This window comes from Hypanus sabinus, chromosome 25 (genome assembly GCF_030144855.1).
Source record: "Hypanus sabinus isolate sHypSab1 chromosome 25, sHypSab1.hap1, whole genome shotgun sequence".
NCBI classification, from domain to species: domain Eukaryota; kingdom Metazoa; phylum Chordata; class Chondrichthyes; order Myliobatiformes; family Dasyatidae; genus Hypanus; species Hypanus sabinus.
In genome coordinates, this window is record NC_082730.1 from 34,275,749 (window position 1) to 34,395,954 (window position 120,206).

Consider the following 120,206-nt stretch of genomic DNA (forward strand, 5'->3'; position numbering starts at 1 on the left):
GATTCTGATTCTGATTACGGTTATTAACTCTTCCTCCCCCCAGTCTTAAATATGCACCGCATTTAAGATGAGAAGTGAGTGATCTTCTGGAAACATAAAAGATTCAGATGGAAGTTAGCAGGATGAATGTTGAGAGGAATTTTCCTAGTGGGGTTGTCTAGATTTGGGAGACATTGTTTCAGAATAAGGAGTCATCCATTTTAGACAGAGGAGAGGAGAAATAGCTTTTCTCGGAGGTTTGTGACTGTTTTTCTTTATGTCAGAGAATTGAACAGAAGAGTGATGAATATAGGTGGATACTGACTGAAGTTGAATTTAAAGAACTCAAGCGGTGTGGAAACAGAGGAGGTAGTGGTGTTGAGCCCCAGACTGAACGACGGACTCACACACAAGCCATTAGGGTTTTTCAGTGGTGGTTCCTTTCATCTTCAATGAAAGGAAAAATATGTCTGTGTGGTATGAAAAAGCAAACCAGTACAAATGCTCCCATTACATCATCAGCGCAAATGCTCCCAATCTTGTCATTGCGTTAGCTGTCTCTCCAAATGCACGTAAATGCTGTCAGAGCTCTGAAATTGAGTGACCCTGTGGTGAAAATGACTTGATAAATATACCATTTTAACCACACTGCCTTTGCAACTAACCTACTGCTAAAACGTACACAAAAGGACCATGTCATAATTACAGAATTATAAGGGGTATAGATAGCCTAAATGCAAGCTGGCTTTTTCCACTGAGGTCGGGTCAGACTAGAAAAAAAGGTCATGGGTTAAGGGTGAAATGTGAAATGTTTAAGGGAAACATAAGAGGGTACTTCTTCAGTGAGAGAGTTTTGAGAGTGTGGGATGAACTGTCGACAGAAGCAGTGGGTGCTGGTTCAATTTCAACACTTAAAAGAAATTTGGTTAGGTACATGGATGGGAAAGAGATGGAGGGCTATGGTCTGAGTGCAATGGGACTAGGCAGAATAATAATAATAATGACTAGACACAGACAATATGAGCTGAAGGTCCGGTTTCTGTACTGTGATGCTCTGTGACTCAATGACACTACATCAGAAAATGCAAATTGGAGAATCTGAAGGAAATCAATTCATTGAAAGAATTTAAGGAGATTGATCATGTGTAGAGTCAAAATGTCCACTTGCAGAGCAATACACACCAGAGGAATTCAGCAGGTCAGGCAGCATCTACGGACTGGAATAAAGAGTTGACGTTTTGGGCCAGGACTCTTCATCATCGACTCTTTATTCTTCTCCATGGATGCTGCCTGACCTGCTGAGCTTCTCCAGCATTTTGTGTGTGTTAATCTGGATTTCCAGCAGCTGCAGAATCTCTTGTGCTTATGTACAACCGAACAAAGGTTAATCAAATTTATCAAGTGTAATTTAATTTCCCCATCCCCAAATTAGGCTGGATAATAAATGGAGTCTTGAGTTATTGTTATGGAAGGAAGTTTACCTCCATTCCCGGTGGCTCTGGCACCAACTTTCTCCTCTTTCCACATCCTACTGGGTGGAACAGTGGTCCAGCCAAAGCACTGTCACCTCATAATTCCAGTGAATCAGATTCAGTCTTGACCTCCAATGTCACCTTTACAGAGCTCTTCCCACAATAACAGGAGCTCCCCCCACCCTCCCCACCTTCTTTAGTTTTCTCCCACGTCTCAAAGAACGTGAGGGATGGTACGTTGGTTAGCGGCTGCAAATTGCCCCGCTGCCCAGGTAAGATTAGAATGGCTTTATTTGTGCTGTCCTGGCTGGTGACTGGAAGAATTTACAGGGGGAGGCAACGGCAATATGGGATTGCCGCAGGATCCTTGTAAATTGTCGCATGATGCTCAGCACGGACCCAGTGAGCCAAAAGGCCTGTTTCCAAGCTGTGTGACTGCATCCGCAAGCTTCTGAGACTAGCTTCCCTTAGTAACAGATCTAACCAGCTATCGTCCCCCAAACCATCACACTTGTATTGCGACATAGCTGGAAAATGAAAATGACTGGTGCTTCAGAACAAAGAACGCATAAGGTGCAGATCCGACTAAGCCTTTCTTGGGTGTTCAAATGTTTTCATAAATTTCTCTAAAACTTCCCTAAACAGCTTGCTTCTGAAATTCCTGCTACATCAGTTTTAGATCGGTCAAAACCTATTATAATGCACACATGATCTCTAACTTAAAGAGGGAGTTTTGAGCCTATTTACATCCACTTGCCTCAATAATTTGTATTTTTAAAATCGCTGGCCATTTATAAAATGTTTAGAACTTCAAAAAAATTGGTGTACATTAGCTAACAGCTTGACTTAAAGCATGATTACTAAATATGCGTTTAGAATATTCTGTTTTCAGTTGAAGCTGGTTTATTATTCCCTTTGATGTGTCGCTGCTTTGAATAGATGATTGTACTGGGTACAATGTGTATGGTTCACAATGTTTCCGGCTGGGTAGGAAACCAATTAAGACACAAAATGTAGCCAAATGTCTTAATCAGCTTGAGGTCCCTATCTCCATATTAAAAACCATACTGGAAGGTTTTACATATAATTGGACATATAAATATTTTTCACAATGAAATCATTTGCACCCTCTACAAAGATAGATTAAATAATGTGACAAAATTATCAGGGTATTCTGGAGTTTTTTTAGCTTTACTTATAGCAGAACCTCATTTGATTGCTGGCTGTTGCAACAGTCACTTGCGGCAGAGCAGATGAAGAGCTGTGGTGCTTAGCTGCTTCAGCTAATGGAATGCAAGTATTTAATGTGCTCAGAACTCCCCTGGCCCATGGCATCATTTGAAACTATAAAATACAGTGACATTACATTTTAATAAAGGTGCAGTATAGGATGTCTGAATGTCAGCTGGAATGGTCAGTGCCTGTTGACACTTCCATTATGTCTGAATCAAATACACGCCACATTTTGTGAACCTTTTATGCAGAAATATTATGCAAAGGAGCAGAAATTTTTGCAGCTTACAATGCTGATCCAATGTTCAGTATAGTACACCCAACCCTACCTCACAACACACAGAGGGAAAACTTTCAATAATCTTGCTAGATGCTATTCTTTTGTATTGTACAAACTTTAAATGGAATAAAATTCTCCCTAGGGGACCTTGGTGCTGCTTGAAGGATCTCATTCAATCAGTAAGCCGTGTCGTTATGGAGCAGAAGATTTTTCATAGTGTAGAGGGACATCTTCCCTGGCACTGTTTCATGCAAGGATACATTTCCAACAAGTTGTTGAATGCTAATGAAGTGATTCAATGTTGTTGACCTTGGGGTTGTTGTTCTTCAATAGTAAGCATACACAACTTTGCATGCACAGCAACGCACACTGGAGATCCCTCCCCCCTCTTCTGAGACACAGTACATTCCAGAGACAGATGTCCTTAGTGGCAAACCAGTTGGGATGCAGTGTATGAGCAGCTGTGCATTACAATGTCTTGACTCCGTAATGTGACTGCCTTGCTCCTCTCCATTAAACTCACATAAGTCGATGACAATCTTCAACTTATTTCATAAGTGTCAAGGTAAGTGCTGCCAAGCATACCAAAGTCTTTCCACAGTAAGTTTTTGCTTGCTTGTAAAGAAAGTGCTTTGAAGTCAGAAAGAATAAACAACTGAACCCATAATGACGTGAGCATGATAGAATAGAATGGACTCTTTTATAAACATTGTACCTATCTTTTCAAAAAATAACAGAATAGTTCACATTTTGGCGGGATGTTTTACCAACAACAGATTTTTCAATGTTTCTTAAAATAAAAGTGGTATTTAGTTATTGACTAGTTATTCAAAGTTTTGTGCAAATACCCTTTTGTACAATCCCCTTTTGTCTTTTTAACTTATGGGTGATGTGCTGGCTGAAATTTGGCTTGGCAGACCTCCAGTACAACTGGAAGAAATGTCAATAAACCTGACCTTAGAAAATCCCTTGAAGACATGTCAGTTTGTGTATGATATCACAATGTGGGTGCAATGCACACGGAGGAGTGAAGTAAAGAAGGTCATTTTTTTCTCCCTTAGCTCCAGTGAAATACTTTGTTCATGCAGTATAATTATTTTCCACTGCTATGTTTGTGTCAAAACAGCCTGGTCATTGAATCTGCAGCTTGTTCCTCTGCTCAAGATCTTGACTACACCATTGTTTCTTTAACATTATTAGTTTCTTTACTCATTTTCCTTATCATGTTTCCTTATTGCTAATCAACAGGTTCTAATTTTGCATTTTTATTTTTTGGATGCACTTATCCTTCCTGAATTTCTTCCAATTTTCTAATCTCTTCCACCCCCTTCTGTAACCTTTGACTTCCAGCAGCAATTACTTCAAGCATTTTCCATCCATAAGTCATTCACATTCGCTTTGTAAGTTGAATGACATTAGCACAATTTTCCGACAGATCCTAACTTAACAAGAACATTCAAGTTGTGTGCAATCGAAGTTACTGGATGTCAAAGTATGTGAACAGGAGAACACTGAACTGATGCTTTTCCCAGCAACTCACAAATTCTGGTTTATATTATGGCCTGCTTAGCTGAACCAGTACTCTAACAAACAATGGTTCATTTCCAGCAGGACGTTGCTCTTTGCAGCCCTATATGTGACTTTCAGAGTGTTTTTTTAAAATAACCTAGTTTTGTCCCTCATTCCCTTTTAGATGTGAGAGAGTCTGCAAAGGCTTGTGAGGATGGAACCAGGAATGGATGGCTTGCATTATAAGGAAAAGTTGGATAGCTACCTGTAGGATAGGCTGGGGCATTTTCCCCTGGAGGCTGAAGGGTGACATTATTGAGGTTTATAAAACCATGAACAGCAATTCTTTCTTTTGTTCTGCAGGCGTGTTATTATTTCTGTTTTCTGCTTTGAGATTCCCATCTTCCTCTCAATTTATTCTTCTCTCCTCTTCAAACACCCATGCATTTTCTGTGTATTTTGTGTTCTCCCAAAGTAAGGGCATCAAACATTTAGAAATCCAGAGACTGACAGATATAGTACTATGTCCTGTTTTCTCGTCTAGTTTACCAGAGGTTTTGTTAATTTGCAGAACTTATCCTACTTAATTATCTTTAAAACTAATTCAATTGGAATGAGGAAGACACTTGTCAATACTTTCTTACGTGGAGTCGATATTTAAGGGGTGAGCTACCAGTCCAGTTTAACTCATAGGAAGAAACAAAATCTCTATCCCTTTCTCATTATCTATCTGTCCCAAAGGAGGTACAAATAGAATTTTTGCCTCACATGTATGATCCTTCAAGAAAATAAAACACAGATGCAAGCTTTAATAATCTGCAGGTTTTTATTTATAGTGGGTGAGCATGATATCATCATCCTATCAGCATGATAAGCTATCGCACGGGTCAGCAATTTTTTTCAGACGTGTTGCCTCTTCAGAAGTTTTTCTTCGTTTATGATAGCCCACGTTAAGTGAACACAAATATTATTTCAGACTACTTGTATTGCATAGGAATTTGAACAAGAAATTAACTTTTATTGGTTATAATGCGCTTAATTGCATAAAGGTGCTTATATTTTGCAGCAGTTCAGCTAAGATAAAAATGTTTTGCTGATGATTTTCATTTACACTCAGTGTCTGAGGCTTCTCACTTAAGTGTTCAACAATAATCAGCCAGCAATAATGGATTCCAGTTGGGCAAATACTATTCTTCCATTACTACAATGCCCTGGCGAAACCTTTTGCCATGCTTGTTATTGACAGCACCAAGACTTGCAGGGAAGAAATCTAAATGGGAATACAGAAAATTAATCTTTAATGGCATGTTTTACTTCATGGCTTTCTATGCTTGAGGCATGTTGTCAACTGGCTATACATAACTTGGTGCTCTGTAGGTGCCAAGAAAATTTTCAACAACATCCTTGAATGCCTTGTATGTGATTTTCTCCAGTTGCTCTAGGAGTTCTTTAAATTGCCTGTCATTGATGACCTGTTTGACCTGTAGACCAACAAAAATGCTTTCTTTAATCTTGCCATCGGTTATGCTGTCTTGGATTATGAATTGAAATAACAAATATAGGTGATTTTTTTAAAAAATGGTGCGTGATAGGGAAATTTCATGGTGATTTTCATGATCCGCAGCCCAAACTCCATAAGAAACACCCAAAAGTATTCAGAAAGCAAAAACTTTGTCGTCCAGAGTTATTGCGTTGTGTTGGCCTCCATTGGGCAGAGTTGACCATGGACATTGCGTCTTAGCTGTCTAGGAATGCAAGCCTGACCTGTACGATATGGAGAGCAAACGCTCCATCTTCACGCATCTGATGAACCCAAAGGAACAGCAGAGACCAATACAGTTTGGTGCCAGTAGCATCGCAGGAATTACCAGTCAGCATTGAACTCAATGTAGGACTGCCTTAGAGACATCAACTCCAGAATTTTCCTGCTGAATTTACTCCCGAAGCGATCCCCATGAGTGGGTATAGCCGCAAGGTAGCAGAGGTTTGAAATCAGCATTTTCCTTCTCCTAGATGAGCTGCCAAATGGCTGACGAGCCCTATCTGCTCGAAGCAACTAGTTTTAAGGTGCCAGTAAACTGCCTTTGCCCCTTCTCCTGTCAGAGGAAACAGTTCCGCTGGACTTAGTAGCTAATCTACACGTGAAGGCCAGGAGCTGGACTTGGCTGTAAGAGGCTATTTGTGGTGCACACCATTGGGAGCATTTAATAGGTCATGGGAGCTTGTCCCCATTGCCATCCCTGGCTACAACAATCTTAAGGAACCATAGTTATTAATACATGTTCAAAAATGTATATATTATTTCAGGCCTGCACAAGCAGGCAGCACCCATCTCCACCAAGCTTACAGGACCCTCTTGCCACTTGTTTTCAACTCATCACCTGCAGCCTATTTAAACCTGGCTTTCATCCTTTTTCACTCATCCTGTCAGAAAATGTAGAGGAGGCAATTTAGTGGTAAGTGATAAACTGCAAAACAACGAGCCATGAAGAGCCACAAAACACGAGAGAACAGTTACTTAACATGACAAGGTAACTAGTTAACTGAAGGCAAGGAGCAATTGGTTGAGGCTGGCTGGTTCAATGAGTGAACAAGGACTATGCTAAGAGCTGGGTTTAAATAGGCTGCAGGTTATGAATTAGAAGTGAGTTCCAGGTGACACCTGTTTGCTGGATGGAGACTGGGAGGTGCCTGTCTGTGCAGGCATGGCATGCTATTAATTAATATTTAAAGCAGGTGAGAAATTAAAACAGTAATATTTCTTTCATGCACACAAACATATACATAAACACACACATGTACACACACATACACAGAAACATGTACACACAGAGAAATAACTCATAACTGGGGTTTCAGAAATTCTTGATGTAATAAAGCTTACCTTTCATAATACATTCATTTTCAACTATATCAAGTCCTCACCAGATTACCTATCTTACATAATTCAAGGAAGCTGTTCCAATCAGAGCTAAAAAAAATTCTAAAATTTTACCTGATAGAAATGAGTTTGAATTTAAACTTCAGCAAATTAAAGATTTTTTAGAACTGGTCTCATTCTGAGCATAATGTGCCTGATGGCCCCTAAGGCAAAGTCACTTGGCTAATTGTTACATTCCCAATGTACAATATGGTCTGGAATGTACTTTGTAGGATGTGGAAGTTACTAGATTAATTCTGATTGTTTCTTTTCTTTAAATCAGAATAGCGTTACTTGGTCAGGAATTTGAAAGGATTGATGCCCATGTGTCTACTATGTCTGCCTTTCTAAGTGATGAAACAGATTTGGAGACTATACTGAAAAGGTTCAGCAGAAATGGTGCAGAAGATCATGTTGCCCCCATTGTCTCTGGTCTGGCGCACTGCTGGTGGATAGGCTGGATATTAAATCCAATGGAAACATTCCAAATGTTTCTTGATGTTGGTGAGCTTTTTTGAGCAGTTTTGCAGCTGCTACCCTCCAAGCAGGGTGACAGGGTGGAGATACATCTTTACCAAAGGAGGTCTAAGGCACTCCTTGCCACTGCCAGCCTGCAGGTCACCCTTGGACAAGGTGTAGCACCTGCTTAGCCCCAAATCGGGGTCACTTGAAGTCATGGGAGCAGGTGCTGGTTGGTCGTATGAGCAGCTGATGCATATCAGAAGTCCAGGCTATGTGACTGCTGACGCCAGGCAGAAAATCTTTGAAGAGTATTGATAATGGCTGGGGCTACATATCTTGTAAAGACATTGACCAGAAGAATGCAATGACAAATCACTCCTGTAGAAAAATTTTCAAAAACAATCATGATCATGGAAAGACAATGATAATTAATGTCATACGACACAGCACATAACAAACAAGCTATCTAACCAAATGCAGGGGATTTTGCCATATTCCTGAATTGTGTTATTGATGGTGATAAGAAGAGAGAAATTAGGACCTAAGCCACTTATCACTAATTATTAAGCCTCAAACATTCTCAATAGCAATGTGGCTACTTGGCCACTATCTTCTTATTGAATGTTGACAATGATTGTGAAAAACTTGGTGACAGTTAGGAAAATGAATGTGACGGAAAGACTTTGTTTTTGTTGGAGATGACATGACCATTATTCCTCATTAATCTGCCTAACCTAGGATTCTGGCCAGACCTTGCTTTGTGTTCGGATGGACTGCTTCATTATATAAGGGATTATTTATGAAGCTGCTTACCTGAAAGCAACAGTGACCAGGGGAAGGGTAGGCCATTGCTTTAACAGCTGAATATAGCTGGAGCCAGAAACATATGATGTACTGGGGCTGAGCAGACTGGCATCCAACAGCTGTAATCATTTGTGCTAATTTAACTCTAACCACCAGGGAATTTACCATGTGATTTTTATTGATTTCTATTTTAACAGCTCTCCTTCATGTCACACTACTTCTTTCGACAATTTAGTTTAGATCCAAGACTAAAGTTAAGATTTAGAGCTAAGTGAGCATACACCAAAATAAGCAACATTAATAATTCCTGTAGTCAATCATTGTGGTTTATGCTGACTCTTTTATCAAGCTTTAAATCTGTTTTATACCTCAACTACATAGCATTCATGATCACAATCACTGCACTATTGCTCCCATTACTATTACCCCACGAGCCCACTATTACAAAGGCAATGGTCCAGCATTAACGGGGGTAAATGGGAGTGCCGTAGTATAGGTAGATGGGACCAGTGAAGCAGAGTCATGAACTGTAAGATCAGAAAGACTTTGACTTTCTAGAGTTATCACTATTGGTTAAGAATGCAACAAATGAACTATGAGCAATGCCTATCTCATGATCTGCTTAAATATTTCATTGCTGTTTGTATGATGTTGCTATGCCCAAATTGACTGCAATATTTGCCTACACTACAACAATGGTACCACTTGGGGAAGTGATTCATTAACTAAAGCATTTTGGGATGTGCTGATGTTGTAAAAGGCATTACTTATGTACAAACGATTGCAAAATTAAACAATTGAATATTGATACGAATTTTCAGATTTCTTCCATTGTTACCGACTTGCATGCCATTAGTCTGACCCTAGTTATGTGAAAGTAGAAAAATGTATAATGTTTAACGTGGAATTGAGAAGTTTGTTGAAATACGTACAACGTTTGGTGATGTAAATGTTTCCTCAACAATAAAGTTAAGTTTAGTAAACTTAAAGTTAAGTTTGTAAACTTAAAGTTAAGTTTGTAAACTTGCAGTGTGGTGACCATGCCTTATCAGAGAAAGGCAGGTATGAACAAATTTTGAAGGCTTCTCTGCATTATGATAATTGTCCAAAATGGACAATCATTAACAAAATTAACAAAAACTCTCACCTTCCAATTGCTGCAGGATAGTGTTGACCTGAGAATTGACCTGTGATAGCATTGACATTCCTCGTCTCTGAGAGGTGTGGTTTTATTTTGAGTAAGTACTCACTGAGCAGATCGTTATTGATTTGTTACAAACTCGTGGGTGGCTATTTATTTTAGATTCCTTGAACAATAAATCAAAAGATTATCTCTTAAAACGCATAGAATTCTATGTGCATTTTCTTAAGGGTACGATCGTGAATTCTCTTTTGCAATTTTGGCAGTAAAAGAATAAAGATGATCACTTTACCTATTTCCCTTTTATAAGTAGCATTGATTATGTACGAGTCACCAAGGTGAAATTGTATGTGTCTTTGGGTTGTTGCAGACAAGCTTAACATGTTTCTCTGTGTTTCAACGACTGAACAAAGGGGTCTTGTGTCTATAGCCCACAGAAATACAGATTATGTTGGTTATCTTGAGTCATTTATTGTCCATTTGACCTTCAGAGAAGATAAATGTGAATTTGGAACAAAGTTTCTCTTGTGATTTGCTGTAGTATCAGAACTCCCAGTTCAGCTGTTAACAGGAGACACATGGAACATAACTTGCTTAATAATGATAACATGAAACATTTTTGAGTCAGTTCAAGTGGTGATTTCTTTAATCAAATGAGCAAGTTGCTTAATTATTTGTGACAATCTAATGGGTAGTTATGTACTTTAGCCTGGTGACTAACAAATTAGAAAGCTATGCCTCAAAACTTATGGAGTACTTGGCATTTTAATGTGAGCCATGTCACAATTATACTGTTTCGATTTGTATTTTGATAAATAAATCACTTATTTCATAATTCTGAGTCAGTAAATAAAGATAAATCGCTTCAAATTGTTATTACTAATGCAAATTAGCAGCTTGCAGTTAGTTAAAATATAGAACATGAGAGCATAGTACAGGCCTTTCAGCCCATAGTTTTATGCTGCCCTTTTAACCTACTGTAAGATCAATCATCTAACTCTTTCTTCCCACATAGTCCTCCATTTTTACATCATTCATGTGCCTATCAAAGAGTCTCCTAAGTGTCCTTAATGTATCTGCCTCTACTACTATCTCTAGCAGTGAAGAATTTGATTTAGATAGCCTATAGATTGAAAGAGTGAATGTTGAGCGTGCCAGTATCCCATGTGTTCTTGGACCAAGTGGCTTCAACCAGCTAAACTCCAGCCAAACCTTCAGCTGTTGTGAAGTTATTGTAAACTGGAAGGATGAACGGCACCTAATAAGATTGTATGCACTGATAACATCATTTATCCCATTCCAAGGACATCAGTGCAGGAGCTCCTCCAGGTAGTATCTCGGACCAACCATCTTCAGCAGTGTCATCAATGGCTTTCATTTTGTTGGAAGATCAGAAATGGGGATAGTCCCTGTTGACAGAAGAATGCCCAGTTTCATGCCATAGATCATGGCATTGGACCATAAGACATGGGAGCAGAATTAGACCATTCGGCCCATTGAATCTGCTTTGTTATTACCACTCAACCTCGTTCTCCTGCTTTTTCTCCATAACCTTTCATGCCCTGATTAGCCAAGAACCTGTCAGCCGCTGCCTCACATACACCCACTGATCTGCCCTCCACAGCAGCCTGTGGCAATGAACTTCAGATTCACAACCCTTTGGCTAAAGAAATTCCTCCTCGTCTGTTTTAGCTGGATGTCCTTCTATTCTGAGGGTGTGCACTGTCGTCCTAGACCCCCCCCCCACATGATAGGAAATATCTTCTCCAAATCCACTCTATCTCAGCCTTTCAACATTCGATAGGTTTCAATGACATCTTCCCTCATGCTTCTAAATCCAGTGAATACAGGCCCAGAGCCATCAGATGCTCCTCATATGATAAGCCTTTCATTCCCAGAATCAGTTTTCGTGAACCTCCTTTGAACCCTCTCCAATGTCATCTTAGATAAGGGGCCCAAAACTGCTTACAATACACCAAGTGAGGCCTCACCAGTACCTTTCAAAGCCTCAGCATTACATTCTCGTTGTTATATTCTAGTCCTCTCAAAGTAAATGCTAACATTGCATTCGCCTTCCTCACCACTGACTCAACCTGCAAGTTAAAATTTAGGGAATCCTGCATGAGGACTCCCAAGTCCCTTTGCAATTCCATTTAGAAAATAGTCTTTGCTTTTATTCCTTCTACCAAAGAGCATGACCATACACTTCCTGACGCTGTATTCCAACTGCCAACTTCTCACCCGTTCCTCTAAGTCCTTCTGCAAACTCCTTGCTTCATCAACACTACATGCTCCACCACCAATCTTTGGATCATCCGCAAACTTGGCCACAAAACCATCAATTCCATACATACAACATAAAAAGAATATGTCCCAACGCAGACACTAGTGGAACACCGCTAGTCACTGGCAGTCAATCAGAAAAGGCTTTCTTTATTTCCGCTCTTTGCCTCCTGCCAATCAGCCAAAGCTCTAACCACACTGGTATCTTTCCTGTAATGCCATAGGCTTTTATCTTGTGCGGCATCTTGTCAAGGGCCACTGAAAATGCAAGTACAAAACATCCAGCGATTCTCTTTGTCTATCCTGCTTATGGTTTCCTCAATTAATTCCAACAGATTTGTCAGGCAAGATTTTCTGTTAAAGAAACTATGCTGACTTTGGTCTATTTTATTACGTCTGTCCAAGTACCCTGAAACCTCATCCTTTGCAATTGACTCCAACATCTTTAGGGCAGGCTAAATGGCCTATAATTTCCTTTCTTCTGCTTCCTTTTCTTCTTAAAGAATGCAGTGATACTTGCAATTTTCCAGTACCCTGGAACCATGCCAGAAAATATTGATTCTTGAAAGATCATAACTAATGCTTCCAAAATCTCTTCAGCTACCTCTTTCACAACCCTGGGGTGTATACCATTTAGTCCAGGTGACTTGTCTATCTTCAGACGTTTTAACATCCCTAGCACATACTCCCTATTAGTAGCAACTGCACTCACTTCTGCCTCCTGACACTCTGGAACATCCAGCATATACTAGCGTCTTCCACAGTGAAGACTGATGCAAAATATTTATTCAGTTCATCCACCATTTCCTTGTACTCCATTACTATCACTCCAGTGTAATTTTTTAGCAGTCTGATATCTACTCTTGCCTCTCTTTTATTTTTTACGTATCTGAAAAAACTGTTGGTATCCACTTTGGCTAGCTTACCTTCATATTTAATCTTCCCTCCCTATGGCTTTTTTACATGTCTTCTGCTGTTTTTTATATCTTGCCAATCCTCCAACTTCCCACTGTTTTTTGCTCTATTATAAGTCCTCTCTTTTGCTTTTATGTTGGCTTTGACTTTTCATGTCAGCCCTGTTGTGTCATCCTGCCTTTAGAATACTACTACTTCTTTGAGATGCACCTTTCAAAATGCTCCCAGAAACTCCAGCCATTGCTGCTCCACTGTCATCCCTGCTTGCGTCCCCTTCCAATTAACTTTGGCCAGATCCTGTCACATGCCCCTGTAATTCCCTTTACTCCACTGTAATACTGATACATTTGACTTTGGCTTCTCCCTGTTAAATTTCAGGGTGAATTCTATCACATATGATCACTGCCTCCTAAGAATTCCTTTACCTTAAGCTCCCTAATTAAATCTGGCTCATTACACATCAATCATTCCAGAATAGCTGATCCCCTGGTGGGCTCAACTACAAGTTGCTCTCAAAAAGCATTTGCATTCTACAAATTCTCTCTTGGGATCCAAAATCAGCACCAACCTGATCTTCCCAATCTACCTGCATATTGAAATACCCCATGACTATCGAAACATTGCCCTTTTGACAAGCATTTTCTATTTCCCATTGTAATTTGTAGCTGATGTCCTGCATACTGTTTGGAGGCCTGTACATAACTCCCTTCAGGGTCCTTTTAGCCTTGCAATTCCTGAACTCTAACCACAACAATTTTGCATCTTCTGGTTCTATGTCACCTCTTTCTATCAACTTGATCTGTTTTTTTAAACAACAGAGCGACACCATTCAACTCTGCCTACCTGCCTGCCAATTGAGATGTTAAACACCCAATTATAATTTTCTTTCAGTTTCAACTCAATGATTTGGAAACCTAAACAATATTCAAACATTCATACAAGTAGCATGGAGCCACTAAGACAAAAAGTGCCATTGTTGTAACCTCACCATCAGCATCCTGGAAGGAAATTGGGAGGGGCTATAGGGGCAAATGCATGGGTTAGGGTCTTCCTTAGCTGCCCCCTCCCCCCTAATGGCCAAACACAGTGGTCATGATCTTCACCACACACTCTCAGAGGAATACAGGAAATTTATCTCCATTTTACGTTTGCTTTGCTGTGACATGCCAGCTGTGTTGCTCACAAGTCGATCTCCAGTGAAGACTGGTCTCAAGCAAGGCTGCTTTGTCATCCAGAATCAGAGTCAGAATCAGGTTTATTGTCACTGACATCCTGTCAGTTGTGAAATGTGGTGGTTTGCGGCAGCAGTAAGATGCAGGCATAACAATTGCTCCAGGTTGCAAACATAAATAAATAAACATTGCAAAAGAAGAGTAATGAAGTTATGTTCATGAGCTCATGGCCCATTCAGAAGTGGAAATAACCATTCCTGAACTGTCCAATTTGCTGTACCTCCTCCTTCACGGCAGTAATTGAGAAAAGATACTTACAGTATATCAATCATTCTCACTACTGTTCTACACCTCGTCACCAATAAACTTCCCACTGAATGTGGCAGGACTGCACAACTTTAATCTGATCTGTTGGTGCTGGGATTTTTCAGCCCTGCTTATTGCATGCTATTTTTTTGTTGTTTAGCACTCAAATTGTTGTATACTGCAGCTTCACTGGATTGGCCGCTCAAGTCTAGGCACTTAAGTACAGTGCCTGCCATGCCCTTCGTTACTCTTCATTAAACCAGGTCTGATCTACTGTTGTGATTGTATGGAACCTTGCTTGATTACATGATTTCCTTAATAAACCATTTAGGATATCCCAAAATACTTCAGAGCTAAAAGTATTTTCAGAAGCAAGTTTTCATATCACAGCATGCCCTAAGTAACCCCAGACAATCTGCTTAATAATGTTGACAGACAGATATAAATTTCCCAGGACAATGATGATAAGACCCCATCTTCTTTGAAGTAATATATGACATGGATGTTTTGCATCCACCTGAGCAAAGAGTTTATCATCTCAAAAAAAGACATTTTGACCATGACATACAGGAAAACTAGCTGGGAGTTTTGTTCTCAAGTTCGCCAAGCTTCAAGCTCACAGACAAGAAGGCAACTGATCTGGAATGTCTGTCAGGATCCTTTGTGTTACTTCTTGCAAATACAGAGATAGATATATAAATAAATCACATTTTCTCTCGTACAAGAATGTTTCAAAATCATATAACGGTCATTTTATAAATAATGCACAGTTGATACCTTAAATTTATGAGGAGAGTGACAGGATAAATGACAGAAGCATAACTTTCCAATTAAGAGGTTAGAGCTAACATTTACCATTCTAGAATAAGAAAGGAATTGCTAAAGATTTTGAATGAGATATAGCTAATTTTAGCACTGTCAAACGTAAATGGGAGTTAAATCTACTCAATGTACTTAAAGGTCAAAGTCTTTAAAAGGAAGCTTAGCAGCTGAGTACTCAATATTTGGGCCCTTTCAGTTTGAAATGTATTTTAATAATTTAGATTCAAATGTCTTCTTTGGCAGTCGTTCTTCAACTCCAGTTCTGTGGGTCATGAGATGGTGCTGAGGCCAACGTGGGACTTGCAGACAGAGGGATAGGAAAGTGCTTGACAAGGCAGGTTGGTGGATTATTTAAGATCTGGTGTGTTCCCACTGCCTCTGACCCTGGTCTTCCGTGTGCTCCTATACGTGGTCTTGCGGCTTTCACTGTTCTCCTGAATATGCCTCCATTTTGAGCGGTGATGGGTCAGAGATTCCCTTGAGTCAGTCTGAGTGCCATGGTGTACCTATTATGGCCAACTGGGCGTAATTGTGGCTTCAAAGTCAGCATTGGAGAAGAGATTGACATTCATTAACCTACTCTGAGTGCACTGGATGAATTTGCAGAGACACGATTTGCGGTATTAACATGAATACCATCTGCTCCCCCAGGTCTTGTTTCTCCTTTGGCCAATGGCTTCTTATCATTTGTATTGAGTCATGATAATGAAAGCAATCAACGACTGAAGAAGTGCATGCGATTTACTATGAGGAAGATAACTTTAAAGTACAGAATAGAGAACCTGATCAGTTAATTTAGAAGTGATCATTGAAGTTTAATCCAGAGCAGTAAGAAGCAATATATGAGAGAAGATGCAACAGATAATGAAATATATAATAATAAACAGAAGTATATTGAGTGTGTGGGAGAACAAAGAGACCTTGGCGTGCATGTCTATATATTGTTATAGGTTGCAAGGAAGGGAAATAAGGTGGTTAAAAAGGCATATGCAATTCTTGACTTTCTTTACCAAGACTCACTATATAAGAGTAGGGAGCTTATGCCAGAACTGAATGCAGGCCATCCCTCAGTAATGAACAGGTTCAATTTTTACAGTACAATCGGCCCTTCTTATCCGCGGATTCCATATGCGCAGATTCAACCAACCGCGGATCGGGAAAACCCAGGAGCTCTCTCTCCAGCGGTTGTTGCTTGAGCATGTACAGACTATTTTTTGTAAAATTCCCTAAACAATACAGTATAACAACTATTTACATAACATTTACATTGTATTAGGTATTATAAGTAATCTAGAAATGACTTAAAAGTACAGGCAGTCCCCGGGTTATGAACAAGTTCCATTCCTGAGTCCGTCTTTAAGTCAGATTTGAAGTCGGAACGGGTACATCCGGTATTATTTAGCGTCAGTTAGTCAAATGTTTTTCTTAGTATATAGTACATATTTTACCTTTCTATGCATATAAAATACTTAAACATACGTATTTCAATCATTTAACCACTGCGTTGCTTAGTAATAATTGTAGCTTTTATCGGGGCAGGGCCTTTCACATTCTCCATTAAAATTGTTCCGATTGTAGCCTAACACTTTTCCAATGACCAATGGCATTTCACCTCTTTCCGATCGCTTTATTACTTCCACCTTATTTTCAATCGTGATTATTTTTGTGGTCAGAAACACTGTGGATTCAGAGCAGCGCCACCAGGTCCTAATGTCCACTGCACAGAGATATGTTAAATAAAGTCCGGGATTCCGCTGGGTCCTAAAGACCACCACACTGATACATGTTAAATAAGGGACTTGACTATCCGCGAATTTTGGTATCCGTGGGGGTCCCAGAACCAATCCCCTGCGGATAAGGAGGGCCAACTGTAATTGATTTTGTCCATAAATCAGAATATACACAAAAATCACTCGATATGGTAGCCATACTTCTGAATTTATTAATTTTATCAGAGCATGTTTGTATTTGAGGATGCCTATAAGCCAGGCATTCATAACCTAGGGACGGCCTGTGAGATCAGTTTATGAGCAGTTGTGGTTCAAAGATCAAAGTTAAAATTAACGATATTATCAATGTACATATATGTCACCATATACAACCCTGAGATTCATTTTCTTGCAGGCATACTCAGTAAATCCAAGAACCATAATAGAAATAATGAAAGACCATACCCACCAGGACGGACAAGTGATCAATGATTTGGTCAATGACAGCAAACTTAAATATGGTTGTAGACAATGGGAGACAATATTATTCCCATGTTAGACAATGGGAGTAATCAAACTGGAGAGAATTCAGAGGAGATTTTTGAGGATGTTGCCAGGATGAGAACATTCCAAAGAAAAGCTGTGTTATTTTCCTCTGAGCAGAGGAGTCTGTGGGGCAATTTAGCGAAGGAATATAACATTTTGAAGATTCAATCTACTTCCCAAAACATATGGGTCAAAAGATAGGGGTCATAATTTAAGCTAGTTAGCAGAAGGAAAATAAGGGCGAAGAAGAAAAAATTACAGATTGAAAGGGAGTTGGAGACATAAACCTTCATTCTAGTTAACTGCTTGGACATGTACTTGAAGAGTTAGGAACTGAGAGCTACAGTCACAGAGCTGAGACGTGGAGCTGAACTTGGAAGCTTCAATTTGAACAGCACAGCCATGGATCATAAACTTGCCATGACTCTGCAAAGGGAAGTTGCTTTACTTCATTGGTTATGAAGTTTTGAAGTTGTCTGAAGCTAGTGGCCTAAGGGTGGCAATGAATAAATATATTCAGGACAGATATTGATGGAGCACTAGATAATGAGGGCCAGCAGAAAACAATGGACTTGTGCCTGAAAGCCAGCCATGATCTTATTGAATGGTGGAATGCTACAGAGGGGCTGAATGGCTTACACCTGTATCTTTCAAGTTCAAGTTCGAGTTTATTGTCACCTGATTGTACATATGCAACCAAATGAAATAACTTTCTTCCAGCCCACCGTGCACTCACAATGCATTTATCATACACAGCACAAAAAACAAAATATCACCACAAATAAGATAATAAAGCATAGTACAAAATATATGTGAAGTACACAGCACAGATGCACAGAAAACAGTACAGCCAACAGTGAACAGCTTGCTGCCCTAGTGATGAGACCTCAGTGGTGGCAGGATATCCGTTAGTCTCGCGTAAGTTAGTCTTCTCTTCCATAAGTTACAAGTATTATTTAATATTTAACTATCCTGACACTAAGTATCATTTGCTGTCTCAATAGCGTCACGGTATTGCTCATGGGCCTTCAGTGATTCATGGACTGGGTCCTTCTCTCAGTGTCTTTTTTTCCGTCAGCTGTCTGGCTTTAGGTGTGGCAACATACTGTTAATTTTGAGACTGGCTACCACCTGGGTAAAAACACACCTGAAGCTTAAAAAAAACCTCAGTAAATATACTGTGTACCAATTGTAGAATGCAGTAGGGAAACATTAAGAAAGATCTAACTTGAGTCTCCTGGTTTGCCAGCTGCAGTCATATAACAAACTTGCGCAAGTTTGTGTGGGAGAGACTTAGTGCTTGGAATGTATGACATACCACATGGTGCTGAACCTATTGGTTAGATTTCTTTCCACCTTATAGGTACATTTGTGAAATGCAAACTGATAACATAATAAAGAGCCTGGTGGAGCTGTGCTGTTCGACAAAAGGGTAGAGTCAGTGGAAAAGGGATGGAAGGAGGTCCTTCAATATTTCTGGCTGATTCCACCATTGGTGTTTGCTTAATCCCGCAGTTTTGGTTGGATGATTTAGTGCTGATAAGGTTTTGTATTTTGCTCCTCCCTCACACTCAAGTTGAAACAGGTTAGTATATTCAGGAGTGTACATACTGGAGACCGTGAATTAGAACAACTCAACTGTCTATTTGCCAAGGATTACTGTGGAGCTGCTCTAAAAATAGTTTATATTTCTCCTGCCTGAATACTTCATTTGAAGCTTTTTTAACTTGAGGACACAATTGAATAAACAGGTAAGGATATTTATTCTTCACATTTCTATGCACTTTGGTTTCTGGAGAATGTTTGATTTCACAGATCGGGCACACCTTCAGGGAGTAGTTGTATTATGTCTCTGCCAGTTCACTCCAGTACTTCAAAGTGAAGCTGATAAAATAACATTAGGTATTTTAATGGACAAACAGTTTAGAAGATCAATAGCTTGTGGCAGTTCTAGTCTTTAATTTCCATGTTAAAACAACAGCAAAATGTTTCTGAATTTATAATAAATCTGATTTGTAGCAATGATGCTTGCACTGACAAGATTTAAAAGTAAGTGTGGGGATCTTGTGTTAATTGGGGAAAATCTTAATGGTTTGCTTTTGTGCTTTGAAAATGGGACAAACTGAAGTAGAGTCATTGTTTAAGGAGTGATACTCAATGCCAGGACAACGACTGGATTTAAGAATGGCCTGCTTTCAGTATTTTTGAGCTAATCGGTTGAATTTCAATTGAGCAGTTTCCCTGCATGGGAATTTGACAATCATGCCATTGGATTTGCGCTGGAGATGTTCATGTTTTAAACAGAAGCACACTTGATTCATAAAATCCTGGTACTAATTAACCTGACTGCATTTACTGTAAGTATCCTTAATCACAAAAAGTATCGACCCTCCTGGCTGCGTTACTCAATGGCTTTCACGGTCCACAAACTATAAATTGCCACAAGCCATCATCCTCAGAGAAAAGCCAAAGAACATAATTTTTTAATTTAATTAATACCTGACTTATTAGACCATAAGGCATAGGAGCAGAATTAGACCATTTGGCCCATCAAATCTGCTCTACCATTCCATCATGGCTGATTTATTGTCCCTCTGAACACCATTTTCTTACCTCTCCCTGGAACCTTTGACACTCTTATTAATCAAGAAACTATCAACTGCAATTTAAAGATACCCAGTGACTTGACCTCCACAACAGTCTGTGTCAGTGAATTCCACAAATTCACCACCCTCTGGAGCAATTTCTCCTCAGCTCTGTTCTGAGGGAATGTCTTTTTATTCTGAGTGATGCCACCTGGTCCTAGACTCCCCAGCTACAGGGAACACATCTTCTCCACATCCACTCTATCTAGGTCTTTAAATATTCAGTAGGTTTCAATGAAACCAACCCCTCCTCATTCTTCTAAACTCCACTGAGTACAGGCCCAGAATTATCAGACGCTCTTCATATGTAAACCCTTTCATTCTCGTGAACCTCCTCTGGACCTTCTCCAATGCCAGCATGTCTTTTCTTAGATTCGGCGCCCAAAACTACTCAGAATACTCCAAGTGTGATCTGACCATCTCAATGAACTAGAGATTGTAATAAATTTTTAAGAAGAAATTATGTTACTTTTTTCTCCAGTTGTCTTTCGATACAGAAACAGCACAGCATAGCACAGGACTGCAACTTGAAATATCAAATGGAAATATTTGGGTTCTTCATTATTTCTGCCGATATTTTGTGCCTCTTATAGTGGCAAAAATTACACAATTCTAATAACGAGTCCTGATGAAGGGTCTTGGCCTAAAACGTTGACTGTTCATTCCATCCATAAATGCTGCCTGACCTGCTGAACTCCTCCAGCACTTTGTGTGTATTGCTCTAGATTTCCAGCATCTGCAGTACCTCTTGTGTCTAATAATGTGTTTTAATGGACTGATTCTAAAAAAAAACTGGACTAAATTACTCAATCAAGCCAAGTATCTGTGTGATATTTCCTATTGAATTATGTCCTGTCACTGACTAAACAATGATTCAAAGTGATTGAGTAAATACTGTTAGAATTGTACTTAGGAACACTGGAATGTTCATGGGGTAATCACAGATGAATAGTTTAAGCTGCTACCACTGAAATGTTTGAAAGGTAATGTTCTATCATTGTATTCTGTTGTTTTTTAAAAAGTGAGGGTAGAACAGTTTAGCAGCTGTGAAGTGCCAGACAGGACTGGTGAGGTTTGGGTTGGTGTCTCACACTTTCAGCGATAATGAATGTTGCTAAATCTGTTGATTAGTATTTTTTGCAAAGACCATAAACAAACTAAACACACGCCACCTAGCAAACATTTGCACTTTTTATGGCTAACTATTGATAAATTCTTACCATGAAAGTATGTGTGTTGGCTATGTGTCTGCCACCTAATGTTTACTGTTTCCCACAAGTTCAGATAGGCAGTTTCTCGTATGGGCTCAGTCTGCAAAAGGAGCAGACTTCTCTGTGAGCTTTTGTCTTGCTGAGAGCAAAGTGCTCCTGCAGCAAGGCAGTGTCACCACAACCCGTTTACTTCCTGTCACCAAGACTCTCGCCGTGACCAACCCTTTCGCTGTTTCTAAGGCAGCACATAAAAGGTGATAACTCACCAGGAATAACATTTGTGTCAGCCATATGTCAGAAGCCTCATTAAAATTTATAAGTGTTTAAACTTCAACATGGGTGTGTGCTTTCCTTTGGCGGGCAATGGTGTGCTTAGTGTGGGCTGTGCAGGGAGATTAAGTGAAGTGGGAGGATAGTTAGCAGTGAAATCACAAATTAGCTCCCTATATGCTTAAGGTGGTTTTGTAATTTTGTGAGCCCTGCGGTGATAAGTGAGTTCTGATGTGACATCTGAGGAACATTGATCTTTGTGGATTGGTATCTTCTCCTACTGGAGAGGGAGGGGCCGGGTAGGGGAGGAGGCGACTCAATTATTGTAGTATTATACCACTCCAGAGGGCCACAGGAGTGGTAGCAGTACTACCTATGCATTGGAATGCAGTAGAACAGAAAGGAAAGCATTGACTATGACCGTAAAGTGTGAAAAGGCATTGAATGGTTTATTCTTGTAAATAGTATTTTATTATGAAAATGTTTATTTTGTCAAAAATCAATTATAAAGTTTAAATGTGATAAGTTCACAAAAACCTGCATTTATCTGCTAATCTAATTTTAATAAAATGACTCAAAATGTTGTGACAGAGTTAAAGAAAATGATATGAAGATACTGTACTGTGCAAAAGTCTCAGGTGCCCTAGCTATATATGTGTCTAAGACTTTTGCACAGTACTATATTACCTATAATTGTCAACGTGAAGCGGACAGCGAGATTGTAAATCTGGCTGGAGCAAAAGATGTTGGGAGTGGTGAGGGTGGAGGGCAGAGGGAAGGGTGTGGGACAGGTTGCAGAGGCAGAGGGGTGACATGGGTGCAGACACATCCACCCCTGAGACACCAGGCAAGGTTATTTGATTCCAAACATTGGGTTTATGAATTATCACAGGATGTCTCTCTGGTGATTCCCACTTCGTCTCCTCTCCTTCCCCTTTTCCCAACCATGATTCACCTCTCCTGGCCCCCTTCCACATTGTGAAATTTTTGTTGTGGACCCCCTTCAGTCCGCAATAAAGACCCATATCAGAATCAGCTTAATCATCACTCACATATGTCATAGGATTTCTTTTTTTGTGGCAGCAGCACAGTGCAATACGTAAAATCACTACAGTACTGTGCAAAATTCTTAGGCACCTTAGTTATATATACAGTTTTTATAAAAAGTATTCACCCACCCCCATGGAAGTTTACACGTTTTATTATTTTACAGCATTGAACCACAATGGATTTAGTTTGGCTTTTTTGGCACTGATCAACAGAGAAAGACTCTTTTGTGTCAAAGTGAAAGAGATCTCTGCAAAGTGTTCTAAATTAATTACAAATATAAGACAATAATTGATTGCACAAATATTTAGTAGATGTACTTCTGGCTAGAGTTTGCCAGAAAGCATGTGGGAGACTACGTGGATAGATCTCTATCAGTTTTGCACATCTGGGCACTGCAATTTTTCCCCACTCTTCTTTACAAAACTGCTTAAATTCTGTCAGATTACATGGGGATTATGAGCAAACAGCTTGTTTCAAGTCTAGATACAAATTTTCAATTGGATTGAGGTCTGGATTCTGACTTGGCCATTCCAGGAGATTAACCTTGTTTTTAAACCATTTCAGTGTAGCTTTGGCTTTATGCTTGGGGTCATTGTCTTGCTGGAAAATACATCTTCTTCCAAGTCACAGTTGTCTTACAGACTGCATCAGGTTTTTTTCCAGGATTTCTTTGTATTTTGCTGCACTTATTTTACCCTACATCTTCACAAGCCTTCCAGGATCTGCTGCAGTGAAGCATCCCCACAGCATAATGCAGCCACCACCGTGCTTCATGGTAGGGATGGTGTGTTTTTGATTATGTACAGTGTTGTTCGGCTTACACCAAACAGTGTTTAGTCTGATGGCCAAAAAACCCAGTTTTGGTTTCATCAGACCATAGAAATCTTGTTCAGCTGACCTCCGATTCTCCCATATGCCTTCTGGTAAACTCTAGCTGAGATTATATGTGAGTTTATTTTAACAGTGGCTCTCTCTTTGCCACTCTCCCATAAAGCTGTGACTGGTGAAGCACCCGGGCAACAGTTGTTGTATGCACAGTCTCTCCCATCTCAGCCACTGAAGCTTGTAACTCCTCCAGAGCTGTCACAGGTCTCTTGGTGGCCTCCCTCACTAGTCCCCTTCTTGTACAGTCACTCAGTTTTTGAGGATGGCCTGCTCTAGGCAGAGTTACAGTTGAGCCATATTCTTTTCATTTCTTGATGATTGACTTAACTATACTCCAAGGGATATTCAGTGACTTGGAAGTGTTCTTGTATCCATCTTCAGACTTGTGCTATTCAATAACCTTTTTGTGGAATTGCTTGGAGTGTTCTTTTGTCTTCATGGTGTAGTTTTTGCCAGAATACTGACTCACCAGCCATTGAACTTTCCAGATACAGGTATACATTTACTACAGTCAATTAAAATACCTTGACTGCACACAGGTGATCTCCATTTAATTAATTATGTGACTTCTAAAACCAATTGACTGCACCAGTGATGATTTGGTGCGTCATATTAAAGGGGGTGATAGTTAAGTGTTTTACTTTGTGTTTTATATTTGCAATTAATTTAGCTCACTTTGTAGAGATCTGTTTTCACTTTGACACAAAAGAGTCTTTTTCCGCTGATCAGTGTCAAAAAAGCCAAATTAAATCTGCCGTGATTCAATGTTGTAAAACAATAAAACATGAGATCATAAGACCATAAGACATAGGAGCAGAATTGGGTCATTCAGCCCATCAAGCCTACTCCGGGATAAGCCATGTTGGAATGGCAGAGCGGACTTGATGGGGTCAATAGCTTAATTCTGCTCCTATGTCTTATGGTCTTATGAAAACTTCCCGGGGTGGTGGGAAGGGTGAATACTCTTTATTGGCACTCTATGTCTCTACTTTTCAGCAGTATTGTAGATCACTGCAATCTGGGCCTAAAATGGAGGAATGACCTATCAGAGGAAAGTCACAGGAGTCAAGGCTCTGTGATTCAGAAGGGAAATGGGGAGAACAGGCAAGCTGTGGTGATAGGGGATTTATTAGTTAAGGAAACAGAGAGTAGATTCTGTGGATGAGAATAAGACTCCAAGATAGTGTGTTGTCTCCTGGGTGCCAGGGTCTGTGATATCTTGTATCAGTTCCTTAGCATTCTTAAGTGGCAGAGTGAGTAGCCAGAGGTCATGGTCCATGCAGGTACCATAGGAAGGAAGAGGGATGAGGTCCTGCAAAATGAGCTCAGGGAGTTAGATGCTACGTTAAAAGACAAGACCCGCAGGGTTGTGATATCAGAATTGCTACCCATGCCATGTACTAGTGAGGCCAGACATGGGAAGATCACACAGTTTAAGAAGTAGCTAAGGAGTTGGTGTAGGAGAGAGGGCATCATTTTAGGATCATTGAGTTCTCTTCCAGGGAAGGTGGGACCTGTACAGAAGAGATGTTTTGAAGGTGTCTAATACCCTCATGGGAAGGTTTGCTAGTGCTGCATGAGGGTGGGGCTTTAAACTAGAGTTGCGGAGAGATGGGAACCAGAGCGCCAGAACAGATAGTGGAATGGTTGTGGGGACAGATATTAAGACCTCAGACAAAGTCAGGAATCAAGAGGTTGAGCATGGTGGGAGTAACGTTCTGAGTTGCTTATTTCAATGCAAGAAGTATTGTAGGAAACACAGATGAACTCAGGGCATGGATCAACACAGAGAATTCTGATATGTGGTCATTAGTCAGGCTTGGTTGCAGAAGGGACAGGACTAGCAGCTCAATACTCCGTGATTCTGCCGTTTTAGACTTGATAGAGTGGGATGGATTACACTCTAGAGTGGGATGGGGGGGGGGTGGGTAGCATTACTAGTCAGGGAAAATGTCATGGCAGTGCTCAGTCAGGACAGACCGGTAAACTTGTCTAGTGAGACATTATGGGTGGAACCGAGGAAAAGAGAGTCATCACCATGTTAATAGGACTACATTTTAGACTACTCAATAGTCCACGGGATTTAGAACAACTTTGTAGAGAGATTGCAGTCTGTTGCAAGAAACATCAGGCTGTGTTGGTGATTTTAACTTTTCACTTATTGAGTGGGACTCCAATACTGTAAAAGGACCAGGTCGGATAGAGCTTGTCAAATGTGTTCAGGAAAGTTTCCTTAATTAGTACATAGAAGTCCCAACAAGAGAGTGTGCAGAATTTGATCTATTAGGGAATGACACAAGGAAGATCTCAGAAGTTTATGTAGCTGAATACATTGAACCTAGTGTTAATAATGCCATTAGTTTCAAGGTAATTATGGAAAAGGATAGGTCTGGTCCTCAGGTTGAGATTCTAAATTGGAGAAAGGCACATTTTGATGGCATCAGAAAGGATTTGGGAAGTGTGGATTGAAATAGGTTGTTTTCTGGCAAAGGTGTACTTGGTAAGTGGGAGGCCTTCAAAAGTGACATTTTGAGAGCACAAGGTTTGTATGTGCCTGTCAGAATAAAAGCCAAGGATAACAGGTTCAAGGAAATTTGGTTTTCAAGAGATATTGAGGCCTTAATTAAGAGGGAAAAAAAGGCATGAGGTTGCTCTGGCACCCAAGGTGAAGGCAAATCTTATGAGGTATGTTAAGAGCAAAAGGATTGCAAACGACAAAATTGGTCCTCTGGAAGATCAGAATGATGAGCCAAAAGAGATGGGGGAAATCTTAAATGGATTTTTTTTTTTTGCATCTGTTTTTACTTGGGATTCAGACAAAGAGTCTCTAGAAGTGAGGCAAAGCAGCAGCAAGGTCATGGACCCTATAGAGATTAAAGAGGAGGAGGTGTTTGCTGTCTTGAGGCAACTTAGGGTGGACAAGTCCCCTTACAAGGCGTCCCCTTGGACCCATGGAAGACAAGTGCAGAAATTGCAGAGGCCTTAGCAGAGAAACTTAAACCATCCTGAGCAACAGATCTGGTACCGGAGAATTAAAGGATAGCTAATGTTGTTCTGTCATTTAAGAAAGTTTCTAAAAATAAACCAGGAAATTGTAGGCCAGTAGGAAATTTATTGGAAGGTATTCCAAGGGACTAGATTTGAGTATTTGGATAGACAAGGACTGATGAGGGATAGTCGGCATATCTTTGTGCATGGTAGGTTATATCTAACCAAACTTATAGAGCTTTTAGAGGAAGTTACCAGGAAAGTGGCTGAAGGCAAGGCAGTGGATGTTGTCTACATGGACTTCAACAAGGCACTTGACAAGGTCCCATGTGGTAGGTTGGTCAAAAAGGTTCAGTCAATTCAGGATGAGGTAATAAATTGGATTAGACTTTGATTTCATGGAAGAAGCCAGACAGTGGAAGTAATTGGTTGCCTCTCTGACTTGAGGCCAGTGATTAGTGGAGCGTAGCAGAGATTGGTGCTGGGTCCATTGTTGTTTATCATCTATATCAATGATCTGGATGATAATGTGGTTAACTGGATCAGCACATTGGGGTTGTAATGGACAGCAAGGAAGACTATCAAAGCTTGAGGGGATCTGAAGCAGTTGGAAAAATGGGCTGAAAAATAGCAGATGGATTTTAAAGCAGACTAGTGTGAGGTGAGGACCAACCAGGATAGGTCTTACACAGTGAGTGTTAGAGCACTGAGGAGTGCAGTAGAACAAAGGGAATAGTTCTGGGCACTATGCCTTTGGAAAGAAGAGTTACACCAAAAAATGATCAACCAGAATAATAGTTCAACAATTAATATACTATAGAGTTATGTTTCTTGTAATTTGGAAAGCTAAGGGTGATTTGGTTTTTGAAGGTATTAAGGAGAACTAAAAATGTTAGACATATTTTAAGAAGGAGTTGGAAATAGTTCTTATGGGTAAAGAGATGAATGAATATGGGGAGAAGGCAGGAACTTCTTGTGCAACTTGGATAAGCAGCTAGAATTGTATTGAAGACCCTGTCATACTACTTTCTACATGACTAAGCTCTATATCGTCCATATTTTCCAGTGAATCCTTATTACCAAAGGGTGTTGAACATCTATACAGGTGATGGTTGACAAGCCAGTATTTCAGCTTTAGCTTCAACACCTGCAGCTTTTTCTTCACTTTTCTTTGCTAAAAATAGGAAATATACTGCTTACTTGATTAGTGACCTGCTCCAAATCATTTGACAATTGCATGCATCAGAATTACAAATTTAAGAAAAATGGTTCATTGCTGCTATGGCAGAAGAATTTACCGTTCAGCTTTCTGAGGTATATGTGGATGTAAACCTGTGGGTGAATCTACTTTCCCAACACTGTCGGAAATCAAGAGTATTAAATTCTTCCATTATGATCCTCATGTTTGTTATAATTAAGAACACCTTCTATAGCTGATATTCAATGGAGAAATAATACCATCCTAAACTAAATCAGAAAACACAGGAAATCCTCATCAGTTTAGCACTACTGTGAATATAAAAATTCTATACATTCAAGTCAATAACCTGCATCAGGTATTACCATTTTGTTTTAATGTACCAAAAAGAAATCATCTACAAATTAAACTATGCAATATTTCTTACATTTCTTACATTTAGGGCAATATTGCCCTAAGCTTTGTAGGATATCATACTCTGGGTGATTGCAGAACCCAAACTACTATCTCAAATGCACATGAACGATCCCATGGCTCTATATTAAAGTAGATCAGGTGTTCAGTGCATTGAATGCCCAGTACTTGTACCTACACAATGTGTTAAAACAGAGCAACTCATTGGGATTACTTGATCTTGCCAAGGTAAATTGGCTGCTGGAGATTTGTAAGACTATGAGGTTCTGAAATCTAATATTTGTATTTTAGAAGCGTTATTTACAGAGAGTAGAGCCCACTGTTCTACTCTCTGTATACTCATTACTGTGTGGCTAGGCATAGCTCAAATACCATCTACAAATTTGCTGACGATACAACGATTGTTGGTAGAATCTCAAATGGTGACGAGAAGGTGTACAGGGGTGAGGTATGCCAACCAGTGGAGTGGTGTCGCAGCAACAACCTGGCACTCAACGTCAGTAAGACACAAGAGCTGATTGTGGACTTCAGGAAAGGTAAGACAAAGGAACCCATACCAATCCTCAAAGAGGGATCAGAAGTGGAGGGAGTGAGCAGCTTCAAGTTCCTGGGTGTCAAGACCTCTGAGGATCTAACCTGTCCCAACATATCGATGTAGTTATAAAGAAGGCAAGACAGTGACTATACTTAGTTAGGACATCTATAGGGAGCGTTGTCTCAGTGATGCACCATCAATAACTCTTGGAGACGGGAGGCGAACGATAGGCTTTTATTAGCAGCAAGAGACCACGATTAGCAGCAAGAGACCACCACACAACATCCTGGAGACTGAGGGAGGAGCAGTGCCTCCAATCGCCTTTATACAGGGGTCTGTGGGAGGAGCCACAGGAGCAGCCAGCAGAGGGGCGTGTCCAGACAGGTATACATAGTTTACCACACTCAGAAAGGCAGCGTCCATTATTAAGGACCTCCAGTACCCAGGGCATGCCCTTTTCTCACTGTTACCATCGGGTAGGAGCCTGAAGGCACACACACACACTCAGCAATTCAGCGTCTTCCCCTCTGCCATCTGATTCCTAAATGGATATTGAAGCTTTGGACATTATCTCACTTTTTTAAATATACAGTATTTCTGTTTTTGCACATTAAAAAAAATCTATTCAATATACATAATCAATTTACTTGTTTGTTTCTCATTATGTTTATTTGATTTATAATTATTATTTTTTATTCTCTGCTAGATTATGTATTGCATTGAACTGCTGCTGCTAAGTTAACAAATTTCATGTCACATGCCGATGGTATATACCTGATTCCGATTCTGATTCTGATTTTTTGACACATGTCATTGTCACAAGCAAACTCATTATTTGAATCTCTTCAATCCATGACTTTATTGTGTGTTTAGTTCACACCAGGCAACTGAGCATTCACCATTATCTTCTCACTCATTATACAATTGCATTGCCCATAGGAAGTCACACAACTCCTATAATTAATCTTTTCATCTTCGTCTGGCTCTTCAAAAGCAAATTTTGCTCCACTTGCAAATTCACTTCAGACAGTTGTGGAAGTTTGGTATGGGCCCCCAAATCCTAAGAACTTCCTAAATGGGCACAATAGAGAGCATGCTGACTGGCTGCATCACTGCCTTGTGTGGGAACTGTAACTCCCATAATCGCTGGACTCTGCAGAGAGTGGCGTGGACAGCCCAGCACATCTGTAGATGTGAACTTCCCATGATTCAGGACATTTACAAGGACAGATGTGTAAAAAAGGGCCCGTAGGATCATTGGGGACCCAAGCCATCCCAACCACAATCTATTCCAGCTGCTACCATCCGTGAAGCGGTATCGCAGCATAGAAATCAGGACCAACAGGCTCTGGGAAGGTTTCTTCCAGTAGGCCAAAAGACTGATGAACTCACGCTGACTTGAGTGTACTCTGTATTGCATTGACTATTCTATTTATTATATATTACTATGATTACACATTGCACATTTAGACGGAGACATAACGTAAAGTACATTACTCCTCATGTATGTGAAGGATGTAAGAAATAAAGTCAATTCGATTCAAATTCTATAAATTAATGCTGACAATGAAACATTCTACTTGGATAAAGCAAAACAAATGTACCTTAAAGTATGACAAAGCTAAATATTTAACATCATGCTGAATTCTTTGTTGCAAAAGCAAAATCGGACGTGTAGATTTACATTTTGGTTACAGCCATATTTTATTAAAAAGATTATTTATCACAGATACTTCAAATGGACACATTTATTCATGGTGGGACAAATCTGCTGACATTATGGTGCTGTTAATTGAATAGATTCAGCTCTTGAATTGGTCACTGCTTCATGTTCATACCCACCATTATATTAAAGTGGTTTATGCAGCATTTTTGGCTTTGATTTATGATGGGCCCAACATGTTTTTATTAGTGCAGGCTCATAAAGAAAGTGTGAAACTAGTGCTAGGATAAAAAACCCAGACCAGATAAGGATAACAGCATTTCTTCCACTATCCATATTAGTGAACCTGTTGGGCATTTACACTTGTTTGGTAGATTGATACTATGCGCTATTAATAGAATTACAATTCTACAGTCCACTTCACTACAGTAGTTAAGTCTTTTGAATTGGTAACTCCACTAGCATGAGACTGGAGTCATAGCATAGTTATCAAAATAATATTGCATGCAAGTGGTTACAAATATAACAATTACAAACATTTAAGAGATGATTGCAGGAATAAGTTGTTAGTGATGAAGTTAAGTATAATTTACTACCAACAACAAGAACTGTACCTACTAATTATCCGGCCATGGTACATTACACTCAGTCTGGGAAGCTTTCTCTCCCTATAATTACTGGTCTACATTCTCCATTCAATGATTACAGATCATTGTTTCTCTTCCCTCCAAAATCTCTCTGTACCTTTCCACACGTATCAGTCTCTTATCTTCAAATCCTTCTTTGCTAGTGCTTTGCCCACACCATCTCTTTTGTTTCTTGCTTGCTGTACTCTGCTATTGGTGCAGTAGAGGCACGTTATTTAAATGCAAAAATCTATTTGGCATAAAGGCATCATGAAAAAAGGAAATTCTGTAGTACATTGAAGTCATTTTTGACCCATCACATGCACTGGCAGCAAGTTTTTTGCTTATAATTAATATACTGAACAATTTCTGAAAATAGCAGATTTCTAGGAATTCAAATGTTTCTCTGCTTTGGCACAAGGCAGCCTGAAGGCAGATGCATAGCTCTGAGAATAAATAGATGTGGTGTAAACAGACAAGAAATGAGGTGCAAATTACATTGTTAGTTAAAGGATGTGAAGATGATAAAAAGTTAATGAAAATATTTTTTTGAATAAATAAAATAAGAATTTTGCTCTGGAATTGGTGAATTAGTATATACGAATGTGAAGCATAAACAATAATTACCTAAGAAGAAATAGGCAAAGCAACTACTTATTATAGAAAGAAAGCATTGCTGCTCAACTTGTTTTCATTTACCAGTTATCAGGCCATATTCCCTTTCTAGTTGCAAGTGTACATTTGGAATCATTACCTCAAAGTTTAAAATTAATTTGCTTATTTTCGCCATCTATATTGAGAATCCCTTGGTTTGGGTGCAAGCGCTGTGGCGCCAGTAAGAGAGAGGTCTCTAATGTTTGTCTGGTTGCTAATTTGTAGGTACAGTATTTGTTACTGAGATCGATAATCAGATCAACATGAGGTGATTTAAATTATTATAAATAAGAAAAAATGTAATTGTACATTATTTTTTGAATGGTTCGATCATTGTGTGTTTCATACCAAAAAAAACTTTGAACGTAAAAACTGTTTTAATTTAGTTTGTATACAATTGACACATAACAAAGTAAATTCTTTCTGGCATTAATTATTGCAGGACCAAAGAAACAATCCATTGGAGATGGAAAGCAAAGATGAAGTCAGTGATTCTGATAGTGGAGTCATTCTTCAGTCAGGTAAATTGCTTTTAATTTATCTGTAATATTATTCGATTTTGATCAGATCAACTCATTTCTTTAGAGTACTTTTGGGTATTTTTATTTTTCCCCATGTAATTTATGGTCTAAGATGTGAACGCAATTTGAAGGAGAGGGATAACACATATCCATTTACTTTATGTGCTGAATGTGCAAATTATACAATACATTGTGAATTCTTGGTTTGACTTAAGTGGGGCTAAATTTGAAGTTTGGACTTCAATGTGTATATATTACTATACCTCAAGTTTGTAACATTGATTATTAGTTGCTTCTTCATAAATTTAATTATAAATTTTGCTCTCAAATAATATTCTTGATAACTCCATTATCCTCTCTTCACATAAGATTATCAAACCAAGTCAATTTTCTCTGGTGTTAATTGGAATTTTGATACAATTTTCATCAATTCTGAAATTGGCACTTAAATAGATATTGTCTATGTAAAACCATTAGTGTTCCTAATGTCACTTATCACATTGAATTTTTAAAAAATAATATTGCACTGTCTCTACCAATATCTATTAGCAGTCATCAAAATAGTCTGAGACTTAGTTGGTGAATTTCAGCTCCTTTTTGTTATAAGTCACTATAGGAAGTCAAACTATTGCTTACTGTGAACGTATGGAAAGGATGTAACAGCTTTACTTTGAGTTTGATTCAGAGCTCAACAACCACATTTTTATTTTTAGATGGTACAATTAGTGCAATGGAAGTTTATTATCAGTAGGAATGGCGGAACACAGATAGGAAATCTTGAGATTTGCCAGGAAGGAAGAATTGTTGTGAAGACCAATTATTACAAGGTTATAGAAAATGCTGGAGTTGCTAATTCTAGATATGATTCAGGTCTATGAATTTTTGGCTATTCATGTATTAAGTTGGTATGTCATAACTAGTCATATCTGTAATGAATACAAATGGTCAGCATTGTATACACAGTGCTAATCATATGAATTCAAGGTTAACGAAGCATTTCAATAGCTGTTATAGGCATCTGTTAGTCTCGTGAGACCATGGATTTCAGGGTGCAGGCCTGGGCAGGGTTGTATGGGAGACCGGCAGTTGCCCCAGCTGCAAGCCTTCCCCTCTCCACACCACCGATGTTGTCCAAGAGAAGGGCACTAGGACCCAAACAGCTTGGCACCGGTGGCGTCGCACAGCAATGTGTTGTTAAGTGTCTTGCTCAAGGAGACAACACGCTGCCTCAGCTGAGGCTCGAACCAGTGACCTTCAGATCACTAGACCGATACCTTATCCACTAAGCCACACACCAACACAACAATAGCTGTTATCAATAGCAAATATGCAATTTCTATTTTACAACATTTACTTTCAGTGCAGTGTGCTGCACATTCCACTTGGCTATGGTTTTGGTTAGGTATTGTGAAACTTATTCCACAAATATTAAAGCAAGGTGGAAACCTGATTTCTGGATTCTATCAGAATCAGAACCGGGTTTATATGATGGGAAATGCTTTGCTTCTTTTATGGTAGGTGTACAGTGCATAAAGTTACAGTAAATTATAAAATAAATACAGAGGTAAATAGAGCAAAATAAAAGTGACAATGTAATGTTCATGGGTTCATGCATCATTCAGATATTTGATGGTGGAGGGGAAGAAGCCGTTTCTGAATCATTGAGTGTGGGTCTTCAGGCTCCTGTACATCCACCCTGATGGAAGCAATGAAACATCCCAAATGGTGAGAGTCCTTAATGACGACTGCCACTTTTCTGAGGCGCCACTTCTTGAAGATGTCCTCAGTGTTGGGGAGGGTCGTGCCCTTGATGGAGTTGGTTGAATCTACAATCCTCAACAGCCTCCATACCAGATTAGTCTGAATGCTCTCCAGGGAACATCTGCAAGGGTCAGGTGACATGTCAAATCTCCTCAATCTCCTAACGAAGTAGAGCCAATGCTGTACCTTCTTCATGAGCTCATCAATGTGTTGGGCCCAGAATAGATCCTCCGAGATGTTTACACCCAGTATCGTCTGATCCCTTGCAAATGAAGTGTAATATTACTGAAAGAAAATTGTTGAGAAGTCAAAGCTAATGCATTAAAATATGACCTCTGGTTCTCCTAGTCAAAATGCTATTCACTCTATACGTTGGAACTGTAAACATTATAGAAAGTTCCTCTTGTGATTGATGTATTTAGTACTGTTAATGCGTCAGCACAGAGGTCTTGTTTTCCTTTGAATAATACCACAATGCTGAACATAGTGGATAAATTAGCACCTACTCAAAAGTTTCATTAAGCAGCTATTCCTTAGCAAGAATGGTTCTTAACAGTTGTTCCAACGCATTGTATCCAATTCAACAGTTATTTTTAAAGCTTTGGTTTGAAGTTTTCAGATTATCTCTATCACAATGAAGGTCCCAGTTTCATCAAAAAAGATTGCAGAATTTCAAACATTCAGATATGAAGAGCCTACTTTATAATTTCAAAGTACTTATCAATGAAGGCATGCAGGAGAGCATATCATTCTAGATTGGAGATGTAAAAAAAAATTAGAATTGTTTCCATGTTTCCATAACTAACAATTTATGGTATCAGTACAGAACATTTTTTTCTGTAAATAGTTGGAGTAGTGAAGTCTAATTTATCTCCAGTAGGGAGAGTAGCAACAATGACTTCTTTGTGCCCACAATGTATCACGTAGTGCAGGGGGTAATTGGATAGGTTAGAGTACACTGGAGCAGAGGCTGCAAACTTTGTGATTATTGTGGATTGAAGATGGAATAACTGCCAAGATTCAGAATTACTCCTCCTGCTCTGCACAAAATGACATTTTGCTTTAGCTAGAAGCTCTACTGTTTTAAAACTATTTTGCTAAGAGTTAAATATTACACTTAGTTGCCACTTTATCAGGTATACCTGTGCACTTGTTGGTTTTCAGCCAATCCTGAGGAAACAATTCAAAGTGTAAAAGCATGCAGACATGGTCAAAAAGTTCACTTATTGCTCAGGCCAAACATCAGAATGGAGAAGAAATATGATATAAGTGTCTGTGGAATGACTGTTGGTGCCAGATGGCATAGTTTGAGTAATGCTAATCTCCTGGGATTTTATCACACAATCATCTCCAGGGTTTATAGAGGATGGTGCGTAAACCAAAAAAAATCCAGTGAGCGGCAGTTCTGTGGGCGAGAATGCTTTCAAATTTGAGAGGAGAACGGCCAGACTTGTTCAAGCTGACAGGAAGGTGACTAACTCAAATAGCCACATGTTGCAACAGTAGTGTGCTGACGAGCTTGGCTGAATGCATCTCATGTCAAACCTTAAAGTGGATTGGCTACAGCAACAGAAGATCACACTGGGTCCACTCCTGTGCCTAATAAAGTAGTCACTGAATGCACTCTCATCAGTTTAACTGTGGCGAGGATTATTCTTTATTTTACATAACTTTGTATTGCATTAATGTTAAGAAGTAGAAATAGATGCTGTGGGGGATGTTTACTGTCCTTTAGAATCAAAGCACAAACCTAAAGAACTCTTATTTGCAACCAATTTATGGTATAACAGATCCTGGTTTAGTAATGGTTGTTTTTTAAAAAAAATAGTATTCTTCATCAGTAAAATGTCAAAAAGATGAAGTTTTAAAAAAAATATAGAAAGGAAAACATGCAGAATGCGTATGTTTGTCACAAATAAGGAATCAAGCAAGCATTGTTGATTGTAGTTCCACATATTTTGCCTAATTGATATGACTTTGGGATTTCCATGCAAAGTTTGAAGTAAAGTTGTGGCTAAAATATTAGCAAACAGTGAAAAAGGCTTCTGTGATTTGAGGAGTTGAGTACAGGATTGAAGACATCCTGCTCCAGTTATGTTGAATCCTGGAGGAAGCAGGATTAATTGGATGGCGGATTGCCATATAAGGAGAGTTTATGCGGACTGGTCCTTAATTGAATTGAATTTAGAAGAGTGAAAGGTGATCTCTTTAAAGCATGCAAGGTCCTTAAGGGATTCAACAGAGGAGATGCTTCCTTTGACTGGGGAGCCAAGGTGTAAGGGTCACCATTTCAAAATGAGAAATCAGTCATTCAAGGCAGAGATGAGAAGAAATTACTTCATGAAGAAGGTAATGACTTGACAATCCAAGACAATCAGTTGCTAAGTATATTCATGACAGACATCACTGGATTTTTAGATTGTAAGGGAATCAAGGTATATGATAAAGGAAAATGCCATAATCATTGAATGAAGGGCCATGCAGGAGGAGTCAAATATTTCTTAAGTTCTTTTGCATTTATGCACACTCCAAGAATGCCATTCAATTGTGTACTCCTCATGCAGATTATACATAATTTGGTATCATTCAAGGTTAACAAATTAGTTAAGGTAAGATGCGGCCATAAGATCTGGAGGTATCAGATCTCTGGCCACAATGTTTCAGCTTTTCCTGATATGGAAATAGACGTTTCATACATGGAATTGGAAAAGATAAAATTTTGAATTATCCAAAAGACATTATGAAAATATATTGTTTTTCTGGGTGGTGGTAATATAGCTACAATGTTCAGATACATAAAATAGTAATCAAAATATCTGTAATTTACCAATTGGACAGAGGTATGTAATGATAGAGTTTGAGGCTCATTACTCTCCATATCCAAGTCCATGTCATTTATATAAAAATGAAGCAATGTTTTGATGTGTGCAGATGATAGAAAACTTATAATTCATTAAATAGGTTCCTGTAGAGGGCTTCAGGATGATGTTTATGAATAGTAAAGCAAGGAAACACCTGGCAGATGGTGCTAGCGATGAAACTCAGTCAAGGAAACAGGGATTTGGACTTGACGAGGACACAGAACTTGTGCTGATTAATGTCATGATACATAGTGTACTACTAAATACATAGATGTGATTTTTGCTTGATCCTATGATTCTGATTTGGATGAAAATGTGGTTGGAGACTACAAATTGATTTTAGGAAAGTGATGTAATAACCATAGTTTCCTCTTCTGGCCCTGTTCTCAAATTATCTCTGCTTGTGGCAGACAGCTGAAAACTTAAAAATTTCCAACCTGATGGCATGAATATCGATTTCCCCTTCTGGTAAACAAATTCCATCACCCTCCTTTCCTCTATTCCCCACTCTGGCCTGTTACCTCTTCTCACCTACCTACCTTCTCCCCACTGGTCCCCTTTCCCCTCCTATCAGATTCCTTTTTCTCCAGGCCTTGACCTTTCCCACCCATCTGGCTTCACCAGTCACCAGTCACCAGCTAGCCTCCTTCTCCTTCCCCCCCCCCATTTTTATTCTGCCATCTTCACCTTACCCACTCAGTCCTTAGGAAAGGTTTTAGCCCAAAACATTTCCATAAATACTGCCTGACCTGCTGAGTTCCTGCAGCATTTTGCGTGTGTTGTTTTAAATTTAAAGTCATGTTACAACTGCACTAAACTAAGCGTTGACCACACCTGAAGTTCTGCATTATGGGCACCACACCTTATTCAACATTCACATTGACTTTAGAAGGAATGTGGTACAGATTGCTATAGTAATGGTTGAAAAGTCATAAGGAGGAATTTCACAAGATTGAGTCGTATCCCCAGTGGAACCGAAAGATTAAAAACTGATTTGGTCAAATTTCTCAAGCTCATAATGGGGTTGATAGAGTAAAACTGTTTTTGCTGGTTAGGGGATCTAGGAGTGTGAAATATGGCTTGTAAAGGAGAGTATGGAGCAAAGCCTGAAACCAGGCTATACCAAAGTTATGCTAGAGAATTGGAATTTCTTCTGAAAGTGACGATTGACCTGGGGTTAATTGTTGCTTTTTAATTTAAAATAATTGACTAATCAAAATCAATGAGCGACTTTAAAAAGGGAAAAGAGTTCAAAAGAGGAAATGAGACATGATTTCATTGTCTGGTGGAGCATACTTGAAGGACTAACACACTCCTTTCTATGTCTGTAATAGACTGAGGTACCCTCCCTTGGCAATTTGCCCAACTGCACCATCTGTTCACTTCACAACAAAACTCACTTGAAAGCAAATGGTGGTGTAGTCACTAGTACAAGGGTCAAACGTTCAGGACTTGGGAACATCAGATTAAACCAAAACATTTTAGCCACGCCCTAAGGAAGTTGACCAAATTCCTGATTCCCCAACACATTTATAAGGGCAAGAAGAGATTACTCTGGAATAATTTTCAGTGACCAGAACTAACTTCATTCTTAATTCTACTTTATTATTTTAATCTCGCAAACGCAAAGGAATACAACACACTTGTGATTGGGGAATCTTTTTGTTGAGCACATCTACTCTATCCACCAAAAGTGGCATTTCCCAGTATCCAACCATTTTAATTCCTTTACCTATTCCATTTCTGACATGTTGTTCCATGGCCTCGATGGGGTGGAGAAGCATATTCATATTCATTCCAGGTAGCCTCCAACATGATGTCATGAACATTGATTTGTCCATCTGGTAATTTTTTTCCCTCCCCCTTCTCGCTTCTTCTGCTCCCCAGTCTGGCCTCTTGCATCTTCTCTTCACCTGCCTATCACCTCCTTCTGGTCCACTCTCCTCTCCTGTCAGATTCCTCCTTCTCCATCCCACCTGGCTTCACCTGTAACTTTCTAGATAGTCCTCCTTCCACTCTCCCCCACCTTTATATTCCGGCAAACTCCCCCTTCCTTTCTAGTCCCGAAGAATGGTCTCGGCCCAAAATGTTGACTCTTTATTCATTTCCGTAGATGCTGCCTGAGCCGCTGAGTTCCTCCAGCATTTTGTGCATGTTGCTCTGGATTTCCAGCATCTGCAGGATCTCTTGTCAATGCGTTGTCCCACATTGTATTCCTGCCCAAACCAGTCCATGCTTTGTAATACTGTACTGTTCAGAACTGACAAAGTGCTCCCATGTGGCTGACAGAGTCAATGCAGAGTGGAACATAGAACAGTCCTGATGCAAAGCCTTATCCCAAAATGTCGGTGATTCTTATGCCTCTACAGACGCTGCCTGGCCCAATGAGTTTCTCATGCAGCTTGCTTCTTGCTCCAGATCCTATGGTTTTCATATCTTGTGTCTCCAATGCAGTGTGGAATCTGGACTTTACACACTCATCTGTTTGACACAAATCAGGATTAAGAAAGGAAACTTTCAGTCTTCCCCTTCCCATTATGGATGACGTGGCTCACTTGATCGGCTCCCCCATTCTCCATCCTGACCCACCACTCATTTCCCGCAAAGTGCAGAATGCCTGCAGCATTTCAACAAGGCATTTTCATTAACAGCTCCCAAGTAATTGACTTCCACCAGAAAGAAAGACAAGGGGTGCAGATCTATGGAAATATAATCAGCTAGAAGATCTGCACCAAGCCCTATGTCTATTCTGATTTAGGTTCTGGCAAACCCCTACAGTGTGCTTGGTTAGGTTGTCCCAGGAGTTAAAGGCAATAAGGATGAAGTACTTGCATTATATTCAGAGTCAGGATGATGTCCTATTTGGAAGTGCTGGTGTTCCCATTCATCTGCTGCCCTTGTACCATGTGCCTTTTATAGAAGGTACATAATGTTCCCACTGTATGCCGATGATGATGTTTAGGATGACGAATTGTCACTGATTCAGCAGGTTGATTTGTCCTGGAGGGTGCCAAGTTTCCTCACAGTTGTTGATTTTGTACTCATTCATGAAAGTAAAGAGTAGATGGTAGAAAAGATTTACAGCATCAGGAGGTGAGTCACCTCCTGCAGGATATTTTGCTTTTGGACAGTTCTTGTAACTCTAGCACTTCAGTGGCTGACCAGGTTGATTTTCTGGTGAATAGGGTTTCCGCACATCATTGCTGGTATGTGACGTGGTGATGGTAATGCTGTTGAGTAACAAAAGTATATGGTTAGACTTTCCTTGCTAAAGAAGGTCAATTCTTGACATTTGCCAAGGGCAATATATTATTTACCAGGTGGGATTGATGAGATTTCCATGCCCGAATGTTGTCTTGCTCTTGTTACATGAGGGCATGGACTGCTTCATTTTAGTGAGGAGTTGAGAATGAAAATTGTGAAATCAGTAGTAAACGTTCCTACATCTTGAAAGCTATAGATGAATTAGATGATAATTAGGTTTTTGACACTACCCAGTGGAATTCCTACAGTGATGCCCCGGATTAGGATGATTGACTTCTGGTAACTCCATTAGTGCATGGGTTTCCTCCAGGTGCTCCAGTTTCCTCCCATAGTCCAAAGACATACAAGTTAATTGGTCATTTTACTTGTCCTAGAGTTAAATAGGTGGGCTGCTAGGCGATGTAGCTTGTTAGTCAGAAGGATCTGTTGTCCGCTGTATCAGTCAATCAATAAGTCAATAAAGGGATTGCTACTGGACTGCTACCTTTGATGACCATTAATTTTATTTTTACTAAGATCTTCAATGCCACTCTCAGTCAAATGTGGCTTAGATGTCAAGGGTTGTCATTCTGTGCTCATAGAGTAATCTGTAGAGCTGATGCCTCGTAGTTCCAATGACCTGGGTTCAATCCTGACCAATGGAGCTAATACCGGGCAGTGTGTATGGTCTCCCTGTAACTGCATGGTATTCACTAGAGTACATACATCCCAAAGATGCATCATCTGGTGGTCTATTTGGCAACAGTAAATTACCCCTTGTGTAGGTGGGTGGTAGAAGAATCAGAATGACATTGATGAGCATGTGAAGGACAGTAGGCTACAGTGAACAAAGGGGGTGAAAGATGGCATTGCTCTGAAAACCAGTATGATCTCAATGGGCTGAATGGCCTCTTTCTATACCTTATGTAAATATCAGAACATAATCTATGGTACTCAGTTTGTTAGCCAATGTTTAGACTAAGAATGGTTCAGAGGTCAATTGGTCCTGATAAAAAAGCAAACTAGACATTGGTGAATAGGTCGTCACTGAGCAGGAGTTGCTTGGTAGCATAATCAATAGCAACTTAACACTTAACAGATGACTGATTAGCCGATTGGAATAAATTTGTCCTCCTCTCCTTTTATATCCTGATGACTGTATCATATCAAAATTAGTTTCAAGCTGCCTTGTTTACTTAATGGAATGATAGTTCATTGTAGAATGTTGAATTAGCATAATTCTCCAATATAGGAACACCAAACATTTAACTTTCTTTCCATCATAAGGTCATGGGTCATAAAGTCATGACTCACTCTTTATCACAATGCTCAATTCCGCTCATATTTCCTCAGCACATGAATCAGTCCATGTCTGCACGTAGTTAGACACAAACAATATTCATTCACAGGTTGACAAATGGTAAGTAATATTCTTGCCACGGAGGTTCTAGACAATGTCTAGTTTTAGGAAGAAAGAGATCATCAATAGCATTATTTTTGTTGAACTTCCACCATCTATACCCTGGGTGTCACCATTTTCCAGACATTAAACTGGACAGGCCAGATAAATACAGAAGCTGCAAGGACAAGTCAGAAATTGGGTATCTTTTGGTGAGTGATTCATCTCTTGACACTGAAAAATCAAGGCATAAGTCAGGAGGGTGACTATATCCAGAACAAAGCAGTCCACTTGATCAGTGCCCCATTACTGACCTTAAGCATTTATCCTCAGTACCACAGGGGCATTGCCACTGGACTGCAGCTGCTCAGATAGGCAAATCTGACTGCCCTCCTCAACCACCAAGAAGGCTAAGGACAGAAGGTAGATGGAACATTAGCAGGTTCTTCTCCAAGCTAAAGAGCATCCTGATTTGGAAATCTATTATTGGCCCTTGATCATTGTTAGATCCATATCTTGAAACTCCTCCACAAGGAGAGCACTGGAGTGTCTTCACCTGATAGACAGCAGAGATAAAAGATCCAAAGATTAAAGATTAGTCTTATCTGTCACAGGTTGATCAAAACATCGGAACATACAGTGAAATGCAACAAATCACATCATCGAGGATTGTGCTAGGCAGCCTGCAGTGCTGCCACCAATACAGCATGCCCTCAAATCACTAACCCTGAACTATACCTCCTTTGAATGTAGGAGGAAACTGGAGAACTGGGGGAAACCCACACTGTCATATGGAGAATGTACAAACTCTTTACAGGCAGCAGCAGAAACCGAACTACTTTCATTGAAAATTTGTGTTGTAAAGCAATGTGGAACAACCTCTACTGTGCCACACAAAAAGCTGGTAGAACACAGCAGGCTAGGCAGCATCTATAGGGAGAAGCGATGTCGACGTTTCGGGCCAAGACCCTTCGTCAGGACTATCCGAAAAGAAAGATAGTAAGATATTTGAAAGTAGAGGGGGGAGGGGGAAATGCAAAATGATAGGAGTAGACCGGAGGGGGTGGGATGAAGCTAAGAGCTGGAAAGGTGATTGGCGAAAGTGATACAGAGCTGGAGAAGGGAAAGGATCATGGGATGGGAGGCCTCAGGAGAAAGAAAGGAGTGGGGTGGGGGGGAAGCACCAAAGGGAGATGGAGAACAGGCAAACAACTAAATATGTCAGGGATGAGGTAAGAAGGGGAAGAGGGGCATTAATGGAAGTTAGAGAAGTCAATATTCATGCCATCAGGTTGGAGGCTACCCAGTCGGTATATAAGGAGTTGTTCCTCCAACCTGAGTTTGGATTCATTTGGACAATAGAGAAGGCTGTGGATAGACATATCAGAATGGGAATGGGATGTGGAATTAAAATGTGTGGCCGCTGGGAGATCCTGCTTTTTCTGGCGGACCGAGCGTAGGTGTTCCACGAAACGGTCTCCCAGTCTGTGTCGGGTCTCACCAATATATAAAAGGCCACACCGGGAGCACCGGACGCAGTATACCACACCAGTCGACTCACAGGTGAAGTGTCGCCTCACCTGGAAGGACTGTCTGGGGCCTCGAATGGTGGTGAGGGAGGAAGTGGAAGGGCAGGTGGAGCACTTGTTCTGTTTACAAGGATAAGTGCCAGGAGAGAGATCGGTGGGAAGGGGTGGGGGGGGGGGGGGGACGAGTGGACAAGGGAGTCACATAGGGAGCGATCCCTGCGAAAAGCAGAAAGAGGGAACAAGTTTAAGTTCCCTGGCCCCCTCCATCTTATTTTCACCATGAACGTCCAGTCCCGATATACCTCCATCCTCCACCGAGATGTTCTCGAAGATCTTCAGTTTTTTTTGGATTCCAGACTTAACCAAATCCCCTCTACCACCACTCTCCTCCATCTAGCGGAATTAGGTCTTACTCTCAATAATTTCTCCTTTGGCTCCTCCCACTTCCTCCAAACCAAGGGTGTAGCCATGGGCACCCGTATGGGTCCCAGTTATGCCTGCCTTTTTGTTGGCTTTGTGGAACAGTCCATGTTCCAAGGCTATACCGGTATCCGTCCCCCTCTTTTCCTTCACTACATCGACGACTGCATTGGCGCTGTCTCCTGCACGCATGCTGAGCTCATTGACTTCATTAACCTTGCCTCCAACTTTCACCCTGCCCTCAAATTTACCTGGTCCATTTCCGACACCTCCCTCCCCTTTCTTGATCTTTCTGTCTCCATCTCTGGAGATGGCCTATCTACTGATATCTACTATAAACCTACAGGCTCTCACTGACCTGGACTATTCCTCTTCCCACCCTGTCTCTTGCAAAAAGGCTATCCCTTTCTCACAATTCCTCCATCTCCACCACATCTGCTCTCAGGATGAGGCTTTTCTTTCCAGGACAAAGGAGATGTCTTCCTTTTTGAAGCAAAGGGGGTTCCCTTCGTCCACCATCAACTCTGCTCTCAAACGCATCTCTCCCATTTCCCACACATCTACCCTCACCCCAACAACCTGCCACCCCTCGGGATAGGGTTCCCCTTGTCCTTACCTACCACCCCACCAGCCTCCAGGTCCAACATATAATTCTCCGTAACTTCCACCACCTCCAATGGGATCCCACTACCAAACACATTTTTCCCTCCCCTCCCACTTTCTGCTTTTTGCAAGGATTGCTCCCTACGTGACTCCCTTGTCCACTCATCCCCCCCATCCCTTCCCATCGATCTCCCTCCTAGCACTTATCCTTGTAAACGGATCAAGTGCTACACCTACCCTTACACTTCCTCCCTCACCACCATTCAGGGCCCCAGACAGTCCTTCCAGGTGAGGCGACACTTCACCTGTGAGTCGACTGGTGTGGTATACTGTGTCCGGTGCTCCCGGTGTGGCCTTTTATATATTGGTGAGACCCAATGCAGACAGGGAGACCATTTCGTGGAACACCTACGCTCGGTCCGCCAGAAAAAGCAGGATCTCCCAGTGGACGCACATTTTAATTCCACATCCCATTCCCATTCTGATATGTCTATCCATGGCCTCCTCTATTGTCAAAATGAATCCAAACTCAGGTTGGAGGAACAACACCTTATATACCAGCTGGGTAGCCTCCAACCTGATGGCATGAACATTGACTTCTCTAACTTCCATTAATGCCCCTTCTCCCCTTCTTACCCCATCCCTGACATATTTAGTTGTTTGCCTGTTCTCCATCTCCCTTTGGTGCTCCCCCCCCCCTTTCTTTCTCCAGAGGCCTCCCGTCCCATGATCCTTTCCCTTCTCCAGCTCTGTATCACTTTCGCCAATCACCTTTCCAGCTCTTAGCTTCATCCCACCCCTCCAGTCTTCTCCTATCATTTCGCATTTCCCCCTCCCCCCACTACTTTCAAATCTCTTACTTTCTTTCCTTTCGGTTAGTCCTGACGAAGGGTCCTGGCCCGAAACATCGACATCGCTTCTCCCTATAGATGCTGCCTGTCCTGCTGTGTTCCACCAGCATTTTGTGTGTGTTGTTGTTTGAATTTCCAGCATCTGCAGATTTCCTCATGTTTGCTCTACTGTACCACCTCTTTAAAAACATTCTTTAAAACATAAATACAAAAATAAAATAGGCAGCATAGAATATTTCTTAAAATCACCTTCTGATAAAAAGCTTTTCTGATTATTCTAGATTTTGTGTTAATAATAATAGTTAAAAAGAAGTATGTGTGACAAAATGCTCAGTACAGGCATTGCTATTGGAGCACAATAATGTCTCTAAATTACAGAACTAATAAATTAGAACACTACTATTAGTGGGAGGGCATGAGCATAAAGTGATGTTTCCTCATAAATTCCACAATTCTATGATGGTAAGGATTAACAGAAGTTAAGCAAGCAAATGGAAGATATCTTCTGTATTTTACATATTGTCATGTTGCAATAGATGTTGCCTTTCTCACCACATCTTGTTGTAAAAAAATGATCTGTTTGAAACAATACTACAAAGAAATAACTTGCAAAGAAAATCTGATTCTCAATATTGTATTAATAACATAATCAGTCACACACGTAAAATTTCAATGATAAAAATCTTCCTTAAATTAACCAATTTGTTAATTCATTTGTCAGTTCTGAAACTTCTAATCACTTCAACTGATTTGCAATATACACATGTTTGAGCACGTCTTAACTTTTACAATCATATGTGATATCAAAGACAGTTCGAGCCATCAGCTGATCAGCTAGCAGAGTCCTATTTATTTCAGTTCTGTGTTGTGACTTGCAGGTGCATCTGCAGAAATATATTATAATTGACACCCACCAGATTTTTGACTGCACAATAATTGCTTTCTCATTGTTAGTCATATTTTGATTGTGAAATTGCAAATAGTTTCTAATGTAACAAAGGCATCTGTTGCAATTGTTAATATAAGAATGCATAAGTTTCTACTGTTTAGCAGAGGTTTTAACCCATTACAGCTTCTTAACTTGGAACAGAATGATTTTTATGGACATTAATTAATTGTGAATTAAGAACTTGAGAAAATATAGGACTTAGGGCATTATCCCTTGGAGCATAATGAGGGGCGATATGATAGAGGTATACAAAAATTGGGTGGCAGGGTGGAGATACATCTCTACCAAAGTAGGTGTGAGGCACTCCTTCCCTTTGCTAGCCTGCAGGTCACCCTTGGACAAGGTGTAGCATCTGCCTAGTCCTCCCTGATCAGGGTAATATGAAGCGGGTGCTGGACGGTTGTATGAGCAGCTGCTGCATGTCACAAGTCCTAGTTATGCAACCACTGATGCCAGATAGACAATCTCTGAAGTGTACTGTTAATGGCTGGCGTCACCTGTCTTGAAAAGACACTGCCCTAAAGGCAATAGCAAACCACTTCTGTAGAAAAATTTGCCAAGAACATTTATGGTCATAGAAAGATCACGTTCGTCTACGTCATACGACACAACACATAACGAACAAGCAATATAAAATTATGAGGGGTGCAGATAGCATAGGTTCCTTAAGGTTGTTATAGCTGGAGGAGGTAGTGGTGATAAGCTCCCCCTACCTATCAAATGCTGCTAATGGTATGCATCTCAAATAGCCTCTGGCAACCAAGTCCAGCTCTTGGCCAACGTATGTGGCTAGCTACTAAGCCCGGTGGAAACATTTCTACTTACAGCAGAAGAGACAAAGGCAGATTACTGGTGCCCTAAAACCAATCACTTTGGGCAGATGGGCCTCCTTAGCTGTGGTTGGCAGCTCATCTAGGAGAAGGAAAATTCTGATCTCAAACCACTGCTGCCTGGCAGGTATACCAATTCATGGGGCAGTCTTCAGGAGTAAACCCCAAGGAAAAATCTGAACCTGAATTTCCTAAGGCAGTCATATGTTGAGTTCAACACTGTCTGGCAACTCCTGTGATGCTGCCGGTGCCAAACTGTATCGGTTGCTGCCGTTCTTTTGGATTCAACAGTTGCAAGAAGAAGGGGGAGCCTGATGCATTGGCAACAGCTTGCTCTGAGTTCAATTTTGACATCATCAGTAAGAGGTCTATAGTACTCCCCGTGGAACACGTGGGTTTTCTTTGGGTCCTCTGGTTTCCTCTCACAGTCCAAAGACGTATTGGTCAATAGGCTAAACGTCGTTGTAACTAGTTCTGTGATTAGACTAGGGTTAAATTAGGGGTTGCTGGGAGGTGTGGCTCAAACGTCTAGAAGGGCCTATTTCGCCTTGTATCTCTGAAATAAAATTAACTAAACATAACATAGGACTGATGAGATTGATCTGCTAGGAGTTACTGAGTGACCTCCTTCTCTACAGAGCAGTAAAGTAAGCTTTCATCACAAATGTGGCTGAGCCAGTTTCCAGCCCTATCCCCATATCCTTGTATTCTTGCTATCTCCAGCAAACTATCATCCCTTGTGAAGAATTAACCTAAAGACTCAGCACCCTGTGAGTGAAGGTAGTTTTCCTTGTCTTGGGTGTACACTGTCTATCTGAAATTGTAATTCCTAGTTCCAGGATCTTCAGCCAGGGAAATCACCTTCCCTGCATTTACCCTGTAGGAAATGTGTAGGCTTGAATAGAATCTTGTCCTTTCTTCTGAACCATAAGGAATCTAGGCCTAGACTACTCAATCCCTCCTCATATGGCAAGACCACTTTACTTGGACCCAGACAAGTGAATCTTCTGTCCCTTTAAGGCATGTTTCCCTCCTTTCTTAAGCCAGGAGACCAAAACTGTGCACAATATTCTTTTTAAAAATTCATTTATGAGATGTGGGTGTTGCCAGCTACGCCAGCATTTATTGCCCATCCCTAGTTGCCCTTGAGAAGGTGGTGATGAGCTGCCTTATTGAACCGTTGGAGTCCCTGAGGAGTAGGCACACCCACAGTGCTATTAGGGAGGGAAATCCATGATTTTGACCCAACGACAATGAAGGAATGGTGATATGTTTCCAAGTCAGGATGGTGAGTGACTTGGAGGCGGATTTCCAAGTGGTGGTGTTCCCAAGTCTCTACTGTGCTGTATCGTTAAGGCTCTGTTCTATCCCCTCCTTCCAGTTTTCAAATCCTCTTGTAATAAAGGCTAAACTATCACTTGCATCCTATTTGCTGGTTGAAATATATTGACTTACACTGATTTGTGTACAAGTACACTATTCCTTTTAAGATCAACATCACCCAATCATAGATACCATGTTTTGTTTTGTTATTCTGTGCCCAGAAGTGGATGATCTCATGATTTTGTAAATTATCTTCCATCTAATGTGCTTTCACCTTTGACTCCCCCTGCTTGTGTCCCCTTGAACCTTCTTTACATCTTCCTCTGTACTCACATTTACTAACACCATCAGGTTCGGAAATACAGCATTTGGACCCTCAGCTAAAACGTTGATCTAGCTAGTGAATAGTTGGACTGAAAACCAAACTTTGTAGTACCCCACTGGTCACAGATAGTCACACTTTGCTTCCAGACCAATAACCGGTTCTCAAAGAACATCTGCAAAATATAGTTTATTGATAATGAACAAGTGGGTATGGCGGACGGTGGTGGGTGAGAGAATTGAGCAGCTCTGATCATGTATTTGGCATGAACTGTGATTCCCTTTGAGGGACCAGTCTCATTCGTATTGAGTTTGGGAGCTCTTGGAGCAATTGGGTGAGAAATCCAACATCGTCATAAGGGTGAACCAGAATAATGACTTCTAAAGGAGCAGCCAGTAGAGATAGAGAGGGGAATAATAAACAGAAATGGATTTACGGCAACCCAAGATGTAACTATAGAACCAAGATATGCATTCATTGTCTACACAAATAACTTTGGATCAACCTTTCATTCCAAACTGCAAAGAGATTTACTGATCAATCACTCCATCCTTTCCCATATTCCATTGGTTACTTAAATTTGCATCAAGGTCTTACATCAGTTGGAATCTGGAGCTTGACGCTAAATCGGGAAGCCAATACAAAAGTTGCAGTGAAGGTCTGTAGCAGCCATACTGGAAGTGAGAACAAAGGCATACTGCTTTCTTTGGTGTAGAGCAACTGGGTTCCATCTTTGCAAACATCACAGAGACTGCCTGCCCTTTACTGTGGCATAACATTCCATATATCACAATTCACAATGTTATTGGCTGAGCCTGTAACGATAACACGCGATAACTGTACACTTAATTTGGCAGGTAACCGTCAGTAGAGATTGCCGAAAATTTCACTACATTCCAGATATAAATTATGTTCTGTAACGTGTCCTTCCATGTTTACATTTGCAAAAATAATTTGTCATAAAGTTCTATCCTAGAGTTATAGAGCCATGCAGTTTTGCAGTCAAAACTCACAGGAACTGACCCAATGGCCCATTGTGTCAATGTACTGGCCATCAAATGTCAGCCTAAATTAACCTCATTTTCCAGCTCTTGCCCAAAGCTTTGAACTTCAGGTGTTGAAGTAAATACTACTTAAATAACATGAGTTTACATGCTTCCATCACTTCTTCCCGAAATACTAGTTTTTGAGTGAATGAAGATCTTCTTTAAATCCTCTTTATATCTTCCACTACTTATCTTAAACCTTTCCATCCTGATACAGACACCTCTACTCAGTCTCTCCTCGTAGATGAAGTATACCATTCCAGACAATATGCTGGTGAATCTCCTCTGAACATACACGTCTTTCCTATAGTATGGTATCTGTAACTGCACAAAAGTGGTTGGTATAATTCTACCATATCCACATGCACTGGCTAAGAAAGGCAAACACCCCTGTACACCTCCCTGAACTGTGTCAGTGTTTAGTGACATGCTCACAAAGATCCTCTATTCTTCAGTACTTCCTTGTATCACCTTCAGTTTATTGTAATCTTATTATTCCTCCCAGAATGCATAACCTTACATTTGTCAGGGTTAAATTACTTCTGTCCTTTCTCTGCCTATCTTATCAGCTGATCAATATAGTTCCATTGTAACAAGGTTTGACAAAAAACAAATGAAGCTTACATAAGGAATCAGCCAATCTTTAACAAGGCAAAGTTAATATTAATTTATAAAATGGAAAAGAAGAGCCAAATTGTTATAGATAATTAACTAACATAAAGGGCAGGTTATTTAATCCTTTCGATCCATGGTCCTTCCTGAACTCTGATTCATAAATCCTTGAATCACTTGATCAGGAGAGGTGAATGAACAAATGAATATTGTGGTGACTGTGAGAGAGAAAGCATAATTTTTCCAATGGCATCATAACCATCCAATGACATGAAGGAGAGCTGTCATTAGGATGTCCAGACATGACAACTTCCAGATTTGTACAGACAGATGGGATGGGCATAAAGACAATGAGTCATTTCAGAATACCTTAACGTCACCGGATACAACTACTACCTCTGTCAGTGATTTTGATGAACATTATTTTAAAGTTACTTATTTGTCATCTTTTTTTTCACTCTTCACCTGGAGGCAGTGCTGAAATATGATTCATTGAACCTTAACAGACTTCCAGAATCTGACTTGCAGTAGCTGTGGCATTAACATTTACACAATGTCTCCAAGAGGAGGTAGAGTTGATCACTTATTTGGAGCAGGGAAATGCTGAAGGAAGGCATATCTAAATATGTTAATCATGTAGGTTCAGAGTGTACTTCTGGAGCTCTGGGAAATGCAGTACGTCAGAATATTTCAAGAGGAAAATTACAAAGTTTAAGTAAGTGATGACTAAAAGGGAAAGAATGGGAGGTGCGGCAGGAACATGCAGTCACTTGTACCAGAGACTGAGTAAAGCATAGAACTGGAACAATCTGGAGAGTCATGGAGCACAAGAGAATTTTGTAATCAATGTCCTCTGTTGACAAACTAGAATGCCATTGAGGATAGATAGGGACAGTAGATGAGCAAAAGTTGGGTCAAGTTAGTTAGATGGAACTTCTGTTGATAAGACCTCATAAAGTAATAAGGGTCAGAAGATTATTCCATTTTTGGAAGCATTCATCTTCATTCAGTGCGTAGTTATTAAATTAATATTAGCTACAGTAAAGCACCTTATCTAACTGCTGGCATCAAGGCAAATTATTTTGTCTGCCATAATTTCCTTCACAAGGTTTCATTAAAGTAGTACGGATGAAAGATATAACCTGAAAGTGAACTCAAAAACTGGCAAACTCAAGAGTGGCGGGATCTCCCTGTGGCCACACACTTCAACTCCACAGACCACTCCCACTCCGACATGTCTGTCCATGGCCTCCTCTACTGTCAAGATGAGGCCACACGCAGGTCGATGGAGCAATACCTTATCTCCCGCCTAGGTAGCCTCCTACCTGCCGGCATGAACATCCAACTCACTGACCTCCGTTGATACCCCTGCCCCCCACCCTTACCCCCATCCCTATCTATTATTTTAATCTGGTTTTCTTTCTCTCTCTTTTTCCCCCTCACTATAATCTCTCCCCCCAGCCCTACCTTTCTTTCTCTTTTATTTCCCATAATTCTCCACCTTCCCCCTAGCCCATTTCCCTCCAGCCTATCACTTCCCAGCTCTCTACTTTATCCCTCCCCCCACTTCTTATCCCCCCTCAACCATCCCATGTTACTTCACTCCTGATGAAGGGTTTCAGCCCGAAACGTTGTCACTACCTCCTCCCGTAGATGTTGTCTGGCCTACTGAGTTCTGCCAGCATTTCGTGTTTTTTTTTATTTCCAGCATCTGCAGATTCACTCATGTTGCCTTTGAGTTATTTGGGAATTCATTTCGAACTTCAAAAAAAGTGCATGCACTTTATTGGAAGTGTAACATCTGGGAAAAAGTATTTTTTCTCTGTATTTCATTTGTGTTATTTGCTGATTTAAAGCATATTCTTCAAGAGTCTCAGAAGTTGCTTTGGGGACTTTAGTTTGTGGATGGCCGTCTAAGGCTACATCCGCACTAGACTGGATAATTTTGAAAATGCCAGTTTCGTGTAAAAACGATAGGCGTCCACACTATGCGTTTTTGAAAATATCTCTATCCACATTGAAATGGAGATTTTGGCGAATCTCCTCCTACTGCACGTGCACAGGACATATCTACCAAAAACAAGCGACTTGTTTGGTGTCGAATCTCGCCATAAAAGCGCGCATTTGTGTAGTTACGGACTAGAAAAACTTAAAACGACACACAGCTGTTGGCTCTCGCGCAGGAGAACTTAAAGTAAAAAACAAAACAAATACTGGAGTGTATGGAGGAAACTGACAGGGAGTTCACGGACAGATTGAACCAGCTGATGACAAACATTGAAAAACTGACTAACTCTGTTGCATTAATAAAGCAGCTTGTTAAATGTATAAAACATGTCTGCATCAGTGTTATCTTGTATTTCCATACAATGTTACATTAGGTTGTTACACATCTATTGTCAGAGAAATACTTGCATAAATAGGTAAACCACCTTCATACAAGCAAGGACAGAAAACAGGGTAAAGTGAGTACAGTATACTTATTTATTCAGTAAGTTATGGGTCAAAGTATTTGGTGAGTACATTTCTAACTCTTCTGGCCTCAGTCTCATTACCATCTGTTCTGAAATTGTTATGTTGCGTTCAAGAAAACAATGAAATGGTGCGCTGCTGTCTGACAGTGTTTTCAGAAGTCTCCGGTTACCCCGTCCATACTGATCTGCCCGAGCAATGTTTTCAAAAATACCCAGTCTGGAAAGTGTTTCTGAAAAGCTCCGGTTTCGGGGGATGAAAACGTTGTTTTAGTGTGGACAGAGTGTTAAAACAAAGAGAAAAAACTTTGGTTACGGATTTATCCGGCATAGTGCGCATGTAGCCTAAATGACATTAAACTCCATTGCTCTTTGTTGTGGAACAATGCCTTAATTTGCTTCACAATGGCAACATCAAATGATGAATTGTCACTGAACATTAGGAAATTGGGAGAAGCTTGACATCCTCTGTGGATTTGTAGAGAAGGCGATCTTAAAGGGGTGTTGAAAAAAGTGGAATAAGGTGAAGTATAAAAGGAGAAGTAGACACTGGAATTGTAGGGAAATGGTGACTTGTTGACAGCACATTATTAGTTGGCGGAAGCAATTGCTCGGCAGGTAGCCCAACATTAAGATTTATAGCCAAATTAAGAAGTCAATGGAATCATTAGCAGTAAAACTCTGACAGTCAGCTCCTTATATATATATACTGAAGGGAAATATAGAGGGAGATGTTGACTATCCATACACTTGATTTAACCATGTTGCAGTGGGGGCTGAGGTGATCAGTACAGAAGGAAGCTAATGAGAAAATTTTGAGTGAGGCTGTGTTAAAGAGGAATCTCACAGAGAGAAGGATTGGGCAGTTCATAAAGAGATAGCAATTAATGGTTCAAATATTCTCTGAAAGTAGTCATGGACTCAATCGAGGAAGGTTAGGCCTTGTATGTTGATGGAGAGATAAAGGCCAAGGGAATTGTGTTGGTTCAGCGTGGATGAAGTGTTGTGGAAGAAACCAGTTGTGGCACATCTGGAGATAAAAGAAGGAGAGAAAACACCAAGAAGAAAAACAAAGGTGTTCTTGAATTGGTAAAATAACTTGGCACATATTGTATTTTCTTCTGTAATGTAATCTTCACTTCACGGTGAAATTTTAGATTTTAATGCATGTGTTTCTTTGCTCATAATGTTGACTTTGTATTCATAGGGTCAGACAGTCCTCAATCAGTGATGAAAGATCGGTGTTGTTCAGTTATGTTACGTAAGCAAATGCTGGAGGAATCACTTGAGGCCTGCTTAAATGAACTGAAGCAACTCTGTTTACGTGAATCTGTGAGTATTATTAAAGGAGTCCCTGTTGGTCTTCATCTCCAGATTTAACAGTGATAACAAATTTTACAGTTATTAATCCATCTTATTATCCATCTCATTAATGAATTACGTTGTGCAATAAATATCATAAATATTATAAAAAGAAGCAGGGGTGCAGTGCTGGCTGGAGCTGAACCGGTTCATCTTTAACAAAAACCCGAACTAAACAAGCTAATTAATCAGGTGCCACCCAGGGTGATTTGAGTACCTCAGAAACTGCTGATCTTTTGGGATATTTACGCACAACAGACTCTGGAGTTCACAAAGAATGGTCCCAAAAACAAAAAAACATCCAGCGAGAGGCTGTTCTGTGAGCGAAAACATCTTGTTAAATCCACTCGCTGGATGTTTTTTTTTGTTTTTGGCACCATTCATCGTAAACTCCAGAGTCTGTTGTGCGTAAAAATGCCAGGAGATCAGCAGTTTCTGAGATACTCAAATCGCCCTGGGCGGCACCTAATTAATTAGCTTGTTTAGTTCAGCTTTTTTCTTAAAGATGTGCTGGGTGAGCTCCCCCGAGAATAAGCAGTACAGCATATTAGCAGAGAAAGCATTAATCTCCGTTGTTATTAGCTAAAGACAAGAATGCATTTTTTGGAGCATTTTTATTGAGGACTTTTTATATTCAATGTTTATTAATGATATTAATATTAGACATTATCAGTTAACTTTATTAATGTATGCTTCATTGTGCTTTGTTGTTAGGAGTTGACAGGATATTTACCAAAAGAGTATCCTTTAGCCGAAGGAGAGAAACCACCCACTGTCCGCCGACGTATTGGTACAGCCTTTCAGCTGGATGAACAGACAATTGCTTGCAAAGGAGAGGTAGATTGCATTCTGCTTTAGATCAGATGCTATTTCTTAACAAACTGCATTGTATTATATGCTGTGCTCTTGTGAAAAACATGCAGGATGGTTCAAGTAAAGAAAATTCTCCTGTACTTTAATACCAGTGCCAATGCTGTTTTGGAAGTACAAATGGTCTGCATAAATTGGCCTAGTTTGTTTGAGCAATGATTTCTATTTCATATCTTTGTTATGGCATAAGGATGCACGATAATTCTAACTAAATGCAATGGTCAAATCCAGGGATTAGTTAATTAGTTTACAAATTTTTGAATTCAAGTGTTTGCTTTAACTTTATTGAAAACTTATCTATGTAATGTGCAAAAGCAAGGAAACCCACAGACTGTTCTTACTAGCTTTTCCTTCTTAACCACTTAAATACATTGCTCTGCAAGGCAGGTTCTGTCAAACAAGAGTCCAAATCTTATTGTCATATTTAGAAGAATAATTCCTGTATTAGCTTAAAAATCAGAGGGAACAGTAGATTGCTTGTTTAAATTTATTGTTTTACTTCAATATTTTTAATTATTAATAAGCATTTTAAGAATTCCTAGTTAACTCTGTTTACAATTTGAAAAACTTTCTAATTATTACCAAGTGTCTCTGAAGATCAGAGACACTTATGAACCACTGAATGACTTCATAACTTTTATAACTGGCAAAGGTGAGGGTGAAGGCTTTGCTGGCTGTTAAAGATCTCTGGGTAGCCTTGAGGCCAGGGACTTCTCAGCGCACAGATGTTGCTACTCAGATCCTGCTGCTGTTTTGGTCCATTGCACATGGACTACATGTGGTGAACTACATATACCTGTCTGGACACGCCCCCCCGCACTGACTGCCCCTGTGGCTCCTCCCACAGACCCCGGTTTGCTTTCTTCCTCCAAGTATTTTTGGAAGCATGCAAGCCAGAGTTCAAAGGCAAGAGCTGCTTCTGAGTCCTGAGGGTCAATGACCAATTTTTCCAGACGTAAAATGCTTTCCATGTTTTAAAACTTCTGGCCAATAAAATTGATGACCATCAATAACTCTGAGACGTGGGTTAAGGTAGGCTTTTATTGGCTGGAAGAAAGCACAAGCAGCAAGTGACCATCATACAACATCCTGGAGACTGAGGAAGGGTCTGTGGCTCCAATCGCCTTTATACCGGGGTCCGTGGGAGGAGCCACAGGAGCAGTCAGCGGGGAGGCGTGTCCAGACAGGTATATGTAGTTCACCACAGCTACACATGTATGAACCACAGATGGTGATTCTGGGCAGACTTCAGGTGGCATTTCAGACAGGGGAACCCGGTAAGTAGATTCTGGCCATTTGTTCTCTGGAAGATATATATAACAAATTCCTATTTGACTTCCACAGTCTTACTGAAGGAACAGAATATGGGTCAACAAAATTGGACCTTGTGACTGATTTATGTAAAGCCAAGATCCCAATTAATTTCATTGTTGTAATGAGAATTTGTACATTTACAATTGAGTTATATCTTCCTTTGGCTCTGTTTATCTCTAAGTTGTTTGCAAAGGAAAACAGTTTTTATCTGTAGGTGCTTTCCTTTATTTAAACTTAAAATTTTTGCAAATGGTTTGACCTCTGGAGGTCAAGGTTATTAGAAAATCAGAACACAGCTTAGGTAGGGAAAGTACCAAACAATCCTTCATGTTTCCATAGTAACAATCCTATGCAAACAATATCACGTCAACTAGGATATACATATTCACAAAATTATTTTTCACTTGGAAGAACCATTTAGGTCCGTGAATAGTGTGAAGAGAGGAGGTAAAGGAGCAGTTTTCTACCTGGATAAAGCATGTGGGTCTTTCATGTGGAAACAGTATTTTGGACTGTAGTTCATTTTAATTCTGTCTATTACTTGCTAGGACTCTGAACTTGACTGTCTGGAGCGAGACTTTGCCTTGCAATTACAGCTTGTGGAGGCAGCCAAGCGCCTTTCCCAAGAAGGAAATTTGAGCAGACACATAAGGAAACAAAGAAAACATGCCTATAAAAAAGAACAAATTAAGCTTAACGCAATCAAAAATGCCATAAATAATCGTAAAGCTATAACTGGTGGAAGAACAGCACAGTTAAGTAATATGGTTGAAGGTAAGTTACAATTTTAACTTGTCTCTAATATAAATATATAATTTGTTACTTGTCACCATAAATATGATGAACAGCGTTCCTTCATTCCAGTAGAACAGCTTTTTCCTCAGGCAATTGTAATACAAACTGGCTTGTGTTAAGAGGCAGGGGATTCCCAAAGCTTCTCTTGGATAAAATTTATGCAAAAAAGCATGATGTCAGCTAGTATTTGTGACTTTATCAAAGAAAAAGTTAATGTTAATACCCATCACATTATCCATGTGATTGTTTGGATTCAAGAGTTAAGATTTGGAATGCATGTGATTTCTTCTGTTGTGAAGCAACGGATTCTCCGAAACACTGATTTTATCTACTGGAAACACGATTTGTTTTCACTTTAGGTCTTTGAACTTTGGAAGGGATTTGGTTCAATAAGCATGGCATCCTTCAGGTACTTCACCCCGCAAAAATCAAACTCAACTGCGACATAACTGCTTTCCAATGGGAGTAATCATACCAGGATCATTAATCTAGCAATTAACTAATTGGTTCTATACTGTATCTGCCAGTTATTACATTTGCTAGTTAGAATATTTTGCTAGCTGCTGGTTAAGAGTTTAGTTTGTAATTGACTTGCAAAGGAAAACATCTGACTAGAGATACAAGGCAAAATCAACAAATCCCATAATCAGAAATAAAACACAATGGAAGCCTTCTGTCATGGTCTGCTATATATAGATTCAGGTGCCAAGGCAGTTTTTGTGTCCAGTATTTTAGTTTGCTAGTTATTAAATAGTTATCACATTATAAACTTTATTCTACGCTTAGCTAAAGTCTTCATTTTTCACATTGTTCAGGATGACTGGTGAATAAATTAAGAGAATTTATTTTTGTTCAGTGCACACATGTAGTCAGCCAAGTCCTGATTACTTAATTTTGAACTCCTATGGGTACTCTTTATTTAGATGTAGGGTCAATTTTGCAGACAGTGGGGATTTAGTAAGGCAATTGACTAACGAAACCACATTGAGGACTTTCTGTTATTCATATAGCTGACAATATTTATAAATATTTGTTTAGTGATGTTTTAAATGACTCATCGTTCTCAAAGTCTGTCCACATATCGTAGTTCTGAGAAGGGCCCAATTAATAACACATCTACACTTATAATGGGAAAAGTTGGGTGCTGATGAATTTCAGGAAATCCATTTCAAGAACATGTGAAGACAGACAGAAGAATTTTTGATGCCCAGAAGTCCAAGTTACTTCTGTGAGCCAAGAAATATTACTGTCTTTCCTGGCTAGTGTTGGGTGTCTGACACCATGCTTGGGGTGTTTTTGTCTTCTTTTGTCCGCTGTGAGTTGACTTTATACATGTTTCTGATGTTAGAGTCATAGGCCACATAGCACCAAAACAGGCCTGTCAGCCCTCAAGTCCTCACTGACCATCTATCTATTCATTTACACTAATCCTGATTTATTTTCAAACCTCTCCCCTCCCCACTTGCCACCCCCTCCTCAGATTCGACCTCTCACCTGCACACTACAGTCAATTTACAGTGGCCAATCAACCTATCAATTATGTTGAAGGAAGCTAGAGCACCCTGATTCCAGGGATGAAGGGGTTAATCTATGAGGAGAGATTGAGTTGCCTGGGACTATACTCTCTGGAATTTAGAAGAATGAGAGGGGAAACATACAAAATTTTGAAAGTGGTAGATAAGATAGACGTAGGAAAGTTGTTTCCATTGGTAGGTGAGACCAGAACTAGGGAAATTGCCTTAAGATTCAGGGGAGAAGATTTAGGACAGAGATGATGAGAAAGTGCTTTTCCCAGAGAGTGGGGAATCTGTGGAATTCTCTACCCAGGGAAGCAGTTGAGGCTTCTTCACTAAGTATATTTAAGATACAGTTACATAGATGTTTACATAGTAGGGGAATTAAGGGTTATGGGGAAAAGGCAGGCAAGATGGAGTTGAGTTTACGGACAGATCAGCCATGATCTTATTAAATGGTGGGGCAGGTTTGATGGGCTGGATGGCCTACTGCTGCTCCTATTTCTTATGTTCTTATGAATCATGGGGAGGGTGTGCCAACTCCACACCTCGAGCAGCACCCGAGGTAGGGATTGAACTAGGACTTCATGAACTGTGAAGCAGCAGCCCTACTAGCTGTGCTTCTGGAGAAGATTCAATGGGCTGAATGCTAATTCTGCTCTTGTGTCTTGTGACTAATGGTCTATAAGCCTGCGTTAGAGCAATTGCTTATGTTGAAGCAATTTTAATGATCCTATCATGATGAACAATTAGCAATCTGAGCTGGTGATCTGTCCTACATAGGTGTGACTTGTTTCTGATCTACAATAGCAAAACAGTACTCATATTATAATGGCTTTGATTTTTTAGGTTCCCCATCTTAGACATCAAAGATACATGACTTGTAGGTTTAACTGCATCACCTTTAAAGGTTGGCATTACATTGTATTATGCTGCAGTGTACTAGGTTCTATGTTCACTTTGGAATATCTGGTCTTTGCAAGGACATCACACATTGAGGTCAAGTTGAAATGTCACTTGCAACCTTTGCACCAGCATTTCCACATCGAGCAAATCTGCAGAAATGATCCCGTTTGGCCCCAGGTACAATGCATTCAGCTGGTATCAGAATCTGCCCCGATTAGCATGTGGCTCACCTCATCCACAGTTCTTGCCCCTTTCATCATGCACCGTTTGCAACAACGATTTTCTGCTCCACAGATTCAAGCTCTTCTCTTTCAACCATTCATGTTGCTGCTCACTATACCTTCCTCTTTTCTGCCTTTTACCTCTGCTTTCACTGCTCATAGTTCCTTCCGTTTGCCACCCGACATTACAAAATTTGTGGAAAATGAAGCATAAACCGAAAATGCTAGAGACACTGAGCAGGGAACATTTTTGAACAGAGACACAGACCATGTTTCAGATCAGGGATCCTTTATCAGAAAGGAAGTAAAATAAGTTAATATTCAGTAACAGAGAAGGTGAGGAGAAATGTGTAGAATACTGAAGACAACTGTCTTCGTTCTTGCTATGTTTGTTCTCAGTACGACAAAGTTGCAAGGGTAAAAATATTAGCATATTTTATTTTTTACTGCAATGACTCCAGCCTGACACAAGCTAGTGCCACCCACTCACCAACATCACTTCCAGTTCCAGGAGAACCACCCCCATTGCACACTGGGAATTGAAGTTTTTTTGTTATGTGCACACATAATAGCACTATTCTACCCATCCCTCCCTCATGTTATCAGGATTTTCCTTTCTCCTGGTTGTGAGAGAAGCATTGAAAGACAACGCAAACTTCTGAGAAGTGGAATAGTTAGAAGAGAACATTGTCTTTTAGTGCTTCTAATGAATCCTTAGGGTCTCATTTATGAGCTTTTTATTCCAATTCTCTCCTTTCTGAAAAATGAAATACAACCTTTTCTTAACATTTCCTTCCTCCCATTTGTTCACTATTGCCAGCTGAGTGCATACTGTGAAGTTTTCTCCTCTCTACTTCTGTTCTTCAAACTGTATATCCAGGAGTTTGGGCAGCTCTGTTTGCCCCACTATGCATGATCTAAACTGAATCACCCAACAGATCATCTCATGGTGCACACCAGTGTTGTTTCCAAATTGGAAGGGTCTGGGTCTAACATTCAGTTTTCAAATTCACCCATGGAGTCCAAATTTCTTACTTTCAGTAACAGCCACCTCCAATATATCTCAGTGTCCTTCTCCCCTTAACTCATAAAGGTACCAGAGAATAACTGGTTAATGTAAACATGAAACAAGCAACATTTCTACTGCTCTTAAGCACAGACAGACAGGTAATGTCCAGTTCAACACTTGCAGAAATTCCTTTGTTAAATGCTACAGTTCCTAATGGTTGCACGTCCAGCAATATATTATGCAAACTAATGATATTACAACAGAAGGTAACACCTGATTTTGAATATTTAGCGGCATTTTAGAATAAGATTCAGCATTGCAATGAAGTGAACCTTTTTAGTAATTCTAGTGCTAACAATAAGTTAAATACAGTGGATTTATCTGAAATACAACTTTTTTACAAATAGAAACTCACATGCCACTGTCATTAACCAAGATGGTTGCTTCAATTCCAAACAACCAATATAATTTCTGAAACAGTATTACTTTGTCCATTGTGCTACTTTGTAGTGTATGCTTTGAAATTCCAAAATTGGCGCTCCATTAGTTATTTTGTTTTTCCTGTCAAAATAATAATCAGATTGTCATCCATACACTGTATGAGACCAAGTGTTGAACGTAGCACCAAATCTCTCGATATACAGTATATCATAATTAGATAGCAGGTACTAAAAGGAAAATCTAACAAGAGCATGAGGAGCTCACTTACGAAGATTCACACACACTCAGAAATCATAGCAGAGAACCTAAGTTATTTCTTTATACTTCATTCATTTTACTGATGGTTGTGACGAATGAAAATTTTTCTGCCCATTCTTCAAGCAACTGGCAGCTGGAAAAACAATATTTCACAAAGTAGCAAAGGAACACACAAATACGTTTTACATGGTATTACAACACTGAAGCTGACCATTCTGGACAACATATTCATGACAGTGTTAATGTTCCATACATAATTATAAACCTTTCTCCCTCATAAGTCTCAGTTTCACATTAAATGCACTTTATCCTTTTAATTACTCTTTGTGGCAATGATTTTTGAATAAGTAGTTCCTTGTAATAATCTTCCATTTATACCCTGCCTCAGTACTAAACTACTCTGCTAGTAGAAATGTCTCTGCATAAAAGCTTATCCCTAATCAGTGGTGCTAAATACATTACATTGTAATGGCATCCCTGCCTCTGGCTTGTGTTCAAAGGAGTGGATTTTGGTAACAAAGTACAACATGCTGACACCTAAATACTGTATATTGTGTTTACACTAATGACAAAAACTGAACTTATAACATTATCACAACATTATCTTGTTATCTCATTTCAATGAGTCTTTTGGTAAAAAGCTTCTTGGTAAAGCAGTCCCCTATTTTGAGATTGTCCACGAAATTTTGAAGTTATGCTGCACCGTCCCAAGTCCAAGTCATTAATGTGAATGATGGATTACTGAACTTAGAGGCTTTAGGAGAAGTTATTGAAGCTAAAATTGTAAGGTCCAAAGCATATTCTGTAATTAAATGTGTATCTTCAATTCATTGGGTGGTGTGAACCAACGTCAAAGACAGAAAATGTTCTGCCCTTTTAAAAATTATAATTCATTATCATGTCACCACTCACACTTGCTTGTTCAATCTTCCCTGACAAGAAATATCATTCAATCCTGACACCCTTCTAATTAAATTTCCTTTCACCTTCTCAACTGTTTCTACATTCATATTATAATGCAATGTTTAAGACTTTCATGTGGTCTTGCCAAAGTTCTATATAAATTAAACATTTTCTGCTGTTTTCAGATGTATCACTACAGAAAAGAATCTCAATGAACCATAGAACCATAGAACATTACAGCACAGAAACGGGCCTTTTGGCACTTCTTGGCTATGCCAAACCATTTTTCTGCCTAGTCCCACTGACCTGCACCTGGACCATATCCCTCAATACACCTCTCATCTATGTACCTGTCCAAGTTTTTCTTAAGTGTTAAAAGTGAGGCCGCATTTACTACTTCACCTGCCAGCTTATTCCACACTCCCACCACTCTCTGTGTGAAAAAGCCCCCTCAATATTCCCTTTAAACTTTTCCCCTTTCGCTCTTAACCCATGTCCTCTGGTTTTTTTCTCCCCCAGCCTCAGTGGAAAAAGCATACTTGCATTCACTCTATCTATATCCATCATAATTTTATATACCTCTATCAAATCTCCCCTCATTCTTCTATGCTCTAGGGAATAACTCCTAGCCTATTCAACCTTTCTCTGTAACTCAGTTTCTCAGGTTCCGGCAACATCCTTGTAAACCTTCTCTGCACTCTTTCAACCTTATTAATATCCCTCCTGTAATTCGGTGACCAAAACTGCACGCAATACTCCAAATCTGGCCTCACCAATGCCTTAGACAACCTAATAATTGTTAATTTTTATTAATGTCATTACTTCTCACACTTTCTGTATACACGTTCAGATCCACTGAGACACTTAATTTTCAATGAATTTATGACCTGCTTATACTTGCAATTGTAATTTTGAACTTCATAGATCTACTCTGAAGTTCATTTCCAGTTATACAACCAACCTGAAGTTGATTATTGATTCTTATATATGTCATGAATCACCTCTTGGTAAATCCTTCCCCTATTTTGAGACTGTCCACAAAATTCTGAAGTTGAGCTTCAATGACCCAACTCCAAATCATTTAGGTGAATGATGGGTAACTGTGAGCTGGTTGACTTGAGGAGAAACTAAGGTTATCCTCGTAACTCTCCAGTGTCATTTGATTAGGATCAACTACAAAGGAAAATCTGTGGAAACATTGAAAAACATTGTGTTTTCGTGGCAGAACCTAATCAAAGTAAACCACTTATGTGATGAATAGCCAGGGAAAAAAAAATCTATGTAATGAATGTAAGCAAGCTAACAATGTTCATGGCTTCTCCATTTGTGACCATAAACACAGCTGCTTGGCCACCAAATTCTTTGTCTCACAACCAGTAGACAAATTAATAGCACAAAGACACTTATTATAATGAATTTAGCACGGCTCCTGCAATTGTTTGAACAGGATGGTGGTAGGGTGTCTATTAGATTCAGTTTATTCCAGTGAATCTAATAAATGACAAGAGGAAAATTATTTAAGAGTGGAGAAGGAATTGCTTTACAAGCTTACAATCAGATTAACTCCATTGTTTGACTAAATTAGAAATTCAAAGATTAAATAGTTTATTCACTTGTGTCGGATTTTCATTTCTCAATGCATGTTTTATTTTTAGAACTGAGTGCATCTGATGACAGCTCTCTGGAAGATGGTAAGTTCCCAACATAAAGGGGCAAAATAGATGTTAACTTGTGGAGTGAAACAGAGGAATGGGAAAGTGAGCAAAATGTAAAGCAAGGTGCTAATTCACCATCACTTGTTGTTTGCCACCATAAGAAGCATTTTTTAAAGTGAGTTTGTGAATGTTTTTCAAGCTGGTAGCTTACAAAGGGTCCAAAAATTCACTCATTCACTCCCCGACTGAAAGCAATTTATTGCAAATTAAACTAAATTAGAATCAGAATCAGGTTTAATAGCATGAACATAGGTTGTTGTTTTGCTACTGCAAGACATAAAATAAAACTGAATTACAAGAAGAAATATGTGAGTACATATATATATATTAAATAAGTAGTGCAATGAGAGCAAAAGTATTGAGGTAGAGTTCATGGGTTGGTTCATTGTCCATTCAGAAATCTGATGACAGAGGGGAAGAAGCTGTTCCTAAAATGTTGAGGGTGTGTCTTCAGTTTTCTGTACTACCTCCATGATGGTAGCATGAGAACAGGGCGTGTCCGTGGTGATGGCGTTAATGACGGATGTTGTTTTTGAGCCATCACCTTTGGAAGATGCAAAGATCCTTAACGCGAAGATCACTTTTTGCCAGTAGCTTTACATGTCCGTCACTTGGTGTTAATCAACCTGCCAGTACATTCTACCATCCTTACCTGGTCCAATCCATGCCTTACTTGACCCATCCTTGAAGTTGTCCTAAATAGTAATTCAACCCAGGAGTAATCAAGGTGGACATTAAATTCAGAACTTGCTGTTAATGTCAACATCTCATGAATCGATAAATACAAATAATTTGACCAGAAGGGAATATTTCTTTGACTATCTGTTTTTTTTTCTCTCCATTGTTTGATTTCTGCAGATGCAAGGCAGCTCCACAGCAGGTGTTCATCTACAGAATTCTTGTCAGCTACTCATGAAATGCAGAGGAGTAACTCACCACTGCTTCTTCTACAGTCCAGCAGACCAACTCCACCCCAGAGTCTGGAAGGACTTGCTCCAGGCTGTTATCAGGGCAGTGACTATGACAGATCACCCATTATGGACAGAGCATGGGCAGAATCTAATCTGGATGAACCATATGAGAAAGTGAAAAGACGTCCCTCCTTAAATTGCAAGTCAAGGTACACAGTAGCTTTTATTTATTTGCCAGTCATCTCAATGTGAGTGCTTTTAAAGCTTTTGGCAGAGTTCCTCAAATTATCAAACACTTTTGGTTTTCTGATTGTGCAAGAGAAACATTGGAACATGAACTGAAAATCCCATATCAAACTGGTTCGCTGGATTGATTCCTGGGTTGAGGGATTGGCTGATAAAAAGATTAAGCAGATTCAGCCTTTTTCACTTTATAGTGCAGATAATGAGATGTTATCTCATTGAAACATTCAAAATGCTTACAGGGCTTGATGGTTAGATGCAGATTAACTGTTACCCCGAGCAGAATTTACAGAACCGGAGATCACCGTCTCCAGAAGAGGTCAGCCTTGCCAAACTGAGATGAGAACAAACTTCTCTGGCCAGGAGATGGCTGTGCACTTTGGAGTCCACTCTCCCGTGGACGTTCAATCAGCGAAAGTATTTGGGAAAGAGATCAACAGATTTTTAGTTAGCATGCAAGTCAAGTGATCTGGGTTCAGAGCAGAAAAATGGTGCTTATGTAAAAGAACATATCCATGTTATATTTGCATTATGAAATGCCAAATCCCTGCTTCTATTTCTTATCAAAGATCTGGAAAATAGCTAAAATCTCCCCCCAAAGTCCACTAGCTTTTTGTTTTGTAATGTTCAATGTATATCTGCAGCTGTCTATCATCTGCAAATTGGAATTTTTAATTTTTTTATGAAATATTTTTCCTTTCAATTGTTTTGGACATTATTAGCACAATATCAAATGAAATAAGTGTTTTATTTACATAAAGAAGTAATATTAATAATCAGATTAGCAACAATAGATGCTTGATGGTCAGCATAGATGTGTAATTCTTTGTAGCATATGACTCTTTGACTCCATGACTTTAAACTAGCAAGTTATGTAACTTTTCCTTAACAGTCGTACCTGAAGTAATCTGAACAGGTATGCCTTTTCCTCTGAGACACTACATCCTTCTCCACTGTCTGTAACCTACCCCAGTGTCATTCAAGGCAGTCTACACATTTTCTCATATCATTGTAGTATGATTTGTTCCCTTTGTCTCTCAGAGTGAAAACTTCAAATGCTCCTTGATGTTGTCTTACTTGCAACAAAAACAACTGAGAGGAGATTGAATACAGATGTGTAAGATTATGGCTTGTTTCGAGAGAGTAAACAGAGAGAAACTTTGTTCCATTGGCAGATTGTTCTAAGCATCGAGGGCACAGATTTAAAATTTTGGATATAGGTACAAGCAAGACGTGAGAGAAAACTTTTGTTACGCAGAGAGCATGTTGATTTGGAGATCACCTGCAAAGGTGATGGAAAGACAATCAATCCAGAGAGAATATATATATCTATATATATATATATATAGCAGGGTAACGTGAAGCATTAGGATAATGGATCTGATGGAATTGCAGTGAGCCGACACAGGTTCATTGGGCTGAAAGGCTTTCTTCTCTTGAAAGTAAAAATGACTTTGAATTGCTTGAATAACATTTAATGCATTGAATGCTTCATCCCTCTCTTTCACACACACACACACTCTCTGTCACACTCTCTCACACATATACACACTACTTTTAGTAACAATATCATTGAATTCCTTACCACTTTCTCTTGTCACATTTTTTTCCATTAAGATCACCCATACCACCCTTTTATTACCTTGTGACACAATTATACTTCTAGATTCTATGTTCTATGCTCTCTAGATCATTGGTTCTCAGCGTTGGCCATATGGTCCCCCGGGGAGCCAAACTGAATTTTGTAGGGGTCACAAGTAAAAAGCAAGGAACTGGGGGCCACTGGATTTTCTGAATGGGCCATAATAAGCTTACTGTTTTAATGAAAATAAGTGAATAAACCGTATGTACGTAATTTAATTGGAACCCTCAGTGAAATGAATGGGAATATATGCGAGATGATGCAAATGTGGCAGTAAAATAGCTGTGCGTGCGGGAGGGGTGGGGCACATCAGTTGTTATCTCTGCTCCTGCTTGACCTCATCGTTCAAATCACCGTTCACACTCTGCAGGAGAGCCCGCCGGCCCCGATCCACATCTGCCCCCAGTACACTGATTATGGAGTAAGCACTTCTGATGACGTATGTTAAGCCATTGTATAATGATCAGGCCAGTGAGAAAATGCTTTCTGCAGCGAGGTACCGAGGATAAAATTATTTTCGAAGAAGTTAAGAGCCATTTCAATATTCTGCTGCAAAGTATACTGGCTTGTGTATCTGGTGGTTCTGCTTCGATGGTAGGAAGATGCAGGGGATTCATTGCTCACTTAACAAATGCTGTGCCTGACGCTTATTTGCATACGCCATCTGCACGATGCAAAAAAAATTGGGAGGACGTTTGCATGCGACCCTTGCTGATGTAATAATGGCTGTCAACTTCATCAAATCATTTGCACTTCAAGATTGTCCTATTCAACAACTTTGTGAGGAAAACGAAGAAGATCTTGAATGGCTGCTAATGCATACAGCGGACCAATGGTTTTTGTTTACAAAACTTTGTTGTACTTTGGGATAGTATTATAGCATTTCTAAGTGATAAGCAGCTTTGAGAACAAATTATGGCTGCTAAGTCAGACATATTTTACCTGTCATATATATTTGATAAACTGATTTATTAAACAAACTGTTCCAAGGAAGAAAACTCCTTGGAAAACTCAAACTTTTCAGCAGCAATATTGGGCGTTACGAGTTTATATGATTTCCTTCTCTGGCCACTTTTAAAATAGAATTGCTAGATGATGTTCCGATTGTATATCTTGATTCATTTGAAACAATATCACACTGATATGGAGTTTTGGTGAGAGTCCTGCTGGAGATACATACTCGAGATTGGGTAGTGGATCCATTTGGGGTGAATGTCAATGCTGTTGACACCACATTGCAAGAATGTCCTATTGAACTGCAGAATGTTATAACCACTTCAAGCAAAATTTCTGGATAACTGTTGATAACTAGTGATATTCAAAATAAGTTTCTGGGAGAAAGCAAAGTCGTTTTTAATTAGATTTGCCTACTCTTACCTAGTTTAATGTGGTTTTAGTCAAGCTCTTCACCTGCTGTCAAACACGTCTTGATGTTGTGAAGAGAGGTGATCTTCAATTATCTTTAACCAAGTCGTAACCAGATACTCAAAAACTTGCTAGTTTGCATCAGTTGCAAGGATCTCATTAAAACTCAAAGTAACAGCCCAAAGTAAGCTTTTTCATTGCTGGTTGGAAGAATAGTATGTATATGATGAATAAACTCTTCTTGGGCTTCCAGCCTGGTACAGGTACTGAATTTAACCGACATTTCAATGGCAAACTCTACCGTCTTCATCAGTAAGGATGACTTGGCATGTCTAGTCTGGTGATGTTTATACCCCTGTCGTTCATCCCTCCTGATTGGTTAGTCCTCATCCAATCAGGTTTCTGCTGTCCCACCTTTTTCACAATCAAGTTCCAGTTCTTACTTAAAGCGAGACTTTCGTCTTTGTTAAAATTCTTTTCCTCTAGTTTTATCTCAATGGCTTCCTTCACCAGGCAGTTCCAAAAGCCAATTGCATGGGACAGTAGTTCTGTGCAGTCAAAGTCAATCCTCTAGCCATTGCGAATTCAATGTTCTACTACTGCCAATTTTTCAGTGTAACACAAATTGATACACCTCCTGTGCTCCCTGGTGCGTGTTTCCACCGTGCATCCCATCTGGCCGATATACGCTGCTCTGTATTAACAGGGAATCTTGTAAACGCCAGCTGATCTGAGTCCCAGGTCATCTTTGGACTGCATAAGCTTTGAACTGAGCTTCCTTACAGGTTTGTGTATGATAATAATCTGGTATTTCTTCAGGATCCTTCCAAAAATCTTGGAAGTATATACAAAACAGGCAATAGCGGCAGGTTGTACTTATTGTAGGATTCCCAGTTTTTCTGACGGCTCCTTTAAGGGCCCAATTGATTTCCTTCACCTTGTAGCCATTCTGTAGGAATGTTGTACATAATCATCTTACTTCTTCATGGCGATTCTCTGAGTCTGAAATAGTTTTCGTACGGTTAGTCAAAGTAGAAAGAACTGCTCAATGTTGGGAGGCATGAAGGTGGTTGCTATTGTTAAGGTATAAGTCCGTGTGAATTGGGTTTCCGATAGACACCTTCTCTGAGGCAACTATCCAGTATCCAGAAAGTCCAGGAGTGGGAGGGAACCTTTCTTCTGCGTCTCCACTCTAAGCTGAATGTTTGGACATATGCTGTTCAGATGGTTGCTGAACCATTGGACTGCCTGGAGTCCATGAGGCTACGGTACAAGGGTGTCATCAACGTAACCGAATAAGCATTTGATGTGGACCAAACATCCAGGAGGGACGGACGATGAGGGTATAAATACCATTGGACTAGACATGCCCAAACATCACCGCTGATGAAGATGGCCGAGTTTGTCATCGATACGTCAGTTACAATCAATACCTGTAGCAGCTAGAACCATGATAACAGTTTATTCATCATCCATGCCAGGAAAGCACTAGATTCTTTATCAGTATGTATATTATAAATAACGTATCCTATTCAGAGCTTTGAAGTAGTTTTATTTTTCATTTTTACACATGTAACATCATATTTAACATATAATAACCTGTTAAAACATAAATATTGACTGTATATTTGAATATTAGTACAGTTAACTAAAAAAAAAATCAGCAATTAACAGAGTCTGTGGAAGGTGGGGGCTCAGAGCTAAATGAAACTCACGAGTTGGCCATGAGCCAAAAACACATGAGAACCACTGGTCTAGATGGTTGGTAAAAACACTTGTTTTTATCTAAAAGCTAATTATCTTAGGCTAGGTCTTATTGTAGATTATTACTAGCTACAGTCTTACTTTGTTCTCATTTCTTTGTTGCAAATAACCCTTCCTTCTCCCCTTATTATTGCCATAAATTCACCAGTCTACACTGCCTGAATTAACTATCTATGAACTAGACTACTAATTTTAGTACTTTTCTTTTATATCTGTAGCTTGATACTTTAGACTTCAGGTTAACATATCACTTTTGAAACTTTCAATTTTGAAATTTTAAACTTTAAATCTATCTAATAACTACCATGACATTAGATAGAGCAAATATTTTCAAAATTTGAAGCTTGACACTTCAAGGTAATAACCTACTGTTCATACTTGTTACTCCTACCCATTGATGTTCACTGATAGTTCAGTTAGACCACACTTTTGAAATCAGAAATAAACACCCAGGTGCTGGAGGAACTGCATCAAATTTGTCTGACTACAGACAAAACCAAAATAGAAGCCAAGGCATATTCTTAGTTTCTGTCTGAACTAACAACGTCTGCTTGTTCTGTAAAAGTGAACCAGTTTTGCATGTTTGACAGCATAACTTGTCATCATATATTCAAGTGGAACCTGTGAGAAGCAAACTTGTGAATTATGAACCAGAAGACTAGGTTGACCTTATTCTGGTTTCTGCCCCCTTCCTTTCCAGTCCTGATGAAGGGTCTCAGCCTGAAACATCAACTCTTTATTTTTCTCCCTAGATACTGCCTGACCTGCTGAGTTTTGTGTGTTTTGCTCTGGATTTTGTGTGTTTTGCTCTGGATTTCCAGCATCTGCAGAATCCTCTGTGTGTATGTTCTATCGCAGTGGAAATCCACTCTATTATCCGTAACAAAACATCATGCCAAAATCTGTATATTACAATTTTGTACAGAGTTGTAGTTTTAAACATAATGTTCAAAAGCAGGAAAAAGAGCATTAAATCCAAGTAAATATTTCATCATTTAGCTCCATTAACCATTTTCTTTTCTTCATTCATATCTCTTTGGTAACTAATTGTTTATCCCTCTAACCTATTAAATCAGACTGACCCAATAACTTCAAAATTCAAAATAAATTTATTATCAAAGTAAACATATATGTCACCATATACTACCCTGAGGTGCATTTTCTTGCAGACAGTGACAGTAAATACAAAGGAATCAATGGAAAACCACACACAACACGGACACACAACCAATATTCAAAAGACAGCAAACTGTGCAAATACAAATAATTTGTAAGAGGGACTATGTTCTCCACATCACTACAGTTGAGAAAAAACTTCAGCCAGAGTTCCTCACTTTTGTTTACCCAAGTTCCCGTGAAACCTATCACTTCACATCAGTCGTTCATTGTCACCTTGGCCAACGAGGACTGGTTCTCTTCTAATGAAATATCTGAATTGGTTACAAGGAACCATCTTTGTAGCTGTATTCAATCAAAACACGAGATTCCCCGATGTTAATTACAAGGACCCAGTCACATGATCTCTCCCCAGCCCCTCATATTTCTAGTTTGGTCTAACTTAAATTAATTAAATGCCATTTTATTCTTTCTGTCGGGCTTATGAAGCTGCCCTAGATTCCTCCGAAATGTGTATATACACATCTGCAGCATTGCTTCAAATTGAAATAACTTGATTGTCTTTTCATTTACCCACTGTTTTAATCTACTTATCTGTTTGAACCTGTCTATAAAAGTCTATGTGGGCGAGTGGGGCAGAAATTTCAATACTTGGCAGAACATGAGAGACTCAAATACATATTGTGGTATTCTAAAACATATTTGCTTAACCCTGTGGTTGATTAGATGCGTCACAGTCCTACTTCATTGTCAAATAACTCAACTTCTAGGTGTAATCGGAACAATCAGAGGAATTTGGATTTTTCATTTTAGAATTTTGATATCCAGGGTACTGGGTGAAATTTTTTACACAGTAGCAGTTTGAAGTATTCACAAATCATGTTTGTTTTCAAAGCAAGAAGAGAGACAATTAAATTTAACACATTAAGGCTTTCACATTATTTCAGTAGAAGTAAGTATTGAAGAAGGTTTGAATGTCTGATGTTTCTGTTGCATAAAGAGAGCTACAAATATAAGAGTCAAACTTCAGATAGAACAATCTGCTCTGCTGTCTAGCTTTACCTTAAAAGATGGACATATTACTAAACTCATGGATAGTTTGACAGGTGTCCTGTTTTACCTCTTATGTCTATTATTTCCATTCACAGAAGAATCACCAATATTTTATGCAGTTCTGTATGTTTCTGATGTCACATATTTTCTTTTTCTTGATAAACCTTTCAGCAGTCCAGTGGTGACCCCATCAGAATCTGGTATGAGTGATATCTCCCCTTTCCAGCATTCTGAAATGAGGAGCAGTCCCTATCAGAATCAAATCTCAGCAAGCGCACCACCAACACCAGAAATGAGGGGACGCATCCCCCATCCAGCAGGCAGGTAGGAAGGAATAAGAGAAATATTAATATTTACATATATTTTATCTGCTAATGGGAATTGGTTCTAATCTGACTAACACTGCATGCAAAGATATTCTCAAACTCTTTAAGAGCTACAGAACCCATCTATAGAATGTATAATATATGATTTATCAATAAAACCCTTCCCGAGAACTAAAATTCTAGAGTGAGAAATGCTTGTGTGTGAAATTTGACTCAGTTCTTAATGCCTACAGATTACTTTCGGCATGCAATATTAACCTAGCCAGTCTCAGACATTGAATTTACACCACAACAAAGGATTAGATACAAAGGCACTTCAAACAAACCATAAAATGGATTGTCATCACCACCCATCAATTAGAGGATTAATTTAAAATATTCATAACATTTCAAAAGAGTACTAATAAAAAGTTCAACATATTGAAACCAAAATGTCCTGAAGCAATCAAACTTAGTCTGACTTAGACTATCCCTTAGTCTGGGAGATAAAAATGTTCAAAACAAACTTGATCAGGAATGTAGAACATTATTTGCAGTTTAGATTCCAGATGGTGTTACATAAATAATTCCATGTTGCTGTCAGTCATTATGACATGCTTTGGAAGATAATCTTTCATTATAAATTTTGCTTTTTAATTTTCTTGTGTTAATCAAATTGAGTGGGACAGAGCAAAGTAGAGACTTACAATTATATTCAAGTCTTCCAAATCAAATATGGTAAACTGGAATGTGATTCTTTTTCAGTATTGGAACACTGACATAATTAAGGCAATTCTTCTCAACCCATAAATGGACTTCTTTATGTTTTCTGATCCATCCACTCTAACACTCCCTCTGATTAGGGTCACTAATTTGAGCAAGTTTTAAAGTTTATAAATTTTTCACACATTAAACCAGTGATGTCTTGGGACACACACATACTTTGTGTGTGTCCCACCCCCCTACAGTGTCTGATCTTACAAAAGACACAAGGTAGATAAAATTGTCTACAAATGGAGCAAAAGGCCTGTCCTTCAAAAACTCCGCAATGACGAAACAATGTAAACAAATGTGGTGGGCGAATGATACAGAGACAGTGACATACACACTTGTGAAGGTGACAGGTAGGATAGGACAGGTCACAGACCTTGGTAGTCGGGTCACAGCACTGATGGTCAGGATGGAGCAACTTGCGAAGCAGGGTTTAGGAGCATAGCGTGATTGGAGGCCAGAATGAGAACAGCACTGAAGGGAGGAAGAGTGGGACTGACAAAAACTCAGAAAAAAGATTACTTCGGGGAATATTCATGCATTGGAATCAATAGCCATGGAATAGGAAAGGCTGAACCCTTGCAACCAATATGGATCTATTTTAGGCCTGCCTCAGCAAACAGGGTATGCCAATTTGGGCCTCAGTATTGCAAATGAATTTTGAGAAAATATTGTCAAAATAATAACCAATGCAGAGGGCACCAGACACATACAGTGACGACAGAAATTTTTGACATCATGTTATGTGCCTGGTACCTTCTGTGTGCATATGGTATGTAATGGGAGTTCAACATCCTGGTCCAAATAAAAGAACATGATACATTTTAAATTCTAGCATTCTAGAAGTGTGATAGATAATGTATAGTGAATAGATAACAGATCTTAAACCAAAGGAGGGACAGGGTATAGATTATTTGAAATGGAAAGGAATTATCTGGATCTCCAACCTGTGTGTACGTTGGATCAGGTATTGCTCTGGTTTCCCATATCTGCACCTAGACTTTCAAATAATAAAGTCATAGAGTCATACAGCTTGGAAACAGGCTATTCAGTCCATCAGATCAATGTTGGCCAATCAACACTCTTCTTTATTAGTCTTATTTCCAGCACTTGCTCCATGATTTTCTATGGCTTGGTGATCCAAATTGTTTTTCAGACACGTTAACGTTGTCAGTGCCTGTGCTCTCACCACACTATGAGTGAAAACAATCCCCTTTGGAATCCTCTGAACCTCTTCCCCCTGACCATAAATCTATGTCCTCTAGAATTACTCATTGCTGATAAGGGGAAAAGATTTTGGCAATCTATCTTATTCATGCTCTTCATTTATCTGTTATTCTCAATACCTCAATTATTTTCTCACTTAAGTTTCTCTGCTCCAAGGAAAACATTACCAATCCATTCTCCCCTCATAACAAAAATACTTTATCTGAGGTAACTGTCCAGTGAATCTCCTTGGCAACCTCTCCAGAGCAGTTACACATTTCCTATTTTATAATGGACAGAACTACACACATTACTTCAGATGAGGTCTGACTGATTTATAATGTTTAAGCATAAGCTCCCTACTCTTTTATTTCATTTCCCTGAATGTTTCCTAAATAACCCAGTAAACTCTGCTAATTCAGCAGAATATCTACATGGTCAGTATCGTGGCTGTATGATCCCTAAATCCCAGTAAGGCTTCTCATAATCTTCAGGCATATAATCATTTGAGATTACTGACCCTTCATCAGTCAGGTATTAAACTTCCTTCAACCTTGCCTTTAGCTGCCTATGATCTGAAATTTTCTCCCTAAATCTTGCTACATCTATCCCCGTTGTTTAAAATGCTCCTTATAATATAACATACTAACCATGCTTATCCTTCTAATATCCCATCATGTGACTGAGCATCTATATTTTTCTATGACAATGCTCCTGTGATCATGTGACGATTACTACATGAATATCCCTGACTGAGTATAATATATTATTTATGATGTCTCTGAAGACCCCTTGCCTCCCTCACTTGGACCAACAGAGCACAACTAATTGTCCTCCAGTGAAAATCCAAGTCTTGTTTAGTTATTTGCATCAAAGTTGAAATCTTTAGCTCACCTGGGAAAACATGCTGTCACTATTTTGGAGGAAAAGTAGGGACCTTAGAATTTCATATCACAGAACCTTTTGTAGCATCTGTGAACTGAAATTCTAAACTTGATTAGCTAGGTCGTTTAAGTACCTCATGGAAACTTAAATCATTTACTGCCAAATCTTGTAAAAATATTTTAAAAGACCAATGAATGATTTGGCATTTTATTAATTTCATTTGAGGATTACTGAGAAATTTTGTGAAATTGCAAATAAGTTTGTTGGGTGAAATATAGTCCGAAAACAAATGCACAAAATCCACTCCACCTCCAATCATTTAAAACTTTTTTTTATGAGTTTCTACAATACAACTACAAAAAAAACCATCAACAAAATGGAGATTTATACAGTGCAAAACAAATGTGTCTAATATATAATTCATAACAATAAGGAAAAAGCACCCAAAATAAAATCATATAAAGTTAGAATCCCCCCCACTCTCCCACTACAAAACTCCAAGCCAACCATTTCAATGTGTAAAGGAAAAATTAATCGGAGCGCTTGACCCCACAGAGCTGTAAATATATATATAAAAAATAAAATTTATAATCTGAAATCACCGTGTGTTCTAATCATGTGAATTATGTCAGCATTACAATGATTATCTACTATCACTTGTAGCCTGAGGCTACAGCAATTAAACCATTTCTACACCAATTTTATTCCTAATTTGTAGATAATATTTTAATATTTTGTATTCATAAATAGCTGATAGCTGAATGGCTGGAGTATTTAACTCAGGCCAATACTGAGTTAATAATTGATTCTGTTTTGCCAAACAGATATATGGATGTGAGCCCTTTTCCAGCAACTCCTGATCAAAGAGGTCGCAGCATGCATCCCCAGAGGAGAACGTCAAATTATACTATTATTGGGCCAGATTATCGTGCTGGCGGGAATAAAGCCAATGGGAGTTTACACATGAGGCCCTATTCTTTGAGCGGATATGCCAGCCCAGAGCCTAATAGCTCTGGAACCTCAACTCCAACCTATATACCATCACACCTTAACTATAATGCTGCAGTACCCAGATATTGGCAAGTGTATAATTTGGTTGAAAACATGGAAACACCTGTCTTACCAGGTAAAGGATTTTACCAGTATAATCCAAGCCAACCTTTCAAACATTATAGAGCAATTGATCACAGAGAGGGAAATGCAATGGGTCATATGTGGGGAAATCACCCAAATCAACAATACAGCAGTGTACAGTACTTCAACCCGCCACTGTACCAAGACTGCCAATACAGCGATGAGAAAAATTCACTGACAGTGCAGCGAATTACTCCATCTCACTGCAGGATCGTACGGACTCCCTCCCTAAAAGAATACCCTAACAGAGGCTTGCTCAGGGATGTTGTATCAGAGGAGTTACAGTCATGGCATGAGAGAGCCAGGCAGAGGAATGGACGGCCTCACTCGCTGGACAGGCAGGGTGCCTTCCGCGGACCGCGTGCTCAGGGCAGAAATCGGGAACAGTACATGCGCTGGCCAGCACTCCCGTTGCAGGTGAGAGTCTGTCTGAATATACTTCCAAAGCACAGAGCAGATCTGGTAAATGAATTAAAGGAAATGGGCAAAGCCCAATACAATATGCAAAATCAATAATGAGTTCACACAGAGTAACATTTTGAGCTTACACAAGGCGTTGACTACATCTGAAAAGGACATAACATTTTGCGGAAACTAACCAAACATTTCAACTTTGAGCAGAACTGGGCAGAGCAGACTGTATAGATGGAACATTCCAACTGCAGAAGCTAGACATCGGAAATAAAAACAAAAAAAATGATGGAAATACTCAGCTGGATATTTGCAGTGAGGGAAGCAATATTTTGGATTGGGGAACATGATCATTTTTGAAACTGAATAGATTTAGAACGCAAAAGGGTATGTTTACGATATGTTGACAAGCAGGTAGACTAGGAAGACAATGATTAGTCAAGCTGACAGAGTTGGTGATGGAAAATATAAACTTGAAATGCAGAAATGAAGTTACCCAAGGGAATTACTGTGGTGCTGGAAATTTGGAAATAGAAACTAAACATATTGGAGATGTTCATTATTTCTCATTTTTGAACTCAGTATTGAAGCTGGAAGACTGTAATATTCTTAATAGGATGCTGAGTTGCTGTTCCATCAGATTCAATTAAACTTTATTTTTATTTATTTATTTGGAGATACAGCACAGAACAGTCCTTCTGGCCTAACGAGCCACACCGCACAGCAACCCACTTATTTACTTACTTCCCATTACACCATTGGCATTAAGGGCAGCAATGAAGGCCCTCTATCTCTGCCGGTGTTCAGGGCTTCCTTCATCATGTCAGTAGTTTCCTCTCGGTTTTCACTACTGTCAGTCACGTAGGTCCCGAATGAAACACCGTTGCACTCAGATGTAGAAGGATTCTTCATTGCTGTTTCCATAACAATTTTGTTTGACCGGTCAGGGTTGTTAGCCCTGAGCTGAACCCCTGAACCTGGGGGGATCAATGGTCCACTCTTTGACCGGCTTCTACCCTTTGACCTGTTTGGCATGGATGACCATACCAAGAGCCAAAGCACAAGGCCCTGACTCCAGCCAATGTAGCTCTCTGGGTCATTGAGGCACACAAGCCCCCAAACCCCATGACAAGTTGTGGTTCTTAAGGAAGAACCCACTTATGTAAGACTAGCCTAATCACAAGGCAATTTACAATGACCAATTATCCTACTAACCGGTGTTTCTTTGGACTGTGGGAGGGGAGGAAACCCATGTGGTCATGGAGAGAATGTACAAGCTCCTTACAGATAGCAACGTAACTGAATTCCAAACTCCAATGCCCCAAGCTGTTAGAGTCACGTTACCATGGTGCCCCTGAACTTCATTCAGGAACTCCCGTTATCCAGTTGGCTAGGACACACAGACAATAAGTATGAGCTGAAGTTCAATAAAAAGTGTTAGTCCTTTTCTTATCATCTAACAGTACAGAATCTGATTATTTTACATGTTATATAACCATATAACAATTACAGCACGGAAACAGGCCATCTCGGCCCTTCTAGTCCGTGCCGAACTGGATTTTCTTTTTAATTTTCTTTTTAATCATGACAAGTTACAGCAAATCACAGATACTATATTATCGGAGAAATTCAGCACAGTTGACAAATACCCTGCCCCCCCCCACCCCTCACCCCATCCCGATCTATAATTTTAATCTGGTTCTCTTTCTCTCTCTTTCCCCCCTCACTATAATCTCCCCCCAGCCCTACCTTTCTTTCTCTTTTATTTCCCATAATTCTCCACCTTCCCCCTAGCCCATTTCCCTTCAGCCTATCACTTCCCAGCTCCCTACTTCATCCCTCCTCCTCACTTCTTATCCCCCCTCGACCATCCCATGTTACTTCACTCCTGATGAAGGGTTTCGGCCCGAAACGTCGTCACTACCTCCTCCCGTAGATGCTGTCTGGCCTACTGAGTTCTGCCAGCATTTTGTGTTTTTATTTTTTTTGACAAATAACTATATTGTTTTATAATTTTGTTCTCTCCTGTTGATAAATATTGTATAGTGGTGCTCCCAATACAGAGCTCCATCTGAAAGAGCCATATCAAAGAGCACAGAACAATGCAATACATGAAACACCTTCAGCCCGTATCATCTGTGCCAACAATCCGACTAATCCTATCTCTGTACAAATAGTGATAGTATCCAAGAACTTCTGACATTAAAGCCAGATTTGTCACGATTGCGAGGAAATGTGGCAATTAGTTAAATGAAGCAAGAGGCTGCACAAAGACATAACAATCAGTCTGCAATAATCAGCTTGGATGAAGTTGAATGAATAGTGGTCAATGGGGCTAGAAGGTGAGAGAAGATAGTGCTAGAAAGAAGGTGCATACTGTCTTTGAATAATGCACTTAATTATCCAGCTTAAAGGGCAGCATCCTCAAAAAGGCAGCTTTCCAGTTAGTTCTCCTCCCGTCTACATGTTCAAATGTTTAAATAAGAGCGAGTGACTCAAGTTTTTTTGTCACATATACTTCAAAGCATACAGTGAAACATATTACTTGTGTTAGTAACCACGATATGTCCTTATGTAGCAACTCAGAGTTTTAATTTTATGTCAATTTTGTCAAATATTGATATCTTCTCAGCAAACTAGTTTTCATAAACCATATTCACAAATTATGCCTGACCGATTGATTATAAGGCGAAAGCATCAGATGAAACTGAAATTGAAGAGTTATTTTGCATTTCCAGTTTCAATGTAAAGACTTTCAGAGAAATATTTAACACATAGACGTTCGATTGGCTTAAAGAATTTTGCATGTTATTACAATCCCAGCTTGAAGCCTGTAATTGAACAATTCCTATTTAATTCCAGTAGAAAATCCACTTTCTGTTCAGGCAAGTTAGTGTTAGATCAGATTATCATCTCTTTGCAGTTCATGTGGGTTTTGTTACATGCTTAGAAATTGCCGTGTTGCTTACCAGCCTAAACAGGTAGAACACGAAGCATGTCAAGACAGATACTCATCCCTATTAAATTAGAAGTCAAACAAATGTGACCGCCACCATTTTCACAATTTTGCTCTGTAGCCATATTACTTCCCATTGTGTTGATTGTCACAAATGTAACCAGATCAAATGGTATGAAGGTCTGAGCCTGCAAGGCATGGCAGGAACTGGAACATCAAATGCATCCGTAGTTGTCAAGAAACTACTGAAACAAACAAGATTCCACAGGAATTATATAAACATTGCCAGGCCAGCTACTAGGGAGTGACCATTAACCTCATTTTTTAGATGAATGGATGGGAAATCAATTATGCATTATTCAACTCTGGAATGTTGACAATTTAGCCTAATGTGTGTGAAGATATGGCTGCAAAGAGGAACCGGGTAGGCAATGACCTCTGTCTGAAAAAGACTCCTGATGCTCGGTGACTGGGTTCACAAGTGTGGTCAGATAAACAAGGTACTGAGAAGTAGGAGTGTGGGAGAGAAATGTGGTGAGGCAGTCAGAACACAATTAATTCACACTTCAGTCACTGACTGAGAAAGAAAACTTCAAAGAAAAATTCAGAGCTAGGTGAACTTGAAACGTTGATTATATGACTAACAATATGCACAGTGCCAACATGCTTAATGAAGGAGTGTAACTTTACTCTTGATAAGGAGATTGTGTGGAGAAAATGTGTTCAATAGAAATATCAGTACCAACCATTTCTAAATTCCACAGGTCACATTACAATTCAAGGGTCACTTGAGTTCATCGTTGCTTTGTGGCCACTGCTTAGACCTGTAACTGATAAGACTGAACACCACCATGGTTTCTAACCTTATTTCATTTGAAAATACTGTTTTTTAAACTTTAAAATCTTTCCACAATCTGCCTTGGTGATCGACTTCAGGTGTGTATTCTTGCAAACACTCACTGTTCCCCAAACTACAAATTCCTCCTCTTTCTTCAAACCACCTGTGATGGTTTTGATTTCAGTACTGTGGCCTTCCTCTTCACGTGCAGCTGGTTTCAAAAGCCTCTCAAAAAATCTCTACTCTTTTGCAGTGCACTCTCTCCTATCCAATTTTTCTACTCATTTTTAACCCCGTCTTAGCTGCTCTGTTTTCAGTCAGTCCTGAATAACTATTTAGTCCCATGCCTGTAAGTAGGAAATAATCAAGTACTTCACATTAGAAAGCCACTCACCTATTTTAATATGATAGAATTTGAAGAGGAAGCTCTCTTTCAAAGTTTCTCAGCTTATTTACTCCCCTGTGTTATGTGTGCCAATGCACTTTTTTGCTAGAAGATCATTAACCAATTGAGAAAAGATCCTCCTATGCAGAATTTGCCTCTAGTATTGAAAATATTATTAAATCTTCTGATATAAACATTGATTACTCAAAAGGTTAATTATTAAAACTTATGGACTTAGATTAGAGAAACTTTGTTTCATTAAGATTGTGCAATAAATAAACTTTGATTTTTTTTGTCAATCCAGCTTATCACTTCAGAACAAAATCTATATCATGACAACATTAATGTACTTGGACTGTTCTTGACCATGGGAAAAGAAATCATTTGCTATGAGATTAAATTGTATGACAAAATTAGTTGAGAAATGCAGTTGAAAGTCATTTTTTAGAGTGAAATACAATAGTGGCTATTTCCAGATCATAAGCATTACTTTGGAAATTTAGCTGGATACTTGCAGGCTGGAATCTTGCATTCATCCTTCCTGAGTTTTGCATCAGGATTCTGTTGGATGAAGTAATTCCCCATGCAGCACTACTTTTGCAGCATTGGAGAAAAACCACCTCATCTTTGGGGATGAGATTCCTAGGGTAACTAGGTCTTTGCAATACTAGACTAGGTCTCCACTTCACTTAACTCTAATTCTTATTACATTGAACCAAGCATCCAACCAACATCTAATGTGGCTCCCAGACCCCCATCCCCACCATTTCCCTCAACTTCTCTAGCTTCCCAAACACCTGAAGTCCCTTCAAATCCCTGACTCTCTGAAGTCCATCTGGAGGTATTCCCCTCCAACCATCAGGCTCCTGAATCTGCATGGAGGACTTCACCCACCTCAATATTTCTACAACCTATGGACTCACTTTTGTGGACTCGACAACTCATGTTCTCATTACTTTTTATTACTTTTTTTTGTAAGTGTGCAGTTTGTGTTCTTATGGACATTGGTTGCTTGAAAGTCTTTATGTGTAGTTTTCCATTGATTATATTGTGCTTCTTTGTATCTACTGTAAATGCCCACAAGAAAATAAACTTCAGGGTAGCATAGGGTGACATATATGTACTTTGAGAATAAATTTGCACTTTGGGTCCTCCTGACCTCCAATGGAGGAAACTGTTAGCTAATCACAATCCTTTGCCTGTTACTGGATCACCATCCCTGAAATTTGAGCACAACTCCAGGTCCGATCTCCCCAGGTTTAGGTTTCCCCAGGAGCACTGTGAAGTCTAGACCCTGAGTATTCTACATGTAGCCCATCCCTATTTAAAACATCAGTCTTAATGACTATCCTCTTCACCTGGTGACAACTGGTCTGGAGCACTATTTTTCAACCATTCTCTGATTACATTTTCCCAAATGAATGTACAGCTGCAAGCACTTCCTCCTCTCACCCCACCGTTTTTAAGTTTCGTAGATTCAGTATGATCATTATTCATTGCTACAATGTTAGACCAGTGCTCTCATTTATGTTGTCCCCAATCTCACTGTTTATTACTTAATTTTATAACTTAGAGATACAGAAACGGGACCCACAATGAACCCACACTGCCCAATTACGTTCATGTGACTAAGGATGGTCTTTGGAATGTGGGTGGAAACCTGAGCACCCAGAGGAAACCCACGCGGCCATGGGAAGAACGTAAAGATTCCTTACAGAGAGCGGCTGGAATCGGACCCTGGTCAGCGATCGCTGGTGCAGTACAGCGACCGCGTTAGCCGCGCTGTGCTACTGTGCTGGCCCAACAGATGTTGGGGCTCAAAGCAGTGCAGGCCGTTGATGCTGTAATTCATTCGGTTCGATCCATTCTCAGCAATAATCAGGCAACACTACTAATGGTTGACCAGCAGGTTTAATTTTTTGACTAGAGCATTAAATTGCTACACCTGCAAATCACCCTAAATCAACTCAAAAAAAGTCCAAACAGAATTCCAACAGTGAAACATCACACTGCACTCCTGCTCTTTAGGGAACTAACCAAGGACAATATCATTTTAAATTCTGTACCGGATAGGTACATGTTTAATGGTAGAACCAGTCACCTAGTTTTACCTTGCTTGCAGTAGATTCTAACATAGCCAATATGCCTTAAAATGGTTCATGCTGGGGCTGTTCATTGAGCTTTGGCGCTGATCAAGACTGAATTGCAGCAGTAGCAGTTTATTATCAGTAAACTGTTGCTACAAATTTTAATCACCTAGTATTTTAATTACCTAATTACCAGTATTCTGAAAATAATAAGGCCTGAAATCTGTCCTTGTCTCAACCACATCCTGTTTTTGTGCCCATGGCAACAGATGAAATCTCTGAGAAGCAGCTTAGGGGAGAAAGACTTGTTTGTGAACCCGATGTTGTTTGGCAGTATCTAGAGGCAGAGAAGAAAGATTAGGAATCACCGCTGACTCAGCACTTAACCAGTGAGATCAGCATTTGAGATCATCAAATTTATCAAGCACATATTCTTAGGCAACATGTAGCAAGAAGGCTTTCTGACAGGAAGCTTCATATACAACAGCACTGAATAAAGATTCATATCCTATAATGGTAGAGGCTAAAAATTAATGAATCAAGGGGTTAGGGACAGGGATGAGGGAGAATTAGAGGTTGGGGGCAGTCAATGAAGAGTCTGGTGCAGGAACTGTAATGTCTGTTGATGCTGTGGCTATGACTCAGTTGTTTATGTAGGTTCATAGGGATGGGTTGGGGAAATGTGCAGGGAGTTAGGGGTCAGGTTAGGAACAGGAATGTTTTGGGGAACTGTGCAGGGAGTTAGGGGTCAGGTTAGGAACAAGGATGGATAGGGGAACTGTGCAGGGAGTTAGGGGTCAGGTTAGGAACAGGGATGGATAGGGGAACTGTGCAGGGAGTTAGGGGGTCAGGTTAGGGACAGGGATGGATAGGGGAACTGTGCAGTGAGTTAGGGGGTCAGGTTAGGAACAGGGATGTGTTGAGGAACTGTGCAGGGAGTTAGGGGTCAGGTTAGGGACAGGGATGGTTTAGGGAACTGTGCAGGGAGTTAGGGGGTCAGATTAGGAACTGGGATGGTTTAGGGAACTGTGCAGGGAGTTAGGGGTCAGGTTAGGAACAGGGATGGTTTAGGGAACTGTGCAGGGAGTTAGGGGTCAGGTTAGGAACAAGGATGGATAGGGGAACTGTGCAGGGAGTTAGGGGTCAGGTTAGGAACAGGGATGGATAGGGGAACTGTGCAGGGAGTTAGGGGGTCAGGTTAGGGACAGGGATGGATAGGGGAACTGTGCAGGGAGTTAGGGGTCAGGTTAGGAACAGGGATGTGTTGGGGAACTGTGCAGGGAGTTAGGGGTCAGATTAGAAACAGGGATGGTTTAGGGGACTGTGCAGGGAGTTAGGGGTCAGATTAGGAACAGGGATGGTTTAGGGGACTGTGCAGGGAGTTAGGGGGTCAGATTAGGAACAGGGATGTGTTGGGGAACTGTGCAGGGAGTTAGGGGTCAGATTAGGAACAGGGATGGTTTAGGGGACTGTGCAGGGAGTTAGGGGGTCAGATTAGGAACAGGGATGTGTTGGGGAACTGTGCAGGGAGTTAGGGGTCAGATTAGGAACAGGGATGGTTTAGGGGACTGTGCAGGGAGTTAGGGGGTCAGATTAGGAACAGGGATGGTTTAGGGAACTGTGCAGGGAGTTAGGGGTCAGATTAGGAACAGGGATGGTTTAGGGAACTGTGCAGGGAGTTAGGGGGTCAGATTAGGAACAGGGATGGTTTAGGGAACTGTGCAGGGAGTTAGGGGGTCAGATTAGGAACAGGGATGGTTTAGGGAACTGTGCAGGGCGTTAGGGGTCAGGTTAGGACCAAGGATGGTTTGGGGAACTGTGCAGGCAGTTGGGTGTTCAAGTTAGGAACAGGGATGAGGGAGAATCAAAAGCATTCAGAGGGCAGGATAAAACACTTTGCTGTCAAAGGTCACAATTGAAGATAGGATCTCAGGTCATGTCAACAGGTGGCGAGGAGACCAATCATTGCAACGTCAGTGAATCCTGAGTCAGATGTCCGTACAAGCAGGAGTCATGCAGGCTGGTGTCCCTCTACACCCCCCCCCCCCACCCAGTTTGGGGAAAACTTAAGTTCAGAAGTAGAAATTAGAGGTGCTTTGCAGTTGAAGATCAACAATCTTGGAGATTAGGTTGGTTAAAGCCTGAAGGTCAATTTGACCTCTGTTATACCACCATGAAGAACACATAATGTGCTGTTCCATGTCCACACCATGGAAATCCGATCACCTGGCTGTACTTCTACTGAATGTTTCAGGATCAGCTTCCTTCCATCTGCTGGCAGATTTCTGAATAGATAATGAATCCATAACATTACCTCACTATTTTTTCTCTCTTCTTGCACTACTTATTTAATTTAAGTTTAAATATATTCTTACTGTATTTAATAGATTTATTAGTATTATGTACTGCAATGTTCCTCTGCCACAAAACACCAAATTCGATGACATATGCCAGTGATATTAAACCTGATTCTGATTGGTCAGTCCTGAGACTGAGGCCTGAAGGTTAAGCCCATGATCAGTGAGGCCTGGTGTCAATACCAGAAGGCAGAGAACATAAGAAATAGGAGCAGGAATAGGCCCGTCGAGCCTGCTCCGCCATTCAATAAGATCATGGCTGATCCGGCCATGGATTCATCTCCACCTACCTCCAATATAATCCTTAATTCCCCTAGTATGCAAAAACCTATCCAATCTTGTCTTAAATGCATTTGCTGAGGTAGCCTTCACTGCTTCATTAAAGTCCAGAGGGCCAGTTGAAGGTCAAAGTCCACAGCTTGGTGAGTCTGGAGGTCGAAAGCCCAAAATGATGAAAGCCCAATATCATCGAGTCCAGAGGTAGAGGCCTGGAGGTTGAGTCTGTGTATTTGGGCCAGAGGCTGGAGTTCGAAGGCCTGATATCTGTGAGTTTGAGAGTCTGGGGCCAAGGACTGGAGGCCCAGAGGTGGCCTGTCCTGGGTTGGCAGCTTGTGTGTGTGAAGGGTTGGGCAGGTGGGGATGGGACTTGATTTGCTATAGCTGTCTTTTTTTGTCCTGCTGTTGTCGTTTCCACTTGTAATGTTCTGCGCTGTGCATTATGTATCATGTTGCTGTTGTGTTGAACACCGCAGACATGCAACTTTTGCTGCCGGAATGTGTAGCCACACTTGCAGACTGTACCCAGAACATCCTCGGGTGTAGTGGTTCTTAACGCAAATGACACATATCACTGTATGTTTAGATGTTCATGTGATAAATGAATCTGAATCCGAAATCAGGAGCTCAAAATATGTCCATCTAAAAATTTCTGAAAAGTTTGGTGGCTGTCTTCAGTATTCCTTGCAGCTTTGAGATTCCAGCCAGGTGGTATAGTGTTTGTAGTGAACTATATATACCTGTCTGGACACACCCCCCCCCGCCCCCCGCTGACTGCTCCTGTGGCTTCTCCCACAGACCCCGGTATAAAGGCGAATGGAGACACAGCCCCGGCCTCAGTCTCCAGGATGTAGTGTGGTGGTCATTTGCTGCTTGTTCTTTCTTCCAGCCAATAAAAGCCTATATCTCGCCTCACGTCTCCGAGGGTTATTGATGGTGCATCAAGTGGTACAGTGCTTAACGCTGCAGGGGATAAGTTTAGTAGCAAATTTACCTAAAGCACACCTTAGGACACTGCACTCGAGGAGAAAATGTCCAAACCCTAGAAAAGCTGTGCATGACGTCTGGATCAAAGTTAGGTGTACGAACCAATAATACAACATGAATTTCAAAGCAATGGACAGAAGAGGTACTGACCTGTGGATAAGGTATTTTATTTAAACATGCAGAATGGTTGTGGCCTTAAATACGATTCTGGAGAGATGGTGGAAGCAAAGTTAATCAGGTCTTTCAAAAGCAACTAGATTGGCCTATGAAGAAATGTCAGTTTGAGAGTATTGTGTGAGAGCTGGGGAATGATTCTGCCAGGACTGATCCACAATGACCCGGTAAAGATTCAGTGGAGCATGCCACAACAATTTAAAGGAATAAGCATCTATCATTTTGTTCCTGGTTTTGCAGAGACCCATGCCACACTGGATCATAGAACGGGCACCTAATCAGTGGTACATGATGGAAGAATCAGAAGTGGCGAGCCAATTTTGAAGCTGGAATTTTGCAGGTTGAAATTCCTGATCATCACAATGAGCCGGATTTTCCGTAATAATCAAGAGAACAATTGTGCTTCTTGGTGAAGAAACTATATGTTGACCACATTCGTCCAAAGTTTGCTTTTTACTTTCACATACTGCTTCAGTGATAAAACTTCCCTTCCTGACTTCTTGGCTAAATGTCAAGATTGCAACTGGGTTTTATTCTAAGTATGAACGTTCACAGCTATTTAAATGGCATAGCTTTCCCTCTGGAATGGTGTTCCTGCTGATCATTTATAGTTGTACTGCATTCCAGTTTGGTGCCAACTTTACCGAAATATTCAACAGATAGAGGCGGCACCTACTGGCCATCAGCACAGATGATGCAATTCTTTCTCTGTGCATGCTAACGCTTCTTAAAATTATTCTTATTTATGGTTTTCTTTATTACCTTATTTACGACTGTTTAAGTTTAATGAGTGACACATTTCTTTCATAAAGTTGCTATTCACTTTATGAAATATATTGAAAGAATAGTGAAATATTCTATAGATAGAAATACAATTATGTTTAACAATAGATAATTGACCAATACAATATTACTGGTAAGTGTGCAATGTCAAGACTGTTATAAATTTATAATTTCACCACAGAAAACAATATCTCATCAAAAGCCTTGCAGGGTTTGCCAAAGACAACTTATTTTTAACTGAGAACCACTGTAGAATTCATAATAGGCATGGATTTACCCCAAGTCCTTTCACTGCTCTCAATTGAACATACTCTTGTTCTGAGTTAAGGGACAGATTTGATTTCCCAGTTTTTTGGGGGGTGCAGCAATGAAGTGAAACATGGAACCTGAAAGTAACCTGAATTTAGTCAGTGCAGCCAAATTTAATCACTGAGGAATATCGAAAGTTTAATGTTTTTGTTAAAGTGACTGTGAATTCTATCATTGTGCATTGAAATCTTACGAAACAACTTCTGCTTCCAGATTAGAATTTAATAAGAATTAACCGTCTTCCAACAAACTAAAGTTCATGTTTTTATTAAATACAGGGAAAATTAGACTCCACAATACAAGAACAGTTAATTATTTGTAACATTAAGAACTAATATAAACCCAAAATATTGAACGAGTCTTTTCAAAATCCCATCCCAATAGAGAAGAAAGATTTTTTTTTGTAATTTATTGTACTGTTGATGGAAAATTTAACTGGTGCATTAGAAATTTCAATTCATATAGAATCCTGAACTAGAAATGAGACTCAACGTGGCTCATTGGGGCCAGATGAAGAAATAGACAACAAACCAAGGAGAAAATGCCAGGAAGTTGTCCATAGTTTCTGTAAAAAACATGGATTTTAAGTGTTCTAAATAAGGGAAAGAGAAAGATTGATGTGGAGGTGAGGGATGAAATTACAAAACATGGTCATCATCATTATGTGCCACATGGTCGACCATGGTCTTGACTATGACTGTTAGCAATTTTTTCCACAACAGTGGTTTACCATTGCCTTCTTCTGGGCAGTGTCTTTACAATATGTGTAAGCCCCAGCCATTATCAATACATTTCAGAGATTGTCTGCCTGGTGTCAGTGGGCGTATAACTTGTGATATGAACCAGCTGCTCATACGACCATCCACCACCTCCTCCCACGGTCTCCTGTAACCCTGGTCGGGGGGCTAAGCAGATGCTACACCTTGCCCACGGGTGACCAGCAGGCTATCGGAGGGAAGAAGTGCCTTACACCTCCTTTGGCAGAGATGTATCTCCACCCCACCATCCAAACAAAATACAGTAACCATGCAATTGAAGACACAACTATCAATATGATTGAAAGGAAGTACAGTAATTGGGAGTGAAAAGGCAAAAAGAAAGTGATTGGAGAGTTGGGTAATCTTATTAGTATAAATGGAATCGGTCACAGAGAAAAGGGAAGGGTAGAGGTATAGAGGAAAGATGAGTCTTTAAAGTTCGGGAGTGGATCAGTTTGGGATATGAATGTAGGGCAGTACAGGCCTGGGGAAAATGCCATTAAGCAAGTCAATGAAATCGGTACTAATGGGCTCAATCTGCTAGTTTAGCAATGTGACCATACCAATAAGATAGTTAAATTATTTTCATCATGGAATGAACAATTTTTTTGCACGGTTTTCTAGAAGTTTTAAAAAATGGTTTTCATGGGTGATTAAAATGCATTAACTTCCATTCATGTTTGATGGTGGGAGTATTCCTTTATCTAATGTTTTCAAAAATTCTCACTCTGCTTGCAACTCGGAGACTGGATTATAGTGTGTCTGCAGAACACTAAGATTGCTGCAAGTGAGGAATGCTGAGGTAATAAACGACAGTTAAATTTGGAAACAACCCTGGTTGGAACACAGGATCAGAGTTTTGTTGAATGTAGAATTCCAGTTGAAAAAGTTTTATTATCCTTTACAGTTTGCACATCTTGCATTTCTCTCCAGAGATGAGGTGCCTTGGCAGAATAAGGCTTCTCAACCGAGAGGGGTTCCTTCAAAATCCTACCAATGTGCCTGTGTTTCTTATGATCTCTGCTGGTCCCACCTCATTTTCAAATGCTATTTACTTTTAGTAAACCCCAGCAATTGTCAGGGGCAAGCTCTCTGCCAATTTTCCCCAGCTTGAGGAGACCCTGGTCTATTGTGAACCCCAACTTGGCCCAAGAAGAACTAAACCTGATGCAGCTTGCTATGTGTTGCATAACATGTAACCTACAGAAAAAAATATTTGATTTCAATGTATAAATGATTGTTTTAATTATCTAGGATGAAATATTTTTTAAAAGAATATATAGTAGAAGCAATATTAAATGCTTCAAATTTATCCAAAAATTAACAATGTCAGTTATGTTTTTTACAAAAAAAATTTTGAAATGTGAAAGTTATTTCATGTAGTTTGGGTCAGCTGGCTGTAATAAACATTTTTCTATTAACATGCAAGTAAAATATATCTATTGATCAAAGCAACAGCCTGGTGAATTATTATAACACCTTGAATCACTTCCACATTAGCACGGACCTTTTAAAGCTGATAGTCATAGAAAGGTACAGCACACAAAAAAAAAACAGGCTCTTTGGCCCAAGTGATCTGAGTCAGCCACAGCATCCTTCCTGTGAGATGCCTCTGGCCACATTTAGCCCATAAACTTCCAAGCCCCTCTTCTCTATATATCTATTGAAATGCTTCTTACATGTTGCACTTGTATCTCCCTTGACCACTTCCTCTGGCAGCTTATTCTAAGTACTCACGACCCTCTGAACAAAGGTTATCTCACATGATCTGAACCATTTCTTAACCCATCTGGCTTTATTCATTTGCTGTTCAGCCTTCTTAAGTTTATGGAATATATACTCTGAGTTCTCCCCTTGTCCCATGACATCGCTGTTGTATACCTTTTATGTAGACACTCCTCTTAGGCTTTGATTTTCAGGTTTTCCAACACAGTTAGATGCACACACAAGCCTGGAGTCTTTTGATTTTGTGTTTTATATTCTTTGTTTTTTGCCCTATTTGTTCCTCATTGCCATTTGTGCAATTTGTTTTTTTTTTGCATGGTTGTAGGGGGAGGGTGGGTTCTCTGAACGGGTTCTAGGGTGTCCTTTGTTTCATGACAGTCTGTTAGAAGGCAAATCTCATGGGTGTATACTGAATACACATTTTGATAATAAATGTACTTCGAATCTTTGAAGCAATTCTTCAAACAAGTATACGTGCCCCACCCTCTGGTGTCCCGAACGGTATCTTGCGACATGATGTGCTAAATGATAACATCAGTCTGGTCTGCAAGTTTCCATGCAATTGTTTACAATGATGTAAATTACCAGCCCACAGCTGCTGGATGATGCAGGCCAATTTAACATATAACATTTGGCTGATGCATGAAAATGTCCCTTTCTTTCTTTATCGATTTTTTTATTGTAAAAAAAGTACATATATATAAACAAGAGGAGAATTATCTCAAACATCTATATCAATAACAATTCATATAAAAGGTAAAATGACTTTATTGTTTTTCTATTACTGTTTCTATTTTTATCTACCGCTTTATTAGTTACCTGAGAGGAAGCCAAACAGAGTTTCATTGTATCTATGTATAATGACAATAAAGATCATTCATTCATTCAGTCATAAAATAAACATTATCAAGATCATACATAGTATTAATGTAATAGTATATAATAAAAATAAGGTAATTGATTCTTCACTTATCATTCTATGAAAAGAAGAAAAAAGATAAAGAAACTTTTATAATTTTTATATACACAAAGAACCTATTAGACAAAACAAAAACAAAAAAAAAGAAAAAGAAAAAAATGAACTGGGCAGCTCATTCTGAGAGTGAAAGCAAGAAAAAAGAGAGACTTTCTGATCAAATCCAGCATTTCGAGAAAGTAACTGGAAGAGCAATAAGTCAGAGCATATGAAAATATTGAATAAAAGGTCGCCAAGTTTCTTCAAATTTAAAGGATGTATCAAATGTCCGACTTCTTATTTTCTCTAAACTTAAACAAGACAAAATGGAAGTAAGCCAATAAAAAACAGTAGGTGGATTAGAGTCCTTCCATTTCAGCAAAATGACTCTCCTAGCCAATAAAGTTGTAAAAGCTATCATCCGTTGAGCAGAAGCAGGAATATATCCTGCTTCTGATGGAGTGATCTCAAAAATTGTTGTAAGTAAATTTGGTTGTAGGTCCAAATTCAAGACTTTTGATAAAGTTTTAAAGATATCTTTCCAAAAATTATCTATCTTGATACAAGACCAAAACATACATGTTAAAGTAGCCACTTCAATATTACATCTGTCACAAATAGGATTAATATTGGAAAAGATACGGGCTAATTTATCCTTTGACATATGCGCCCGATGTTCTACCTTGAACTGTATCAAGGAATGATGGACACAAATAGATGAAGTATTTACCAGATGAAAAATCTTACCCCATTGATTATCTGAAAATGACTCAAAATTTCAATTCCCACGCAGCTTTAATGTTATCGTTAGACAACATTCACAAATTCAATAACCATTTATAAATTATAGCTATCAGTCCTTTTTGAAATGGTTTAACCTGAAGAAGAGTATCTATTATATTGGGTGAATAAGCAAAGGGAAAATTTGGAAGTAAACTACTTAGAAAATTCCTAATTTGTAAATATCTATGAAAGTGTGCATTAGATAAGTCATATTTGTCCACTAACTGAGTGAAAGACATTAAACAATCCCCCATAAGCAAGTCTAAAAAAGTTATTATTCCTTTGGTTTTCCAAATTAAAAAGGTTTGATCAGAAATTGATGGTTTAAAAAATAATTAAGATGAATTTTTAAAGTTCTTATATTGTCAACTCATATTTCCTTATGACATTTGACCCATCAAATTCATTCTGGCTCTGAGAGCAATCCCATCACAATCAATTCCCCTCTATTTTCCTGGAATCCATTCTCCTTCATGTAACGACCTGGGAACGGTTTCACTTCTAATTGAATGGTTTCTCTATAGCGCAGTGTTTAGGTTATGACTAGAGATAACGCTTTGGAATGTGCCCTGGCCAATGAGGGGAGGTGTTTTCCTTTCTTGTGTGCCCGAGAGAAGGTTTTACCGTCTTTTGTTCAGTGAAAGATGGAGAGAGAAGATGCCAGAATGGGGAAGTCATAGACTGAAGGATGGACTGGACTTGAAATGGAGTTGGAAGTCAATGACGCCCGGGGCGAGATCAATGGAGAACAAACAGATGGGACAACCATGAGCTCCAACATTGCGCATTAGACTGTTTCAAGAGAATGGGCTCTTTTTCTTTTTTGCTTCTTTGCTAATCCTATAGTCAAATTAAGAACAATAAAGCTCAGTCATTTAATTGCATATTGTGTACTGTTTGTTATTTCATGGTACTGATTTGTATCTGGGAACACATCCCGCAGCATCGACCCGAACAAGATTTCTTAAGTTTGGCTAGGCTGAGGGCTGTCTGCCCCTAGATCAGGGGTGGGCAAACTTTTTGATTTGTGGGCCACAAAGGGTTCTAAAATTTGACAGGGGGGCCGGACCAGGAGCAGATGGACGGAGTGTTTTGGTAATACACCTCATAAGAGAAAATAAAATATCATGGGATATGTAGAAAACATGTGCTTTAATTTCAATTGAAAATGAACAAATGCATTACAACAAAATATCTGTCTTTGAAGTCCCAAGGTATTTAGCTATTTATTGAAATTTTAAAACACTGAAAATTAAATGAATAAAATACAGCTTTTTTAAATAGTAACAGTTATTATTTTAAGGCACTGAAAGTTCTGTTATCCTTCAAGATATTATCATCATCACTCTCCTCCAGCCTGTCTTTATTTCAAAAACGGTAGGAGATGCAGGTCTACTTGTCCTGCTCCTTCTTATTCAATTGTCCCCTGTGTCAAAACTCAACAACGACCAGCACAAGGACAGAACAGTGACATCGTGCCAGTATGCGGAGCGCGTTATTTGATCTGGAGCACATTTTTTATTTTGAGAACGTACGTGCACCTGCGCACTACTCATGTCCATCACTTAACAGAAATGACATGTAACATGTAAGGCTTATTGAAAAAAATATTTTCAAATGCATTTTTTACATAACACAACAAAAAAACTTACTTTTAATTTCAGTGGGAACAGTGTTGTTGGTCTCCCTTTTTAGCCAGCGCATCAAAGTGTGGATTTAGTTTTGTTGTGGCGATTCTCTGGATGGACCTGAGGTGTTGGTCAGTTAACTTGGATCTGTGGCTGGCTTTGTTGATGTTCATGACGCTGAACACCTGTTCACACAAATAGGTTGAGCCGAACAAAGAGTAAAGCGCAAATGTGGAGTAATACGCTGCACCTCAACAAAGGTCAATGTGTAGCGGTGTGCTACATGCAGTGCTAAAATTACGACACGGAGTCGGTAACTGCAGTCGAAGAAAAAAACTTTATTCGAAATCCCCAGCCTCACTTTTAAGCCTCCCTCAACCTGCCCCCTGTGGCGCAGAGGCTCCAAAGCTCTGTGCTCGCAAATCCCCGCAGGCTATCTCCCTAGCCGGAACGCTGGCTAATTGTGAGCCGGTTCGGATGTGCCAGGAAATGGGTCGCCACAAATGTATATAGAGTGCATCATCTATTGGGAAAATGCCAGAATTGCGGGGAAAAAATGTTAACAAGGTTTCTTAATATAATTTCATCAAGTTCTGCGGGCCGGATTAAAAAGCTTAATGGGCCGCATATGGCCCCCGGGCCGTAGTTTGCACATGCCTGCCCTAGATTAAGCCGCTAGCCGAACCTGCGGGTTACATTCACATTGGCATTAACTACACCATAATACCCCTATTACCATCCTACAACAGAAGGTAAGTTAACCCACCAAACAGCAGGTCTTTGTAGTAAGGCCATAACTGGCAACTTACCTGGACAATAAACTGGATTCACTAAAAATGCTGGGGTTCTGTACAAGAAGGGACCGAGCCGATTGTACCTCCTGAGAGGTCATTGAATGTCTGCAATACCTTGCTGTAGGTGTTCTAGGACTCAGTGGTGGCCAGTATACGCTGTAGTCCGCTGGGGCAGCAGGGTGACAGCAGCTGATGCCAGCAAGATCGATAAGTTTGTCAGGAGGTCTGATTCTGCTCTGGGAGTGGAACTGGATTCCCTGGTGATTGTGTCAGAGAGGAGGATGCTGCAGAAGCTACAGAGCATTATGGACAATCCCTCTCAGCCCTCCATGACACACTGGACAGACAGAGGAGACCCTTTAGTAACAGAATGATTCCACCGAGGTGCTCCACTGAATGCTACAGGACATCCTTTCTCCCCGTGGCTATCAGACTCTACAACCCCTCCTCCTTAAGTACATATGTCTCTGGTTTCATTGCACATCTGTATTTTGCACTATTACTTTTTAATGCACATTTTGTTTTCTTTGAATTCCAATGCTTACATTTTTTTGTATTTTAAAGTACATATTTCTAACTGGGCAACCTTGCAACAATAATTTCCTTTGGAATAAACAAAGTTTAATCTTGATCTTATTCCTAATAAGACATGGGAGAAAAATTAGGCCATTTGGCCCAATACGCCTGCTCCACCATTCCATCATGGCTGATTTATTATCCCTCTCAACCCCATTCTCCTGCCTTCTCCCCATAATCTTTAATGCTCTGACTAATCAAAAACCTATCAACCTCCACTCAAGCCACACTCAATAACTTGATGTTTTAGGAAATTAGGGCACCCAGAGGAAATCCATAAAAACACACAGACTCAAACCCTGAAAGTGTAAGGCAGCAGTATTTCTGATCCTTCTCACCCGGCAGTGTTATTAGCACATCAGAACCTTGAGCTTTGTCTCTATCTAAATGCCCCAACAAGTGACCTCAGGCCCTGACTCCCACCTATCAAAGGCTGAGTGAGGAATGGAAAGGGTTTTGTACTCATTGTCTATGAAAAAGCTAATTCTACAGAGCAGGACTCATGCATCCCTGGACTCTACAAAAACATGTGTTGGCCCAGTGCATATAGCCTACTTGCTTTCTGTGATTATACTGTGTCTTTAAGTATGGGAATGCGATTCTCCCTCTGTCTATTTATGCTCAAATTGTGAACCTCTTGGGCAGGAGAGTCACATTTTCAGCAATACTCATTGTCTCAGAGATTCAGTCCGCACGAACAACATAAAGTCTCAACATACTATAGATTAAGTAACACACACAAAATGCTGGAGGGACTCAGCAGGCCAGGCAGCATCAATGGAAAAGAACACAGTCAGTGTTTAAGTTGAGACCCTTCAGCAGGACTGGAGAAAAGGAAGATGAGGATTCCACTTTTTAAGTCGACTGCTCGTAATTTTTCTCCTGCAGAAAGTCTCAGCTTGAAACATTGACTGTTCTTTTTTCCATGGATGCGGCCTCATCTGCTGAGTCCCTCCAGCTGTTTGTGTGTGTTGCTTGGATTTCCAGCATCTGTAGATTTTCTCTTGTTTGTGTAGATTAAGTATGCTGTTTATGAATAAACCCTTACCTCTTTGGATATGTATATAAATGCTGTGACTTAATACATAAATTCTGACATTAAAACAAGGTGGAAAAATCTCCAGGGAATTGTTGTTTTCTAATGGCTTGTAAGGAATAGCAAAATTAATAACAAATAAGGTGAAGGGATAAATCATGCTTAAGCATTAAATATTGCTCTAATAAACTCAGTAAAATATTCAATATATAAATAAAATCAGTCCAACTTTTTCAACTTTTGGTGTCTGAATATTGGCTATTCCTAAGGATATGAATCCGGTATTTTGGGCACATGCCTGTCAGCTCCCTGGAGAACATACAATTATTTGTAAAACTTCCAAAATATTAACAAGGGCATTTAGCTAAGGATTCTGTGTGGAAAAATCATTTGAAGAACCAGGAGTATCAGGAACATAAGATTCTGCAGATACCAGAAATCCAGAGTGGCACAAAATGCTGGAGGATCTCCGCGTGTGTGGAAATGAATGTGTGGTTGGAACACGCAAGACGTCCTGGATTCGGTTATTTTATTATCGGCGACAACAGTTACTTGGAGGTCCCACTGAAATGGATAACCCTCGGGTTTGTTTTACCAGAAAGGAATTCAGCTGATGGGTCCTAAAGCCTAGGCTGCTTATGTTTGAGCAGACTGAGTTTGCTGGAACGCAAATTTCCTCCAGTGTGGGGTAGTGAAGCTACGCGGAATATTGCAACGTTAAGAAACGGGTGCCCTGGCCTGGGTCGGGTCCTGCAGGAAGCACGGGTAAAGGAATTTAGGTAAGTACGTGGCAAACTGTGAGAACCCTGACTGTGAATGGTAGTGTGAAAGTGCCCTGTCCCGAATCTCTAAAGGACTCCAGTAGTGTCAGAAAGTATTAAGTATATCGTCTGGGTAGAGTGGACCATGAGAGTGTTTGCAGATGGGTTGTTAGAGGAAGGAACATGTGAGAAGACTAGGGTGGTCGGTGAGTTTTCAATGTAAATGTGAAACGGTTGGATAAATCATGTAAAAAAAAAGAGCAGAGAAAGTGAGCAGAAGTTAAAGAGCCTGAGGATGAAGCAGATGCTGTACCCTGCCTTCCCCAAGTATGGTTTCAACATCGCCCATCCAATTGGCGCCTCTCGCGTACTCGGCGAAGGCCGGCGTCAGCCCCGGTTTCCCAATAGCATTGAGAGATGGGAGGCAGAGGAGATGAGCGAGATGTTGATTTAAACTTTAAAAAATGTTTCCCTCACACTGTAGGTTGGTATGGAAACCGCAGCGTCGGACAGAATACGACGATGTTAATGAATGTGCAGAATGCGTGCGTAAACATTTTCAGAAGTATTCCAAATCAACTCTAGGAGCAGGGGCGCCAGTCGTAATAAATGTTATTGTAAATAAGTTGCAACCTAGCTTAAAGGAAAATATGAACTGTTATTTGTGTGAGATGAGAGAGTTAAGTGAAATTGCGAGTGTTTTACAATATTGCCAACAGCAATTACATCAAAGACAATAGACAATAGGTGCAGAAGTAGACCATTCGGCCTCTCGAGTCTGCACCGACATTCTGAGATCATGGCTGATCATTCACTATCAATACCCAGTCCCTGCCTTGTCCCCATATCCCTTGATTCCCCTATCCATCAGATATCTATCTAGCTCCTTCTTGAAAGCAACCAGAGAATTGGCCTCCACCGTCTTCCGAGGCAGTGCATTCCACACCTCCACAACTCTCTGGGAGAAGAAGCTCTTCCTCAACTCTGTTTTAAATAACTGACCTCTTATTCTCAATCCATGCCCCCTGGTACTGGACTCTCCCAACATCTGGAACATATTTCCTGCCTCAATCCTATCAAATCCTTTAATTATCTTAAACGTTTCAATCAGATCCCCTCTCAATCTCCCCAATTCCAGTGTGTACAAGCCCAATCTCTCCAATCTCTCTGCGTAAGACAGCCCTGCCATCCCAGGAATCAACCTAGTGAATCTACGCTGCACTTCCTCAATTGCCAGAATGTCATTCCTTAAACCTGGAGACCAAAACTGTACACAATATTCCAGGTGTGGTCTCACCAGGGCCCTGTACAAATGCAAAAGGACATCCTTGCTCTTGTACTCAATTCCCCTTGTAATAAAGGCCAACATTCCATTTGCCCTCTTCACTGCCTGTTGCACTTGCTCATTCACCTTCATTGACTGATGAAGGATTAAAGTGCATAAACACGAGAAAATCTGTTGATTTTGGAAGTCCGAAGCAACACATACAAAATGCTGGAGGAACTCAGCCAGAAAATAGACTATTTACTCTTTCCCGTGGATGATGCTGCCTGGCTGCCTGAGTTCCTCCAGGTGTGTGTGTGTGTGTGTGTGTGTGTGTGTGTGTGTGTGTGTGTGTGTGTGTGTGTGTGTGTGTGTGTGTGTGTGTGTGTGTGTGTGTGTGTGTGTGTGTGTGTGTGTGTGTGTTGCTTTAGATTAAAGCAATTCAGGGGAATAGGAACAATACTTGTGCGACTTCCTGGCTGCTTCACTGGAGCTTCTCCGCAATATTATACATGGTCTTAAAAGCAGCTGTCCCATACAATTTGAGTGTTATTTTAACTTAGAGCTTTGTGATCAAATTTTGCCTAATCATTACCAGGTTAACTTCTGCTTAAAATTTCACTGCAAATGTTGTTTTTAACATTATCTGCTTTATACAGATATGGCTCATGCGACCCGCTTGCGGATGGTAATTGTTGTTTTGGACTGTGTAGACTTATATTTTAGATAATGCTATTCTAAATGTAGAATGCTATTTATGGTTCTTTGATTCAAATTGAAATGTGTCACAAGAGAAAATCTGCAGATACTCGAAATCCAAAGCAACACAGTGCTGGAGGAACCCAGCAGGCCAGGCAGCAACAACAGAAAACATGACATTGACGTTTGCAACCGAGACCCTTCGTCAGAAATGGAATGGTGGGCAAGGTAGGGGCGACACTTAGGGATGTCTGCCTGGGGTATGTTTTCTGTAAAAGACAGCCTGGCCAAGGGCTCGAAAATGCCTTCAAATTTGATAGAAGTTTTTGGCTCCACTGCCAAATTTCATTTATGCAATTTCTATGCAATTTCATTTAAACAATCCGTTCCTGAACTGTACTTAAGAACATGTGCAATTTTAATTATGCCTGGTTAATTATGCCAATTTTAATTATGATGTGAACCCATATGTCATTTTCCATGGCTTTCCCTCTCAATTTTATACTGGGAGAAAACCCGAGTGGATATGCAGTCTAGGCGCCTCATATAGAAGCTGAGGTGGCACAGGAACCACCCTCCTGTTCTCCTCAAGCTGCTGAACCTTCTTTACCTGCATCCTTGCAGCCAGTGCTGCTGTAAACATATACAATTTATAACATAAATATTGGAAACTATGTGGGTCTTCGGAACTACCTCTTTGGTACTCCAATAAAACACAGTGAATTAACTTAAGTATGTATCTTTTCCTGCTTTTCAATTACTTCCTGCAATTGGTGATATAAACTTTGTAGCTCATGCTCACAGGAAGGATAAAGTAAGCAGAGGGACAAATGAGATGACTCCTTTGCTAAAGCAGCAACTACAGATCTTCATGGCTACGTAGCACTGCATGTAATCAGGCTGCCAATACTTTACAAATTCTATTGATGAGCCAGTACAGTTAAGCTTGCGGCATCAGTGGCTGAAAGGAGTTTATGGACGAAAAGCACATTATGTGCAAAACTATAAAGGACAATGGGTCTAATTGAAAACGAGAGATTCTCAACCATAGCAAGAAAGGCAGCAGCAACTGTATGATTCGCCAGAGACAGTCCAGTTTTTGACATCGCTGGGCCGTCGCCCAGGAAGTTATTGTGCATCTCCAAATGGACTTTATGCAGCGTGATTATGCATTTGTTATTGTGTTTGTTTTCTCCACGGGTAGAAGCTTATTAAACTCTCTAAAATGATACTGTAACTTCTGACTGCCAGAATCCTTTCACAGTTTTGGGATCCCTGAGAAAACCTCAAGAGATAATGGTCCTCACTTTATCGGAAAAGTCATATAAGAGTTGACAAAGGCCTTACAGTATAAGCATCATTTCACCTGCCCTCATCTCCTTCAACTTCCTGAGGCAGCTCAGAGACAGATCGGGGCCCTGAAATGCAGTCTAGTTAAAGTGCATGATGAGACCGCTCTAAGGTGGACAAGGGCACTTCACCCAACCCTCATGACAATGCGGTGCACTCCACAGTGCGTAACAGACCTAGGTCTGTATGAGCCGCTTCTACCTGTTTTGGTTAAGCAGATCGACATCCATATTATGAGTGAAAGCTTATTGCGTTATTGTATATCACTACCACAAGCTCTTAAAAGTTCCCATCAACAGGTACTTGAAGCCCTGAAGATCATCCTGGCCACAAAGTGCCACACCTATCAGGCAGGAGTGTTAGGAAGTGTAGAGGAGCCTTAACCCAAAAACAAGAGCAGCGGAGACTATTTACAATAACTTAAATAGCAGACTGCAAAATAACAAGCCACGAGGAGCCACAAAACAAGAGAGGAGAAAATGAACACAACAGAAAGCAAGGTAATTGAAGGCTAGGAGCAACTGGTTGAGACCAACTATTTGATGAGTGAACAAAGGCTGTGGATGAGAACTGGGATTAAACAGGCTGCAGATAATAAGTTAGTAATGAGGGGCAGGTGTCTCCTATTAGCTGGGTGGAGACTGGGTGGATGTCAGTCTACATGTGCAGGACTGATAACCCCCTCCCCCCCCCCAACACTACATCACACCTATGATGAGCTTGGACAATCAGAGTGAAACTCCTTGATGAGTGATAGATCCAAGTTGTTACTAGACAGCACCCAAGATCCCTCCTCAGAGCTGTACCGTTCCTAGTTGACCAGGGACTGCATACACCATCCATGACAACGTGGTTCCATCAAGCAGCAAACTGGGTACACTGGGGCACTAGGACATATCTCGGGTGGATGGTCCCCGGGCCAAAGCAGTCTGACTGGGTGCTGATAGTGGTTGGCCTGGTGGCTGTAGGTTTGGTTGGCAGCCAGGATGCCCTCCATGCACTCTTCCAAGGATTCCAGCAGTGGTGAACTAGAGCCCTCGCAGATGGGTTCTCCTTCTTTGACTCCTCCGTGGGAAGCAATTGAAGCACATGAAGCACTTCAAAGCCTGACATACCCATGACAGAGGAAGAGTATAGAGTATGACCCAGAGCAGATGCTTCTTCCATGCAGAAGAGTTAGAGATGGCAAAGCATTGGAGAAACTTCTCCATTTGCTGATTGGCTCTTTCTGACTGGCCACTGGTCTGTGGATGATAGCCAGAGGACAAACTCACTGAGTTGTAGAGCAGGGAGCAGAAGGCTCACCAGAAGTGGGAGATGAATTGTGGGTCCAGGTCCTTCACAATGTCCTGAGAGAAGCTGTGGAGGTGAACTACATGTTGGAGAACGAGGTCCACCATCTCTGTGGCTGATAGAGGTTTGAGGAGGGCAATGAAGTGTGTGACCTTGGAGACTAATCCACCATTGTCATGATAACCATGGCCCCATCAGAAGGTGATAAACCCATGATGAAATCCATGTTGATGTGGGACCATGGGCATTGAGCTTCTGATAGTCCTGCAGGAGCCCAGAGGACTGCTGGTTGGAGGTATTAGACTGGGCACATTGAAGGCTGGCGGCATTGAACTTTTGACCATCTATGATCATCGTGGGCCACCAGAACCAGTGTAACAGAAAATCCAGAGTCTTTTGTGTGCCTGGATGGACAGAGAGGGGTGAGGAGTTCATGGCCGCTGACACATACATGCAGCTATGGACAGGGGCTGGGGGGTAACCCAAGATGGGAACAGTGCCGGGAGAGTCGATCAGGAGGAACTGGATGGACTTGCAGTGCTGTCTGATGCTCAGGTGCTTAAAGGAACCCGTGTGTCAGTCTGTGTGTGTGTTCTGACTATCCCAGAACCCAAGGGATGCCCATCACTGGCTGTGATGTAGAAAGCGAGATGTACACACAAGAGTCCGGCCCATAAAATTGTCTGCTGTGCTGGAATCCACTAGAGCCTGATGTACGTATAGAGCCATCAGGGAGTGGAGCAGGTCAGAGAGAGTGAGCTGGCAGGGGAGAACTTACCAGATAGAAGGCCCCTCGCCTAGACCTGGTGGTGCCGTTTCCTGGACACAGTGAGCATTTGACGTATTAGTGATTGGCTGCTCCACAGTAAGTGTAACGTTCTCCTTCGGGTGTAACGAAACGCCGAATTTAACGTCCGGATAAACCACAGTTAATAAGAACCAGATCGCAGTAAGATTAACCATTTACTGTTCACTCTTCACATTAACATATGGTGAAAACTGTTGATAAAACAATACAAGATTGATAACAGTATTTGTTCCTTCCTTAATATCACATTTCAAGTGTAAATACTTGCAAAGGTGACTATAACTACATTACACTAAGGTGCAGTATACAGGGAGAGTTTACCTGCTCCATTGACTACTTTAAATACACTTCCATGCAAACTATCCGCGACTCTTTAACTAACGAAAGCATAAACATTATCTACCGACGTTACCTCTAACAGGATCACTATTAACATCTTAGTTCAATATATCGATTATCTATTAACTTACAGCGTTGCTCTCACTGTGATTTCTCATGCCTGCAAAACTGCTTGTGCTCAGGTGAGCCTCGTGGAAAGCCCCCACCCTCGCGCTAATTTCAAACCGGTGTTTTCCCACAAGACGCGGCGAAACCGGATGTGACGTCATCGCATGCCGATATATTTTACATGCAATGAATACACTTTAAACACTTCTAATTCTAACTAGAAAATACTATTGAATGAATTACTAAGCGAAAATATTATAAACTAAATAACTGTCGTAAAGACAGCACACTCCCCGCTTGACCTTCGTAAGGTCACAATGAGCAGAGTACAAAACTTAGTCTCTTAATCAGTCATTGGGTAGAAGTAGAATAACTTCTGTAACTGGCCTTTGGTAAATTTTCACATCGCCTTGGTCGGTAGTCTTCAATTCGATCTTCCTGACATGTCCATCCCCGATAGGGAATGTAGCAGTGATTCTGGCCGTTGGCCAGCTGTTGCGAGCGACTTGCTTGTCCCTGAGCAGGACTAAGTCTCCAACTTGAAGATTCCTGCGGGGTTCTGTCCACTTTCGTCTCTGTTGCAACGAGGGTAGATATTTCTGTCTCCAGCGGGACCAGAACTGATTTGCCAGAGCCTGGACTTGTCTCCATTGCTTTGTGTACAAATCCTTGTCTGAGAAGTCTCCTGGTGGAGGAGGTGCTCCTGCCTTCTGCGTAAGGAGCGTTGATGGCGAAAGTATAAAGGGGTTTTCTGGGTCAGAAGACACAGGTAGGAATGATTGTGCGTTTATAATGGCTGTGACCTCTGCCATTAGGGTGCACAGTACCTCGTGGGCCAATCGGGTGCGTTGCTGTATCTCAGGTTTCCTTTTCCAGGTTTTCCGTAAGGACGTGAACCGTTTGACTGCCTGCTCTTTGTTATCTGGTGAGCGCTGGCGTGGTTCTCTGATTGGCAATGGGGCAACCCCATTATTTGCTTCATCTCTGAAGACCTTGGTGTCTTTGATTTTTAAAGAAATGGTATCTTGAGCTGATTGTGCAAGTTTGTTGTCATACTTCGTTAGAGCGAAGACTGACTGGCCCAGCGACTCGTCGCTTGCCTCGCGCTTGTTAACGCCTTGTTGTGCTTCCTTGATGCACGGGACACTCGGGCAGGGTTGAAAGATTGAATGGCGGCCACTCTCTAGCACATTGGTCTTGAGTGTGTTAACCATCGGTTTGTGTACGTCACCGAGACACACCTCTCCTATCACCACCCAGCCCAGATCCAGACGTTGCGCGAAGGGGGCGTTGAGTGGTCCATTGATCTGCTGCCTAACCTTGTGTACCTGGATAACATCTCTTCCTAATAGCAGGAGTATTTCCGCTTTCGGATCCAGTTCTGGGATGTGTTTGGCGATGTGGTGGAGATGCGGCTGGTGTAGCACCGCACTTGGTGTCGGGATCCCAGCGCGGTTATTCATGATTTCATTGCACTCTAAGAGCGGAGGGAGACAGATGACGACTTTACCATCCAGGGACTCGATCTGGATGCCTTCTGCCTTCCTTCCTTGGGTTTTCATGTTGCCTGAGCAAGTTTTGAGGTAGTATGGGAACCGCTCACTCTCAATGTTGAACAATTTAAAGAACTCTGGACTGACTAGTGAACGATTGCTCTGATCGTCCAGAATCACATAGGCTTTGATGGCCTTGTCTTTGGCTCCTTTAGGGTACACCTTAGTGAGGCAGATCTTGGAACAAGAACGACTTGACTGAGCTTGACCGTAAACTTCTGTACAGTTCGTGCTGACAGCTATTGACCTAGAGTGAGCCTCTCCCTCCCCGCCGTCCTGTTGTGGGGGTGAAGGAGCGCTCTCGGTTTGTGGTGACAGGTCGGGATGCATGGCCTCGACGTGATCTGGGCTGCCACATTCCGGACACTTCACGGCGATCGTACACTCTCTGGCGAGGTGAGAGGTTGAGGAACAGCATCTAAAACATATTCTTTTCTCCTTGAGAAGAGCCGTCCTCTCTTCAAGGGGTTTTTCCCTAAACATTCTGCATGCTTTCAGGGGGTGAGGTTTGTTATGCAATGGACAATACTTGCCAGGGTCGTTGTTAGTCGTAAGGGCTTCGGTCTTGAGCACTGACACGGGTTTATCAATGTTGAAAACATTCGAAACGGATCTGCCTGGCTTGGTGTAAATCGAACTGCTTCCTGGACCTACAAGGCTAGGGTCGTTTCGCCTCTTCGCCTCCTTGCACACAAACCTAGTGAGGAGCTCAAAGGGAGGAAATCGACCATCGTGGTCTTCCTTGTACTCTGAGGCAACAGTCAGCCACTTGTCCTGCAGCCCAAATGGAAGTTTGTCCACAATTGGTCTAATCCCGGATGGAGTATCTAGGAATACTAGACCAGCTGAATAGCCATCTTCTTTGGCGCCTTGGATCTCCATGAGTAAATCTCCGAATTCTCTTAACTTAAAGTGATCTTTGGCTGACACCTTAGGAAAGTTTCCCAGACGTCGATATAGCGCCGCTTCAATAATGTCGGGGGACCCATATCTCTCCCAAAGTCTCTCCCACGCTTCGCTTAAGGCTAGCTCAGGTTTGTTGATGTACACTGAACGCATGCGTCTCACCTGGTCGCGTGATTCTTTCCCCAGCCATTTCGCCATAAGGTCCAACCTTTGGGTTGCACTGAGCTGGACCCCGTCAATCACGTTGGTGAATGTGGAGAGCCAAGCACGGTAATTTTCGGGTTTATCGTCAAACTGGTACAGTCCCGAAGTGACGAGATCCCGTCGTGCTAAATACTGCAGCGTGGGATCGGCTGCAAGCGGCGTGCGGGCTGGAGAAGTACGTTGGCGCCCATATGACTGAGAACGCACGTTTCTCATGGAATTTGCCATCCTGGATTCAACCTCCGCGTCTCTTCGCATCGAACTTTGTAACTTTGGTGTCAAAGTATATCGGTTGTCAGCTCTTTCATTCTTGACTTCATCGCGGGGCCGCGAGGGTAAATTCTCTTCCTCGTAGCTGGGGAAGTTATCGAATAGGTATGGAGAGGGGAGACAAGCCTGCCTGTCTGCTTGATATTGTACATAGTCGCTCGTGCGTTCCAGTCTGGTCCTTTCCAAAGCAGAACTTGTTTCGGTCAGATCACGCGACCCTTCAGCTTCTTCTATGTACTCTGCTTCCACCCTGGCAGCTTCTCCTTCTCCTTCTAGCTGCAGCACATGCAACTCTGTCGATATTTTTGTCATTTCCAACTGGGTTTCGGCTTCTCTGGCGGCCTCTTCTCTTTGTCTGGCAGCCTCTTCTCTTTCTCTGGCGGCCCTTTCGGCTTCTTTGGTGGCCAGTTTCATTTTCAAAACTGCCTCTTGTTTGGCGTAATGCAGTCGCACCTTGGCGGCTTCTGCCTTGGCTCTTGCCTGTGTGGACTTACTTGATGTCGTTCTACTGCCCTTGTCGCTGGGCGCCATCGACTTGATCCCGGATCGAGCTGACATTGCAGCACTTGGAACACCTGATAACGCCTGGGTGGGCTTACTTGATGTCGGTTTACTGCCCTTGTCGCTGGGCGGCGTCGACTTGATGCTGGATTGAGCTGACATTGCAGCACTTGAAACACCTGATAATGCCGCTTTTTCACTGTAACGTTCTCCTTCGGGTGTAACGAAACGCCGAATTTAACGTCCGGATAAACCACAGTTAATAAGAACCAGATCGCAGTAAGATTAACCATTTACTGTTCACTCTTCACATTAACATATGGTGAAAACTGTTGATAAAACAATACAAGATTGATAACAGTATTTGTTCCTTCCTTAATATCACATTTCAAGTGTAAATACTTGCAAAGGTGACTATAACTACATTACACTAAGGTGCAGTATACAGGGAGAGTTTACCTGCTCCATTGACTACTTTAAATACACTTCCATGCAAACTATCCGCGACTCTTTAACTAACGAAAGCATAAACATTATCTACCGACGTTACCTCTAACAGGATCACTATTAACATCTTAGTTCAATATATCGATTATCTATTAACTTACAGCGTTGCTCTCACTGTGATTTCTCATGCCTGCAAAACTGCTTGTGCTCAGGTGAGCCTCGTGGAAAGCCCCCACCCTCGCGCTAATTTCAAACCGGTGTTTTCCCACAAGACGCGGCGAAACCGGATGTGACGTCATCGCATGCCGATATATTTTACATGCAATGAATACACTTTAAACACTTCTAATTCTAACTAGAAAATACTATTGAATGAATTACTAAGCGAAAATATTATAAACTAAATAACTGTCGTAAAGACAGCACAGTAAGGACGGAAGTTCTTTCTCCACCAACACTCGTGCTCTTGAGGGTGAAAGGAGCTCTCCCTACCAGCATGCGTTCTGGAGGCATTGACGTTGAGGCTCCTGCCATCTGAAATGGTTCTGGGAACAGAACTGGAGTTCGAGCTGATGACCTGGAGGGTCATTCCATGAGAGGCTTTTCAATACGGAGGGCCAGAGTGATGAGGTTTGTGAGGTTGGTGGGTACCTTCCAGGTAGACAGCTTGACTTCCAAGCACTCCAAGAGACCATGATGGTAAATGCCCAGCAGCATTTCCGTATTTCAGCTGCATCCCACCGCGAGGGCCCTGAATTCCAGTGTGTAATCCAACACATAGTGTGAGCCTTGACACAGGTGAAGTATCCGATCGGCTGCCTCCCTTCCACTTCCTGGATGGATGAAAGCTCATCGTATCTCAGCAACAAAGTCCTCATATTTGTTGCAAGTAGTAGTTTCATTGTCCCTTTAGCGGCAGCGCTGGGCAGCTCTCTCCCAGTCAGAAGAGAGATGAGGAAGGCAATCTTGCAATCTTGGCTGTCTGTAGAGCACAAAGATGACGGGAGCTTGAAGATCAAGATGTGCTGCGACACAGGAAGTTGCAGAATTGAGTAGGGGATCCGTAGAAGCACTCAGGCATGGAAATCTGAGGCTCAGAGGGAGGAGGTTGACTGGTATGAGGTTGCTGTTTCAAACCAGGGAGTTGGATGAGAATGGGGAGCAGATGGTCAATTTTTCCTGTTGCTTCTAGATCGTATGCTCATGTTGACGGACGAGTTCCTTTAGGCAAACATTCTCTGCTGGTTCACTCATTCTGTCAGGCAATGTAGAGGAGGTCTGACCCAGAGCAGTGGAGATGATTTAGCGGTGAGCAATAACTTTAATAATAGATTGCAAAATAGCAAGGCACAAAGAGCCACAAAACAAGAGAGAACATATATTAAACAAAGCAGGCAACAAGGTAACTGGCCTATGAGCAACTGGTTGAGACCTGCAGGTTCGATGAGTGAACAAGAACTGCGGATGATAGCTGGGTTTAAATAGGCTGCAGGTGATGAATTAGAAATGAGTGCTGGGTGATTCCGATTAGCTGGGTGGAGATTGGGAGATTAGGTACTGGTGAGAGCCTACCAAGGAGAAACTGTCTGGAACCTTGTTTGGGGAGGTCCATTACTCTAAATGTTGCTGACTGCATACAAAGGTTCAAGGAGAGCGACGTGGATATATGTCTCACACATTAATCCAACTGTGCCACCGGACCAGGGAACAAGCGGCCAGAAGGGTTTTGATGGTAAGGACTGATAGACTGAACTCTGGATCTTTGAGAGGTTGTCTAAGAGAGGTGGTCCCTATGCCATTATTGGCCATGAGTGTTGCACATACGTCCCTGATATCAAACAATGAAACTGTCACAGGGTTACAGACTTTGTGCTATTGCAAATCAGTAAGACTGCTTTGTCTTTTACAGGACGAAAAAGGAGGAAGTGTGGAAGCTGGGGCAAGGCAAGGGTTAACATAATGTCCACGCAAGGATAAAAACATAGAAACATGGAAAATCTACAGCACAATACAGGCCCTTCAGCCCACAAAGTTGTGCTGAACATGTCCCTACCTTAGAAATTACCAGGCTTACATATAGCCCTCTATTTTTCTAAGCTCCATATACCTATCCAAAAGTCTCTTAAAAGACCCTATTGTATCCGCCACCACCACCAATGCCGACAGCCCATTCCATGCACTCATCACTCTCTGAGTAAAAAACTTACCCCTGACATCTCCTCTGTACCTACTCCCCAGCACCTTAAACCCATGTCCTCTTGTGGCAAGCATTTCAGCTCTGGGAAAAAGCCTCTGACTATCCACACGATCAAAGCCTCTCATCATCTTATACACCTCTATCAGGTCACCTCCCATCCTCCTTCGCTACAAGGAGAAAAGGCTGAGTTCACTCAACCTGTTTTCATAAGGCATGCTCCCCAAACCAGGCAACATTTTCAACATAGATTGAAAATAGAGTGCAGAGAGCCCGGGCAAGAAAATCTCTGAAGAGCATAGCTTTCCTTTGCACACTGGTGGTCTGGGGACAAGATAAACAATGCAAAACACACACACCAACTAAGAGACAATTGCTTTACTAACTTCAAAGTATCGTTGGTTGCAATTGTAGTTTCTATCGACTTTTAACTCCTCTATAGTGAATGGTGATCGATCTTGCAAGCAAGGAATTCAAACACACACAATTTACCATATGGTCAATATCTATAAGCCAATTCTGCATAAAAATAGTAGTTTTCTGTCCAGGCTTCAAACGGTGAAGCCATGCAAAAAGATTCCAGGAAGTGAGCCTGTACTCAGAAGGAACTTCGAGACTGGACGTGAGCTGATGTACGACCCCACTTCACCAGTTAAAGCATCCATTAATCGACGAGTAAAAGCATCGAGGAAGATTGAGACAGAGAGGCAAATGTAGAAGCTGAATGAGAGTTCAGCACCAACTGCCTTCCTTTTGATCGCTGCTGGAGAAAGAATCTGTGAGTGGCCTATCACTCTGTTTCTCACTTTGGCAGATGGGTAGACCTCTGCGCTCATATAGTGTCCCTATCTTTTGATGAATGTCGATGTTATCGTAGGGTGTTATTGTGGCTCTCCATGTATGGATTGGACTATTGCAATTATACACTGAGGACTTTTTCAGACTTCTTCAGACTTGTTTTTCTATTCTATGTTTTTTATCACCCGTTCCTTTTCCGTTTTGTTGTGCAAGGGGAGGGTGTTTGGGAACTGATGTTCTGTTAGTTTTTTGTGTGAGGAAGGGGTCGTTATTGGGGGTTGATATTCCTGATATGTTTTGTGCGGGGGGGAAGGGGTTTTGGAGGTTGATGATTGGAACACCATTCTTTTTGTGCCGGGAGGGGGGGCGGTTTTGATGTTCCTCTCTGAAAAACTTTCATGTTCTTGCTTCATTTTATGGCTCTCTGGAAAAGACAAATTTCAGAGTTGAATATGGAGAAATGCTATGATAATAAATGAACCTTTGAAACTTTTTGCTGTCTCCATGAGCAAAAGTAAAATAAAGTGGGGTTAAGTCAGAAGAGTTCAGGTGTTCTGAGTCCGGTTATTTTATTTTGACTTATTTGATTATCAGCAGCATTAAATAGACAGCTAACATTTTGGGCTGAGCCCCTTCATCTGGTTTGGAAAGAAAGGGAGAAGAAGCCAGATTAAGAAGGTGGAGGAGTGGAGAAAGTCCAAGCTAGAAAGTGATAGGTAAAGCTAGGTAGGTGGGAAAGGTAAAGGACTGGAGAAGAAGGAATCTGACAGGACTGGAGTGTGGACCCATGGGAGAAAGGGGAGAAGAAGGGGCACCGGGGATGTGATAGGCAAGGGAGGAGAAGAGAAGAGGTAAGGGGGGACAGAGTGGTTATTAAAGAAAAGGGAAGGGGAAGGGGGAAAATTACTGAAAGTTGGAGAAATGAATGTTCATGCCATCAGGTTGGAGGCTATCCAGTCAGAATATGAAGTACTCCCATGCTCCTCCAACCTGAGAGTGGCCTCATTGAAGCAGTAGAGATGCCATGGACTGATATGTCAAATTGTGATTGGGGATTGGAATTAAAATGGTTAGCCACTGTGAAGGTGCTGGATAAAGTTGTCCCCCGGTCTACCTTGGTCTCATCAATGTGGAGGAGACTGCATCAGGAGCTTTAGAAAGAGTAGATGACCCCAACGGATACACCTTGAATGACTGTTTGGGTTATCCAACTATCTTATCAGTTTTCTCTTAGGTATCCACCCAGAAACCAGTCTCGAACCTATTTTATTCATTGTACCTGACATCCAGAAATGGCTCAGTGAGCTGAATAGAGCAAAGGCAGCTTTCACCATGCATGTCCCAAAACTGTACTAGACAACATTCCAGTGGCAGTACTGGTGGCCTGTGGTCCAAAAACAGCTAAGCCAAAGACAAACTGTTCCAGACGGTTACAGCGTTAGCATCCATCCAAGAATTTGAACATTGCCCAGGTATTTCCTGTTCACTACAATCAGGACAAATCCAGGCTGATTAGTCACTGCTTAATCAGCTTACTCTCAGTCATCAGCAAGGTGATGAAAGCTGTCATCAGCAGGGCTATCAAACAGCATGTATTCGCTGATAACCCACTGACCTTTGCCCAGATGGGTTTTGTCAGAACAAGTCAGCTTTATCCAAACATACAACAGAGGATGGTTCCAGAGATGAGGTGAGAGTGCCCACATTTCACATCAAGGCAGCTTTTTACCAATTCTGGTATCAAGGTGTCCTGCTAAAACTAAAGACACTGGGCACCAGACTGGAGGCATATGGCTTGAGACGTAGGATGACAGCGGTGCATGTTGAACGGCAATAATCTCAGTCTCTAAGTATCACTGCAACAATTCCTCAGAGTGGCATCTTGAATCCAACCAAGTTCAACTTCTTCACCTGTGACTTGCTTTTATCACAGTTTCAGAAAGGGGGATGTTCACTGACAATTGCACATTATTCATTTGAATTCACTACTCCTCAGAAAACGATGCAGTCAATGCATGCATGCAGAATAACCTAGACAACATTCAGGATGGGCTGACAGACAGCAAGGATGATTTACAACATGAAAATGCCAAACAGTGGCCGTTGCCAGCAAGAGGGAATCCAACCGTCGCTTGTCAATATCCAGTTGTATTGTATCCCTCACCTCCCTCACCCACATAATTGACCTGAAACTTAACTGCACCAGCCACATAAACACAAAGGATTCTGGAGATGCTCAAAATCCAGGGGAACACACAAAATGCTGGAGGAACTCAACAGGGCAAGAGAGGAATAAACAGTCGACATTTTGTGCCAAGGTCCTGCATTGGGACCTGATGAAGGGTCTAGGCACGAAACATCGACTGCTTATTCCTCTCCATAGACGCTCCTGATCTGCCGAGATCTGTGTGTTACACCAGCCACATGATACCACAGCTACAAGGGCAGACCAGAGGCTGGTTATCTTGCAGTGAGATACAGCACTTGCCTCCCGTGTCTCTATGGTCATTCCATGTTCTACAAGGCACACATCAAGAATGTAAAGATACATTCAGTGGCTATTTTAATCAGCCCATCATATAGCAGCAACTCAATGCATAAAAGCGTGCAGGCATGGTCAAGATTCAGCTATTGTTCAGACCAAACATCAGAATGAGGAAGGAATGTGATCTAAGTGACTTTGACTGTGGAATGATTGTTGGTGCCAGATGGTTTTGGTATCTCAGAAACTGCTGATCTCCTGGGATTTTCTCACACAACAGTCTTCAGAGTTTACAGAGATTTATGCCAGAAAGAAAAACATTCTGTGAATGGCCGTTCTGCGGTCGAAACCACTTGGTTAATGAGGGAGGTCAGAGGAGAATGGACAGACTGGTTCAAGCTGAGCATAACTCAAATAGCTACAAGTTACGATAGTGGTGTGCACAACACATTGAACACTGAAGTGGATGGTCAACAACAGCAGAAGACCACGAATATACACTCAGTGGTCACTATTAGGTTGAGGAGGTACTAAATAAAGTGGCTGAATGAATGCAGCATCAGTGGCTTGCATTCTGCCCAGTTTGATCGGCAACCTATCAGTCACAGTAAGTATTCATCCCCCCCCCCCCCCGCCAGGACGCAAAGTGGCTATCGTGCGTTATGCACAAAATTTACTGTGAGTTTCTTTTTCATCCTTTCTGTGCAATGATGCTTCAAAGTACCTTCAGAAGTTAAAACCCAATATATTGGAAGACTAAATAGCCAAAAAGGAACAAGACTCATCAGTAAAGGTTCTCTTGCAAATGCAGAATAAATGTTATTATCAAAGTACATATATGTCACCATATACAACCCTGAGAGTCATTTTCTTGTGGGCGCACTCAGCAAATCTATAGAATAGTAACTATAACAGAATCAGTGAAAGATGATCCATCTTGGGCATTCAACCCAAGTACAAAAGAAACAAACTGTACAAATGCAAAAAAAAAAGAAACAATAATATAAATAAATAAACAATAAATATCGAGAACATGAGATGAAGAGTCCTAGGTTGTGGGAACATTTCAGTGATGGGGGAGGGGCCAAGTGAATTTGAGTGAAGTTATCCCCTTTTGCTCGAGAGACTGATGGATGAGGGGCAGTAACTGTTCCTGAACTTGATGGTGCGTGTCCTGAGGCTCTTCAGCCTTATTCCTGACGGAAGCAGTGGAAAGAGAGCACGTCCTGAGTGGTGGGTGTCGTGGTGATCAATGCTGCTTTCCTGCAGCAGCATTTCGTGTAGATGTTCTCAATAGCTGGAAGGGATTCACCGTGACGGACTGGGCCATATTCACCACATTTTGTAGGACTTTCCATTCAAGGACATTGGTGTTTTCATACCAGGCTGTGATGCTGCCAGTCAATATACTTTCCACTACACATCTATAGAAGTTTGTCAGATTTCCACAGTCTCCAAAGGAAGCAGAGGCACTGCCATGCTTTCTTTGTAGTTGCACTTAGGTGCTAGACTCAGGACAAGTCCTATGAAATAATAACATCTAGGAATTTAAAGTTGCTAACCCTCGACATCTCTGATTTGGACTGGCTCATGCTTTCCTTCTCCTTGGTCTTGCTGACATTGAGTGAGAGGTTGTTGTTATGACACCACTCAGCCTGATTTTCAGTCTCCCTCCTATATGCTGGTTCCTCTCTACCTTTGATCTGGCTAACAACAGTGGTCTCATCAGCAAATTTGATTATGATAGATAGATAGATACTTTATTGATCCTGAAGAAAATGACAGGTTCACGGTAGCATTATAAGTGCACAGATATAAATATTAAAACAGAAGTAAAAAGAATAAAAAATAAGTTACCTAAAACAGTCTAACAGGAGGGAGTGATCACCTCCCCAGCTATAGGTTGATTCATTATAGAGCCTAATGGCCGAGGGTAAGAATGACCTCATATAGCACTATTTGGGGCAACACAGTTGTCTTACATTGGAGCGGCACTTAGCTACACACTTATAAGTGTAAAGTGAGTAGAGCAGGGGGCCAAGTACACAGGCATGTGGTGGCCCCGTGCTGATGGACATCGTACAGGAGATGTTATTGCCAATCTGAACTGACTGGGGTCTACAAGTGAGGAAGTCCAGGAACCAATTGCACTAGGATGTATTGCACAATTGCACAAATATCTAAGTAGTAATTAAGCTTTATCACTCTACAAATTTAAAAGTAAAATATCACTGGAACAACTATACATAATAGCAGTTTGCCCTCATATGAAGTGTATTCCATAGAACCATAGAACATTACAGCACAGAAACAGGCCTTTTGGCCCTTCTTGGCTGTGCCAGACCATTTTTTTTGCCTAGTCCCACTGACCTGCACCTGAGCCATATCCCTCCAAACCCCTCTCATCCATATACCTGTCCAAGTTTTTCTTAAATGTCAAAAGTGAGCCCGCATTCACCACTCCATCTGGCAGCTCATTCCACACTCCCACCACTCTCTGCGTGAAGAAGCCCCCCCTAATGTTCCCTTTACACTTTTCCCCCTTCACCCTTAATCCATGACATCTGTTTTTTTTCTCCCCTGGCCTCAGTGGAAAAAGCCTGCTTGCATTCACTCTATCTATACCAATCATAATTTTACACACCTCTATCAAATCAGCCCCAGGTTACAGAGGTGGTATTGAACAGATGTTACGTGAGGCATAATAAAAGCTGTTGTAATTTACTTGTGACTTTGTGAGAAATTATAAGGCCAAGATAGAATACAACAAAACAGGCCAGGATATATAAAAAACTAAAGAGTATGTGGGAACAGAAAAGTCTTGGTGCATAAGTCCAAGGATCCTCAAAGTTATAGCACGTGTAGGTAAGATGGTGATACTTGTTTTCGTTGGCTGGGATGCAGAATATAAGAGCAGGGATGTTGTGGTACAAATTTAGAAGACAGACAACTATATACTGTGGTCACTGCACCATAAGATGGATGTGATTGAACAGAAGAGCAGACTTGCTCAGATGTGGGCTTGGAAGGCGTGTTTCAGTTACGAAGAGAGATTGGATAAGCAGGGACTGTTTTCATTTCAGCAGAGGGACTGACTGATGTATACGGGCATGTATGGACAGAAGAGATAGTAAGAAACTTTATCGATAGGAGATATATAAAGTCAGTGAGCACAAATTTAAGGTCATAGGTGAAAGATGTGAGAAAGAAAATTTTTACCAAGAGAGTAGCTGGATTGTGTTTTAGAGATACAGTGTGGAACGGGCCTTTCCAGCTCACGGAGCTGTACCACCAGTAACCCACCAATTAGGTTAATCACAAGACAATTTACAATGACCGATTATCCTGCTAGTGGTACATCTTTGGACCATGGGAGGAAATCAGAGCACTTGGAGGAAACCCACATGCACATGGGAAGAACGTACAAACTTCCTTACAGAGGGTGCTGGAATTGAACTCTAACACTCCGAGCTGCAATAGTGTCAGCACCGTGGTGCCCTTTGGAGTGCACTGCCTGTGAGGGAGATAAAGGCAGGAAGTCTCACAACACTTAAGTATTTAGTCAAGTACTTGAATCATCAAGAAGATTACAGGGTCAGTGTTGTAAAATGTGATTAGTGTACTGCACACGGGTTGTTAATGCTTGGCATGGACATGGTAGGCCAATCAGCCCTTTTATCTGTACTATACAATTTGCCAGTAGGGTATTTCAACATGTACAAGGTTGAAAGTATGATTGAATAATGCAGTCCCTCCTTCTTTACATCTTTCATTGGTGAGAATATAATTAAACGTTCCTTTGTTTGCCATGTATGGCCAATGACACCATCTAGTGTCAAGTATGAGTAAACCTCCAAAATATTTCCTCCAAAGAATCTACCTCAAAGAATCATTGCATTACAAATTTTGTGCAAAAGGGAAAAATAATAACACCCATTTATTGGGGATGTTAATTTTTTGGCATGACAAGCTCTTAACAGCACAGTGCCAGGCTGGGATGCTTGCTAGATAAATATGTTAAGGTGAAAAGAAAACTGGAGATGCTGGAAATATATAATAAAACAGAAAATTTTGGAAATCCTCAGCAGGTCAGGTCACATCTGTAAGAAGAGAAACAGAGTTAGCACTTCATTTTAGCGACCCTTCATCAGAACTCCGACCAAAGAGGATTAAATTACTTCCCATCCCCATCAGACTGTACTGACCAGCCCAGCAGCCCTAAAATCCAATGACTTGCATTTCTATCCCTGTAATCCCCTCACTGATATTCCAAAAGTCTGAACTGACCACAGACAACACCAGTCTCATCTTCAGTCCATGCTTCAGATACATAAAGCTGTCTGCTCCCCAACCCTACAACAGTCCAATGTCCCCACCACTACCATAGCATAGGCTCAATTGATTTCCTTCAAACACCTGTTTAGTCAAACAGAGTTACTTTTGCAGCCCAAGCACTTCATTAAGGACGTCTGTGGGAATAGTTATTTATGAAAAAATGGAATTCTAATGTCTTAACATGTATCTACGTAACATAATTCGGTGACAAGAGGTGTTGTCAGGATCCCTTTGGAAGTGTGGTAAACCGTGCAGATCATGTCCACAGTATCTCAAGAAGGACAAAGTCCACACTGCTATTCAGGGAGCAGATCTTCATCCAGCAGAGAACCCTAGTCATGAATTCCCACATAGCAGTCGGAAGGAATTACCACAGTCCCCTTTCTTAATGACATGATTACGAGGTACCTGGTGTATCCCCCTCTTCCCCGGTGCAGAGATTGAGGTTGTGAAGTTGTAACTGAAGCACTCACTGCCAGGATTTTGGACTTCATTGGAAAAAAATTTATTTGGGATGTGGCATTTTCAAGTTCTTATTGTTTAGGACAGGATAGGCTGTTGTGGGACGTCAAGGATGTTCACGTCCAGGACTAGAGTGATCGAGGAAGCCTTCGGATTCCAAATAAGCACTATTGTCTGTGAAGCAGAGACTAAGAGCTATAGTTTGTAAAATGGTGACCATGAGACTTCACATATGCATCAGTCAAACGTTAAGACAATGGGGTTGTGTTAATTGACCTGCATCAATCCAGGGTTTGACTGCACCATCGTAAACAAGTTCAAGAAAGCTTGAAATTAGAATCTGAATATTTAGAGGTTTCTCCCACAGTAGATATGCAGTTCAAAGGAAGCGTTGTCAACCCAAAGTATTGAAGTAAGCAATGCCATTGCAATCATTTTGAATCACCTACTGTTACCTTTGATCTTAAGTGTGGTGTACTTTGAGTTTATCGGACTCTACCATGTACCAAGAATGTGTCATGATAAATAGACTTTCATATCCAAGCTCCAGTGTCTCTCTGAAGACTTCAATCACAGTCACAACACCAATTAATATTCTCTCTTCAAAATCCTCCATATTCACTGATGGCATAAATTAACCAATCCTAGTGTTCTCACCCTTACCAAAATCTTCAGTGTTAAAGGCTCAGTTAGTAGGCTAATGTTCACATGCAGGACTCTAGATTCCCCAAATAGACATTCTATTTAAGGAAAGAGATTACGAGGCAGATTGAGGGAATTAAGTTCAACACCCTCGTGGAATCCCTGGACCTTGGCTGCTCAAAGTAGAGAAGGGGCATTCAGGAAGGTAGTGAGAACCTCAGATTTATGCAGCAGTAAATCCCAGCAGATGAAATAGACCACTTCACAAGCTATCTATCCTTCAGGCACCTTCTTCCCCTTCTGTGGAAGAGTCTAAAATTGTGTATTGGCCTCATTAGCTAGCTGGCTAGCATCTAGCTTCTCCTCTCAAAGGTTTCATTCTGGTGCTCACCTCCTTCTAAATTCATTTAAGTTGTCCCGTACAGAAATAAATTAATACACCCAGTCTAGTTAGTTCTATCCCTTTGGAAGCACAGGCCTTTCATCTGGAATAGGTTCCTCTTGTATGAAGGATGATCACAAATCTTCTAAAAGCAGACTCCCTACCAACCATTTCCTATGGTGTGGAAGAGGGCATAACATAAATATTGCCTCTGAGGTTGCTAACCATGAGCCTTTTACTTTCATTGGAGCATATGTTTCTTTTCTATTAACCCCTGGACAACCTAAACTAAGCTGGATAATCCATTATAATAGACCATATCAAGAAATTTGTTTTTATCATTCCTTTATTGTATTTTTTTCACTCTGTGACTTGTAGGGAAGCACATTCAGCTTAAATTACAGAAGATATGAAAGGCTATCAGCTATCTTAGGCTGTCAGGGATTATTGTGAAACTTCAGCTAGTTTAACTGTTTGCTTAGAGCCAGGAAAATTAAGCTTCTTTTCCCCGGCACCACTAAATCTGCACTGTGAGAGAATATAAGGCAGAGTGTAGGGAGTGGAGTGACAAGGAATGTAGCAAGAATGGAAATATGGAAATGTAAGAATGGAGTATAGTTGTAGGAAGGTAAAAAAAGAAATCAGCTAGGACTCAGACTGAAGAAGCTGGAATGAGTAGGCAGATGGTAAAAGGATAGGGAGTGAAGATGCAGAGACTGACTTTGTAAAGTCTATACATACAAACCCCATTTCTAGAAAAGGTGGGATATTTTCCACCATGCAATAAAAACAAAAATCTGTGATATGTTAATTCACATAAGCTTTTATTTAACTGATGAAAGTACAAAGAAAACATTTTCAATAGTTTTACTGACCAACTTAATTGAATTTTGTAAATATACACAAATTTAGAATTTGATGGCCGCAACACACTCAACAAAAGTTGGGACAGAGGCATGTTTACCATTGTGTTACATCACCTTTCCTTTTAATAACACTTTTTAATCGTTTTGGAACTGAGGATACTAATTGTAGTAGATTTGCAATTGGAAATTTTGCCCATTCTTGCTTGATATAAGACTTCAGCTGCTCAACAGTCCATGGTCTCCGTTGTCTGATTCCTCCTCTTCATGATGCACCATACATTTTCAATAGGAGATAGATCTGGACTGGCAGCAGGCCAGTCAAGCACATGCACTCTGTGTCTACAAAGCCACGCTGTTGTAGCCTGTGCAGAATGTGGTCTGGCATTGTCCTGCTGAAATAAGCATGGACTTGCTGGGAAGAGTCGTTGCCTTGATGGCAACATATGTCTCTCTAAGATCCTAATATACGCCTCAGAGTCAATGGTACCTTCACATACATGCAACTCACCCATGCCGTGGGCACTGATGCACCCCCATACCATCACAGATGCTGGCTTTTGCACCTTTCGCTGATAACAATCAGGATGGTCGTTTTCATCTTTGGCACAGAGAACTCGACACCCGTTTTTTTCCAAAAACTAGCTGAAATGTGGACTCATCTGACCACAGCACACGGTTCCACAGTCTTTCGGTCCATCTGAGATGAGCTCGGGCCCAGAGAACTCACAGGCGTTTCTGCATGGCTTCCTCCTTGCGTAATACAGTTTCAAGTTGCATTTCTGGATGCAGCGACGGACTGTGTTAAGTGACAATGGTTTTCCGAAGTACTCCCGAGCCCAGGTGGCTATAATTGCCACAGTAGCATGATGGTTTCTTAGGCAGTGCCGCCTGAGGGCTCGAAGATCACGCACATTCAACAGTGTTTTCCGACCTTGCCCTTTACTCACTGAGATGTCTCTGAATTCTCTGAATCTTTTCACAATATGATGTACCTTAGATGTTGAAAGACCTAAATTCTCTGCAATCTTGCATTGGGAAATGTTCCTTTTGAACTGACTAACAATTCTCTCATGAATTTTGGCACAAAGGGGTGAGCCACGACCCATCCTTGCTTGCAAAGACTGAGCCTTTGATGGACGCTACTTTTATACCCAGTCATGATACCTCACCTGCTACCAATTAGCCTGCTTAACGTGGAGTCTTCCAAACCGGTGTTACTTGAATATTCTGTGCACTTTTCAATCTTATTTTAACTCTGTCCCAACTTTTGTTGAGTGTGTTGCAGCCATCAAATTATAAATTTGTGTATATTTACAAAATACAATTAAGTTGGTCAGTAAAACTATTGAAAATCTTTTCTTTGTACTCTTGTCAGTTAAATAAAAGCTCATGTGAATTAACATATTACAGATTTTTGTTTTTATTGCATTTTGGAAAATATCCTAACTTTTCAGTAAATGGGGTCTGTACTTGTAGATGCATTCGTTTGCCAAATCATCCTATTTTTACCTTCACTGGCACGTGACATAGGCAGCATTCCAGGGATTACTACGCTGGAGGACATGCTTTTCAGCTTTCTTCCTAATTC

General features: G+C 40.7%; 1 protein-coding gene across 5 annotated transcripts; it reads left to right on the forward strand.

The window, feature by feature from the left end:
- Nucleotides 1-3,403: 3,403 nt before the first annotated feature.
- On the forward strand, nt 3,404-88,860 carry inavab (innate immunity activator b). 5 transcript variants are annotated; one of them, XM_059950433.1, is made up of 11 exons: nt 3,425-3,529; nt 15,542-15,636; nt 32,135-32,213; nt 53,641-53,765; nt 54,510-54,632; nt 56,528-56,753; nt 63,682-63,717; nt 64,600-64,861; nt 72,007-72,159; nt 75,827-76,553; nt 82,300-88,860. In XM_059950433.1, exons 3-11 carry the CDS (start codon nt 32,159-32,161, stop codon nt 82,501-82,503), a joined length of 1,911 nt encoding a protein of 636 aa, XP_059806416.1. In that variant the 5' UTR covers nt 3,425-3,529; nt 15,542-15,636; nt 32,135-32,158; the 3' UTR covers nt 82,504-88,860. The 5 variants fall into 5 exon arrangements, with proteins under 5 accessions (XP_059806417.1, XP_059806416.1, XP_059806415.1 ...); XM_059950434.1 differs by lacking the exon at nt 15,542-15,636 and having other exon boundaries at nt 3,404-3,529; XM_059950432.1 differs by lacking the exons at nt 3,425-3,529; nt 15,542-15,636 and adding an exon at nt 18,954-19,304.
- Nucleotides 88,861-120,206: the final 31,346 nt, after the last annotated feature.

Coding starts and splice junctions, on each gene's coding strand:
- inavab (XM_059950434.1), top strand. CDS start 32,159: ATGGAAAGCAAAGATGAAGTCAGTGATTCTGATAGTGGAGTCATTCTT. Junction 56,754..63,681: donor GTTAAGTAATATGGTTGAAG/GTAAGTTACAAT, acceptor TTTTATTTTTAG/AACTGAGTGCATCTGATGAC. Junction 64,862..72,006: donor TCCTTAAATTGCAAGTCAAG/GTACACAGTAGC, acceptor TAAACCTTTCAG/CAGTCCAGTGGTGACCCCAT.